Below are 118,961 nucleotides of genomic sequence, written 5' to 3'. Positions count from 1 at the left end.
GATTTCCTGTTGTCTCACAACGAGCAAGCTGCAACAGGGTATCCCTTTTGGCACCTGCAGCTCACCGGCTGCATTTAAATGAGACCCGAACGCCAATATGGTTCAGGCCTCCCGTAGCTGGCTTTGAACACGCAGCACGGCCACTCCACGCCATGGCACCTGTTTCGGACTGGAATGGAATTTCTCCCCTCTTCTCTTCTGACGCACTATGAGCAATATCACAAGAAATCAGGTAGTATACTTAAAAAAAAATTAAAAGATGCAAAACAATCTTGTTTTTGTAGGTGACACTGGCAAGGCCATTCCTAGTTGTGCTGAGGGCACCAAGAGTTTACTCAAATATTTTTCTCATGCTGAGCAGCAAAGCTACTCCCAAGCTCCTTATGAACTGGAGTGATACATTAGACCTACAAAATCTGTAGCAAGACCAGGAGTTGAACACAAACTCTTGTTACTGTATCTAGCTTATTATGTATGTTACAAACTCTTTCATGACCCCCTGAACTTCAGAAAGTGGTAGAATAAGCACTCTATCAGAAGTGACTTCGGCTATAAACTACAGGACATGTTTATTTAAAAAGCACATAAGCTGTAGACTATATAACAGATTAAAGTTGTTTATAGAATTTCACCTAAACTTCTTCAATACATAAACATGATCCTTCACTAATTCTCTCCATAATAATAAACTGGGAGCAATGTCTATACCATAACTTATACAAAGGGTTTTATTGGACCCATGGGGTACCCTATCCCTTTCCCAATGGCCACAGAAGAACTGATGAACTGGAACTGTCAGAGATACACTTTCCATTATATCTTCCATCCCCTTTTAAGTTCAACCAGGAGCACAGGATATCAAATATGTAACTCTCACAAATTGCACTAGACTGTGTCACATCCACAGAATTTAAAATACAGAGGGGATGCTTGCTAGTTGGGAGTACGCTTTGAAGTCGAAAGCTGGGATATCGAACAACAAAAAGGTACCTTCCATAATGCAAACATTTAGCAATTCAACACAAGGGTTTCCTGAACCTTTCAGATGCAAGACAACTATCCACTTGCATATTACTGAGCACTTTATCTTAGTTGGATAGATTTCAGGATAAAGCCAGCAGTTTTCAGTAAATGGTTGCTACTTGCTTTGCAATCAAAATGTATTTACATAGGAATGTGTTTGAAGTGGCCTTTTGCATACCAGACTGTAATGTGCATTCTCTGCAGCTTGGGGAAAGCAAACCAAATGTTAAAGTGACCAGTCACATTTCATAGATAGATATTAATATTTATAATTAATATTTACACCTCAATCCACTATTTGTAACGGAACAAATGCCAAATTTAGGGGAAAATGCATTGAAAGGGTACTGGATAAATGAAAATTAAATAATTAGACAAGAACTGTCTACCCAAGAGCTCCTTTGCATTTAGAGCTTCCCTTTTTACCCACGCCAGGTAAGTGTGTACAGCAGGGCAATCCGGTCTTAAATGGACAGGAAAGCGAACTGCATGTTATTTAAATATATTGAAGGCCTATAATGACTTGGTATGAGCATGTGATTGACAAATGAAAATAGACCTAATAGTTTTCTCCATGCTTGAAATTTATTGAAGTGTTATTCAAATGTGCAAAAAAACCCTCAGAAATCTGACCACTTTGGCTATTTTCACCATACCTGTACCAAATTATAAGGCAAAATAGGGAAAATTTTACTTCCACCCAAGGCATCAAAGTTTGCAAACTCTGTTATACTTATGGCAATATGAGTCCACCTTAAATTTGAAACCAAACAGAAAATTAAGGTATAATGATCAATTGATTGCATGTCTTGCTTGCAATCAAACAAATAATGTGCAAAGTCTTTTCTCTCAGCATTTTAAACTTTCAAAGCTTCAGCAAATTTGCACAACATTAAAAAGCTACCTTTCAAAATTATGCCTCATGAAACAAAAGAACTTGAAAAAAATCTGGTGCATTAGAAAAAAAATGTAAATTTTGTGGATAATTCCTTTAAATTTATTATTAATGCAAACATACGGAAACATGCTCATGTTAATATCGAGACCTCATCCAGCTACAATTAGAACACCATTTTACATCACAGATTACAAGATGTCTGCACAATTTGAACATTAAAAAGTTGAAAAGTCTCTTATTAAAATAGGTCGGCTTGAGCATAATCAGCTACTGACAACTCTTTTTAATATCAGAAAATTAAAATAATGATCTGAGAATCCAATGTCAGACGACATACTTTATTCTGATAAGGTTATCACATTTGACTGCCAAATCTTTTAGCATTTGTTTCATGTTTTTAAAAAAAAATTGTTGAAGACAACCAGATCAAAACCCCTCCTCATAAGTGGTATGATAGTTAAACTCACTATATTTCTGCACAATTCAAATATGTTATGCATTGATAATAGCAAGTCAAACTCAACAACTATGTAGTAAAAGTAAACCATGTGGATAATCGTTTAGGATATGTAGCTAGTGCAAGTGCAATAGTTTCTTTTATTCACAAACCATATTCATTCACACAATACTTAATTTGTACATGTTCAGCATACTATTCTACAGGAATTTTACTTCATTAGTCTTCTTTGTACTGAAAGGCGTGTTTTATTAAATATTTCCTTTCCTTTTGGAATCCTGCTATATTCTTATGAATTGCTAAACATTGCTTGTCTATTACTTTTTATTACTTAGAATTATGTTCAAATGTATACTGAACTACATCTGCTTCAGATAAATTTAGTTCCAGAATGGTTTTCAAATGTGAAATGTTATGAGATGCAGATAAAAATTGACAGAAGTGAAAGCATGAATTTGACTAATGGCATATTGTATGAAATTTATTCAAATCTAAATAGATTTGTAACACTGCTTTTTCCAAAACCAGAAATCAGTGTTCAAAGGGCAACTAATAGCAAGTTGGATAGAATGCAAAAGGCCAGTGCAGTGCAAGGAAGACTATACAACTTGTGAAGCAGTATTTTTCACTAAAATGCACCAAACAGACAAGAACAAACATTTTACAATATCAGCATCTAATTAACCCTAATGCTGCCAACATCACCAAGCTATTTTATTTTTTAATACTGTTTAAGCATTTATTCATTTTTTGTGGGAAATGAATTTTTAAAATATGTTTGTAACAATTTTTGAACAACTTTTATAAAAGACAATTTTTTTGGCAGAAAACTAAATGGGTTACCACTACAAAGTAATTTCTGTTTACGTTACAAGTATAGTCCATTGTGACAGATATAAGGTTAGAAATATTAGAATATATAGTACATATTTTTCCAGGCAACAAATAGGAAATATTAGTGGATAAAAGCTCCAAAAAGTATAAGAGTACAAATCAAAAACTCGAATTCCTCATTTAAAAAGTAAACACAAAACAAACCTGAAGTGTTCCAAGTCATTCAAAGTATTACTTTGGCAAATTCCATTTTACTAAAGTTTAGAAAATTCAGAAATTTCATTGTATTTCTCCTACAAATTGCTGCCTTCTTGAGCCCTGTTCCAATGAGGCATTATTTTAGTACATATCTTCCACATGTAGTTGATTATAAATTTATTGCTGGTACATGTAGGATTTCATATGCAAACAGACTTTTAAAAAAATTCTTTAAACCAGCTAATCAAGCAATTTCATATGCAAGCTTATGTAACATTAACTAAATCAAAACACAAATACAAAATCCCTTCTGGTGGAGAACATTCTGAAATTTTATTTTTGAAATCAAAATTTGAATTTCCCTGCTGTTTCAATTTTTTTCTTCACCACCTCTTTTAGGTTCCCCTTGAGCTACACAACCTTCTGCCAGAAAAGACAGCAGAATTGCTACTTGGTCTCAACACTTTGTAACTAGCCAGGCAAAGAGCTGCCTAAGTTGAGATACTGTACAGGTTCCTTTCCTGTGTCCACTGAGCACCGTTCACTGATGGTGCAGCCAAGATTAGAAACTAATGGGAACTGCCAGTATAAATCTGCTTCCATCCCAGCATATGGTGTAGTAAAACCAAAACACTCCACCCCTAGGGTTCTCTAAAGAGGATTCATTACCCCATTCCTTTTGTAAAGTCATGGTTGTTTCAAATGCCTTTTGCAAGGCCTTACTAAACAAATGTAAATGAAAAACTAAAATTTCTTTAGCTTATTTTCGAATACAGAAAGAAAATTGCTACATACTAACATACAAAATTTAATAGTTGATTAATACTGCATTTTTAAAAAAAAGCAGAACAATCTTGACTGAATTACTTCCTTTCTAATCCAGGTGTATTATAGATAGCAAAATCCATACATTCTTTAAATTCTTCATATGTTTTTGACATTGGTAGCTTCAAACAATTGAGGCACGTTTGTCCTGTTGGAAATCTGTATTGTATTATTCCATCACTATGCAAGAATTTAATTGAGGGGCCAGGAAGAAAGCTGATGGGTGGAATGACATTTGTACCAGTTGCAAAAGTCAAGATTCCCTCAAAAGAAGCTTTACTTTCTCCGCCTGAAAATAAAACACATAGTTAATTCAAAAAAATTACATACAGTAGAACCTGGTTATGCTGATTGATTTGGCCAGTAGCCCAAATGATCATCACAACTCAGCTGTGTGATGCTAAAGAGCCAGTAGGTCAGCATAGAATGGAAGATCCTAAACTTGAAAAGACAAGATAGTTTTAGGATGAATGTCTTGTACAAGTATGTTTTCAGCCTAGATTTCCCACCCTATATGTAACAATAATTAATCAAAAAATGCAAAATTCCTTCATGTGGATAATGCATTCTGAAATTTTATTTTTGAAATCAAAATAATGGTTTGCTTTCCAAGCAACTTGGTCAGTCACATTAATCACAGCTCAAATGCATTAATGCACAATGTTGCATACAACTGTAAGCATGCTGTTTAAGTACAAAGTTGCAGGGTAAAATACAGTGTCTGATTTGATCTGATTGACCAAATATGTCTTGAGGCCACCAATTCAAGTAGATAGCCATCTCCAGGTCAATCTCTATTTCCTGTGATATATAGTACTACTCCTCAAGAAGGTTGAGCTACAACTATCTGAAAGTGTCTTTGGACCTTTGCCATAAAAGTAGCTATCTCATCAACCCCCCCTCCCCTCAGACTTGCAAGTACCACATTGCTTTGGGGTAGCACTATACTAAAGCTGAGTAAAATAGATTAAGCTCTATTCTCTGTCTGAGCTGGAGTGGTTGTGCATCTTGTGTTTCAGATGTGAACTGAAATCTCACTAGTAATGTGTGAAGGATTAGGTGAGACCACCCTTTCTTCCAGGATCACTTTTCAAGATTTTGAGTGAAGGGAAATACAACACTTGGGAAATCTATAAAACAAAGCATGAAAATAAGATTGTGAGAACTTAAGTTTGTAAACTAAGTTTTTTGAACTATTCAAGTAAGTTTGCAAAACGGTCAGAGACTGCTTTCCAAAGATGGAAAAGAATGAACTATTAATGATCATCTGACACCTAAAATATATCCAATGCAAAACATCTTAAAGTGATAAACAGTTTCTGCAAATTCTCCCTTGTTGTCATATATCTAATAATCTTCAACGATTACTCTCCTTTGACCAGATCAGCCCAAAACTGAAACGAATTCATTTGGTTCCAACACCATTCCTGCTTCAGTCCCTTTTACTAGGAAGATGCTAGCTTAGTTCAGCTGCACAGAATAGATGTTGCAAGTTGTACAGAGGGCAGTGCATCATAAATGTATGATGTAAAATCATAATCATACCTTCTAGATCTGCTAAGTAATCTCTCCAGAAGCCGATTACTCTAGATTCTGCAATTGTTTTGTTACTGCCATCTGGTGAAAAGTTGATTGAGAAAAGTTTTCCAAGTTTCTCTGCTGTTAACTTCTGAGGTTTGTAGCACAACAGCTCAGAGAATATTTCTGGGTACTTTTGAATGTTTTCCAACACACCAAGAAGCTTCAATCCTTCACGGAACCTGAGACGATAAGGAACCAGAATATTAAGAGGCAGCTCTTGTAATATTCCTTAACTCTGTCACTGTAGAAATTCAGAATCTGAAGCCTGACTAGCCCGTATCAACACTAGAGGGAAAAACAGACGACAGAAATAAGTTAGATGACCAACATGGTAGGGTTTAGAATCTTTGAATGGAAGGATCATCCACACACCACAGAAGCAGACCAAGTTTTTTTTAAAAAATTCGTTCATGGGATGTGGGCGTCGCTGGCAAGGCCAGCATTTATTGCCCATCCCTAATTGCCCTTGAGAAGGTGGTGGTGAGCTGCCTTCTTGAACCGCTGCAGTCCATGTGGTGAAGGTTCTCCCACAGTGCTGTTAGGAAGGGAATTCCAGGATTTTGACCCAGCGACGATGAAGGAACGGCAATATATTTCCAAGCTGGGATGGTGTATGCCTTGGAGGGGAACGTGCAGGTGGTGTTGTTCCCATGTGCCTGCTGCCCTTGTCCTTCTAGGTGGTAGAGGTCGCGGGTTTGGGAGGTGCTGTCGAAGAAGCCTTGGCGAGTTGCTGCAGTGCATCCTGTGGATGGTACACACTGCAGCCACAGTGCACCGGTGGTGGATGGGGTGCCAATCAAGCGGGCTGCTTTGTCCTGGATGGTGTCGAGCTTCTTGAGTATTGTTGGAGCTGCACTCATGCAGGCAAGTGGAGAGTATTCCATCACACTCCTGACTTGTGCCTTGTGGATGGTGGAAAGGCTTTGGGGAGTCAGGTGGTGAGTCACTCGCCGCAGAATACCCAGCTCTGACCTGCTCTTGTAGCCACAGTATTTATGTGGCTGGTCCAGTTAAGTTTCTGGTCAATAATGACCCCGAGGATGTTGATGGTGGGGGATTCGGCGATGGTAATGCCGTTGAAAGTCAAGGGGAGGTAGTTAGACTCTGTCTTGTTGGAGATGGTCATTGCCTGGCACTTGTCTGGCGCGAATGTTACTTGCCACTTATCAGCCCAAGCCTGGATGTTGTCCAGGTCTTGCTGCATGCGGGCACGGACTGCTTCATTATCTGAGGGGTTGCGAATGGAACTGAACACTGTGCAATCAGCGAACATCCCCATTTCTGACCTATGATGGAAGGAAGGTCATTGATGAAGCAGTTGAAAATGGTTGGGCCGAGGACACAGCCCTGAGGAACTCCTGCAGCAATGTCGGTACGGGTACGGTAGCATAGTGGTTATGTTACTGGACGAATAATCCAGAGGTCTGGACTAATAATCCAGAGTCATGAGTTCAAATCCCGCCACGGCAGCTGGGGAATTTAAATTCAATTAATTAAATAAAATCTGGAATTAAAATACTAGTATCAGTAATGGTGGCCATGAAACTACCGGATTGTTGTAAAATCCCATCTGGTTCACTAATGTCCTTTAGGGAAGGAAACCTGCCGTCCTTACTCGGTCTGGCCTATATGTGACTCCAGACCCACAGCAATGGGGTTGATTCTTAATTGCCCTCTGAAATGGCCCAGCAAGCCACTCAGTTGTAAAATCTCACTAAAAAAAGTTGCAAGAAGAATAAAACCAGACGGACCACCCGGCATCGGACCACGAGGCACCGGACACGACAAAGGCAAAACACCAAGCCCAGTCGACCCTGCAAAGTTCTCCTCACTAACATAAGAACATAAGAAATTGGAGCAGGAGTAGGCCAATCGGCCCCTCGAGCCTGCTCCGCCATTCAATACGATCATGGCTGATCTGATCCCAACCACAAATCTAAAGAACACAAGAAGTCGGAGCAGGACCCGGCCACACAGCCCCTGGGCCCTCTCCGCCACCCACAGGGCATTGACCGATCCGAACTCAGCTTCATGTCCAATTTCCTGCCCGCTCCCCATAACCCCTAATTCCCTTTACTTCTAGGAAACTGTCTATTTCTGTTTTAAATTTATCTAATGATGTAGCTTCCACAGCTTCCTGGGGCAGCAAATTCCACAGACCTACCACCCTCTGAGTGAAGAAGTTTCTCCTCATCTCAGTTTTGAAAGAGCAGCCCCTTATTCTAAGATTATGCCCCCTAGTTCTAGTTTCACCCATCTTTGGGAACATCCTTACTGCATCCACCCGATCAAGCCCCTTCACAATCTTATATGTTTCAATAAGATCGCCTCTCATTCTTCTGAACTCCAATGAGTAGAGTCCCAATCTACTCAACCTCTCCTCATATGTCCGCCCCCTCATCCCCGGGATTAACCGAGTGAACCTTCTTTGTACTGCCTCGAGAGCAAGTATGTCTTTTCTTAAGTATGGAGACCAAAACTGTATGCAGTATTCCAGGTGCGGAATACTGCATACAGTTTTGGTCTCCATACTTAAGAAAAGACATACTTGCTCTCGAAACATCTGGGGACTTGTGCCAAAATTGGGAGAGCTGTCCCACAGACTAGTCAAGCAACAGCCTGACATAGCCATACTCACAGAATCACACCTTTCAGCCAATGTCCCAGACTCTTCCATCACCATCCCGGGGTATGTCCTGTCCCACCGGCAGGACAGACCCACCAGAGGTGGTGGTACAGTGATATACAGTCAGGAGGGGGTGGCCCTGGGAGTCCTTAACATTGACTCTGGACACCATGAAATCTCATGGCATCAGGTCAAACATGGGCAAGGAAACCTCCTGCTGATTAGAACCTACCGCCCTCCCTCAGCTGATGAATCAGTCCTCCTCCATGTTGAACACCATTTGGAGGAAGTACTGAGGGCAGTAAGAGCACAGAACGTACTCTGGGTGGGGGAATTCAATGTCCATCACCAAGAGTGGCTCGGTAGCACCACTACTGACCGAGCTGGCCGAGTCCTGAAGGACATAGCTCCAAACTGGGCCTGCGGCAGGTGGTGAGCGAACCAACACGAGGGAAAAACCTACTTGACCTTGTCCTCACCAATCTACCTGTCGCAAATGCATCTGTCCATGACAGTATTGGTAGGAGTGACCAGCGCACAGTCCTCGTGGAGACGAAGTCCCGTCTTCGCACTGAGGACACCATCCAACGTGTTGTGTGGCACTACCACCATGCTAAATGGGATAGATTCAGAACAGATTAGCGGCTCAAAACTGGGCATGAGGCACTATGGGCCATCAGCAGCAGCAGAATTGTATTCCAGCACAATCTGTAACCTCATGGCCCGGCATATTCCTAACCCTGTTTCAATAAGGAGTGTAGAAGAGCATGCCAGGAGCAGTACCAGGCTTACCTAAAAATGAGGTGCCAACCTGGTGAAGCTACAACTCAGTGAGTAACTACCGCTTGATAGCACTGTCGACGACACCTTCCATCACTTTGCTGTTGATTGAGAGTAACTGATGGGGCGGTAATTGGCCAGATTGGATTTGTCCTGCTTTTTGTGGACAGGACATACCTGGGCAATTTTCCACATTGTCGGGAAGATGCCAGTGTTGTAGCTGTACTGGAACAGCTTGGCTAGAGGTGCAGCTAGTTCTGGAGAAACAAGTCTTCAGCCAAACAACTGGGATGTTGTCGGCATGCATGCTAAACAGTGGAAGCAACATACTATAGACAGAGCTAAGCGATTCCACAACCAACGGATCAGATCAAAGCTCTTCAGTCCTGCCACATTCAGTTGTGAATGGTGGTGGTCAATTAAACAACTAACGGGAGGAGGAGGCTCTGCAAACATCCCCATCCTCAATGATGGCAGAGTCCAGCACGTGAGTGCAAAAGACAAGGCTGAAGCGTTTGCAACCATCTTCAGCCAGAAGTGCTGAGTAGATGATCCATCTCTGCCTCCTCCCGATATCCCCACCATCACAGAAACCAGTCTTCAGCCAATTCGATTCACTCCACATGATATCAAGAAACGGCTGAGAGCACTGGATACAGCAAAGGCTTTGGGCCCTGACAACATCCCGGCTGTTGGGCTGAAGACTTGTGCTCCAGAACTAGCTGCACCTCTAGCCAAGCTGTTCCAGTACAGCTACAACACTGGCATCTACCCGACAATGTGGAAAATTGCCCAGGTATGTCCTGTCCACAAAAAGCAGGACAAATCCAATCTGGCCAATTACCGCCCCATCAGTTACTCTCAATCAACAGCAAAGTGATGGAAGGTGTCGTCGACAGTGCTATCAAGCGGTAGTTACTCACCAATAAAACCTGCTCACCGATGCTCAGTTTGGGTTCAGTCAGGACCACTCGGCTCCAGACCTCATTACAGCCTTGGTCCAAACATGGACAAAAGAGCTGAATTCCAGAGGTGAGGCGAGAGTGACTGCCCTTGACATCAAGGCAGCATTTGACCGAGTGTGGCACCAAGGAGCCCTAGTAAAATTGAAGTCAATGGGAATCAGGGGGAAAACTCTCCAGTGGCTGGAGTCATACCTAGCACAAAGGAAGATGGTAGTGGTTGTTGGAGGCCAATCGTCTCAGCCCCAGGACATTGCTGCAGGAGTTCCTCAAGGCAGTGTCCAAGGCCCAACCATCTTCAGCTGCTTCATCAATGACCTTCCCTCCATCATAAGGTCAGAAACGCGGACGTTCGCTTATGATTGCACAGTGTTCAGTTCCATTCGCAACCCCTCAGATAATGAAGCAGTCCGAGCCCGCATGCAGCAAGACCTGGATAACATCCAGGCTTGGGCTCCTAAGTGGCAAGTAACATTCACGCCAGACAAGTGCCAGGCAATGACCATCTCCAACAAGAGAGAGTCTAACCACCTCCCCGTGACATTCAACGGCATTACCATCGCCGAATACCCCACCATCAACATCCTGGGGGTCACCATTGACCAGAAACTTAACTGGACCAGCCATATAAATACTGTGACCACAAGAGCAGGTCAGAGGCTGGGTATTCTGTGGCGAGTGACTCATCTCCTGACTCCCCAAAGCCTTTCCACCATCTACAAGGCACAAGTCAGGAGTGTGATGGAATACTCTCCACTTGCTTGGATGAGTGCAGCTCCAACAACACTCAAGAAGCTCGACACCATCCAAGATAAAGCAGCCCGCTTGATTGGCACCCCATCCACCACCCTAAACATTCACTCCCTTCACCACCGGCGCACTGTGGCTGCAGTGTGTACCATCCACAGGATGCACTGCAGCAACTCGCCAAGGCTTCTTCGACAGCACCTCCCAAACCCGCGACCTCTACCACCTAGAAGGACAAGAGCAGCAAGCACATGGGAACAACACCACCTGCACATTCCCCTCCAAGTCACACACCATCCCGACTTGGAAATATATCGCCGTTCCTTCATCGTCGCTGCGTCAAAATCCTGGAACTCCCTAACAGCACTGTGGGAGAACCGTCACCAGATGGACTGCAGCGGTTCAAGAAGGTGGCTCACCACCACCTTCTCAAGGGCAATTAGGGATGGGCAATAAATGCCGGCCTCGCCAGCGACGTACACATCCCATGAACGAGTAAAAAAAAATGGGTTTACATCTTCATTAAAACAATTTCACAAACACATAACTTACTAATCTTGCACACTGCAATTTCAATGCTCATAATATGTTCTTGAAGGGAATAAAAAGATGCAGGGCATGTAACTGTCCTATTCTGTATTATACAAACAATACCTCCACTGGCCTGATATATCAATTTTGAAACCAAGTAGAACAACTACAATAGTAGTTTCCAAAAAAGAGGGACTGTAGTTCTGTATGCTGTACATGGTTTTTACATCTGACTCAGCAGCTGGGAGGAAGAATTCGGCTGTCTTGGTTTAGAAAAAACATCTCCAGATCAGTTCTACCCAACTGCAAGTTAGACTTAGTTAACAGATCTAAACAATAATAATGCTTAGTAAAAGCATGATTCAAGTCACAGCCACAACTGAAACTTTCTAAAACGTGACTTTAAGGTTTGTGCACAGAGTGACATAGATCGGGTGGAATGCCACTTTGGCCTATTTGAAAGCACCTTAGCTGCCAAGACAATATAGTAACATTCAACCAGAAATTTTGCCAATCTTTGTTCGGATGTGATCCATAAGACAAGTTGACCAGCTTTATGAAAAGCTTTTGCTCTGTAAATATAGTATCAGTTAAGTTCTCTCAGCATCTACAAATTAAATCCGCATTCCAATTCAGATTTAGCAGGAAGAGGATCAGGAGGACATAACAAAGGAATGATAATTTTCTGCTGGAAATGGAATTCAAATATCACCTTCGGTATAAATTTGGGATGAAGTCCAAGGACAACTTATTTAGTTATCATGCCACATTCAATATAGTTGTTCCACTCCCGATGTGTGGAATTTTCTATATCGTACTTCACTTGAATATGAGGACTTACTTCCCTGCATAATCACTCCAATGCTCATTTTCCAGGTTCTAGGAAAGGGAAAAGGGACAGAATTACCCCAATTTACAGTGGCACCCCAAGAAGCCAGCAATGGGCTTCGCAACTGAACCGCTCCTCAGATTGGAGGGTTTGAGGGGACTAAGCAACAAGCTGAAGAGGAACAAACAGGTAAGTGGCCAACTATTTTCTTAGCCTTCTATTCACCATGGAGGCCTTCTCCTTGCTGTTCACTAACAGTAGCTAGAAGGCCCCGCCGAGACCAGAAGCCAGGCCCACAAGTCTTAGGGCTGCATTTGCATTCTTGATTCCTGGTGCAAGGCCCTGCCATGGGGTGAGCTTGCACCAGGAGTGCGACTCAGCCGTGCTAGTGACCAGGCTTACTAAATCTTGATATACCTCAGCCTGGACAGGCAGAGCACACTTCTGATGCACTCTGCCTGGCCAATGATCAGTAAATAGGATGGGTGATGGGAGGAAGGAGGGAAAGAAGAAAAAAATACAATCAGTAAGAATGCCAAAGAAAAGTCCACCAGGTCTAATGAAAAATTTGTTTGGAAAAAAAAAAATTGCTTTGGCTGGGTAGTGAGGTCATTGTGACGTTGTTCACCAATGGTATGTTCGCAAACCAAAACATTTAGAAACCACAATAGGTTCATCAGAATTATCATTACGTTTTCCTCTTTTCTTTTGCTATAACCTGAGAATCAGAGGAAGTGGAGGTGACGTGGAGAATCACCTGTCCCGGAGAGTGTGGCAGGCCATGTAACATTTATAGGGATACACTCATAAGCAAAAAAAGGGAGCGAGAAAGGCCCAGTGCTGACACGATTTATTAGATATTGCAACTTTGCACACCACCCTCCCCAATCACTAGTAATGCTAGCTCCTGGGGAAGAGAGAGAAAAAAAATACACCCAAATTCAGAAAGACCTCTGCAAAATCCCCGCCCCGCCTCTCCTGACTTCCAAGACAATCAAGAAAACTCTAGAAAAACATGGCATATCAATAGTCAGACTTATCTTTTGGCAGCTGAGGGGGAATAGTTATGTCCCAATGTCCCTAGGAATATAGGTCTGTAGAAGACCGAAAAAGACCGTTTCTATCCAGCAGGCTGGTTTCAAAGGTCACAAATTTCATACCACACTTTATCTCATACCCTTCAGTAACCCTATCTGCCAAAAAATTATCCAGCACCCGCTTGAAATTTTTACCTTCCTTCATTTCCACTGTCTCTTTCATTTGACCAGTGTCTGTGTGAAAAAGTTATATCTTAACTGTGTTCGATCTTAAAGCTTGTCCATCTTCGTTTGAATCAACATCCCTGATGTAGAGTTTGTGTTAATAATAAATATTGCTCTGGAATCCTGTTTATCTATTTCCTTTAAGATCTTAAAAACATCAACATCATCAGCTTTAAACTACACTTTTTCCCTAATATGAACATCCCTAGTACCTATAGTTTTGCCTCATAGCAATGTCCAATCGAATTTATCAACTTCTATCACTTCAAGGCCAGGGTGTCCCACATGCAATGTGTACACAGAACTGTACACAATAATCAAGGTAGAGGCAGAACAGTTTTGTATAAACTAAGTATCGCTTCCTGGGATTTGTGCTCAAACCCTCAAGCTATACATCCTAAAATCCTGTTTGCCCTTTTCACCACTGCTGAATAATATGCCATTTAATGGTGTTTTCCACTAAAACCCCAGATTTCTCCCTGACTACTCCCATTTTCTTTTACTTCTAGTCTGTTTTTCTTCCACAGCTTCATGAATTTGCAATTTGCTGCACTAACCTGTCTAGATCTGTCCAAATGGCCCACTAGTTTACTACTTTTTACAACCTCTCCCACTTTATCTTTAGTAAACATAGCCATCTTTGTTACCATCCTTTCCTCTAAATTATTAATACACATCAAAAACAATGGCCCCAGAACTGATCCCTAAGTTACTCCATTAGTCACCTCTTTCCATGCTGAGAAAGAGAAAACTCCAAATGGTGGAAATTGAAATAAAAACAGATCCATCAGTTTCTAGCTTTATACCGAACTGGTCTTGATTTTTGAACACTTTAGAACCAGCACACCAGCAATATTAAGCCTATACTCACAGTCATCGGAGAGTTTTTGGAGTTTAATGACTGTTGTCCAAAATATCGAGTTGAGATTTGGTTTCAACTGGAATTTCTCACAATTGCAAGGTATGCAATTGCTTGAAACACACTAACCCTCACTGGATTGGTAAAATTGGAAGCTCCCCACCAGTTCTTTCATGGAATCATCAATCATTTCTGGCTATAAACTCCTCAATTAGCCATCGACACAGGAAAACAGCTTCATCCCTCTGGATTCAAAATGTTCATTTAAGGGATAAACACTAAAAGACCCACATGTTCAGTACTGGTTTTGGATGATCCTGGGTGCGCTACATCCCTCAAAAGTTGAAATGCCTTATGATAAAAGCTGAATGAAGAGGTAGTTTGGGCCCCAATTCCTTCTGTCTAGACACAAGTTAACAGAGAAAGTCAATTTAGTTAGTGCACCTTTAGATGGAATCTGACACAAATAATCCTTGCCTTTAGTTATTTTGCAATCTGACCCACAGCTGAAGGATTCTTGTTTGTTGGCACAGCACTCAAGGCCTCCAATACTGGAGGAAATGATTCTGACACACTCATTCTCAGAACAGCCTTCTACCAGACCAATGGCTTAAGTCTACCTAAATTTCATTGGTTCTCTTGGGATTCTGCTAATCTCCCACTAGAGTTACAGCAGGAGATTGGGAGAACCTCCAGGATGAGTCACAACATCCTGCAGCATAATGAAGTGTAATATTAGTCATGAGGAAGGACCTATGATATTCTATGCAGACCTTAATACATAGGAGGTGACACACTGGAGGCGGAGGGCAAACTATCAAACAAAATGAATACATGCACCGTTGGGGCAAGAATCACAGGGGCAGTGCCTAAAGCAAGACCATACAAAATCGGGAAAACTTTGAAAGTTTTTCTATACTTGCACCTTACAACAAAGCATAAAAACTGATCACCGTGTTTTGGGATTTCTTCACCATTTTTCATAGAAAGGATTTGGAAAAGAACTATATTTAAATGTTGAGGTTTTAAAGCAAAGTGTATACACACAAGTTTTTAAAAAAAGACACAAGATGGTTAAAATGCTAATGACCTAGGCATTGAAGCTGTTTCCCAAAGACTAAAAATAATAAGCAATTCTTGAGCCCACCTCAGTAATTGCTAAATTGGGACCTCCCTGATCATAGGGGCTGGCTGGGAGAGACTCTCCCCCTGATGACCTGTACCAAAGAATTATCTTGTTTGAAAGTGAAGAATGAGGAACTGAAGGGACTGGACTTAGTTTTCACTTGAGCGAAAAGTTGACTTACAGGATATATCAACACCTTTCAGTTTCAATTAATAACATACATCTTTCTCTAAAACCCACCTAGAACGGTTTAAAATTGGGTGATCACCACCTCATGTGCTTGGTTATCTGTAAAACGGAGTCTGTCTCATTGATCCACATCTTAGATAGGTGTGATTTATACAGGATTCAGTACCCAATATCAAACTTAAAAACACACATATGAACATACGAATTAAGAGTAGGAATAGGCCATTCGGCCCCTCGAGCCTGCTCTGCCATTTGATAAGATAATGGCTCATCCGATTGAGACCTCAACCCTACTTTCCCGTCTGCCTACTATAACCGTAGATTCCTGATTGACTCCCTTGTTAATCTAACTCAGCCTTAAAAATATTCAATGACCCTGCCTCCACTGCTCTCTGGGGAAGGGAGTTCCACAGACTCACGACCCTCAGAGGAAAAAATTTCTCCTCATCTCAGTCTTAAATGGGTGACCCCTTATTTTTAAACTGTGGCCCCTAGTTCTAGTCTTTCCCACAAGGGGAAACATCCTCTCAGCATCTACCCCTTCAAGTCCCCTCAGGATCTTATGTTTCAGTAAGATCACTTCTCATTCTTCTAAACTCCAGTGTATACAGGCCCAACTTGTCCAACCTTTCCTTACAAGATAACCCCCTCACCCCAGGAATCAGTCAAGTGAACCTTCTCTGAACCATCTCTAAAGCAATTATGTCCTTTCTTAAATAAGGAGACCAAAACTGCACACAGTATTCTAGATGTGGTCTCACCAAAGCCCTGTACAACTGTAGCAAAACATCTCTACTTTTATATTCCATTCTCCTTGCAATAAATGACAACATTCCATTTGCCTTCCTGATCACTCGCTGTACCTGCATACTAACTTTTTGTGATTCATGTACTAGGACACCCAGATCCCTCTGTACCTCAGAGTTCTGCAATCTCTCTCCATTTAAATAATATTCCTCCTGCCAAAGTGGACAAGTTCACATTTTCCCACATTATACTCCATCTGCCAAATTTTTGCCCACTCACTTAACCTATCTATATCCCTTTGCAGACTCCTTATGTCCTCTTCACAACTTACTTTCCTACCTACCTTTGTGTCATCAGCAAATTTAGCAACCGTACATTCGGTCCCTTCATCCAAATCAGTGATATAGATTGTAAATAGTTGAGGCCCCAGTACTGATCCCTGTGGCACTCCCCTTGTTACATCTTGCCAACCTGAAAATGACCCATTTATGCCTACTCTCTGTTTCCTGTTAGCTAACCAATCCTTTATCTATGCTAATACGTTACCCCCTACACCATGAGCTCTTATTTTGTGTAGTAGCCTTTGATGTGGCATCTTGTCAAATGCCTTCTGGAAATCCAAGTACACCACATCCACAGAATCCCCTTTATCCACTTTGCTTGTTACTTCCTCAAAGAACTCTATTCAATTAGTCAAACACGATGGAGTTTATAATCAAATGCAACTTTTCACCAAATTTCCAAAAAGCCTAATGACATTGACCAAAGGTTAAATATTCACAAAAGCAGTTGCAGTGATTAAAGTGGATACACACACTTGATGCAAGTACAATATGTAAAGACAAACCTTTCGAAGGGTGAGCGAACTCGACTAATCACATGGAAGGTCAACACATCCTTCACCAACATTTCCTTATCATCCAACGACCATATTGATCTTAAACATCCAGCTACTGAAAGGTAGTCAGTATTTTCATTGACAGATAGTTTCAACTCTTCCAATGTTGAGGATTCTTTTATCTGAAACAAATGATCATGTTATAATTGAAATACACACTGGGCATTCCAGCAGCAGTGTTGACCCCCAACCAGTGTCACAAATTCTTATCCAAATTTTGAGCATCGCTTAAATGCTCCTGGTTAATTGTATCTATGTAATTTAGATCAATTAGTGTTAATTGTATTCAGGTGGTGCGTATCAATTGGGAACACTCTTGTATCCATTTATAAGAGCGCTGATCTAGGGTGTGGTGGGGGTAATGTGGATCTGTGAATAAAGGCTTGAAGCAACTGAAGACTTGGCTCGAGTATTCCATCCTTCACCACCTGGCTATCCAATTTATAACAGTCAGATTTGCTTTTGTAACACTCCTCCCTTGTTGAATAGGTTTTATTAGTTCATAACTGAATTGTTAAATAAGGCACTGCATAGCAGCAGGCAAGACTAATCTAATCCTATAGAAATTGTTTAATGCTGATAGAAGACATGAAAAAAAAATCTATTGCCCAGACATTCAAGCCCAGGCTTTCCATTGCCCCCTTAATTTGAGGCACATCTGTGGCAGGGCAGGACTTCTGACTGCCCCAGAGATGTCAGTCAGACATCAGCCATATTTCCAACTCTGGAATTATTAACATCCAGGAGAGAGATTCCCTGGCCTCCGCCAATGGATCTTGCCAGTTTGGGGTAGAAATGTGCTTCAGAAAGTCAGAGGGAGAAAAGAGGCACTTCAGAGGACCTCTTCTCTATTTGGTCCGATGACATTTGATGCTATATGTAGGAGCCTAATAGGTGGTTCCAGGATCTAGCATTGGAGCAGCACAAATGATGGGAGACGTGGTGGAGGCTGTGTTTTTCCTCATTGACCTGTGATTTGTATGTGCCCACCCACAAATGGCAGGCACATTTGAAGCACCGGGGTTGTCTTCTGGAAAATTGGGGGAGGGCAAGGCATGTCCTCAAACACAATCCCTATCGGCATGCTTTTCTCAAGTGGTTCAACATTCATGCATGCCTACAAATTAATAGCACTGCATTTCTCCAAGTACTCCTCTTTTCAAGAGTTAGTTATTTACTTTGGAGAAATGCTGGCTTAGGAGGAACATGATATGATTGCTTAATTTAGATGGATATGGATGGTATGACTAGAGGTTATGCCTATAAAATCCATGGGAAAGAGTTAGGTTAGATGCCAGAAAGTATTTATTTTCTGATTGTTTGTTCCAAGGAGCTACAACTGTCAAAACATGTAATGAGTAAGCAGTAACTACAGTCCTTTAAAAAAGAACTTGACAAGTTTGTGAGAAAAGAGGACATTTTTAGTTATAGAAGGTAACTTGCTAGTTAGTTGTGGTTATGATGAGTTATGGGTTAGCATGCACTGCCTGAGGGTTGGTGGAAGCAGGGTCAATTGTGGATTTCAAAAAGGAATTAGATAGGTACCTGAAGGAGAAAAATTTGCAGGGCTACGGGGAAAGAGCAGGGAAGTGGGACTAGCTGGATTGCTGTTGCAGAGAGCTGGCGCAGGCGCGATGGGCTGAATGGCCCCCTTCTGTGCCATTACCATTCTATGATTCTATAAAGGCGTTGTTGTCAAAGGAATTCTGCCCTTACACACTGGCATTTGAATTAGTGCTAATGAACACTTGCAATATTCAAGTGACACCAGCAGTTTACTCCCTCTATATTAGTCAAGTACTTTTTAATTTGTGACTTTCACCCCAGTACACACCTGAAGTGTCACTAGAAGAATGTGGAAAGTCAAAAAGCCAAAACAACTTTAACAGACAGAGGTCTCAGAAATTTGAACCAGTTTTTGCTGAGTGTGTAAAGGATTTTGAAGATACTGTATTGAGATACCAGTAGGCAAATTGCAGACTTCCTGGAGCCCAATACAGGAAAACGTCTCCAGTTAAAAAAGTTAAATGAATATGAGATTTCAAAAACAACTGAAAAAAATATGTACACGTCATTGGGTTTAATGGCCTATATGTGAGGTAATGCATTTGGGGAGGACAAACAAGGCAAGGGATTACACAATAAATGGGAGGATACTGAAAGGTGTAGAGGAAGTGAGGGACCTTGGAGTGCATGTCCATAGATCCCTGAAGGTAGCAGGACAGGTAGATAAGGTGGTTAAAAAGGCATATGGGATACTTTCCTTTATTAGCCAAGGCATAGAATATAAGATCAGAGAGGTTATGGTGGAACTGTATTAAAACATTGATTAGGCCACAACTTGAGTACTGTGTACAGTTCTGGTCACATTACAGGAAAGATGTGATTGTACTGGAGAGGGTACAGAGGAGATTTATGAAGATGTTGCCAGGGCTGCAGAATTTTAGTCAGGAGAAAAGATTGGATAGGCTGGGGCTGTTTTCTTTGGAACAAAGGAGGCTGAGGGGAGATTTAATTGAGGATATAAAATTATGAGGGGCCTAGAGGGGATAGGAAGGACCTATTTCCCTTAGCAGAGGGGTCAATAACCAGGGGGCATAGGTTTAAAGTAATTGGTAGAAGGATTAGAGGGAAGCTGAGGAGAATTTTTTTCACCCAGAAGGTGGTGGGGGTCTAGAACTCACCGCCTGAAAGGGTGGTAGAGGCAGAAACCCCCAACTCATTTAAAAAGTACTTGGGTGAGCACTTGAAATGCTGTAAGCTACAGGGTTGCGGACCAAGTGCTAGAAAGTGGGATTAAACAGGACAGCTCTTTTTCAGCTGGCATGGACATGATGGGCCGAATGGCCTCCTTCTGTGCCGTAACTTTCTATGATTCTATTTTTGTTCTACAATTCAATGCGTTATGCCATTTCTTTTTATTTATTGATAGTAGTGATTTTCTTTTTGCTACCAACGTTCTCCTCTTCTTTCACGAAGCTATTAATCCCTTGCTGGGGTACAATTCCACAGATGCCAGTTGCTTTCTGATAGCTCATTCAAGTACCCATTTTTCAGTTGCGAGTAATGACAGCATCAACAAGCTATTCAACTGCTCACATCCTGCCCACGCCTGATTTCTTTTTAAAGACATATGCACTTCCAGTAGAGGTCACTAGATAATGAGCAATTTCTAGCCAATTTTCCCCATCTTAATCTCGGATTACCGAGGTCAAATGTAGTGCCCTCTACCAGTGCCCCAGCCAAGATAAGCTAACTTAGCACAAACTGGGAATCAAACCTGGTATCTTTCTGGTCTGCATGCAGAGCTACTCAATGTATAAACTCACTAAGTCACTGGCAGGGTATTGGAACAGTGATTTCAAGTCTCATTTTTCCTTCCTAGTTCGAGTATTCTGGTATCTGATTTTTGTTGTTTAGTTTGATTTATTGCAATTACTTGCATTATTTCTCCCTATTCTTTTTCTTCTCTCCCTCCTGTCATGCACAGAGTCCTGGGAGGGCAGATCGATGACCTGAACTCAGGCTTCTGGGAATATCATAGAATTTTACAGCACCGAAGCAGGTACATCACATTTGTGCTAGCTTTCTGACAGATCTACCAAATTAGTCCCATTCCTCCCCCCTCAAATATTTTACACTTCCTTTTTAAAAGCTATTATGAATTTTGCTTCCACCACTGTTTCTGGTCAGTATTCCATGTCCTATCAACCCCGAGTTAAAAAAAAATTCTCCTAACCTTTCCCTTTGTTCTTTTGGTGATGTTCTTAAATTTATGCCTTCTAATACTGACTCAACCACCAATGGAAATAGTTTTCCATTTGCTTCATCAAACCCCTTCATAGAATAATTGCAGCACAAAAGGAGGCCATTTGGCCCATCAAGCCTGTGCCGGCTCTTTGTAAGAACAATCCAGTTAGTGCCATTCCCCCGCTCTTTCCCCGTAGCCCTGCAAATTTTTTCTCTTCAAATATTTATCCAATTCCTTTTTGAAAGCCACAATTGAACCTGCATCCACCAATCTTTCAGGCAGCGCATCCCAGATCATAACTACTTGCTGCGTAAAAAAGTTTTCCCTCATGTCGCCTTTGGTTCTTTTGCCAATCACCTTAAATCTGTATCCTCTGGTTCTTGACCCTTCTGCCAATGGGAACAGTTTCTCTTTATTTACTTTATCTAAACCAGTTATGATTTTGAATTTTCATAATTTTAAACATTATTTTTCCTCTTAACCTTCTTTGCTCAAGAAAGGAGGCCCAGTTTTGCTAGTTCTCCTCATAAATAGAGCTTTCCAACCTTGATTTCATCCAACTGAGTCGGTTATGTATCCTCTCCAGGATTTTAATACCATTCCTACATTAAGGTTCTCAAAACTGGACAGAATTGACATGTTCTAACTGCAGACTAACCAAAAGATTTGTATAGGTTTAGCATTAGTTACTTGCTTTTGTATTGTATGTCCAAATTTATCTAAGATCCCATATGCTTTTACTGCTTTATCAAACTTGTCTTCTACTTTTAAAGATTTCTGTATCTGAAGAACATCCATTAGCCACTATTCTGTTTTGTCCTTTAACCAGCTTCCTATCCATGCTGCCATGTTCCCTTTAAAACTACGTGCCTTAATTTTACCAATAATCCTCCTATACGGCAGCTTATCAACACCTTCTAAAAATTCATTCAACATCCACTGCATTTTTAAATTAAAATATTCCCTCAAAGTAGTCTTTTAAATGTTGTTAGTCCTGCCGGTGCCTCTCTAACATTGGATAGAGGGGCTTACAAACAGCATGTTTCACCTGCTTTGTGAATGGCCAGTCTTGCTGCCAATGAAGAAATATCTGGAGTAGATACAAGTGCATGTTGGGAAAGTCTCCTGCCTTTTTGAGTCTCATCAACTGATAGCAATAGAAGCACCATGAACACTAGACCAAATAGTTAAGATAAATAGTCTTGTTGCAATTTTTGTATTTTGTTATATGTCTTTATTATGTTACAAAACTTATTTCCTGAAGCAAGTTTCTCAACAGATGAGAATTCACGATGGCAGCCATAATAAAATATTTGGACAATCTTTTGTTGACTGTGTTGTTGATTGGTTGTTGTCATGCTATTAGCAGTTTCTCATTGGAAAAATACCAGCTTTGCCTGCTTTTGATGGTATGTTCTCTACCTGTTCGGTTATGATTTATTACATTTTCTGCATATGTAGTTTGAATCATTCAGGTGCAAGTGTGACAAATACTTTGCACATCAAGTGCGATGCTTGAGTGATGGACACAGGCGTGCAATAGATGCAGACTTTATATATTCTCTTATTCCCCAGCCATCGCTCTCCCCGCACCTCAAACTGTGCATCTCCACACCACACAGTATTCAAGGTCAAGATGGTAGGTACATAAGAACATAAGAAATAGGAGCAGGAGTAGGCCACATGGCCCCTTGAGCCTGCAGCACCATTCAATCAGATCATGGCTGATCTTCGACCTGAACTCTACTTTCCTGCCCGATCCCCATATCCCTTGATTCCCCTAGAGTCCAGAAATCTATCTCAGCCTTGAATATATTCAATGAGATCACCTCACATTCTTCTAAACTCTAGAGAGTATAGGCCCGTTCTACTCAACCTCTCTTCATAGGACATCCCTCTCATCCCAGGAATCAATCTAGTGAACCTTCGCTGCACTGCCTTTAAGGCAAGTATATGCTTCCTTAGGTAAGGAGACCAAAACTGTACACAGTACTCCAGGTGAGGTCGCACCAAAGCCCTGTACAATTGCAATAAAACTTCCTTACTTTTGTACTCCAACCCCCTTGCAATAACGACCAACATTCCATTTGCTTTCCTAATTGCTTGCTCTACCTGCATGCTAACTTTTTGTGTTTCTTGTACGAGGACACCCAAGTCTCTCTGAACACCAACATTTAATGGTTTCTCACCGTTTAAACAATATTCTGTTTTTCTATTCTTCCTACCAAAGTGAATAACCTCACATTTCCCCACATTATACTCCATCTGCCACCTTCTTGCCCACTCACTTAACCTGTCTTATATCCCTTTGCAGACTCTGTGTCCTCCTCACAACTTACTTTCCCACCTAGCTTTGTATCATCAGCAAACTTGGATACGTTACACTCGGTCCCTTCATCGAAGTCATTAATATAGATTGTAAATAGCTGAGGCCCAAGCACCGATCCTTGAAGCACCCCACTAGTTACAGCCTGCCAGCCTGAAAATGACCCGTTTATCCCTACTCTGTTTTCTGTCCGCTAAACAATCCTCTATCCATGCTAATATATTACCCCCAACCTCATGAGGCCTTATCTTGTGTAACAACCTTTTGTGTGGCACCTTATCGAATATCCAAATATATGACATCCACTTTATCTACCCTGCTAGTTACATCCTCAAAATACTAATAAATTTGTCAAACACAATTTCCCTTTCATAAAACCATGTTGACTCTGCCTAATCATATTATGTTTTCCGAAGTGCCCTTTTACCACTTCCTTAATAATGGATCCCAGCATTTTCCCGACGAGCGATGTCAGGCAAACTGGCCTGTAGTTCCCTGTTTTCTCTCTTCCCTCCTTTCTTGAATAGCGGGGTCACATTTGCTACCTTCCAACCTGCTGGGACCGTTCTAGAATCTAGGGAATTTTGGAAGAATAGGTAGGAATATTGCTGCTAAGCTTACTAGGTACACAATAGTGTTCCGTGGATTATTCTCCCTGATATGTTCACCCTCCCTCTCTGAGAAGTACCCAAGATTAGAAACTGAATAGTGTGGGGCTGGGGTTCACCAACACGTTGCTGAGAGAACAAGAATTTTTTTTTCTTCTGTTCAAGGTAAAGGTGGTCAGTTTGGGAATGGAACACTTTGTCTACTTCTGGCACCCAGTATTTGCACCAAGCACTCTCAAGCCAGGAACAACACAATCAATGCATAGTAAAGCTCCCACTGTCAGAACACTGTCTCTTACTGCACAAGAGAGTGAACTTTTCCTATTTCCCACAGAAGGTATGCTTATGGCTTCTCTGTGAGGGACTGCCAGTTTGTGTCAAATGATTGGTAGTTTTGTGCCATGGGCCTATGCCTACTAGGAATTTTATTGAATTCACTCCTCATCCCACATGATACCTTTACACCCAGCTGAGAGGAAAGACTTTCTTTCCATCACCATTTGTTGGTGGATCTGAATCCATCTTCTATAGGAGAAATGAAAGTGTGCTAGTCCAGTGCCCCTGAAAACAGCACTTACAAGTAGTTTAAGAACCATTAAGAATTTACCTTTTTGATCTTTTGCATCACCTCAAAATGAGTCACATCTTCCATGATTGGTTCAGTTATCTCTGGGCCATAGGCCAGACAATTAAACAGAGTTGTGGAGAAGAAGTTTGGTGATGGACCACCATGAACTAATGATATTGCAATCATCCGTCCTGCTTCATAATACCAGTCCCACCTAAGAGCTACAGAAGGAAATATAAACATAAATACATGCATATGTAATTTTCTAATACAAGAGAAGGGGGAAGCAATAGGGCAAATATTTTTTGAATCTGCAGAATAAGGACAACTAATCAGCTTTGTATAATTTCTTTAGACATGGTATAATTTTCTGTTGTCATTTTTTGTGCAAAACATATGAAGTTCAGGTATTATAATAAACTTGCCACCTCATTTAATATCATCAGTGGAAGAAAGGAGACCAGGAGAGGCGAATCCACTAGGCAACAGAGATACTTGCATTTAGGACAGTGACAATGACTACATTTGTGACTACACTTCAACATTTTCCTTGTTGGCATTCCTGCTTCCACCATCCATAACCTATATGTCATGCAAAATGGCACAGCCTGTGTCTTCACTTGCCCTAAGGCCTGAACCCTCATCTTTGGCAAACTCCACTGATTTCCCATGACCCAGGTATTGACATTAGGGTTCTCATCATTGCCTTTAAATGTCTTCTCTGTCTTCCCCATCCCTACCTCGGTTTTCTCTTCCAGCCCTTTATCCCTCTGTTCCTCCACCACCACACCTCTCAGTCTCTGTCCATCAGCCACTTCCTTAACCCTCTGGAACTCCCACCCTCAGCATCTTTGCTTTGTCACCTTCCTCCCTGCCTACAAAAATCTCTTCCACACCACATTTTTGCCACTGTGGACCCACTTCCATTTACTCCTCCACTCGAGCTCAGAGTCCACATGCCATTTACTGCCCTGCCTCTCTATACAAATTGAGCACTATAGAAATGCAAGACACCTTTGTATTATAATCTCTGGCCCAAAATTTGGTGGAAATATTGCACTGCAGACAGTTCTCAGAACCAGCAAAGATATGGGCAACATAGAACAACTAATTTGATTGGACACTGTAGATGCTGGTGGACAATCCATTTTTGTACTGTGGTTGGATTTTTCGTGGTCTTTTGAACTCAGCTGAAAATGAGGGCTGTTATAATGAAATGGAGCACAAAGTTATAGTTCAGTACTAAGGTAAACATAAATAATCAGTACTATGACTCAGGAATGATTACCTTATTTTTATTTTATTCCAGGCTCATACTGAATAACATTCCTTCACATCATAATTTTGTGAATTGCTTTAAAAATCCTCACCAAATCTTGAATATTTATTGTTGCCAATATCCTGAAAGGCTTCTGCTCCACATTTAAGCAACACTAAATAAAACTTCTTGAAATTTGCCAGTGCCCTGCTCAAATATACTCAAGCCCAGTATTTCGAAGTTACTCCACACTCTGTCCATTTCTCTAAGATTATTTTATAATCTTAAATTATTCCATAGAATCGTATGATTCCTCAAATCATTCCCCCACCTCCGGTAAGTGACTCAAAAGATACTTACTGCGAACAGTCAGAAATTGAATTGGATTTCCTTTGGTTTACACAGAATGAAAGAAACCCCTCAATAACTTTTCCTTCTCTATTTTCTTCGCCTGGTATCCTGGCCAATATTTGTCCCTCAACCAACAGTCATTTATGTCATTGCTGTGTGCGCAAATTGGCTGCCGCATTTCATTGCATTACAGCAATGACTACACCTCAAAAGTACATAATTGGCTGTGAAGTGCTTTGGGACCTCTTGAGGTTGTGAAGGGTGCTATACAAATCCAAGTTCTTTCTTCATTTAGTTTAATGCAATTCTCTGCCTCTCGAAAGTGCTAGACATTTAGCAGCAGCCTGGGTAATCAACCCTCTGATTTTTCATTTTAATATTCAGTAGCAAGACAACAATCTATATTTTACATGGTATCTATTCATTTGCAAATGTAAAGGAACAAATATACCCCTACAGAATGATGGGCAAAGTTCTGTGCAGCTGTATTCTTGCAATAGTACAAATTTAAAGATGTGGCACAGGTTAATACAGACAAGAGCTCAGTTAAGTGCCCCATTCCCTATTTTTATTGACTAAGATCGGACCACAGCTATCCAACTAGCTATTGTTCCGGTGGCACGTAGGTAGCAATATCCCAATGTTGTTTGCTTAGATACAAAGCTACACTATGTAGCTTTATTAGCATGAGGGAAATGGACAGATGCTTAGGGAGTGCTGCAATAATGGGAGAAATCTGACTTTATTTTATCATAAAATATTAGTTATGGTTAAGCATCAAGAAAACTGGAGGTAGATCTTTCAACCCAAGTGTCATTTGTAGTTCTGCATTTACCAGATGGACACTTATTTCCACGTGTCACTGAAAATTAACTAAAATTATATCAAAATGCAAAAGTGAGAGTAAGGTAATTCTAATCCTCTTGGATTGTATACAAAAATAAAATTGGTTAACAAGCTTCTTGTCTCCTAATATAATGACAGCATTTGCCTCTCACAGACTCTCTCGTACTGCAAGATGTCAATGAAGCAGTTCTGATGCACTAAAGAAAATCAAACAGGAGCACTCAGAAGAGAAATTCCTTTGAGTGCAGTTAAACTTTTTTTTATATAAATTACTATTTGCATTTCAATTTAGTTTTGGTAAATTTTACAATTGTCCATAATATAGTGTACAAACTGATATTTGCAATACCTGTGGAGCTACAGCACTTTTTTTTGAAAAATGTTGAAACTGACATGGAACAGAACACATTCTTTAGTATACAAATGCTGGACACTTTCCATAGGTTGCCATTTGAGATAGAGAAATTTTCAAGTTATCCGCTGAGCCTTTCTTATAAAGATATTTATCATATCATACTGCTGATTGTAACATATCCTTTTACTTATCTGGGAATTGGAGAGTCATTAGGTGGGAAACATACTCGGAGTAGCACTACTGATACCTTCTGAACATGTCCTTCTGATATTAGACAATACGTGAATGACAAAAAAAACATGAATGAAACTGAAGTTAATTATCAAACCAACATAACATTACAGTATTTAACAATTCTCTCATTGATCTTTTCTTGTACGATGTCAAAATCAAATGCAATCACAAAAATCTGAATACACACTATAGTTGAAGTTTAATATATAATGATGTTAAAAATGTCTAACCTCGAGAATTTAGCGTCATGTTCTTCGAGGTAGCAGGACCTTCAAACAAGATTGAATTCTCAAGATAATGCATGAGCAAACCAAAAAATTCACGACAGGGATCTCCCAAATCAACAGCCTCCTGAGGTTTTCCAGCATCATCTGAAAATTGAACGCAAATTGTGCTGGTGGGTCTGAACGTTTTGCGTTTCATCTCTCTGAGAGCTCCTTCCCAGACATTTGTTCTGTCAACATTGATTGTTGAGATGACATTCAATTTGATTTGTGATCTTAAGTCTTTCAAAATGTCTGCAAGTGGTCTTGATGCAAATATCTGGCTGTTGAAGAAAAGGTTAAAAAAAAGCAATATTTTGTAGTTGAAGCTAATCACTGAAAAAATAATCGTGCAACATTTCATGTTTATTTCACAGGAAAAATATACCTTGCCAATAAAAGTTTGGAACATTTTACATTTTTCGATGACAGAAAAGCAACAGTGAAAGATATTCTAACAAGGACCAACAGTCTTCAGCACAAAACAAACAAAGGTCAGTTCTTTAGCAAATATACCAAGACTAGAGACATATGGGCTCCGATGTTAACGGGGAGGCGGGGAAGGTGCGGGGGAGCCTGGTAACGAGCGAAGAACCAGGCAAGGCCAGGGCTTCATTTAAATAAATCACTGCAGTCTCAAGTCGGCCTGATTGACTATCTGGCAGGAGCAGAAATTAGCGGCAGGAGACTGCAGCTGTAGGGGGTGGTGGTGTGTGTCAGCTTCGCCTCTGACTTCTAAGCGGTTCGAATCGCTCCCACTCCCTGGGTTCTAGACCTTGGACTTATTTGGGGGTTGTGACAAAGTGCAGCAGACAACTGATTTTGGTGCAAGAAACTTTGACCTTTATTCAAGAGAGAAAATACAACACAACAATCTTAACACTCTAATAAAATGGGGAACACTTCGGTACACACGAGGGAAATTACAGTAGAAAGATACCTCACCCCTCCCAATCCCACTGTCCTCGCTATGTTGGACTCTAAAGGGCCAGAGATAATGCTCACCAAACGAATCCTTGACAGTAATTCACCCAGAGGTAAGTCAGAAATAGATTGTAGAGTGAAAACTTTGCGGATCTTTGGTTTTCTCCTGAGTTGGTTTTCTTTGGTCGCGGTGGTCCAATATTACCCGGTTGGTTGGTGGTAATATTCGGTTGGTTGTTTTGTAAGGCCCTTGTTGCCGCGAGGTGTCTGATGGTTACTGGGGCTGTTGCTCTGGTTTCTTCTTGTGTGTCGGCCTGCTTCTAGAGCTGCTGACCTTCCCTGTCGAACTGCTTTCCTGTTGCCCCCTCGCCTTGTTGTTCGCTGGAAGCTGCTCTTCCTTCCAGAGACAGGCAGAACAAGAGAAGCAGAACACCAGCGCAAGCAAGAGCCAGAGAGAGAGGTTTCGAGTTTCCACATCTATATCCCTCTCTTACAATGGTCTCCGTCACTTTTTTAAAAAAAACTTCATGTCTGTTTAAACAGTTCTTACAAAGTCCTTAAGAATCTTTGATGGCTTTTTGATGGTCCCTCATCATGTTGCAATTGCTTCTCCCGATGGGTCATTGTTAATTCCGATTTTTAGAGCTTGTCACACAAGGCTTCCTTTTGTATCCAACGTCCTAGGTGTTGATCGGTTTTGCTTTAAAACAAAGACATGGCCCCACCATGTCTGGAGCAGTTGCCTCTTTCAATGGCAGTGAGTGTTCACCACCTGCTGTAGGTTTTGCATTAAAACAGAGACATGTCTGAAGCAGTAATTCTCCCACATTCCATGTGTGTGTTGTTGATTCGTCTGGTAATCACCTATCCTTCCATCTTAGGATTTTGGTCAATGGCCAAAGTTTTCCATACTCAGGGAAAAGGTGAATTTCTTTAGGGTTTTTCTCCGAGTTTTGGGGGATCTGTGAATTTTGAGAATCTTACACAGCCAGGGATCCACATGAACGGTCCCCGGCAGTCAGTCAGTAGGGGGGTGGGGGAAGCTGAAGGATGGGGGCTGGGGAGGCTGAAGGCTTCCTTTCGAGGCTTGGGGGGAGCACTCCTACTCCTCCTGGACCACAGTGAGCTTAAAAACAGGCAAAGTTGTAAAACTTACCTGGGCTTTTTCTAGCCAGTCAACTCCTCCCGCCAGGTTTCTGTTATCAGGCATGAGACAGCGTGGGACTCCCCTTGTGGTGAGGTTAAAAATAAGTCATGGCACCGATGACATCATTGGGCCATGACTTTTGCATGTTAATTAAGCCCTGCCTGCTTTTAACAGGAGCATCATCCAGGGGCCTGAATTGCCACCGTAAATATTACGGCAACCGAGAATGGGGTCGGGTTGCTCGATCCCGCTCTTTTAACCCCCCAACCTCCTCCTGCCAGTCGGGGGGCTGGGAGGAAAGAGAGGGCGAGGGGGGTTAAAATCAAGGCCATGATTTCAGACAAGTTGGAACGATACTGAAAGCAGTTGAGAAAAGGATCTAGGTGTTATTGTGCACAGATCACTCAAGGTTTACGACCAATGCAGAGAATGTGTAGCCAAAGCAAACAGGGTATTGGGTTGTATTAATGGAATCATTCAATACAAGCCAAAGGACACCATTCTGACTTATACCTCAATCCTTGGTTAGACTGCATCTGGAGATATAGTGGCCTTGGAAAAGGGTCAGGAGAGCCACAAGAATGATTCCTAGCTTAAAGAACCGTAGTTTCTCAGATAGGCTTGGAGAGCTGGGTCTATTCACTGTAGAGCTGTGTAACCTTAGAGGCAGCCTGACAGAAGTCTATAATGAAAGGACTGAACGTATTGAAAGATTATTTCAGCTTTAACAGATTGGGCCGGACCTGGTGTCATGCATTTAAACTATGCAAGAGTAGGAATAGGCTAGATGTTAGGCGATTCTTCTTTTCCCAGAGAGTACTGAACCTTTTGAATACGTTGCCGGTTTGTGCAGCTTGTGCTGACTCTTTGCACGTCTTCAAAAGGTTCTTGGCTGGGGCAGAAACCACATTGTACAAAAGTTAAGTGATTTATCATTTAACGTAAGCATGGTCCATGTGATCTCTTGGGCTGGTTTCGATCGCCTGAGGGGGTTGGAGAGGAATTTTCCAGATTTGTTATCCCTTGTTGGCACTGGGTTTCTTTTTCTGTTTTTTTTTGCCTCTCCCAGGAGATCACATGAATGCTGGGGGTTAGGAAGTGTCCAAACATGATGCTCCAGGCATCATAAGTGTGGGGCAGGCTTGATGAGCCAGTTAGTCTTTTCCTGCCCGTCATTTTTATTTGTTTATATGTTCGCAACTTGCCATCAATTTCAAACATGAAAGCTTCCTCCCACACTCAACATTCTACAGCAATGACTAAAAGATCAGTGAGAAGCTGGTTGTGAAAAGAGCAGGTGAGTAATACTCCCCCTAATCTATCCCCTGCAGAAGGGCAAATCTTTCCTGAATCGTCATTGCAGACTCTGGTTTCTCCAGCTAGTGCGACACAAATTTGAAGAATCAAAATGTACTACACTTCAGACTGTGATTGTGGATCTTGCATAAGTGATCTTATTCATGATTTCTAGAACTGCAACAGCTTGTGTTGCGTTTCCATCAAGATTGCTTTCTTTGAAGCGTCTTCTTTATGTTATTCACTTTAGAATGATTGGGCAATGTTTGTTTATTGCTTTCTTTAAGGAAGGCTTGTCCACGAAATGAGATAACCGATTGTTTGTGAATTCTACGTGATTCTATTTGTGTTTCCGGTCATGCCAGATTGGGATGATTTGTTTCAGGAACAAATACCTGAGATTTTTGTTTATATAAGAGTGGCATTTAGGCGGTCACATAATATTAGGTTGTTGTTTTCCCTTGGGGGAAAAGTATGAAGTAGTGGAAGGATTCATAGGCTGATTAACAGTCTGACAGGTAAAGCGCCATTTGTAACAATGTGTTCCAAATAACATAGTATATTTTAACAAAATTCTGTAGATCGCCAGAATCACTGACTTTTGGGCAACTTCAAAAGGATATGGATGCAAATGACAAGAGTTCAAAAGAGGAGGGAAAGATAATTGAGGTGCTAAAAAAATAGAAAGCTATGAGGACAGCATAAAGAATTGAATTTGTTCTCGAGGAATAAAAGATGAGTTAAGGAAAACTATTCAAACTTTAAAAATACTTAAAAGGCATCAATAACATGAACCTAAACAGGTTCATTAACAAACTGTGCTCACAGAATACACATTTATAACCAAGATTAGAAACGAGAATAATTGTTCTCTTCCAACCAGTAGTCATTATGTGGAATAGATATCCAGAGTGACAATACAATGTAAATAAACTCACTTAAAAAACTAATCAATTCTCCCTTCGTGAAATGAAGTTAAGGTATGAGATGATCAAATACTCTAAGTAACACTGTACTAATTCTGTCAGACATTAGAATGTCACTTACAAAATGTATTTGGGTTAAATAATATTGGAATGATGGACAACTTTTTTCGATTTGCCTTAAAGTCCAAAACAGAATAAATCATACAAGCTCCACAGAATAAAATGGACCAAATAACCTTTGCTTTTTCTATACTTTTGTTTATGCACAAAGGTTAGACAATAATTGTATAAATTTCTTCAAATGCCAAGTGCACCCAAGGCATAGAATGAGCATCTCCATTCAGCTCTTTAATCTTGTTGAAAATCATGAAGACATTGACTGTCATTTCCTCCAAAACCTCTCAACTCTCTCAGTAGGAGATATTGCAAGTTATGTGAGGCATATTGATTTCTCACGGATATGACTTGGTCAGTCCCATAAATACACTGCAAACATCTGCCAGAGACTTAGCTACTTGATTTGCTGGGGGTGGGGGGGAGGGGGTGATGGCACAAGTGTGGGAAGAGTTTTTCCCTGAGGCAGATGGATTTGGAAGGGGTAGGGGGATGTGGGATACAAGGAAGTGGTCAGACAAACATTTTTAAGCTTCAGAATTTCAAAGTTAGGAAACTCACAATCTATATTTTTGAATTTTTATATATATTTTTGAATTTTTATAATAAGCATAGTACTGATTTGTTGTGTCTCAACATTCTATAACTTGACAATTAATCATTTTTACAACAGCACTAACCGCTTTTTGGGTTCTTTCCGAGTTCCACTTGATAATCTAGGACATTTAGAAGGAGAATGCAGCATCTCTTGATTATCTGCAAATTTCCTTTTTGGCGAGTTTATTACTGAACTAAGCCTTCTTTTTCTTAACTTTTCTATTGGAAAAATGAAAAACAATTTTACATATAGTTAAATCTGGCCAATTTTACAGAACATGTCATTAATAAGTGAACATTTACAATCTCTTAGCATTTTCATTTGATTTCCACCAAGGCATTATTCATGTCTCTCGGCAACAGTGATGACCACGGCATTGCAGAAACTGCAATACTGTTTTCACACATTTCAAGTCAGTTAGTTGGTGCAACCGGGCAAGCTTATAGACAAAAAAAACCCACACCAAAACACTTTCACTTCCATCAGCTCCCACTGGCATTTGTCTATTGTCGCTCTTCATTTCAGGCTTTTCCATACAATCCCACTTTCACAGTTTTGACTTTGCACATAGCCTTTACCTGCCTGGAATTCATTCCTTTACCTTCCAAAGCTTCTGGTCTTCATCCAGTATGCATGTCTTGACCACTGAAATCTTCTCACTTATCGGAACAGGATTAGGCCATTCAGCCCCTCGCACCTTTTCCACCATTCAAATCAGATCATGGCTGATCTGTATCTTAACTCAACCTACCAGCCTTGGTTCTGAACCTTATGTTCAGTAACTACACAAATCACTCCTCCTCAGTGTTTCAGATGCTCACCCTATACTCTCAGTTAATACCTAACATCCTCTTTGCACAGTGCATTCAAAAAGCATCCAGCCACTACGACAATGGCAGGACTGCAATGGAATACTGACTATTCACCTGGAAGGGTGCAGCCGCAACACTTAAGAAGCTCAACACCATCCAGCAAAAAGCAGTCTGCTTGATTAGCATCCATACCACAATATCTACTCCTTCCACCAAAGGTACCGAGGCTGTAGTATGTATGTATTGTCTACAGGATGCACTGCAGCAACTTACAAAGCTATTTCAACTGCATTGCCTAGCTCTATGACCTCTATCACCAAGAAAGACAAGGACAGCAATGTCATGCAAACACCATCACCTCCAAATTCCCCTCCAAGTCACACACCATCCTGACGGGGACATATATCAGTGTTCTTTCATTGTCCTGGGTCAAAATCCTGAAATTCCCACCTAACACCATTGTGGGAGCACCATAACAAGGCCTGCAGTGGTTCAAGCAGACAGTCCACCACTTTCTCAAGACAACTGGAGATGGACAATAAGTGCAGCTTTGCCAGCATCACCCACATCATGACAACAAATAAAAAAATTACATCAAACAATTATAACAGTTGCGATCAGAAACAAAGTAGTTTCAAAGTTATTACAAGTAATAAAAAGCAATAACCACAAAATCAGCAGTAATTTATGTTAATTATGCTGAATAGCAAAATAAAGTTATGCATAGAATAAATACTGAGAAAATTTGAGAATGAAAGTGTTTCCAAGTTATTGGGCGGTGGGGGGGGGGGGTGGGGGTCCAGAGCAAATTAAAGAACTGTTCACAGACATTTATAGTTTGGCTATCATGCCAATTTCAGCACAATTTTGGTAGTTGGGCGCTATCTATAAATGGAAATGGACTGAACAGTTACAAAGTGAATGCAGTCAGAATAATTTTGAATTCACACTGTGACCAACTTTAATCCAGATGCACTTATTTCAAGAGAAGTTAGTTTTGAATGCTGGAAGAGTAGAAATTGGAGATGGTCACTTAAAACATTGTAGTGTAGTGGTTATGTTACTGGACTAATAATCCAGAGGCCTGGACAATCATCCAGAGATCATGGGTTTTTATTGCTACCATGGCAGTTTGAGAATTTGAGTTCAGGTTATAAAAAAAATCTGGAAATAAAAAGCTGGTATCAGTAAAAAAGCTGTCAGATTGTCATAAAAGCCCAACTGGTTTACTAATGTCCTTTAGGGAAGGAAACCTGGGTCCTTAACCAGTCTGGCCTATGTGAGTCCAGACCCATACTAATGTGGTTGAATCTTAACTGCCCTCTGAAGTGGTCTAGCAGCCATTCAGTTGTACAAAACTGCTACAAAGAATTGCAGCGGTTCAAGAAGGCTGCCCAGCACCTTTTCAGAACAACTAGGAATGGGCAATAAATTCTGCCAGTGATGCCCACATCCCAATAATGAATATAAAAAGCAACAATGTGGTCAAAAGTTTGAATTGTTCCTGGTGGCTATCTTGAATGTGGTCTGATTTCATTCAAAAGTAAAACATTTGATGGCCAGCAGTCAGTACAACATTTGGCAACAATGGTTTGTTTCAAAGTTAATGTGATTAGAAATAATAACAAGCACACTTTGCAAGGATGCGACCATCATTTTGACATTGCAGAAAAAAGCCATTAAAAAAACCTGCTCCAGAAATGTAATTAATGGGAACAAAGGGCAAGATTCCCAAATCAAGATTTCCTGGAGCAGCACTTAATGAACAGATTAAAACTTCTCGTCTCAGACTACTGTGGCCCAGTTGCTTTAAACAGAAGTATTAACCTCCAAGAAGTTAGATCATTCATCGAAGTTGGTAAATCATGTCACAAACAAACTCCACAAATTAAATATCTATAGAATCTGGACCAGATCCAGTATATCCCAGAAACTTTAAACAAATTGGTGAAGCTCTGCTTGCTATTGTTAGGAGCTCAACAAATAATGGAACTGCAAGCAAGGACAGCAAATGTGATTCTGAAATTGAACAAAAGGGAGCAAGATAAGAACTGTAAAATTTTGCATTTGTTAGTCTAACTTCTATATTTGGAAAAATACATCACAGCATTACATGGAATGTGCACCTAAAGAGCACAGAGGCCAGAGGTCCTTGGTAACATTTAATGTTTCTACTTGTGGGGGAGTCCAAAACTTGGGGCCATAAATATAAGATAGTAACTAATAATGGCAATAAGGAATTCAGGAGAAACTTCTTTACTCAGAGTGGCAAGAATGTGGAACTCACTCCCACATGGTAGTGAGTTCCAACTGGGATTCAAACAGTGTGAGGGGCACAGAGGGCGCAAAATTCTTGATCGGTGTCCAGGAGAACTTTTTTAGCCAGTACACGACAAGCCCAACAAGAGGGGATGCAATTCTAGATTTAGTCCTGGGAAATGAAGATGGGCAAGTGGGTGAAGTGACAGTGGGTGGCCATATTGGGGATAGTGACCACAATTCAGTTAGTTTTAATATTATTATGGAAGAGGACTGAGTTAAATCAGGAGTAAACGTTTTAAATTGGGGGAAGGCAAATTTTACAGAACTAAGAGGTGATTTGGCAGAAGTGGACTGGACACAACTACTTGGAGAAATCAGTGGCAAGCCGGTGGGAGGCACTAAAAAGTGAAATTCTACGGGTACAATGCAGACATGTCCCCTCAAAGAAAAAGGGTGGCACTGCCAAATTTAAAGCCCCCTGGTTGTCTAGAAATATACAGGGCAAGATAAAGCAGAAAAAGAAAGCTTATGACTGTCACAGAAAACTAAATGCGCAGAAAGCCTAGAGGAGTATAGAAAGTACATGGATGACGTAAAAAAGGAAATAAGGAAAGCAAAGAGACGGCATGAAAAAATATTAGCTAGTAAGATTAAAGAAAACCCTAAGATGTTTTATCAGTACATTAAGAACAAGAGGATAGCTAAGGAAAAGGTGGGACCTATCAGGGATGATAAGGGTAACTTGTGTGTAGAAGCAGAGGATGCGGGAAGGGTTTTAAATGAATATTTTGTCTCCGTATTCACAAAGGAAAGGGATGATCTGGACCTAGTAGTTAAAGAGGAGAGGTGTGAAACATTGGATAAGGTAAACATAACGAGAGAGAAGTACTAGAGGGACTGGAATTCTTGAAAGTTGATAAGTCACCAGGGCCGGATGGACTGTTTCCTAGGCTATTGAAGGAAACCAGGGAGGAAATAGCGGATGCTCTGAGGATCATTTTCCAAACCTCACTAGATACAGGGGAGGTACCGGAGGACTGGAAGACTGCAAATGTAGTACCATTGTTTAAAAAGGGTATGAGGGAAAGGCCGAACAATTATAGGCCAGTCAGTCTTACCTCGGTGGTAGGCAAACTATTAGAATCAATACGGAGAGATAGGATAAACTGTCACTTGGAAAGGCATGGTTTGATCAGGGATAGTTCCGCATGGATTTGTTCAGGGAAGGTCATGCCTTACAAATCTGATTGAATTCTTTGAGGAAGTGACAAGGAGGATTGATGAGGGTAGTGCAGTGGATGTTGTCTACATGGATTTTAGTAAGGCATTTGACAAGGTCCCACATGGCAGACTGGTCAGAAAGGTAAAAGCCCATGGGATACAGGGAAATGAGGCGAATTGGATCCAAAATTGGCTCAGTAACAGGAAACAAAGAGTAAAAGTCGATGGATGTCTTTGCGAATGGAAATCCGTTTCCAGTGGTGTGCCACAGGGCTCAGTGTTGGGTCCCTTGCTGTTTGAGGTATATATTAATGATTTGGACTTGAATGTAGGGGGCATGATTGGCAAATTTGCAGACGACACAAAAATTGGCTGTGTAGTTGATAGTGAAGAGGATAGCTGTAGACTCCGAGAAGCTATCAATGGGTTGGTGGAGTGGGTGGAAAAGTGGCAAATGGAGTTCAACCCGAAGTGTGAGGTAATGCACTTAGGGAGAGCAAACAGTAAAAGGGAATATGCAGTAAACGGGAATATATTGAGGGGTAGAGGAAGTGAGAGACCTTGGAGTGCATGTGCACAGGTCCCTGAAGGTGGCAGTACAGGTAGATAAGGATGTGAAGAAGGCATTCGGAATGCTCTCCGTTATTAGTCGAGATATAGAATACAAAAGCAGGGATGTAATGATGGAACTGTATAAAACGCTGGTAAGGCCACAGCTGGAGTATTGTGCACAGTTTTGGTCACCACAATACAGGAAGGACGTAATCGCTCTGGAGAGAGTGCAGAGAAGATTTACAAGAATGTTGCCAGGGCTTGAAAATTGCAGCCAAGAGGAGAGATTGGATAGGCTGGGGTTGTTTTCCTTGGAGCAGAGGAGGCTGAGGGGAGACTTGATTGAGGTGTACAAAATTGAGGGACCTAGATAGAGTAGACAGGAAGTACCTGTTTCCCCTAGCGGAGAGTTCACGAACTAGAGGACATAGATTTAAGCTGATTGGTGGAAGGATTAGAGGGGACATGAGGAAAAACTTTTTTATCCAGAGGGTGGTGGGTGTATGGAATTCGCTGCCCAAATTGGTGGTAGAGGCAAGGACCCTCAACTCTTTTTAAAAGTACCTGGACCTGCACCTGCACCTAAAGTGCTGTAAGCTGCAGGGCTACAGACCGGGTGCTGGAAGGTGGGATTAGAATGGCCCCCTTCTGTGCTGTATCTTTTCTATGGTTCTAGGTGAATAGCACAGATGCATTTAAAGGGTAAGCTAGATAAGTACAGGAGGGAGAAAGGAATAGGAGGATATAGCAATGGGGTGAGATGAAGTAAGGTGGGAGGAGGCTTATGTGGAGCATAAACACTGGCATAGACCTGTTGGGCCAAATGGGCTGTTTCTGTGCTGTAAATTCGATATAATTTTATGTACCATCGTTTTAGAGGCATGGGTTACACTTATTCTACTAAAATTCTTTTGAGGACACAACTAAATTAATATATGAGGGCTATCTAGTGAATATAACTGACTTGGATTTACAGAAGGTATTTGATAAGAATTCCATATTAATTGCATGGATCTCAACTCAGCATCAATCCATACATTCAATATTGAAAAAGATACAATCAACTGATAACCAGTTACTAAACTGAAACTGACTTGACCAAGATCCTGGCCACTAGTAATGTGCATTGTTAAACACTTTAAAAGAAATGTTTTAAAATAGGAACGCTACATTTCCAAAATAGTTACCTGATTTGTACACAATATCTCTACATTCAGGGCACTCCCAGTTTTCTAGACAGCTTGCTAACAATGAACAGGTCAGATGAGTCCCACTGGAGCCACAGTACTTGCAAAGTACAATGTCCCATTTACTGAAATAGAAAAATGGTGCAGCTATTAATTTCTTGCAAGAGTATCTTTCATCACAACATTGTAACTGTCTGGAAAAAAACTCCACTACATAACAGTTGCTATAATGAAACATACAAATTAGTAACCAAGCTCTACTTACACTTTAGTGGAATTATAGATTAAATAGAATAGGGAAAATGAGAGCTGGCACTTAAATGATGCCCTAAACTAAATTTCAGGAAAAAAAATGAAACTTTAGATGAACACCATCTTAATCCACAAAATATGCCAGACACTAAAGTTGTGATAATCCAACTAGCACAGATTTGCACTTTATAGCATGGATTTAACAGGGGTGACATTTAACGATTAAACCAATTACTGGGGTGGATCCAATTAATTTTTTTTTAAATCACATAACATACTTATTTGGATTTTTTTTAAAGTAACACTCAGAACAGACCTTAATTTAACAGTAAGTTGAAAGTCTATTTTCATTAACATACGTGACACAACGTTGAAAACATGTAATCCTGCTATACTGATGCATGGGGAGATATCTTGTATCAAAAGACAGAAGTGACAAACGTTTTTAAACATTGCTTTATTGCTATGAACCTACTACATATTACATTATGGTAGTGCATGATTATGAATACACACTTACTGAACAGATACATTGTGTAACATTTACACTGAGACAATAATTCCACTTTTGCACCAACATGAAACCCCTCCACCAGGCATGAGAACCACTGCATGAATAATATGTGGCCAGGACTCTGTTGGGGATAGGGGTGGAGGAGGGAAGGGTTAGCATCGAATCAGACTGAACTGCTCCATCCAAGGTGAATGGCTAACCATTCTAAAAGATGCCATTAACATATGAACTAAGTTTGAAAGCTTTGCTTGGAAGAGAAAAAGACAACACTGAAGGCAAAGAATAAATACTGTTTTATTGTCACAATTTTCCAGTTAGTACTAGTAAATAAAATATTCAGATAAATAAGCAAATTGTATTTATCCCCATTACATTGAGGTAATTTGTTCAACACGTGAATATCAGTGCAATTTTTTGAATCAGATGTATGCCGTGCAAATATAATCTATGTAAAAGTGTACAAGAGATAAACAGTGCTAAGCAAAATGATATTGCCATATCACTGTTTTACAGGTACTTTTATATTTTTTTGGAAATTAAAAGGGTACCGAGTTTTGGCAGTGTGGATCCGTCATAGCATGTTCAAGAGTACTATATCCAAGGTGGTGGACTACCTCAATCACAGGTGAAGCAAATATTGATCCTACATCCTTCAAATGTCTCTCCAAAACCCTTACGCAGTTCTATTCTGAAATAGTTTGGAGCAGTTGTTGTTTTTACACCTGTGTGCTCAGAAGATTGACGAGAGCATCCATTTACTCTGCCAATTCTGTCCATTATGTAGGCAAACTATATCAGTATGCACCTAACTATTGCCAGATTACATACTCCCTATGGATATAGTCTGTGCTTACTTCAGCAGGTGTACACACTTCTCTATTAGACAACGAAATCATTTATTTGAAGGGAACAGGCAGAGAAAAGAAGTTTCTTGTGGCTGACATGTCCCCTTGTTTGCCATGACAGAACCTCAAAATCTGAGGTACCTCCAGGCAAGCTCTGTGAAGGATTCAGGGTTAGTTCTTCACGGCACTTGTCAGGCGACTATGCACTCCTCTCCTTGTATGGTGATTCAGTGGCTTCAAATGACAAGTCTTCACCAATTAATTCCTCATCCCTGGTAATTTTGTATGTAGCAGCTTCAGCAATGGATGGTATAGTGCTTGAAGATGACAATAACTCGTGCGCTTGGAAAACAAAAAGGAGCAAATGTAAACTTAGGTTAGTTAAAACAAGTGCATATCCTGAGGATCTGAAGACAAACAACTCCAGACACCATTTTGGAAGATTTTATTTAAAAAGTCAGTAATAATATGGATTTATTATACAATTTTTTTCCTTTTAAATTACAGAAATTAAAAAACTTGTTTTGCTCAAACTACAACTATGCACAGCAACTTTCCAACTATATTACCTGTGCTGGAAGATTGCATTGAAAGAGATGCTGTAATGTAACCTCAACAGACATCTGGAATTTTGAAGCAGGAATAACTCTGAAGATCTGTGGAACCTTTTTCTGCAGCCGAATCAGACTTCTTTAGTGACAATGTCCGTTTGAGCACTGCATTCCACTTTGACAATCTTGTGCTGTTCGACTAAGATTAGAGACATCACTAACATTTTTAGCGATCCACTTGCATGATACATGAAATTGGGCACAAAGTAAAAATAGTTTTAAATTAATACTTTCTGGAAGTATTTACTAAAGGAGGATAATACTAACTTTCTATCCATTTCTTTTATTACAGCATATATCCTGGAAGATTTTGAAATCAGTGTGGCTAAGGTGTTTGATAGATAAAGGGAGTTGAAGGTTAACTAACCAGACCTGGGCCCAAGAAGGAAATTTCTAGGCTCTGGCTATCATCACGAAGGAATCATGAGGTTTTGTACGACTGGATGTAAGCAAATGTCGGCAACTACAGACCCATTAGTCTATCCATATTAGATATATTTAAAACCATACCTAGTATTAGCAACAACCTAATAAAATGGCCAGCATGGATTTAGAAGGGGAAAATTCTGCCTGGCAAACTTACACCTCTTTTGAGAACGTCACAAATAAAGTGGATATTAGAGATTCCCATCATCTAGCTTTTTGTACAATCAGAAATACGAAAGACTTCTAATTAAACTGAAAGCCATGAGAATCCAGGGTAGTACTCAAGACTGGATAAGAAGTTAGTTTCAAAACTTGAGCTGTATGACTGCACTCTCCTCCTGTTGGCAGATTAGCGGCGAGGTGGGCCTTCTGCCTGCCCATGTGATTCTGCTGCTAGCCTGCTGGTTTTTCCTCCTGGGCCCTAATTATGTACATGAGGTGGTTTAGGAGCAGTATTACCACTCCTTATTGAGTACTGGGTTACCATCGTAGGGAGGGAAACAGAGAATATGGAAACTTTTCTGTTTTTCACATCATAGGGTGTGCCTTGCAGGAAGATGCTTGCCATTCTGATAACTTCCAGATCCATAACTCCAATCATGGAATCTGACCCATGCAAGCCCCAATCCAGAGACACACTTAGGCGGAAGTAGTGATTCGGAAGAGTTTTCATTGGGCAGGGCACTTGTGAGCAGGGGAACCTTGGAGTGAAAGAGGGGAAGAGTGCCATTCATCCATGGAGAGCGGAGACCGCCCTCAACCGAGGAGCCTAGGGACCCAGATCTTAAGGACCTAGTGTTCAAAAGAACAATGACTCAGGAACATCTTCATCTCCACTGCCTGCATATGAGATCGAAGGTGCCAGGAAGACGTACGAAGGACAACAGCGGCTTCTGGATGGCCACTATTGGCTACTATTGCTTCAACAGATACCTTGAAGGTCAGCCACATTTGCATAGGGTTTCTGAGACCTGATCGGGACTATTTAGTCTGTTAATGAGCAGTAACACCTCAGAGCCTGCAAGGAATGGTAAAAGATACACATGAGGGAGCTCCAGACATGAACCTGACATCCCATGACACTGCAAGAGACTTGCTGCCAAAACCTGCCTCTGGGACATTTGCTTCACTAAGACGAGAGTCACCTCAGGTCTCTAAGGCATCAGGGGAACCATTCCTGGCACCCACTGCTCAACCTCATCTCATTCAGGGAGCCCCTCACAGAAGTAGTAGACCAGGAACTTCAGTAAGTAAGTTAGCTGGCACAAAGGGTGAACACTGTGTGCTGAAATTGGTGTAGACTGGGTGAATGGATTTTTTGGCACTTTGGTGAATGTTACTTTGAACAGTTGACATGGCCAAACCACAGAATTATGACCTCACTTATGCTTGCAAATTTTTTGGAGTTAGATGATGGAAGGGAAATGTAGACTTCTTTCTTATGAAGTTAAATAGGCAGAAGTCTTGGACAGTAAGGAACTTCGAGGATGAGGTGGAATGTAGAATAGGTAGGTGTGAAGTGACTATTTGGTGTGTCAACTTTTATTCCTTGAAAACACTGGCCTATAAGTCGACGACTCCTTTCTCCAGCTGCTCTGTTCCACATCCTCTCCTTCCTAAGCACCCTCATGCTGTTGGGAGGGAGATCTTTCTCCACCATCACCAGCTTGTGGAAGCAGCAAGCTTTTCTTCACTGCAATATTGTATAGGATGCAGCAAGCTGCAGTGATCCAGACACCTAAATCAATTCAGAATGCTCGATCACACTTCTTGTGGAGCAGTGGATCACATTATATCTGTTCTCCCCTTCGGTTTACTGAGCTTTATTGGAATCATAAGCCATGACTGCATGAGATCGCCCTAATAAAGCATCCTGAAACACGACTGAGTCATCATGGCTGTTATGGTGGAGTGGAATGGTGAATGATGAAAGCATTATTATAGCTTCCTGGGAATCAGTTATTAACATATGATAAGGTGATTTGCATCACACACAAGCTGCATATTAGTAGAATGAAAGCCTTTCCTGTTCATGAAATTGAGGGTTCTCATATGGGGCTTTGAGTGGTACACGTGCTATCAACTACTCCTTGCATCTGTGGGTACCTTGCCAATCTGTAGAATTGGATAGTTCACTCTTGTTCTACTGGAAAGGCAATGGCATGCAAGGCCTGCCTGATCAGTGATCATCTTTATACAATGGTGAGCTGCTGCCTGACCCTAATGTGGCTGTTGCAAAAGTCACCAGAAACTGCCTGGAAGAACCCAGTTCCACAAAAATTCAAGCAGTGGTGACTTTGACTGGCACAGATAATGCTGTTCTCCTGCTAGAAGTAGGCTGCAGGTCTTAGCCAGCAGTTGACATATTTTCCACATTGTCTCGGGTGGGGGCGAGGGGAGGGAGTACTGCCTTTTGAGGCACTGATGTGCAGAGAAATCTAAATAAAACCTTCTACTGTAGAAATATGCTTGCATTTTGCCCAGTTTTCAGGCGCAAAATTGGTATTCCACTTACCAATTTCACGGTGGACGACCCGCAGCGGAAGTGCACACAAAATGTGGCGGCCGCAATATTGGTTTTGGTTATTGCTGCCTGGGTGCTGCCTGAAATGAACGCTGGGCTCATTAAAATATTTAAATAGGGGTTCTGCTCTTGCATTAGGACCCTTTTGGAAATTGATGCCCAGGAGTGTTTGATTCGCTCATTCTTAAGCCTGTCCAGAAAAACATGGCGCTAACACCTATTAGAATACTACCTGCTGACATCATTGTAAAGCATCACAGAGCAAGAGTCACAATTACTTGTAGACATTTTAACAGGAAAGTTCTCATAGCATTTTTCAAAGGAAAATTCAAAGTGCGAATCAAGTACCGACTTTCAAAATTACAGACAGATAGTTAACGGGGCTAGTTGGGGTAGTAGAACTCTAACCAGTTGTTACAATTTGGGCCATCTTCCAACACTTCAGTAGTTTTAGCCAACTGTCGTGAGTACAAATAGTCACATTTATTACGATGTAAATATACAGAAGCAAAATAAATCAGATTAAAATACATTTATATAGCGCCTTTTAACATAGTTTAATGTCCCAAAGCACTTCACAGGAGTGCAATCAGACAACAATACAGAGCCAGAAAAAAATTATTAGAATATTAGGACGGGTGACTAAAAGCTTGGTCAAAGAGGTAGGTCTTAAAAATTTAACCTGAGACAATGGCCAGGGAGAGGGATGGAATTGCCGGCAAGGGAACAGAGTTTGTGGGGGAGGCCAAAGACATTGGCTTTGGACTTCCTTGGAGGAAATTGCGGCCCATCCAGGATTGGATGTTGGACAAGCAGTATGACAGCGTAGAGGAGGGGTCGAGAGAGGTGATGATGAGGTAGAGCTGTGTATCATAAGCGTACATGTTGAACCTGATGCATGACTTCGGATGATGTCACCCAGTGGCAAAATGCAGATTAGAAATAGGAGGGGGGCAAGGATACCATTATTATTTTTTAAACTTTCTCTGGTTTTAGAAAACAGTTTAAACTCAATGTAACAAAGTGTTTCAAAATTCTCAGAGTCCTTTAAGCTTTTCGATGAGCTTTTTACATAAGTGCACACTTCTGCGGTCACCGACTGTTGCTTGCCAAAGTTGCCTGGATGCACAGTTTTGCCGATTCACAGGGGCAAAAAACTACATTGATCACGTCAGGTGCAGGCAACTTCTCACACCTCAGATCAAGAGTCTGTTCTTCACTGAACAAATTTCTTTAATAAAAACGAATCCTCTCTCAAGAGGTAGAAATAAAAGTTGTTAAATGGTTATATCCTGGTCATATCCAGTGTGAGCTGCTGGCTTTCAACACCTGGATGGGTTTTGAATCTAATGCTTGATAGGCAGTAAAAATAGCTTGATCTGAAGCAATCAGTATGTATTTCCTGTCACAGTAGCAACTTTGCATAAATTAACATTTCATAAGCCTGAGATGGCTGGCTAATCACTATGTATCTGAGGAGGGACTGAGCAAAGATGATCACTTCAATGTCAAACCCAGTGTGTGTGTTTTCGCTCACCCCATGCTCCTACATTGAGATAAAGAACAGAGGGGATATCATCAGAAAATAGCATGTGTAGCCCCAATTCTGAAATCCCAGTGCCTATGTCTAGCTACCATTCACATGAAAAAACACAATATGAAATATCTTCTAAATTTGAAACATGATGGAACCCAGTTTCTGCCAAAGAGATCTTAAATTTAGCACCGGGAAATTACGCTGATGTTTTACAGAAAATATTTAATTACTGTTGTAGCAGTAACCACGACCAGTTAGCTCCAAGTTAGCATCTAAAAGGGCTTTATGCCCACACATCAGTTTATTTTCAGTGTTCTCTTATATTTGACAGCGTTTTCGGCAGTTAAATTCAAAGTATTAAATTTTCAGTTTAAAATTATCATTCCCCAAAATCCCAGTTTATTAGCTTTAAAGAACTCAAATAGGTTTATAAACTTAATTTCAGGCTGTTAATACAGCAATCACTTTCATGGAAAAATTAATTGTTACCTATCGGGTTCAGCATATTCTCTTCCATTTTTACAGAGACATCGTCTTGCATCACATCGCTGGTAACGTTGTAAAAGTTCCTGAAATGCATTCTCTTCAAGTTCCCAGGATGCATCCCTTTACAAAAAGACAAAGACATTTGGTAACAGAAGAATGTCAAGTATTACTGCATAAGGAGGGAAGCCATCTCTAGTGAGTCATCAGTGTATGCAAAATATTTACATATTCTGCTAAGTTGTTAATGACTAAAATCAAGTGTATAAGTTGCAGCTTTATGTAGGTCCTGGGGCTTTATACGACACGGTCAACACCACCCATCTTCAAAACTACGACAGTATTTTCATTTGTATGTTCAATGTATGGTTTCCCCAGAAACCATCAAGCTAGGCTATGTAGCTACACGACACTGAAAAATTAGGATTACATTCAACTTTTTCGAAGGCATAAATAGAAAGCATTGATTGCACCAATGGGGGAAATGGCTAAGATAAATTACTGATGTAGAGTGAGGGAATTGAAGCAACACCATTAAAGAGATAGTAATTAACCAGGGCTGGATCACTTTCAGTTAAGTTTAATTCAGTGACTTTGCACAATCAGGTCCAATGCCTCTTCTCAGCCAATTCCCTTCAATATCAGAACAGTAACCAAAAAAATAAAAAATATTCAATTAACATTTTAATAAAGTATTGCTGATAGATATTTTGTTTAACAAATAAAAATTGCACCAGCTTTTATTGATAAGTGCACACATACTTTTCTGGAACATGGATCCCCATTCGTAACATCTCCTTCTGGAATTCGTCCTTATTACTACAGATAGTGCACCTGAAGAAGAACACCCCAGCACTCAGCGCCTGAAACTACAAAAAGGAAAGAAAGCACAATTATTTTTACCAACAAATACTAATATAGCAAGAAAGTAGAGTCAGCACTCACTCTGTTAGACTGCAATCTCAAGCAAACCCCAAGTTGCTGGGACAAATAACAGTAGGAGAACGATTGGGAAACAGTGACCACCCCTAATTAGGTTCAATGTAAGAATAGAAAAGGATAAGAAAGTCAAAGATAAGGGTGCGGGACTGGAAAAAGAGTTTTGAAAAATGAAAGGAGATATGGCCCAAATTAACTGGGCAGAAAAGATAGTAAGCAGGTCGACAGATCAACAGTGGGGAGTCTTCAATTGTAAGATGCATGGAGGACAGAATAAAATTTCTAAAAAGGCAAAAAATGGGTGTACCAAAGAAGAGCGTTCTGGGGATAAATAGAGATAAAACTAAATTGAAACTTAAATGGGAGGCATATGATAACGTTAGTGCTAACAATACTGAAGATGATCATGATGAATATAGTGGAGAGTAGGGAGGGGAAAGGAGGATTAGAAGATCTAAAAGGGAATATGAAAAAGGCTGGCTGATATTTATAAGAATGTTTATAAGAATATGAAAAGTAAAAGAATAGTTAAAGAGAGGATAAGACCACTCAGGGATAAGGAGAGTCTAAATGTAGAGGATGAAAGCCAGGCAGATATATTAAATAAATATTTTACACTGGTTTTATAACGATGGTGGAAGTGAGAACATGGGTGTACTAGAGAAGGATATGGAACAGAGATTACTGAAGAAACGGAAATGGTTCTGAAAAAAATTAACAGAATGTAAGTAACCAGGCCCTCCTCAAAATTCAACTAGGTTCGTTAGACATGACTTACCCTTTACAAATCCAGGCTGGCTCTCTCTCATCACCTCATATTTGTCTATATGCTGAACTACTCTGTCCCTGATAACAGATTCTAGTAACTTCCCCACAACTGACATTAGACTAATAGACTTATAATTGCCTAATTTATCTCTCTTACCTTTCTTAAATAGTGGAGTGACATTGGCAATTTTCTAATTCAAGGGGTCAATTGAATAGAACAAGGGGTCACTGTCTCAGGATACAGGGTAGGACATTTGGGACTGAGATGAGGAGAAATTTCTTCAGAGGGTGGTGAACCTGTGGAATTCTCTACCACAGAAGGCTGTGGAGGCCAAGTCACTGAATATATTTAAGAAGGAGGTAGATAGATTACCAGACACAGAAGGCATCATGGGGTATGGGGAGAGCGCGGGAATATGGTACTGAGAAAGAGGATCAGCCATGATCATAATCGAATGGCGGCGCAGGTTCGAAGGGCCGAATGGCCTATTCTTGCTCCTATTTTCTATGTTTCTAATTCCCGAGTCCTAACGCAGCAACAATTTCCTCACCTACTTCTTTTAATACCCTGGGATGCAAACCATTAGGTCCAGGAGATTTGTCTATCTTCAATCTCATTAGTTTCACCATCACCATTTTCTAAAACTTTTATTGAATCTAGTTAGTTCCTCCCCTTGATTTGTTTTTAGTTTTCCTTGTATCTCAGGTATTTTATCCTTATTCTCTACTGTGAATACTGATATTTATTAAGTCTGCTATTTCCTGATTTCCAATTGCAATAAGTCTTGCATCGGTCATTAAGGGGCCCACATTACTTTTAGCCATCTTCTTTCTCTTTAAAGGTTTAACAAATATAATGTTGTCTTTGATATCCCTTGCAAGCTTTTTCTCATTCGTTTTTGCAGCTCTTACCACTTTCTTTGCATCCCTTTGCTGTTCTTTATATCTCTAGTGTTCTTTGCCTTCGTATAAGCCTTTTCTTTTAGTTTTATACTCTTTCTCATGTGTTGGAATAATTTTTTTGAAGCAGTGACCAAAACACTGCATAATCCCCAAAATTGAATCTAATTTCCATTTTAACCTTCACTCACCTGCACACACTGTCTGTGAAACCACGTATTTTTACAGCAAGGGCTCTTCATAACATCATAGGATGGAATTGGGTCAATGGATTCTAAACAGACAGCACATGTGTAAGGACTACCTGACCATATAGATGCACATGGTACCTTTTGCACAGGTCTGTGGTCCCAACAGTAAGACCTGGAAAGTTAAAGGACAGGAACACTATTACAAAGTTTGCAACATTAATTCAGCAATTTCCCACAACCTAATATAGAATGTAAATGGCAAAATACAGCATCGCAAATGGTTATGGCCATAAAGAAAGCTAAAATACTGGGTTTGATGGCAAGATGATTAGAATATAAAAGTCGAGATGTAATGGTGAACCGATAGAAAACCATGGTAAGATCACAGTTACAGTACTATGTACATTTTTGGGCTCCACACTATAGGAAGGATATTGAGGCAATAGAGAGGGTATTGTGCAGATTCACTATGATGCTCCCTGGTATGAGGAAATACAAAGGGCTTATACGAAGGCAAAGAACAGTAGTGATGCTGTGGACTGGGAGAGATATAAAGACAGATTTGAAAAATTGGGCTGTTTTCATTAGAACAGGAGATAGAGGTGTTTAAAATTCTGAAGAGATAAGACAGAGTAAATAAAATCAGACATTTTCCAGTGATAGAGGGGTCTAGAGTCAGGGGACATAGATATAAGGCTAAATGTAAAAGGATAAAAAGTGCATGAGATTTTTTTTTAAAACACAGAGGGCTGAGAGACTGTGGAATGCATTACCAGAGTTAGTGACTGAAGCAGGGACCACAGCCCCAGTATTCACAGGGAGATGGGGAGGGAGCTGGGGAGCGCATTTTTTAATTCCGTTTTCTGCCCGGCAGATGGCCAGATTGGCAGGCTGGCTGGCTGGCGGATGGGAAATCCTGCGGTAGAAGGCTGCAGCTGGGAACCGTTGATGACTGTCGCCGGCAATCGAGAAAGATCGCAGGGCATTGGGGGGGGGGGGGGGGGGGGGGAGGCTGGATGACATCAGCAAAGATTGCAGGGCATAAGGAGGGGGTCGGTAAAGATTGCAGGGTATAATGGGGGTTCGGACTGGCAATCGGGAAGGAGGGAAAGATCGCAGGGCATAAGGCTTGGGATTGCGAGCTTGGGGGTGAAAGAGAAAAAAAAAATCGGCTGATCACGGCAGAAGGTTTGGAGGCCGGGGGAAGCACTCCTGCTCCTCCTGGCTCACAAGCAGTGCAATAAAAAGCACTTACCTGCTTGATCCAGCTGCTCCCGTCTCCATTTAGCTGCCGGGTTTCCTGAGCTCTGGGAAATCCAGACAGCCAGCGTTAAATTTAAATTTAAATCCCAACAGCACCGTGGAAGCCTGATTTAGCTATTATAATGAACTGTCCCTCCTCTGGAGAGCAGGACACAGGCACGGCTCGCAATTAGCCGCTGTAAAAATGGCAGCAGGTGCTTAAGTGGCAGGTTGGGATCACGTTACGTGATTTTCAATGTTTAACCACCTGTCATGTGGAGGGGGGATAAAATCTCCCCCCTCTCCCCACGTCAACATTTAAGAATGAATTAGATTGGTAGTTGAAGGAAAAGCAAATAAAAGGATATGGAAACAGGATGGGGACGAGGGATTAAGACTACAGCTTGTTTGCAGGATAAATTACACTACAGACTGGTTGGGTTAAATGGCCTGTTTCTGTGTTCTAATTTCTATGTAAGCGTGTAGAATGTGGGGAGAACAAAAGATACATTCTGTTGATTGAATGCATTTCCCTCATTGCATGAAGTTAAATTAACTGCAAGATTCAAGGTCTTAAAAAAAAATTAACTGCTGATTTGCAAGCATGATTACTTAGTCATATATTTTCAAGAATGCAAACTAAGCGAATATAAAAATTCAATGCTGTAAGTGCATACAATTTGCACATAAAATAAATCAACAGCTACCAGGAAGTTACAAGGTAATAATTTAATCAAGAAGATTCTGAAGACAATTTTAAATGTCCCATCAAATGACATTAATTTATCATAGTATAATAAAACAGCAGCTACTCATTTCTTATTGCTATCACAGATTTGTAATCAGACACTTTCAGCATGCCTGAAATGTTGTAATAAGATAAAACCTCAGAGTATAAGGCACATCAAATTTAAAAAGAGAAGATGAAGTAAAACAGGAAGGAGTGGTTAGGTAATGTCAAGGTTGGGTTTTAAAATCCTGATGGTTGTAAGAGGAAGAAAGAATGAGGGAGCCAAGGAGTTTTGACGAGTTAGAGTGGAAAACTATGGGTGTGAAATTGGTCTTGAGCATTAACGCAAAACGGGCGATAACGAATGGAAGTCAATGGAAAAGAAAAATCGGGTGGAGTGTAAAACGGGCTGCTGATTCACTCTTGTCCCTTTTGCACTACTGCCCAAGACCAATTTTACCCCCCATGTGATGAGTATCAACTTCAACACAATGGGGATTTTGAGAGACAGAAAAGCATATAGAATGGCTGGCACAGTGAGTTGGAATGCTAACATGCTGCCACCAAAAATGGTGAGACACAGGTTCATGTCCATTATTCTCTGCAAAATAAAGTCCCAGCATCAATCTGCTTTACTGTGTGGGGAGGTATAGCTTCTTTACAGGGCGGGGAATTTTAGGTCCAGTCAGTCTAGGTTGCTGATGCACATGTCTGGTGGCTAACAACAAAACACGTGAGACAGTCTGGGAGCAGGTCTCCAGTCCATTCTCTCAACGAGAAAAAATCCAAGTGAAATTTCTATAAAATCACAACTTTACATAGAATCAGGAGCTAAATATTAATACTAGTTCGATAACTCTTTCCTGATCGTTAATGGGCTGTTTTGTAAAAAAAAAATCAAATAAACTGATACCTAATCCTCATTTAAGAGATATTCATGATGAGAGCAGCTTGTGCGCTGTAAGTTCAATTCACCTACGCACTGCGTTATGAGCACAATATTTAAGGGGGACAAAAGAATACTAGGTTTCTTTAAATTAGGAGGAATCAGTGGTGTAGTTTTAAGTGAGACCAGTGCAACGTGCATATAGAATTTGTTATTCTAAAAAGGGAGAGAATTATGCTGATGAAAAACTCCAATGCTAACTACAATGAGCAAAATTGTCACTGGGTCAAGTCAGAATCGAAATATTTGATACCCAACAGCATCGTGGGAGAACCATCAGCACAAGGACTACAGCAGTTCAAGAAGGCCCATCACCAACTTCTCAAGGCAACTAGGAATGGGCAATAAATGCGACCGTGCCAATGTCCCCCACATAGAATCATAGTATGATTACAGCACAGAAGGAGGTCATTCGGCCCATCAAGCTGGTGCCGGCTCTTTGCAAGAGCAATCCAGTTAGTCCCATTCCCCCGCAACCCTGCAAATTTTTTTCCTTCAAGTATTTATCCAATTCCTCTTTGAAAGCCACGATTGAATCTCCTTCCGCCACCCTTTCAGGCAGCGCATTCCAGGTCATAACTACTCGCTGCACAAAAAGGTTTTTCCTCATGTCGCCTTTGGTTTTTTTGCCAATCACCTTAAATCTGTGTCCTCTGGTTCTGGACCCTTCTGCTAATGGGAATAGCTTCTCTTTATTTACTTTATCTAAACCCTTCATGATTTTGAACACTTCTATTAAATCTCCTCTTAACCTTTTCTGCTCTAAGGAGAACAGCCACACCTTCTCCAGCCTATCCACGTAACTGAAGTCCCTCATCCCTGAACTCATTCTAGTAAATCTTTTCTGCACCCTCTCTAAGGCCTAAAGTGCAGTGCCCAGAATTAGACACAATACTCCAGCTGTGACCGAACCAGTGTTTTATAAAGGTTCAACATAACTTCCTTGCTTTTGTACTTTATGCCTCCATTTATACAGCCCAGGATTCGATATGCTTTTTTAACCACTTTTTCAACGCGCTCTGCCACCTTCAAAGATTTGTGCACATGTACCCCCAAGTCTCTCTGTTCCCGCACCCCCTTTAGAATCATACCACTTAGTTTGTATTGCCTCTCCTCATTCTTCCTGTCGAAATGTATCACTTCGCACTTCTGTGTTAAATTTCATCTGACATGTGTCCATCCATTTACCAGCCTGCCTATGTCCTCCTGAAGTCTATCACTATCCTTCTCATTCTTCACTACACTTCCAAGTTTTGTCTCATCTGCAAATTTTAAAATTGTGCCCTGTGCACCCAAGTCATTACTGTATATCAAAAAAAAGCAATGGTCCTAGTGCTAATCCCTGGGGAACACCACTGTATACCTCCCTCCAGTCCAAAAAACAACCATTCACCACTACTCTCTGTTTCCTGTCACTTAGCCAATTTCGTATCCACGCTGCCACTGCCCCTTTTATTCCATCCAGAGATCAAATAAAAAGTAAGCATTTTATTATTGGCCTGTGGCCTTAGACACATGGCAAGTTGCAGTTATCTTCTACTCATGAAAAAGACTGCATTGAACTAGAAGTTTTTCCACATAAGAGTTTCTATAATTTATTCTTTTGAATGTCTAATTTGGTAATGAATACACAAAATGATTACAACACTTGGTGGCACCTACTCTTTTGTAAACATGTTCAAAGAACTTACGCAAACTGTCCTGTAAACTGGAAAATGCATTGGTTCTCCACACCACAAGGAAAATGAAAGCTCTTCGGACATTTCGTAATGGCACAGCCTATTGATGCGCCACGTTTCTTGCACACCCGACATTTCTACAAAAATAATTGGATATTATGCAAGCATTTAATGTCTAGTTTGAAAACTTTAAAATATATTGCAAGCTTTACAAAATATATGAAATTCGAACAGAACTCTCTCTAGGTTAGAAATTCATTGAGATTACAAATATCTGTTCACATTGTGTTAATAGAAATTCTGTGGTTTAGATACATGTTTGTAATTCCCAAAGCAAATAAATCACACATACTGTTGTAATTTTCCCATTTCTGAAACAAAAAATGCTGTAGTTTCACATTAGTTAATTTTATTCAGATCTCTTACAAGCAGCAGAGGGAAAATACATTTCATTGTACCATCTTAAATTTGCAATCCCGAAGTTCCGGAGATAAAAAAGAGCGTGTGCCAATCCATTGCACCATTCATTCAACCCCAAAGTGCTTCAGAGAGGCAGTCAAAAAAATGGACGCCGAGCCATAATGAGGAGCTATTACGAGGGGTGACCAAAAATTTGGTCAGAGATGGGTTTTAAGGAGGATCTTAAAGAAGGAGTGGAAGGTAGAGAAGGTTTTAGGAAGGGAATTCAAGCACATGGGACCTAGGCAACTGAAGGCTTGGGTGCCAACGGTGAGGTGAGGATGGTGTATCAAAGGAATGAAGAGTTTGGGGTGCTAGGAAACGGACGGCGGTAGGAAATTACCGAGATGGAATTGGGGGGGGGGGGGGTGGGGCGCGGGGGCGAGATCACAAAGTGAATTAAACATGAGGATGAGAATTTTAAATTTAAGGCATTGAGGGACAGGAGTGATGAGCAAGCAGGACATGGTGCAGGATAGGTTACAGGTAGCAAAGCTTTTGACGAGATGAAGTTTGTGGAGGATGGGAGGCCAACTCGGAGAGCTTTGGAATGGCTAAGTCTGGAGGTGACAAACCCATGGATGATGGTTTCAGTTGCAGATAGGCTGAGCAGGAGTGGAGATGGACGATGGCAGTTGTTTTGGGGAGGGGAACGAGTTGGAAGCTCAACTCACAGTTGAATAGAACGCTGAGGTTGTTTCAGTCTGAGGCAGGGCATGGGATGGGGATGGAGTTAGTCGCAAGGTTGAGAAAATTACCAAGGCCACTAATTTGCAGTTTTCACAGAAAAATACTACAGAATGCAATCCATAAATTAGTAAAAATCCCATCCCACATAACAAAAATAGAATGCGTCTTATTCAGTCACTGCAAACCTTTGATTAGAATTTTACATACTGCTTTCACGAACACTTGGTGACATCTTGATACACAACCAAAGCCTCCCGACGTTATTATAGTTTCCACCATCTGCCCTGCTCAAACTACCAGTGGCGGTGTAGCCCCTCATGACCAAGTCACACTCTAGCCTCTTCTCCTATTCCTATGGCACCTTCGCCTCTTTTGTGCACTTCACCCTGTTCCACCCCTTGTCTCTCCTTTAAAATCCTCATGTACTGCCCCACCCCCACAAAGCCCACCCTGACTTTCTCCAAGAAATCCTCCATCCTTTCTTCACTCAGCCTCTGCTAAGTTATCCTTAGTAATTTTAATCTTCATCTCAGCTAACTTTATTTCTCTTTTCCTTTGAATTCACCGTCTTCTCTAAACTTTTCCCGCTATATAAACTCTCCTACCCATAAACAACTTGCATTTATATAGCACCTTTAACGTAGTAAAATGTCCCAAGGCATAGACACAGCTATACCTTCGACCTCGGCATCTCCCTTAGCTTGTTTACTCTGGAGGTTTTGATCACCACCTCGGTTATTCCTGAACACTTCCTTGTATCCCTCACCACCCATATATCCCTCACCTCTTCCTTCTCATTGACCCCTCAAAAAAACTCTCCCTCCAGCTGCACTCACACTACCCACTGCCGAGTCTCTCATCCTCCATTCACCATGATAGCTCTGTAGCTGTTGATTTGCTAGACCACTCCATTACTCCACCTTCAATGCCCTTGTCCTGAGCAAAAGTCAGTTTTTCATCCCTGTTGGTCCTGATATGACCCTCAACTTTGCTCCCTCAAGTTCAAAGGGCGCAAACTTGAGTCTTTGGCACACACTGGCTTAGCGATCCATCACCAGATTGGGCTTGACCACATCAATCGACACACTCTCTCCTTTGCTAAAACTGCCAACTACTCTAGGATTGTCCGAGAGCAAAGATAATCCCAGGCTTCTTTTCTCTCCTACCAACCTCTTTATACACACTTCCTCCACCCTCATCACCAACAATTGGAAGGAGTTCATGGATTTCTTTATCACCAAGATAGAGACCATCCATTCAGCTGCCTCTGCTGCTTCCCCCCATTCCAACTGAACCAAACTTCTCTCTTGTCCTCCTCCCACTTTAGCCCTGAAACCTTATTTCTATCCAATTTTTCTCTCATTTCCATGACAAACCCTCTCCCAAGTTAATTTCATCCTTGAGATCTACCTCCTGCTCCTATTCCCACTAAACTCCTGACCATCCAATTTCCCTCTTGACACCAATACTAGCTGGTATTGCAAGTATTACCTTTTCCTCAAGCACTATTCCACCTCCCCTTCAAAAGCACTACCACCACTTCACTCCTCATAAAACCAATCCTTAACCCGACCCATCTCTAACTTCACTTTTGTTTCCAAGTTCCTAAGACGTGCTGTCACTGCCCAGATCTGTGCTCATCCAGCCCTGTGTGAATCCCTCCCATCAGGTTTCTACCCCTCCCACAGCACTAAAACAGCCCCATCCAATTATAACGGAGCATCTTTAGCAATAGCTTCTCTTCCCAGCATGCACTGTCACCTCCAGAGTTCCCCAAGGATCTATCATTGGTGACATCAGCTGTAGAAAGAGGATCAGCACGCACACAGAGAACACGGCTCAAGCTTGCCATCACCACTTTTGACCTCTCCAGCGAGTCTGTGCTGTTATCCAAGACTTGATGTCAGACAAGCAGTCTAAGCCATAGCTTCCTCCAGCTGAACATTGAAAAGACTGAAGCCATCAATCTTTGGGGTCCCCCCACAACAAAATCCATATTCTCACCACCAACTCTATCCCCCTTCCCAGCCACTGTCTCAAACTAAGCCAGACTGTTCACAACCTCAGCATCCTGTTCAAGCTTCTAAACCCATATCCTCTCTATCCACCTACTTATGCTTACATAGCACTGTACACCTCTGCCCCAGCACAGTCTGTCTGCCTGTGAAGCCCTTATCCATGCCTTTGTCATTTCCAGAATCAATTACTCCAATGCTCTCCTGGCCAGGCTCTTATTCTTTAAACTTCAGCTCATCAAAAACTCTACTGCTTATATGCTACCTCACACCAAGTCCTGTTTACCAATCACCCCTATCCTCATTGACCTACATTGGGTTCAGGTTCCCAATGTCTCAAAATATAAAATTCTCATCTTTGTGTTTTAACCCGTTCATGGACTCGCCCCCTCCTTTTCTCGAATCTCCTCCAGCTCTGTTCCTCCGACTGTGGCCTCTTGTGTATTCCTCTCCCCTTTCGTCCCATCATTGAGGGGTGCCTCCAGATGCTTAGGTCACACTCTTTGGAGTTCCCTCCCGAAACCCCTCTGCCTCGCCACCTCTTCCTTCAAGACCCTCCTTAAAACCCAGCTCTTTGACCAAGCTTTTGATCACCCCTCAATTTCTCTCCTTTGGCTCAAAATCCATCTTTCCCTCATGCCTCTGATGTGCCTTGAAAGTTCTTTCCACACAAAAGCACTATATAAATCCATGTTCTTGTGAATTTAGTCCACTTTGAGAGACTATAGCATGGATTTTCTGATTGGAATTATTTTAATGCCAGCAATAATCCACAAATTAAAGGAAAAATTAGCCAGGTACCATGAGGTCCACAAAAATGATGTTAAAGTCTAGTGCCCCTTTCATTTCATAGCAGATGAAGATAGTACAGAGACAATCTTGCTATGATGAATAGTTAACCATACCCGTGGAACACAGAGCTCAACAACTGAAGTTGAAATTGGTAACACTTTTTCTGAATTGACTACATTTTTCTCAATTACATATTAGCTAGAGTTGGGTCAAGGACATTTTTTTTTAAAATAGAAAAATCTACTGCAGAAATGGAGATATAACTAGAGCTTAAGGACTCCCTCTACAGGAGTTGCAGCTTACTGCACCAAAATTCCTTCTCGAGACAAAAACAACTGTAGTCTGTGCTCCATAATGAGATGTGTTAGATGTAGAACCAAGATTCTATACCAGCCCAACAATTTTCCTTATTTGACCATCAGTCTGTTCTGAGGTAGCTGATCTCAGCTGGTCCGGTGAAAGGATTACTATAAAATAGACACAGCCAATCACAGATCCATTCCACGTAAAATAATGGAATGGATTATCAAGAGCAAACCTAAGAACTATGGAAACCTTATGACATTGTGAACCTAGATTTCCACAAAGTGGGGTGCCCCAGGGTTCGGGGGTTACAGATTCAGAAACTCAATACAAAGTTTTGCAGATGATACCAAACTAGGAGCGGCAGTGAAATTGGATGTGGTAGCTCAGAAATTACAGAATGAGTTGGACAAAATATGTATGTGGGCAGAACACTGGTAGATAAAATTTAATGCAGACAGATGCAAAGTACTGCGCAGAGGAAAGAAAAATAGACTACACACTTACTCCATAAAGGGCAAATAATGAAACTGAAAGAGATCTAGGATTCTTAGTAGACTCCACACTAAACATGCCCAACCAATACAGAACAGCAGTCAATTAAACCAATAGAATGTTGAACTACATAGGCAAAACAGTAGAATATAAGTCAGAAGAAATCATGATCAAATTGTACAGTACTACAGTCAGACTGGATACTGCATCCAGTTCTGGTCACTGAGACACAAGAGACATTCAACTGCTGAAGACAATGCAGAGAAATACCATAAGGCTGATCCTCACTGGCAAAAGTCTGTATTATAAAGAAAGATTGGAGAAACTTAGGCTCTTTAGCCTGGAAAGAAGGTGTCCGAGAGGTGATCTTAGAGGCAAACAACAACAAAACATGCATTTATATAGCAAAGGCAAAATGCCCCAAGACACTTCATGGAGGTGTAATCAGACAAGAATGGACACCAAGCCAAAGGTGGAAATAGGTCGAAGAGCTGGATTTTTAAATAGAAAAATCTATTGCAGGAAATGGAGACATAAATAGAGCTTAAGGACTCCCTCTACAGGAGTTGCAGCTTACTGCACCAAAATTCCTTCTTGAAAGCTGCATACAGTAGACTTCCTGAATAACCTGTTGAATGCGAGGAAGACTTTATACATCAACGAGCCAATTGAGGTGTTAAAGCAAATGGCCGCTGTCTCCATCAAGGATGGAGAGGCAGTCTGGTTTGGCTGCGACGTAGGGAAAAAATTTTGCAGCAAGCTGGGGATCAATGATCCCAAAATAGCAAGAGCTGCTATTTGGAGTTTCTCTGAGCAACTAAGACAAGGCAGAAAAGCTGATGTATGGCGAATCACTGATGACGCATGCTATGGTTCTCACTGGCTTCTCTGAAAAGGATGAAAATGAAGGTGACTTTGAAAAGTGGAGAGTGGAAAATTCATGGGGAGAGGAAAGTGGAAACAAAGGTTATCTGGTTTTATCAGATGAATGGTTCATGATGAGGTATGTTATATGTAGAACCAAGATTTTTTTTTTTAAAAAAGAGGAAGGAGGTGTGATTTGGTGGCAAGGGCCACGACGCCACCGCAGCGGTTTGGGCACCGCAAGTGTTGGGAAGTATAGCCATACAGGGAGGCTTCAGTAAGAGGAAAGGTGCTGCCACCAATGAAGTCAAAGCTATGATGTCAGTTCAATCGTCCGCAATTTGGTTGTGAATGGCAAGGGCACTGTTCGCGAGTGAACGGCATTCTGGAGGGTAATGTGGAGAGGGGCAGCGATTGCTGATCTGGTGACGGAGTCCAAGGGGGCATTTAAGAGTAGAGGGTGCAGGACAGGAAGGAGATTTGAGAGATTAGCTCCAAGCAGGTACGCTGGATGGGAAGGTGAGCGAGCGAGGTCAATGGTTTGCTGCTTGCAAAGAGGCAGCGACGGATGTCGCAAGAGAGGCACAGAGGGTAGCTGTGGTTTTATCAGAGATTCAAGCCTGGGATGGTGACAGGAGAGCACAAAGGCAGAGGAGTAGTAATGGGTTGGGATAGGGATTGGGGTGGCAAAGTACCCAAGAGGGAAGAAATGAAATGTGATGAAGCATGACGATGACAGGAATGGAAGAAGACAGGAAAGAAGGGCCTGAGAGGAGCCAAGAAAAAAAATAGAAGGGAGATAGGAGTAATGGGCTTGGGTCCAGAGAGTGTTACTGGAATGGATAGGGTAAATCCAGAATATTACACCTAGCAACTGTAGATCCTTACTCCAGTCAAGAGTTACTACCTTCAGAAGAGGAAGGAAGGGAAGAAAAAAAATAAGCAGTGGGAGGTGATTAACATCTTCACTGCCTGATTTCAATGGATAAAAATCATGCGGGTTCTATAATAGTAAACAATTTTACAACACCAAGTTATAGTCCAACAAATTTATTTTAAATTCCACAAGCTTTCGGAGGCTTCCTCCTTCGTCAGGTGAACGGTGTGGAAATGAAATTTTCGAATCCTTCGCATTTGAAAATCACAGAACAAAGCCTGGTGATTACTGCCCGTTGCCAAGGCAATCACAGTGAGTAGACAGAAAGGTGTCACCTAAAAAGCCACCGAATATACAAATCCCCCCAAAAAAAGAGAGCGCGAGAGAAGGAAGACAGTCAATGACCCGTTATATTAAAAACAGATAACATTTGTTCGCTGGTGGGGTTACGTGTAGTGTGACATGAACCCAAGATCCCGGTTGAGGCCGTCCTCATGGGTGCGGAACTTGGCTATCAATTTCTGCTCGACGATTTTGCGTTGTCGTGTGTCTCGAAGGCCGCCTTGGAGTATGCTTACCCGAAGGTCGGTGGCTGAATGTCCATGACTGCTGAAGTGTTCCCCGACAGGGAGAGAACCCTCCTGTTTGGTTCTATAATAGACAGGCGATCCACCCCACCAGAATACAGCCCAGTAAGTCTTAAAGGGGATGCAAAGTCTAGGCAGTATATTTTGTTCACAGCAATTCCATTTTATACAACAAAATATTAGCCTCAAGAAATTTCTCAACCTCGAGTGTCATTTCCCAGGATTCCTTTGCTCAAAAGCAACATTCAGGAATTCAGGAAAACTTCACTTCCGCTGTTTCCTATGGACTTACTCCAGGGTGCATGGCGAGGCTCTCAATCAGTGATGAATTTTTTTTTATTCGTTCATGGGATGTGGGCATTGCTGGCGAGACCAGCATTTATTGCCCATCCCTAATTGCCCTCGAGAATGTGGTGGTGAGCCACCTTCTTGAACCGCTGCAGTCCATATGGTGAAGGTTCTCCCACAGTGCTGTTAGGAAGGGAGTTCCAGGATTTTGACCCAGCGACGATGAAGGAACGGCGATATATTTTCAAGTCGGGAAGCTGTGTGACTTGGAGGGGAATGTGCAGGTGGTGTTGTTCCCATGTGCCTGCTGCCCTTGTCCTTCTAGGTGGTAGAGGTCGCGGGTTTGGGAGGTGCTGTCGAAGAAGCCTTGGTGAGTTGCTGCAGTGCATCCTGTGGATGGTACACACTGCAGCCAAAATGCGCCGGTGGTGAAGGGAGTGAATGTTTAGGGTGGTGGGTGGGGTGCCAATCAAGCGGGCTGCTTTGTCCTGGATGGTGTCAAGCTTCTTGAGTGTTGCTGGAGCTGCACTCATCCAGGCAAGTGGAGAATATTCCATCACACTCCTGACTTGTGCCTTGTAGATGGTGGAAAGGCTTTGGGGAGTCAGGAGGTGAATTACTCGCCGCAGAATACCCAGCCTCTGACCTGCTCTTGTAGCCACAGTATTTATATGGCTGATCCAGTTAAGTTTCTGGTCAATGTTGACCCCCATGATGTTGATGGTGGGGGATTTGGTGATGGTAATGCCGTGAATGTCAAGGGGAGGTGGTTAGACTCTCTCTCTTGTTGGAGATGGTCATTGCCTGGCACGAATGTTACTTGCCACTTATGAGCCCAAGCCTGGATGTTGTCCAGGTCTTGCTGCATGCGGGCACTGACTGCTTCATTATCTGAGGGGTTGCGGATGTAACTGAACACTGTGCAATCATCATCGAACATCCCCATTTCTGACCTTATGATGGAATGTCACCAATGTAACTGAAGTGCCTTTATGTTGATAACATCCATCCAAAATTCTCCTGAAGCTAACTCTCTTGATAAAATTGAAGAGTACCTTAAACAAAAAGTAAACCACTAGACTTTTCTACCCATTTCAAGCCAAACTCAAGAGCAGTTCTTACAGCATCAACAAGTTCTATTTTCCACAACAATTGATAAAAAGGGAGAAAATAGAATATGAAAGTAAACTAGCAAGAAATATAAAAATGGATTGTAAGAGCTTCTACAAATATGTAAAAAGGAAGAGAGTAGCAAAAATAAACATTGGTCCCCTATAGGCTGAGACAGGAGAAATTATAATGGGGAAAATCAGGAAATGGTAGATGCGTTAAACTAATATTTTGTATCTGTTTTCACAGTAGAAGACACAAAAAGCATACCAAAAATAGTGGGGAACCAAGGAGCTAATGGGAGTGAGTAACTTAAAACAATTAATATCACTAGAGAAAAAGTAGTGGACAAACTAATGAGACTAAAAGCCGACAAATCCCCTGGACCTGATGGTCTACATCCGAGGGTTCTAAAAGAGGAGGCTACAGAGATAGTCGATGCATTGGTTATGATCTTCCAAAATTCTCTAGATTCTAGAACGGTTCCAGTATTCTGGAAGGTAGCAAATGTTACCCCGCTATTCAAGAAGGGAGGGAGGGAGAAAACCGGGAACTATAGACCAGTTTGCCTGACATTGTTCGTCGGGAAAATGCTGGAATCCATTATTAAGGGCACTTAGAAAATTATAATATGATTAGGCAGAGTCAACATGGTGTTATGAAAGGGAAATCGTATTTGACAAATTTATTAGAGTGTTCTGAGGATGTAACTAGCAGGGTAGATAAAGGGGGACCAGTGGATGTAGTATATTTGGATTTTCAAAAGACATTTGATAAGGTGCCACATAAAAGGTTGCTGCACAAGGTAAGGGCTCATGGGGTTGGGGATAATATATTAGCATAGATAGAGGATTGGTTAAAAGACAGAAAACAGAGAGTAGGGATAAACAGGTCATTCTCAGGTTGGCAGGCTGTAACTAGCGGGGTGCCGCAAGGATCTTGGGCCTCAGCTGAGGCCCAAGGTGCTTGGGCCTCAGCTATTTACAATCCATATTAATGACTTCGATGGGATAGATTCAGAACAGATCTAGCAGCTCAAAACTGGGCATCCATGAGGCGCTGTGGGCCATCAGCAGCAGCAGAATTGTATTCCAGCACAATCTGTAACCTCATGGCCCGGCATATTCCTCACTCTACCATTACCAACAAGCCAGGGGATCAACCCTGGTTCAATGAGGAGTGTAGAAGAGCATGCCAGGAGCAGCACCAGGCGTACCTAAAAATGAGGTGCCAACCTGGTGAAGCTACAACTCAGGACTACATGCATGCTAAACAGCGGAAGCAACATGCTATAGACAGAGCTAAGCGATTCCACAACCAACGGATCAGATCAAAGCTCTGCAGTCCTGCCACATCCAGTCGTGAATGGTGGTGGACAATTAAACAACTAACGGGAGGAGGAGGCTCTGCAAACATCCCCATTCTCAATGATGGCGGAGTCCAGCACGTGAGTGCAAAAGACAAGGCTGAAGCGTTTGCAACCATCTTCAGCCAGAAGTGCCGAGTGGATAATCCATCTCAGCATCCTCCCGATATCCCCACCATCACGGAAGCCAGTCTTCGGCCAATTCGATTCACTCCACGTGATATCAAGAAACGGCTGAGTGCACTGGATACAGCAAAGGCTATGGGCCCCGACAACATCCCAGCTGTAGTGCTGAAGACTTGTGCTCCAGAACTAGCTGCGCCTCTAGCCAAGCTGTTCCAGTACAGCTACAACACTGGCATCCACCCGACAATGTGGAAAATTGCCCAGGTATGTCCTGTCCACAAAAAGCAGGACAAATCCAATCCGGCCAATTACCGCCCCATCAGTCTACTCTCAATCATCAGCAAAGTGATGGAAGGTGTCGTCGACAGTGCTATCAAGCGGCACTTACTCACCAATAACCTGCTCACCGATGCTCAGTTTGGGTTCCGCCAGGACCACTCGGCTCCAGACCTCATTACAGCCTTGGTCCAAACATGGACAAAAGAGCTGAATTCCAGAGGTGAGGTGAGAGTGACTGCCCTTGACATCAAGGCAGCATTTGACCGAGTGTGGCACCAAGGAGACCTAGTAAAATTGAAGTCAATGGGAATCAGGGGGAAAACTCTCCAGTGGCTGGAGTCATACCTAGCACAAAGGAAGATGGTAGTGGTTGTTGGAGGCCAAGCATCTCAGCCCCAGGGCATTGCTGCAGGAGTTCCTCAGGGCAGTGTCCTAGGCCCAACCATCTTCAGCTGCTTCATCAATGACCTTCCATCCATCATAAGGTCAGAAATGGGGATGTTCGCTGATGACTGCACAGTGTTCAGTTCCATTCGCAAGCCCTCAGATAATGAAGCAGTCCGAGCCCGCATGCAGCAAGACCTGGACAACATCCAGGCTTGGGCTCATAAGTGGCAAGTAACATTCGCGCCAGATAAGTGCCAGGCAATGACCATCTCCAAAAAGAGAGAGTCTGACCACCTCCCCTTGACATTCAACGGCATTACCATCGCCGAATCCCCCACCATCAACATCCTGGGGGTCACCATTGACCAGAAACTTAACTGGACCAGCCATATAAATACTGTGGCTACAAGAGCAGGTCAGAGGCTGGGTATTCTGCGGCAAGTGACTCACCTCCTGACTCCCCAAAGCCTTTCCACCATCTACAAGGCACAAGTCAGGAGTGTGATGGAATACTCTCCACTTGCCTGGATGAGTGCAGCTCCAACAACACTCAAGAAGCTCGACACCATCCAAGATAAAGCAGCCCGCTTGATTGGCACCCCATCCACCACCCTAAACATTCACTCCCTTCACCACCGGCGCACTGTGGCTGCAGTGTGCACCATCCACAGGATGCACTGCAGCAACTCGCCAAGGCTTCTTGGACAGCACCTCCCAAACCCGCGACCTCTACCACCTAGAAGGACAAGGGAAGCAGGCGCATGGGAACAACACCACCTGCACGTTCCCCTCCAAGTCACACACCATCCCGACTTGGAAATATATCGCCGTTCCTTCATTGTCGCTGGGTCAAAATCCTGGAACTCCCTTCCTAACAGCACTGTGGGAGAACCGTCACCACACGGACTGCAGCAGTTCAAGGCGGCGGCTCACCACCACCTTCTCAAGGGCAATTAGGGATGGGCAATAAATGCCGGCCTTGCCAGCGACGCCCACATCCCGTGAACGAATAAAAAAAAATGAAGGAACCGAGTGTAATGTATCTAAGTTTGCGGACGATACAAAACTAGGTGGAAAAGTAAGCTGTGAGGAGGATACAAAAAGTCTGCAAAGGGATATAAACAGGTTAAGTGAGTGGGCAAGAAGGTGGCAGATGGAGTATAATGTGGGGAAATGTGAGGTTAGGAAGAAGAGAAAAACAGAATATTTTTTTAAATGGTGAGAAACTATTCAATGTTGGTGCCCAGAGAGACTTGGGTGTCCTTGTAGAAGAAACAAAAAATTAGTATGCTGGTACAACAGGCAATTGGGAAAGCAAATGGCACGTTGGCTTTTATTGCAAGAGGGTAGGCGTACAAGAGTAAGGAAGTTTTACTACAGTTGTAGAGCTTTAGTGAGACCTCACCTCAAGTACCACACAGAGTTTTGGTCTCCTTATCTAAGGAAGGATATACATGCCTTGGAGGCGGTGCAATTAAGTTTCACTAGATTAATTCCTAGGATGAGAGGGTTGTGCAATGAAGAGAGGTTGAGTAGAATGGGCCTATACTTTCTAGAGTTTAGAAGAATAAGAGGTGATCTCATTGAAACATAAGATTATTAATTGGCTTGGCAGGCTAGATGCTGAGAGATTGTTTCCCCTGGCTGGAGTCTAGAACTCAGGGGCATAGTCGCAGGATAAGGGGTCATATATTCAAGACTGAGATGAGGAGGAATTTCTTCATGCAGAGGCTTATGAATCATTGGAATTTTTTACCCCAGAGGGCTGTGGATGCTGAGTCATTGAATATATTCAAAGCTGAGATAGATAGATTTTTGGACTCTAGGGGAATCAAGGCATATGGGGATTGGGCAGGAAAGTGGAGTTGAGGTCGAAGATCAGCCATGATCTGATTGAATGGCGGAGCAGGCTCGAGGGGCCATATGGCCTACTCCTGCTCATATTTCTTATGTTCTTAGATTTCCTCGCAGTTTTTCTCAAAAAGACTACCAATTTAAGGCAGTTTCTTTTGCTGAGGCTTCATTTCGAATAGAAACTGGGCTTAAGTTAATCAAAACATATTTGAGTGTAGGTTCCTAAAGTGAAAGAATACTGTTCCAATTACTGAAAGCAGGCTATGAAACCCAAGACAAAAATATATTGACCCCGATTTTAAGTTTCAGAGAAATCCCATGTTAGCTTAAGTTGACATACTCATTTTGCCAAAGTCATTGAAGATTTGAATTCGAGAATACCGGAAACTCAAAACATAGCATGAAACTATCAACAAATTTGAACCAATAACCTGAGTTATATGCAGATAGCTATAAAGAAACAAGACTTTCAGCTCCTCTGAGGCGGTGGTACTGCTGACATTGCAATAAAAAAATGACACAGGAATAGATAGTGCTTAACACTGGTACATTGAAATAAAACCTATATATTGAATTCCAGATTAACATTAGGAGTTCAATGAACTCTACTGGTTAGTCTATTTTCTAAAGGATTATATGTGAAATTAAAACTGAATGACAAGGAAGAAATTCAAGTTCATAAAAATGGTAAATTTTACATACCATTCTTGAAGCTCTACGAAGCTCCTTTTTGATATCCGCAGCTAGAAATCCATAAATTCCTTCATTCTCCTTCCCACGTTGATACAAGCCACTTGACATAATCTATACCAAGTGTCAAAATACACACTGAAATTACTCCAATTTCATGACTTTTTAGTAAATAAACAAAATCTGAGTAAAATGCAAAACAAAGTATAATCTCTAAAAATCAGGTACCTATTTAAAATGGTCAATGATGACCAATGCATTTTCAAGCTGGTAACTCTAATATCTTTGGGAGTGATATATTGAGAAATATTATGGCAGTCTGACTAACAATTACTTAGTGTATTTTTAGTTACTTAGTGTAGTTTTAGTATTTTTAAATTACAGAATGATTGTATTAGCTCCTATTGATCAGAACAATGCCACTAGGCAGCAGACAGGTATACTTATATATGTTGAATTGAGTAATCAAATTTACATGGAGAGATATTGCTGCCGAGTGTCTGTTAGCTCCAAGAAAATAAAAGAATTTATAGCTGATTTTGTATATTCCAAATGGTGATGCGGGTCGAATACCCTATTAGGTGCACTGGGGCATTTTGATTTAGATATAACTTATATTGTACAATTTTTATTTTTGCAAATGAGATAGGGGAGATATTCAACTTCCAAGTTTCTAACCATCATTGGAATGAAAAATCTTATAGCTGTTGAAAATCCTATTGCTCCTACAGATAACACATTAATAAGCTTGCAGAAATTTGCCAATATCATTTCATTCAGAGACCAGCCGTTATCAGAGCAAGCTTCAAGTTTTATTGAAGAAACCAGATAATTCAGTCTTCAATTTCCTGGAAGACTGATAAAAATAAATTGAGCATTGTAATTTGAAGAAGGATTATTTGCATTTAGATGAAGCCCTCTGCATTCACTGTGTGGCTTATATGACTGACGGCTAACTTATAGGCTGTTAGCTAACCAACATTTCACAGCAGAGACAGCACTGGATACAAAAGTCAAAAGGAGTAAAGCCACCAAGAAGAAACAAGATATAAAAGTCTATTTGGGCATCGCTAACTTCAAAATTGGAAATTCCCAGTCTCAATCCAGTTACCAGTGCTACATAGTGGAATATAGTCCAGATAAAAGGCTGTTGGAAAGTCTGTCAAATATGAAAACAAACATATCCAGCAACTTTGCAAGTCAGCCCAGTTTTTTCAGAAAGGAACTGCTGAAACTTTTACAGGCAGATCACAGCTGAAAGCTAAACAAAAGGTATCAGAACAAGTCAATATTTAGAAAAAAAAATGTGTACCCTATCGAACTTCAGAGAAAACAAAATGAAAGTGACAGAGACAATGTTAAAACCCAACTGTACAGAATTAAGTCTGGTTTGAATTCAGTTCAATGAACAGAAGTAGAAGTAGCCTTAAATGGAAGACTTGTAGAGATGGTAGCTAGAAGGGCATAAGTCTTCTTCGTTTTAGAAGACCCCATTCAAACAAACTCATTGTGCCAGTTTGGTTCAGTTGGTAGAATTTGCTCATCTTGGGCTGAAAGTTGTAGTCAAGCTCATTTCTAGGACTTGTACACTCAAACTAGGTTGGCACTTCAGTGTAGTACTGAAGCAGTGCTGCATTTTTGGAGGCATCATCCTTCACGAGACATTGAACTGAGGCCCCATCTGCCAATTCAGGTGCACACTAAAAATCTCATGGTATTATCGGAAGAGGAACAGATAATTCTTATATCCTAACCAACATTCTTCCGTCAACCAACACCAGCAAAAAATAGTTTTAGTCATTCATCTCATTCCTGTTAGTGGGATCTTGCCCACATTTCATAGAATCATTGAAATTTATGGCACAGTAGGAGGCCATTCAGCTCATCGTGCCTGTGCTGGCTGAAAAAGAGCTATCCCACTTTCCAGCTCTTGGTCTGTAGCCTTGTAGGTTACGGCACTTCAAGTGCATATCCAAGTACTTCATAAATGCGATGAAGGTTTCTGCCTCTATCAACCTTTCAGGTGGTGAGTTCCAGACCCCCACTACATCCTGCGTGAAAATAATTTCTCAACTCCCCTCTAATCCTTCTACCAATTACTTTAAATCTATGCCCCCTGGTTATTGACTACTCTGCGAAGGGAAATAGGTCCTTCCTATCCACTTTATCCAGGCCCCTCTTAATTTTGTACACCTCAATTAATTCTCCCCTCAGCCTTCTCTTTTCCAAAGCAAACAACCCCAGCCTATCTGATCTTTCCTCATAGCTAAAATTCTCTACTCCTGACAACGTCCTCATAAATTTCCTCTGTACACTCTCGAGTGCAATCACATCTTTCCTGTAATGTGACCAGAATTGTACACAGTGCTCTAGCTGTGGCCTAACTAGTGTTTTATATAGTTATATCATAACCTCTCCGATCTTATATTCTATGCCTCAGTTAATAAAGGGAAGTATCCTGTATGCCACCTTAACCACCATATCTACCAGTCCTGCTACCTTCAGGGATCTGTGGACAGTCACTCCTAGGTCCCTCACTTCCTCTACACCTCTCAGTATCCTCCCATTTATTGTGTATTCCCTTGCCTTGTTTGCCCTCCCCAAATACATGACCTCACACTTCTCCGAATTGAATTCCATTTGCCACTTTTCTGCCCACCTGACCAGTCCACTGATTTCTTCCTGCAGTCTATACCTTTCTTCCTTACGGTCAATCACATGGCCAATTTTTGTATCATCTGCAAACTTTTCAATCATGCCACCTACATTGAAGTCTAAATTAATGATATATAGCACAAAAAAGGGACCTAGTACTGAGCCCTGCGGAACACCACTGGAAACAGCCTTCCAGTCACAAAAACACCCATCGACCATTACCCTTTGCTTCCTGCCACTGAACCAATTTTGGATCCAACTTGCCACTTTCCCTTGGAGCCCATGGGCTTTTACTTTTCTAACCAGTCTACCATGTGGAATCTTGTCAAAAGCCTTACTAAAATCCATGTACACTACATCAAATATGCTACCGTGATCAACCCTCCTTGTTGCCTCCTCAAAAAATTCAATTGTTAGTGAGACACAACCTTCCCTGAGCTGACTGTCCTTGATTAATCAGTGCCTTTCTAAAAGATGATTAATACTGTCCCTTAGAATTTTTTTCCAATAATTTGCCCACCAGCAAGGTTAGATTGACTGATCTGTAATTACTCGGTCTATCCCTTTCTCCCTTTTTAAAACGATGGTACAACACTAGCAGTCTTCCAGCACCATGCCTGTAGCCACACCATGCCTGTAGCCAGAGAGGATTGGAAAATGATGGTTGGAGCCTCCGCTATTTACTCCCTCGCTTCTTTTAACAGCCTGGGATACATTTCATCCGGGCGAGGCAATTTATCTACTTTCAAAGATGGCAAACCCCTTAATATTTCCCCTCTCACTATGTTTATCCCATCCAATATTTCACACTCCTTCTCCTGAACTACGATGTCTGCATCATCCCCCTCTTTTGAGAAGACAGACACACAGTATTCATTAAGCATACCCACATCCTCCACCTCCACACAGGTAACCTTTTTGGTCTCTAATAGGCCCTGCTCTTTCCTTAGTTATCCTCTTGCTCTTAATCTGATTTCAATAGTGACTACACAGCAAAACATAATTTACATCTGTGAAGTTCTTTGGGACGTTCTGGAGGGATGGGATAAGGCTCTATATAAATGCAAGTTCTTTCCCTCTTTCTTCTTCAACTTAGGACTTACAATAGTGAATCTGCAAAACTATCAGACCAAGTATTTGTATCACTTTGGGGTGGGAATCAGCTTGCACAATTACCCTGATTGCTTTTGAAGGGAATTGTGTACAACCTCCAGTCAGAAACTGGTTAAAAGTAATCAGACTGGACAGCAGTGAAAAGAATGAGGATCCTAATGCACAGTTCCTATCTGAAAGACATTCTGAAGTCTTTCGAGATGGTTTGTTGTAATTAAAAGAAATTAAAGCAAACCATGTGGTGGCAGTTTGAGCCTCTCCCAGACTTGACAAACCTCGAGCAGTCCCTTATCCAATGGACCGAAAAACAGAAGAGTTGGAGTCCCTTGAAATATTTCAGATTATTGAAAAGTAAATTGTTCAATGGTGCAGTACCCATAGTCTCTTAAAGATAGTTCAATCTGAATGTGTGGCAATCACATTTCACTATTAACCTCTTCCTGGAGGTCCACTGCCAAAAGAGAATATTTTTGGAGCTTCAAATGGAGGTGATATGAAACAGGATCAGTCACAGATATCCTGAAAATGCAGTAGATTCGAGGAAGCACACAATAACCAGTACACTTTGTGGATTGTAAGACTATATCAGACTGCTATATGGAATAGTCTTTGTCAGCCTTGTCTATTGCTTGTTGAAACAAAATCCAACAAGGTTTACCCTGGTTAATATTTATCAAGGACTGGTCAAGTCACACTGAAAAAATCGAGGGTGTGTTCTATTGTGACTTCATTTAAAAAGGTGGAAGCAGTAACCAACACTATACAGTCCAAAAATATAAAAGTCATTAGTTTCTTTTTAGGGTTAGTAAATGACTATGGGAAGTTCGTCTCAAACATGGCTCCGGTAACACTGAACAACTGGCCAAGAACAGACATTTGTAAACAATTTTACAACACCAAGTTATAGTCCAGCAATTTTATTTTAAATTCACAAGCTTTCGGAGGCTTCCTCCTTCGTCAGGTGACATCGTTCACCTGACGAAGGAGGAAGCCTCCGAAAGCTTGTGAATTTAAAATAAAATTGCTGGACTATAACTTGGTGTTGTAAAATTGTTTACAATTGTCAACCCCAGTCCATCACCGGCATCTCCACATCAAGAACAGGGCTGATCTACTTCCTGTCAGCAGAGTTTCAAGATCCCCTACAATTATACTTTTCTAGAAAAGTATGGCACACTTGGATGGGAAAAACTACCAGTGAGCCTCATGTGAGGTCTCCTGTTAGGTTTGCGGGTAGTTATCTCTCATGCCTTATGCACTGAGAAACCAATTGTTCATGCCTCAGGTATATTGACAAAACAAGAATAGAATTACAGCCAAATAGAAAACAAAGTATATATTCAAATATATATAAAATGGCTATCAATATATACTAATAGCCAACCACATAAGATCTGGATGTGGATTTTGTCCCAAGGTTCCAAAATTCAGCACTTGTTGCAACTCCAATGTCAGGCACTAATCTTGCCTTCATTATCAATGCTAAATATAGTTCCATTCCAGAGAAATTTGAAAATGTGGATGCATTATCATGACAGCCACTACATTAGAGGGTACATTTTCTGTTTTATTATTCTTGGCACAAAACAACGGGCTGAAGGTGCACAATTTCCCAATATGCGCTTCAGGTGGACGCGGTTCCATGCTCAGAGTGCCGAAGCAGAAGATTTACCACTATATTACCATTCCAAGATGTGAAACTGTAGCCTTAATCGTCAATCAGATAGAGATGTTACTTAGCAAGGCCGATCAAGTATAACTTGAAAAACAGAGGCCCTACGCGCTGCAGGATTGGGGCGAGCGTGTGGCCCAGCATTTTCTGCAGAGCCGGGAGCAGCAGCAGGAATGTGGTGAGGAGCAGCCAGTAAAGCGGTAGTGAAACCTGGAGACCTTATGATGGGTAAAGAGTGAAAGATTGTTTCCATTGGTTGGCAAATGGGGAACAAGGGGACGGAGATAGAGGATTCTCACTGGGCTCAGGGAGCATCATAAGCTCCAATACAAGGAGGAGTGAGATGCAGGAGAGCAGAGTACGGGCCAGCAGCAGCCAACATATCGCCCACCTGCATACAGTGCAGGAGGTGCTCCAATGACCGAAGTAGGTCAGCCAAAGTGAGTACACTTACTCATTCCCCTACACTCCATCTGCCACATCACCGCCCCCACCCCACATCTCCTTCTGCACTGCCAACACTACTCTGTCACATCACTCCTCACACCCACTACCACTCAACCCAATCCTCATACAATCTCATGGCTCTATCTCATACTCACATCTCTTTCACGGTCAGCCTCACTCAACCTGCCACTACCTGTGCTGCAGCCACAGGGCATGCATCACATATGTGCAGTAGGAAGCGTAAGGCAAACGTGTTGTGAGCATGAAGGGGATGCACAAGGATGTTTGAGGATTTGTCATGGTTTTTACTTATATTTAATTTCTGACCAACTCACATCACATATTATATTGGCACCACTACTGCCACGTCTTTGCGAATCTTGTCTGGTTTGTGCAATAATGCCCTTTCCCGAGGATCACAATGAAGGCCCACACCTGATGCCACCCATTGTGTCACTGCAGAGTGGGTGTAGGTGTATTTGCAGGGCTCTTTTGTGCAGACGACAGAGACGTCAGCGATGTCCCCGGTGGCACCCTGGAAGGATGCGTTAGAGAAGTTGTTGAGGGCAGTGGTGACTTTGACAGCGACAGGTAAGATGATGGTGCTCGGGCCAGCCGGGAGCAGCTCGGCATGAAGGAGGCTGCAGATGTCCACGACTACATATCGAGTGACTGAGCCTCCGTGTGCACTGCTGCTCAGAGAGGTCCAGGAAGCTGAGCCTCGGTCTGTGGACCCTGTGGCGAGGGCAGTGCCCTCTGCGAAGCATCTCTCTCTGCGGTTGCCCTCCCTCCTGCTGTGCAGGTGGATGTGTCACAGCACTGTGTTGTGGAGCTCCACGTGTCAGAGGTGGACGGCGTGGCCGGCGAGGCTGGTGATGCTGTTCGCCCTCCGAGGAGGTCATGACTGCAGCTACAGCGGCCCCCATCCAGAAGATGTACATCTGAGGAGGTCCGCAAGGTAGATACATGTGTCTGGACCCCGGGGTAAGCGTTCAAGTTGGTGAATTTTATTGTTCGGAGGGTGGTGGAGGCCAAACTTTGTCCAAGGTGACAGAGTGGCCTCCTGCAATGAGTGAGGGTCTCCTCTCCACCCCCCCCCCCCAACCTGTCAAATGGACCTTTGCAGCTGCCACAGGCTGATAGCTGCAACACGTCCATTTCAACTGGGAGTGTTTCCCCCAGTACGGGAAACAGTCCCAGTTGTTTGTAAAATCCCACCCCTCCTGAAATAGTCCCTCAATCAGGTCTGTTAACGACCTGAAATACCACAATAAATACTGTCAAGTGGCACCCCGCCGGCTTTAATTGCCTGCGGGAGTCCCACATTCGGGGGCTGCGCGCGCACGTCAGCGCATCTGTGGGGAACCCGGAAGTGGGCAGGTTGGAGCTGGGCTTCCGACCCGCTCCGGGATTCCCCGATTTTCAAAACCCCCGCCAGGAACGCACCCGATAGCGGGTGCTAATATCGGGCCCAAAATATTTGAGGACATTGACAACTTTTGACGTCCACTTTGATGGACAGTTCTGTAGCCAGAAGATATTGATTCTGAAGGATAATTGGAACAACCCTGTCGAGGGCCCTGTCAACCACAGTGGTGGGGAATCCTCGGTTGAGGAAAAAGGAAGACATATCGGAAGCACTGATGCGGAAGGTGGTATCGTCAGAACAGATGCGAGGGAGACGGAAGAACTGGGAGAACGGAAGAGAGTCCTTACAGGAAGCAGGGCGGGAGGAAGTAAATTACCACCATCATACACATCTTCCCCTCCCTCCCAGCATTCCGAAGGGACCGCTCCCTCCACGACACCCTGGTCCATTCTTCCATTACCCCCAACACCCGCTCTCCTCCCCACGGCACCTTCCTGTGTGAGCGCAGGAGATGCAACACCTGCCCCTTCACCATCTCCCTTCCCACCGTCCAGGGCCACAAACACTCCTTCCAGGTGAAACAGCGGTTTACTCGTACTTCTTTCAATTTAGTGTACTGTATCTGCTGCACACAATGCGGTCTTCTCTACATTGGGGAGAGGGGAGACCAAACGCAGACTGGGTGATCGCTTTGCTGAACACCTCCGCTCTGTCCACAAGCATGACCCTGACCTGCCGGTCGCTTGCCATTTTAATTCCCCTTCCTACTCCGACACTGACCTCTCTGTCCTCGGCCTCTTACACTGTTCCAATGAAGCTCAAGGTAAGCTTGAGGAACAACACGTCATCTTTCGGACCTTCCGGACTCAACATTGATTTTAATAACTTCAGATCATAACCACTGCTCCCATTTTTTGGTCAGCTGGTGCTAGTAATGGTTCTGCTGCTGCTATTTGCAGCTACTCCTGATCAATCTTTTGTTTCTTTACTTGTCCCATTACCACCTTCCTTGCCTTGCACCATCATCCCTTTTGTCATTTAATCTCTCGTCCCCTCGACCCTATCAGAGACCTTCCCTTTTGTTGTTTCCTCCCCTCCTCACCCCCTTTCCCTGGCTCTGAACTTGCTTAAAAACTAACACTTTTTAACACCTTCCAGTTCTGACGAAAGGTCTTTGACCTGAAATGTTAACTGTTTCTTTTTCCCACAGATGCTGCCTCACTTGCTGAGCTTCTCCAGCATTTTCTGTTTTTATTTCAGATTTCCAGCATCTGCAGTATTTTGCTTTGGATTTTGTCTTTGAATGACTTTCCCTTCTAAGTTCCAAACTGCTGTTTTAGTTGAATTGCACACCAGTCACATGGACATAATCAAAATGAAAGCATTTATTCAGATGCATATATGGTGACCCAAAATTGATAACTGACAAAAATACTAATATTTGTCTAATTTTGGTTTAGTAGGTGTCTCTCTAAATCCAGCCACAATACACAAGTTAAGGCAGTGCAGCAAAAGAAAAAACAAACCAGCCAAATTTGATACATATGGTTGTATGATTGATTCAAACCAGTTTTTGAACTGTAGTCTTGAGGAGAGGAACCAAGCTACTTTTGAACAAACACAGACAGGAGTTTCTTCAATTACATACGTGACAGCCAATGATTTTTGACTGTCGGTTATAAAAATCCAAACAAACTGTAGAAATCTGTTGGAACTTTTTATTTGACAGTCACTTTGGTGAATGTATATCTCAACCAATACAGAAATGCCCTGTGTAGAACAAGATCTCTATGTTTCAAGATAGCCTTGATATACAAGTAATTGGATGTGTTTGCTAAGCTGAGTTGTCGAAAGATTGCTGAAGCATTGGAATCTTCATGGGAAACTATAGGGTACAATAGATTACAGGAAAGTACTGTGCATATTAAAATACTTCAGCATGAGATTGCAAATCTTTTTCCATTCAGAGAGTTGAATAGTAGAAAGTCTACTGTAAATATATAATTGTATCATATCAATGTTATATTATCTACTTTTTCCACAGAACAAAAACAATTAGCCTGGACAATCAAGTGCCTAAGCAGTCAAAATGCAAAGACCAAAAATATTAAATTGCCTGATCATTTTCTTCTGGCTAAAAAGGGGGGAGGATTATATATTCAGATCCAACGTAGCTCCAAATAATATATTTTATATTTCTAAATAACTAGTTGATGTAGTTATAGTTTGATCTTTAAATTGTATTTGATCCAATTGATTAGGACAATACTAGATGCTATCGCTAGGTGGGCAAGAGATGCCTTCATTCTAACAGCACACTTGGCGTTTAAAGAAAATTAGAAGACACATCTGACAACCAAGGAACTCAGTGAGGGTCCTCTGAATGACCTAAACATACAGTAGACTGGCTGAAGGCAGGCAAAAAACATTGGGGTGAGGGGAGGGGGGAAAACAGAGGAAGAACAATCACCATCTGAGGGGCCCAGACAGGTCCATGGCAGGCCAGAACACATTGTACTGTATCCTCTCTGCCTCAATGTTAACATACCTCAGCTTCCCCGATCCCCAATGCCAATATACCACAGCCATCACAATATTCATAGACCCGGCCCCACCTTATAAGAACATAAGAAACAGGAGCAGGAATAGGCTATACGGCCCTTCGAGCCTACTCCACCATTCAATCAGATCGTGGCTGATCTTCGACCTCAACTCCACTTTCCCGCCCGATCCCCATATCCCATGATTCCCGTAGAGTCCAACTCAGCTTTGAATACATTCAGTGACTCAGCATCCACAGCCCTTTGGGGTAGAAAATTCCAAAGATTCATAGTCCTCTGTGTGAAGGAATTCCTCATCTCAGTCTTGAATGGCCGACCCCTTATTCTGCAACTATGCCCCCTAGTTCTAGACTCTAGCCAGGGGAAACAATCTCTCAGCATCTACCCTGTCAAGCCCCCTCATAATCTTATATGTTTCAATGAGATCACCTCTCATTCTTCTAAAGTCCAGAGAGTATAGGCCCATTCTACTCAACCTCTCTTCATAGGACAACCCTCTCATCCCAATCGAGTGAAACTTCGTTGCACCGCCTCCAAGGCACGTATATCCTTCCTTAGATAAGGAGACCAATACTGTACGTAGTACTCCAGGTGAGGTCTCACTAAAGCCCTGTACAACTGTAGTGGGACTTCCTTACTCTTGTACTCCAACCCCCTTGCAATAAAGGCCAACATGCCATTTGCTTTCCTAATTGCCTACTGTAACCGGAATACTAACTGTTTGTGTTTCTTCTAAAAGGATACTCAAGTCTCTCTAAACGCCAACATTTAATAGTTTCTCAACATTTAAAAAATATTCTGTTTTTCTATTTTTCCTATCAAAGTGAATAACCTCAAATTTCCCCACATTATACTCCATCTGACACCTTCTTGCCCACTCACTTAACCTGTCTGTATCCCTTTGCAAACTCTGTGTCCTCCTCACAGCTTACTTTCCCAGCTAGCTTTGTATCAGCAGCAAACTTGGATACATTACACTCGGGCCCTTCATCCAAGTCATTAATATAGATTGTAAATAGCTGAGACCCAAGCACTGATGTTTGCGGCACCCCACTAGTTACAGCCTGCCAACCTGAGAATGACCCGTTTTTCCCTACTCTGTTTTCTGTCCTTTAACCAATCGTCTATCCATGCTAATATATTACCCCCAACCCCATGAGCCCTTACCTTGTGTAACAACCTTTTACGTGGCACTTCATCGAATGCCTTTTGAAAATCCATATGTACTACATCCACTGGTTCCCCTTTATCTACCCTGCTAGTTACATCTTCAAAAAACTAAAATTTGTAAAACACGATTTCCCTTTCATAAAACTATGTTGACTCTGCCTAATCATATTATGATTTTCTATGTGCCCTGTTACCATTTCCTTAATAATGGATTCCAGCGTTTTCCCGACGAACGATGTCAGGCTAACTGGCCTGCAGTTCCCTGTTTTCTCCCTCCCTCCCTTCTTGAATAGCGGGGTCACATTTGCTACCTTCCAGTCCACTAGGACCATTCTAGAATCTAGAGAATTTTGGAAGATCATAACCATTGCATCCACTGTCTCTGCAGCCTCCTCTTTTAGAGCCCTCAGATGTAGGCTATCAGGTCCAGGGGATTTGTCGGCTTTTAGTCCCATTAGTTTGTCCAGTAATTTTTCTCCAGTGACAGTAATTGTTTTAAGTTCCTCACTCTCATTTACCCCTTGATTCCCCTATTTTTGGTATGCTTTTTGTGTCTTCCACTGTGAAGACAGATACAAAATATTTGTTTAACACATCTGACATTTCCTGATTCCCCATTATAATTTCTCCTGTCTTAGCCTCTAGGGGAACGTTTACTTTTGCTACTCTCTTTCTTTTTACATACTTGTAGAAGCTCTTACAATCCGTTTTTATATTTCTTGCTAGTTTACTTTCATATTCTATTTTCTCCCTTATCATTAATTTTTTGGTCGTCCTATGTTGGTTTCTAAAACTCTCCCAATCCTCAGGCTTATTACTCTTCTTGGCAACATTGCAGGCCTCTTCTTTCAATCTAACACTCTCCTTAACTTCTTTAGTTAGCCATGGGTGGATCACTTTTCCCATGGAGTTTTTATTTCTCAATGGAACGTATAGTTGTTGAGAATATTGAAATATTTCTTCTCCAGAGGTTCTTTTACTGTGAGATTACTAATTAACCCTATTTCATTACATAATACAAGATCTAAAATAGCCTGTTCCCTGGTTGGTTCCATGACGTATTGCTGTAGGAAACAGACTCGAATACATTCCATGAACTTGTCTTCGAAACTACCTTTGCCAATTTGATTTGCCCAGTCTATGTGCAGATTAAAGTCCCCCATGATGACTGCATTTCCTTTTTTACAAGCTCCCATTATTTCATGATTAATACTCTGTCCAACGGTATTGCTATTAGGGGGCCTATAAACAACTCCCACCAGTGTTTTCTGCCCCTTGTTATTTCTAATTTCCACCCATACTGATTCTACTTCCTGATCTTCTGAGCCAAGGTCCTTTCTCACCACTTTATTATTAGGGCTTCACCCCCTCCGTTTCCATTCTGCCTGTCTTTTTTAACTGTCATATACCCTGGAATATTTAGTCCCCAACCGTAGTCATTTTGCAATCATGTCTCAGTAATGGCTATTAGGTCAAACCCATTTATCTCTATTTGTGCAATTAATTCATCTATCTTGTTACGAATGCTCCGTGCATTCAGATAAAGAGCCTTTGATTTTGACTTTTTACCATTTTTTCCTGCTTTGACCTTACTTGTCGATGCTCTATTAGTGGTAAACTCTGTCCCTTCCTGCCAGACTCTGCTTATCTTTACCCAAGTCACTACACTGTTCTATTGTCTTAACTTTTCTCATTAGATTTCTAAATTTCCTCTCACCTGACCCCTCCCCTCCCCTCCCCCTTTAGTTTAAAGCCCCATCTACAGCCCTAGTTATTCGATTCGCCAGGACGCTGGTCCTAGCCCGGTTTAAGTGGAGCCCATCCTGTCGGAACAGCTCCCTCTTTCCCCAGTACTGGTGCCAGTGCATCATGAATAGAAACCCCCTTCCTCCCACACCACTCTTTGAGCCACCTTCAATGCCTCTGGCCAGTTCTGCTGGACCCACAAGTCAACTCTCACTAATGCTTCCACAACCTGAAACTGGCCCTCCACCACTACTTGATGGGATACTCCTCCCAGTGCTCACCAATTCCAACCCCTCCATTCCACTCCTCCCAAATACTGGGGAATCCCCTGGATTCCAGGATCGCTCTCAAACCCTGGAACCCACTTGTCCAGTCCTCCCTCACTCAAGGAGACACTTCTAATGCTACACCCTAGGACCACCTCTCTCCCAGTGCTTCCAGACCCCAGCATGGCCCCCCCACCCCCAGGACTGTCAAAATCAGTAGTCCTCTCCAACACTCAGACAACTCCTCCATACACCAGCACCCTCCGCAGTACTCATCTGTGACCCTTCACCTCCAGTGCTGACGAACCCAGGTACCTCCCCCTATTCGCCCAGACCCAGTATGCAGCCCTACCCCCATATAGTGTCCCAGACCCCAGGGAGCACCCAGTGAACCAAATTCCACATTCAGTGCAACCAAACCAGAAATTAATCCATTGTACTGCCACGTCCAAACATCGCTCCCAATCCGACCAATGCCCTACAACTCCCATGACTGCTGTTAAACCCCATACGCCTACCTCCAATCTGCAAATGCTTCCTATCATCTTCCTGTGTGTCCTGGGAATTCCTAAGAGATAAAAATTATATCCATAGCTGAAGTAATATACAAGAATAATCAAAGCCACGGATTTTGTTTTCATGGAAAAATGAAGAGAATTCCAAAATCGTCAAAACACCAGGAGGAGATCACATAATAAAAACAGAATTTGATTTATTCAGATACTTTAAATGATTATATATGGTTTTCTACATGGCGTAACATTCCTATTGTAACAAACAGCATAACCTCCGATTCACCGTGAACAGTAAGGAAACCCTCAATTAGAAAAGCAGTAGCCTAGATTTGGATTGGAGTTATTTCAAGAACGTTAGCAAACCAATTATTTTAAATTGGTTACTGTCTCTGCTTAAATAACGACAATCAGAAAATGTAGACCCACACAACCGACATGAATTTGCTGAACATCACACTATTCTTTCACACCAAGTGTCATGCTCAAATTTTTGTCTTGCATTTCAAAAAAGTAAAAAAGAAACTGCAGAAACACAAAATACCTGCAGTCTTTTAATTGACTATTAACTCAACAGCAATTAGACTTGGTAACCTAAAAGGGACACACACCTACACTCCAGCAGGAGACACAGTTTAATTTTCCTGTCCTTATCAAACAGCTTGTAAGTAGAGCTACAGAAGATTTGCTAGTATATTATAAAAATGGTAAGTCCGGCATGTATTTCTTGTCTGACACACTTCAAGTATCACCCTTAAATAAAATTGGACATTGGACAAAGAAGCCAAAATAATTCAAAAGCAAAATACTGCGGATGCTGGAAATCTGACGAACGGTCTTCGACCTGAAACGTTAACTGTTTCTTTCTCCACAGATGCTGCCTGACTTGCTGAGCTTCTCCAGCATTTTCTGTTTATAAGCCAAAATTATTCTAACTTTTGAGTGACCTTACCAATAATTCTAAGTGAAGAGGGAAAAAAAAAGCAAAGTTGTGACCTATAGCCTGAAAATCAATTAAACTCTGACCGTACACTGTGTTTACTTAATTAGCAATTAAGTTTTCTGGCCTTAAAGGGGCACCGTTTGATCTTAGCAGCAGAATAAAACATACTGCATTACATGGTCCTTATGATGTAGCAGCACCACCTGACTTGCCATAAGCAACGTCACAGGAGATTTACGACTATTATAAATAGAATATATGTGGTCACGATTCCTCAGTCACACTTCAGGCATCACACTGTGCATTAGCAATTTGTATGCAAATTTCGCACCTCTGATGGGAATATGAAGTTTCAGCCAGAGAGTGCCACATCCGAATTCTACGATCAAAGAAAATCCACCAAGGAGCGAGAAAATGAACCACAATGTTTTTGTAGAAACCTTGAATTTGTCAATTTTCTTATTCACAAACTCATATGCAGGTTCAAACTAAAGTTTGTAAACATAAAAAATGAAACTTAGCTATAAAAGTGTCTTTCATGCTTTTTAATAACTTCATGTTTTTTTTAAACTCAGGAGCTCAACCTCTCTCAAAAGCTTGGGGATGGAGTTGATATTTTTCTCCGACTTTGTCAGCTAAACCTATGCCTGAAATTGCCAGTAGGCCAGAGTCCAAGCATGTGCAGTGTTGAGAAATTCCAGCATGCATCCATACAATTCTCAGTGCAACAACTGGAAAAGTGTTTTTACTCAGGCTATAACAATATTCATAAGTTTGTTTTTCCACCAAACGAATTCAAAACAAATTGGAACATGAATTTTGAAGTAACGTTTTCCTGCAAAACAATCAAGTGCTTATTTAAACAAGGCTCACACACACAGGAGAATGCTTACAGTGCCTGTGCTTTATTATGTTTGTACTAGAGCTGAAAACAATATTTGCTCAAAGATTTTTCACTGCAAAACTCAAAACATGTCTTTCTTCAGGCTAGAATACTATGAGTTTGCTTTTCCAGATGATTCAAAGACAAACAGTACAGCTACAACACTGGCATCGACCCAACAATGTGGAAAATTGCCCAGGTATGTCCTGTCCACAAAAAGCAGGACAAATCCAATCCGGCCAATTACCGCCCCATCAGTCTACTCTCAATCATCAGCAAAGTGATGAAAGGTGTCGTCGACAGTGCTATCAAGCGGCACTTACTCACCGATGCTCAGTATGGGTTCCGCCAGGACCACTCGGCTCCAGACCTCATTACAGCCTTGGTCCAAACATGGAAAAAGAGCTGAATTCCAGAGGTGAGGTGAGAGTGACTGCCCTTGACATCAAGGCAGCATTTGACCGAGTGTGGCACCAAGGAGCCCTAGTAAAATTGAAGTCAATGGGAATCAGAGGGAAAAAGCTCCAGTGGCTGGAGTCATACCTAGCACAAAGGAAGATGGTAGTGGTTGCTGGAGGCCAATCATCTCAGCCCCAGGACATTGCTGCAGGAGTTCCTCAAGGCAGTGTCTTAGGCCCAACCATCTTCAGCTGCTTCATCATAAGGTCAGAAATGGGGATGTTCGCTGATGATTGCACAGTGTTCAGTTCCATTCGCAACCCCTCAGATAATGAAGCAGTCCATGCCCGCATGCAGCAAGACTTGGACAACATCCAGGCTTGGGCTGATAAGTGGCAAGTAACATTCGTGCCAGACAAGTGCCAGGCAATGTCCATCTCCAACAAGAGAGAGTCTAACCACCTCCCCATGACATTCAACGGCATTACAATCACCAAATGCCCCACCATCAACATCATGGGGGTCAACATTGACCAGAAACTTAACTGGACCAGCCACATAAATACTGTGGCTACAAGAGCAGGTCAGAGGCTGTGTATTCTGCGGCGAGTGACTCATCTCCCGACTCCCCAAAGCCTTTCCACCATCTACAAGGCACAAGTCAGGAGTGTGATGGAATACTCTCCACTTGCCATAGTCTACCATACATAATGGATGAGAGCAGCTCCAACAACACTCGAGAAGCTTGACACCATCCAGGACAAAGCAGACCGCTTGATTGGCAACCGATCCACCACCCTAAACATTCACTCCCTTCACCACTGGTGCACAGTGGCTGCAGTGTGTACCATCCACAGGATGCACTGCAGCAACTCGCCAAGGCTTCTTCGACAGCACCTCCCAAACCCGCGACCTCTACCACCTAGAAGGACAAGGGCAGCAGGCACATGGGAACACCACCACCTGCACGTTCCCCTCCAAGTCACACACCATTCCGACTTGGAAATATATCGCCGTTCCTTCATCGTCGCTGGGTCAAAATCCTGGACCTCCCTTCCTTACAGCACTGTGGGAGAACCTTCACCACACTGACTGGTTAAAGAAGGCGGCTCACCACCACCTTCTCAAGGGCAATTAGGGATGGGCAATAAATGCTGGCCTCGCCATGGACGCCCACATCCCATGAACAAATAAAAAAAACTGGGAGATGAACTTCAGAATCTTTCAAGATTAAGTTTCACAGACAAACTATCAATGAGAGGGAGAAATTAGCTCAGAGAAAGGAGGTAGATGATTACGACACCTGTGTTTTTTTTAAAAAATGATTGTTTGCAAAAGCAGTTGTAGTAGGGAAGAAAAACTAATTCTTTTCCAGAAACCAAAAATTACTCGGTTCCTTGTCTGTGGGTAAAACGCTTAATTATTTCACTCAAGATATGCATTTCCATACCTAAGGGCCCCTTATGCCACATCCAAATAAACCATAGTCTACCATACATAATATGGTAAGTTAGATGACAAACTGTTTTATAATATGATTAGAACCACGTACCATGCCCCTTAGATGGAGCCATGTTTAAAGTGGCCTGTCTCTTTAAGGCCATGAAATCTTAGTGGTAAATAAGCACACACCAGTCATCAATTAATTTGAGGGTTGGTGAGAGGAGTTTACAGATTGAAATGGGCTTGCAAACTACCAGCTAAACACCTTGCATTTAATGCAGAAAAATTTCCCAAGGCACGTCACAGAAGCATAATCAGATAAAAATCAACACCAAACCAAAGAATGAGATATTCAGAGATGACTAAAAACTTGGTCAAAGAGGTGGGTTTTAATGAGGGTTGTAAAAAGAGGAGCGGGTGGAAGAGAGGTGGAGTTCTTTAGTGAGGGAATTGCAGAGGTTAGGGCCTAGACAACTGAAGGCACTACCGCCAATGGTGGGGCAAAGGGAGTGGGAGATGCACAAGGGGCCAGAGATGGAGCACCTCCAACATTACAACACTCCCTCAGTACTGCGCTAGAGTGCCAGTCTAGATTTTGTGATCAAGTCCCTGGTGTGGGACTTGAATTAGAGCTAGGTCAGTGCTGTGGCAGGGGCAGAAAACCAATTGGAGAGATTTAAACTTGGCGTTGCGATAAAGACAGGCACGGGTTTGGGAGACAATGATATGTTCAAAACTTTCAGAAGTTTGTAGGACTGGAGGAGGTTACAGACATAGGGAAGGGTTAGGCCACGAAGTGATCAGAATATGAGGATGAGAATTTTAAATTTGAGGTGTTGGGGACCGAGAACCAATGTAGGTTAGTGAGTACAGGTTTAATGGGTGAGCCCTTGGTGCAAGATACAACACGGCGCATGGAATTTTGGATGAGCTGAAGTTTATGGAGGATGAAGGATGGGAGGCCGACCACGAGAGCTCTGGAATAATGCTTTACTACAAAGTATATTTATATAGCGCCTTTAACGTAGTAAAACATCCCAAGGCATTTCACAGGAGCGTTACCAAACAAAATTTGACACATAAGGAGATATTAGGACAGGTGACTAAAAGCTTTTGGTCAAAGAGGTAGATTTTAAGAGAGGGGTAGGGAGGCGGAGAGGTTTATGGAGAGAATTCCAGGGCTTTGGGCCTAGGCAGCTGAAGGCACGGCTGCCAATGGTGGAGCAATTAAAATTAGAAATGCGCAAGAGGCCAGAGTTGGAGGAGCGCAGAGATCTCGTTATAGGGCTGGAGGAGGTCAGAGATAGGGAGGGGCGAGGCCATGGAGGGATTTGAAAACAAGGACGGGAATTTTAAAATTGAGGCATTGCCGGACCGGGAGCCAATGTAGGTCACCGAGGGGTTATGGGTGAACGGGACTTGATGCGAGTTTCGGATGAGCGCCAGTTTATGGAGGGTGGAAGACGGGAGGCCGGCCAGGACAGCATTGGAATAGTCAAGTCTAGAGGTAACAAAGCATGAATGAGGGTTTCAGCAGCAGATGAGCTGAGGCAGGGTCGGAGACAGGCGGTGTTACGGAGGTGGAAGTAGGCGGTCTTGGTGATGGCGCAGATATGTGGTTGGAAGCTCATCTCAGAGTCAAATAGGATGCCGCGGTTGCGAACGGTCTGATTCAGTCTCAGTGGCCAGGGAGAGAGATGCAGCCAATGTAATAATTTTGAAGTGTAGTCACAATTGTAATGTAAGAAACGCGGCAGCCAATTTGCACAGAGCAAGGTCCCATAAATAGCAATGTGATAATGAACAGATAATCTGCTTTCGTGCTGTTAGTTGAGGTATAAACGTTGGCCAGGGAATCAGGGAGAACTCCCCTGCTTTTCTTCAAAATAGTACAGTGGGATCTTTCACGTCCACCTGAGAGGGCAGACGGGGCCTCGGTTTAACATCTTATCCGACAGCACCTCCAACATTACAACACTCCCTCAGTACTGCGCTAGAGTGCCAGTCTAGATTTTGTGATCAAGTCCCTGGTGTGGGACTTGAATTAGAGCTATGTCAGTGCTGTGGCAGGGGCAGAAAACCGATTGGAGAGATTTAAACTTGGCGTTGCGATAAAGACAGGCACGGATTTGGGAGACAATGATATGTTCAAGGACTATGAAGAGAAAATGGAGGCTGGAGATCAGACAGTAGTTTGCAAGGACAGAGGGGTCAAGGATGGGCATTTGAGGAGAGGGGGTAATGTCGTCAATTTTCGAAAGGTTGTGGAACAATACCCAAAGAAGGAAACCATATACAATCTTAGCTAGCATAGGCACTAGGAAGGAAAGTTAAATGGTCAGCAGTTTACTGAAAATGGGGCCATGAGAGCAGGAGGTGGATCTCATGGACAAGATGAGCTCAGAGAGGGCATGAGGGGAGATAGAGAAGAAACGAGAAAGACATGGATGGGTTCAGGGCTAGGGCAGGGAGGGTCCTTGGTGGGCAAGGGGAAGGGGGAGGATGAGACAGAGGCAACTAAAGAGATGGTCTCAATCTTAGTGACAAAGATGTCCCTGAGTTCCTTGTACTTGTTGTAGGTAAGGATGGAGACGACAGGGAGAGGTGTTTAAGGAGATAGTTGGTAGTGGAGAAAAGAAGTCGAGCTTTATCTTTGCTTTCCAGGATGACGCTGGAGTAGTGAGCACCAGGTTAGCATGAAATGACTGCTATCCATTCCTAGTTTTAATACTTGTGACATCTAAAATATGATAACACTCTCAATTTGTTTTTCTAAAATTGTGGCTGAGGAGGTGGTTGTGGCCATGTTGGTGTTGCATAGCAGCTGCTATGGAGGGAGCAGAATAAACAGATAAAATGGGAGGGGGAGAGAGGGAAAAATTCAGAAAGGGAGAAGACAGCAGGTCCTAGAGAAAGTGAAAGCGACAGGTAGAGTGTGCGGGGTATGCAGGAAGAAAGGAGAAGCAGATAGGAAAGTTGAAATATATTTGCTATATGTAAACAGTTTCTTTTACCTGTGTGTGGTCAGCTGGCTAAAAAGGGATAAAAACGGCAACCAAAAGGGTTTAGAAATAATATTGAGTCACTCAAATTATTTTTTATCCAAATCCTTGCGACTACCAACGTTTTCCCTTCAGCCAGCCAACTGCACACAGGTTAAAAAATATACACTTTACATGTATCTAAGTCAGAATGCAGATGAAATGCCAGGCTTTCTTTCTCTCTTTTTAAACATGATTGCTAAGGTTATGTCTCAAGTTCTAGGCTATAGATATTCTGACTCCTGTATTGAAGTATTTTCTGTGTTTGGGAGAGTTTTGGTATATTCAAAATGGTTGGCTTTATTTTAAGAGATTTTTTTTAAAGGGAATTTGAATATGAGCCATTCAGCTGCAAAACATTTACCTTCAATTAAGTTTGACGTCATTGACAGGAAATGTGCACTCGTGTACCATTTTTATTATAATACTAGTTGATCTCCCATGGAATCAAGATCATGTGTAGTCGAGGTGAAGCGGGATTAAAGGGCAAGGAATAACTAGACCAAGGTGCGCATCTGTAATTCAGTCCCCAAATCAAATATTATATTCTTATTTTGTATAATATTTTGACTTTATAGTTAAATAGCATTACTTATAGCAATTTGGGAAGCAAAGTAGCATTGGTTGGAACATTGGAGTTTCTCTGCTGTGCAGACTGAAGATCTGAGATACACAAAACTGAGGCGTTATTTTATTACTGCTTAAGGGTCTAATTACAGCATGACAAATTTACATAGGCAGTTTCCATTATAAATGTGTACATAGAAATTTGTACTGGAAAAAAATTGACAACAGGAAGTAAGGTTTTGTAGACACTAATGCACAGATGTACGATTGTTGATATATTATTGTTAAGGGATCTCCTGTGGCCTTGATTATTTTCAGTTCGAGGTTATGCTGTTCAGGTAGGGCTGCTGGGGAGTGGAAGTGTGGGAGCGATGGACAAACAACAGTGAAAGAATTGAGAAAAGCGTGTAAAAGGTCTGTTTAGGGTCAATGAAATTGTTTCTTACAAAATAAATATAGGGGGAAATTTTAACTCAGTTAAAATGGAGTGGGCGAAATACCCACTTCGTTCCCACTCAGCTGGGATTTTTACCGACCTGATTTTTTGGGCACGAGTCAGGAAGGAAGTGGGCCGTCCGCAGCGGCCGCTCCAACAGCAACAACCTGGTCAGAGCAACAAAGATCCTGGAATGCAAGTTCAAAACAGGATTGCTCCTCCAGACCCTACAAAATAAGCATAGGCCTCCCACCCCGAACCTCTGGCATAAATAGTTGTTCTCTGAAGGAAAAATAAAAATTGAACTGAATACTTAACTCAACATTTTAATTTAATTCCTTAGTATAAAAAGGTGAAGAAATTATATTCCTCTCTCCATTGCTCATGTCTGGTTATTCATACATTTTGTGCTTATTTGAGAATACACTCAGTGGACATTGTAGTTCCACAGGGGAAGGTGAAAACTACGACTTACATCATGGATTGTTTTCTCTCAAATAGAATTTGTCTCCACGAGAGCCACAATTCTCCAGTGCCTTCTAACTGGCTGCCATCCGATACGGATCATTCTGGTGTACTCATATTTGAGGAAAACCATAGAAGTTTACAGCAACAAAGCAGATCATTCAGGTCAAGTGTGTCTGCATTGGCTCTTTACTAAAGTGATCAAAAATTAATTCCATTGCCCTGCGTTCCTCCCATAGGTCTGTATTTCTGCTTCAAATATTCATCCAATTTTTGCTTAAAAGATACAATGGTCTCTCCCTCAACCACTCTGAGGCAAGCATTCCATGCTCCAACAACCCTCTGCGTAAAGAAATATCTCCTAACTTTTCTCCTCACTGTTGTAGTGACAGCTTGAAATTGATGATCCCTTGTTCCTGACTCCCCAGAGGAAATAGCCCTTTTCTATTCACTATCAAAACTCTTCATAAATTTTAAAAACCTCAAATTTAAATCTCTTCTTAGAACTCTGCTCCAGTGGAAATAGTCTCAGTATCTCAAGTCTCTCCTCACAACTATAGTTTCCCATCCCTGGTATCATCCTGATGAATCTACACTATACTACGCCTTTAATGGCCTTTGTGTAATGACACACCTAAAACTGCCCACAATGCTATGTGACCTAACCAATGTTTTGTGCAAATTTATTATTTTTCGTCTTGTACTCACTCTTATGCCCCTATTTATAAAATCCAAAATGTACTTACAGCACAGGTTTTACATAGGCAGTTTCCATTATAAATATAGACATAGGAATTTATAATATAAAATGCTGACGGGAAGTGTACACGGATAGAAGATTTTTAACATACTATAGATCGTAATAATGTGGAAGATCCAAACTAAAAATGCACAATTTTCATGGTACTGACAGGGTTAGTCTACCTTACTCATGGCTTTCATCAAATCTAAAAGAAATATTCCCTCCTCTCCAAAACTAGCCAATTCATGCTGGGGTACAATTCCATGGATGTCAGTCATCCTATGGTAACTTGCCCAAGTGGCCATTTTTCTTGTATGAGTCTAAACTGTGAGCGTTGCAGGTTATTTAAGCACAGAAGGCATCACAGTCCGCTTGATCCTATCCTTGCCTCACCTGACAATTTCTAGCAAGGGGCACAGGTCACTGTATAATGATTAGGTGGAGGAATCCTAGTTGATTTCCCTGGCAAAGGGGAGTTAAGGCTAATCGTAGCACATCAACCATTAGTGGTTCAGATCAGCTAACTCATAAGAAATAGGTGCAGTAGGAGGCCATACGGCCCCTCGATCGTGCTCCGCCATTCAATAAGATCATGGCTAACCTTCGACCTCAACTTCACTTTGCCACCTGATCCCCGTATTCCTTGATTCCCTTAGAGTCCAAAAATCTATCGATCTTCGACTTGAATATACTTAACGACTGAGCATTCACAGCCCTCCGGGGTAGAGAATTCTATATAATCACAACCCTCAGTGAAGAAATTCCTCCTCATCTCACTCCTAAATGTCTGACCTCTTATCCTGAGATTATGCCCCCTAGGGGAACAGCCTCTCAGCATCTACCCTGTTGAGCCCTTTTAGAATCTTATATGTTTCAATGAGATCACCTCTCATTCTTCTAAACTCCAGAGTATAGGCCCATTCTACTTAATCTCCCCTCATAGGAAACCCTCTCATCCCAGGAGACTCACCAGGGACTGGCAATCAAACCTGGGATCCTTTGGTCTGAAGCACCCAGTCACACAATTCTTTTGAGCAACTGAGCTACTGGGGGGAAGTTAACCAATTAATTTTAATCATTCGTTCATACAAACAAACAAAAACAAGCAAGCAAGCAAAGTGAGGTAAAAATGGTTTCAACTTACTAAACAATAGTAATGAAGAGTTATCCCACAATCATAGGTTTTCTTGTCGCCATATTTTTCAGGGCAGTCATCACTCCGTCGACAAAATGCACAGGCTACAAGAACAAACAAAATGCACATGGATCATCTTGAACTAAAATGTGAACGACTGCTTTTGGAATCTGAACATTTATACAAAGACCTGGGTGCCCAATGCCTGAAAAGGTTTCAAAATCAGATGGGAAGTGGCACTTAGGGATCAGGTGCAATAGCAGCAATATTATTTTAGAAGAATTTTTTTCCTGTCTGACTCTGTTAAAAGAGGTTTATACGGAGGTCAGTCTTAAATCACTATAATTTAGGGCAGCTTCGCTTTCAATGAGGGGAGCTCTATGGGTAAGCAGTATGGGTAAGTTAACTTTCTATTTGTATTACAAGTGCCTCTCTCTCTCAACCTGTAGTGGTGACAGAACACAAAGATATTACTGTCGTGTATCAGGCCATGTGCAATGTTCACTCTAATATGCTGGGTCTGATACATTGTACCTAGGCTTATGAAGTGTTACTTTCCACTAAGAATGTGGGTAAGTAGCTCTAAGACTGTAGAATGGAATTAGCAATCAACTATACTTGTAAAGTTAGCAGGACACACGCTTTCAACTCTGTGATATGAGTGTCCCTATAGGAAGGACAACAATGTAAACAAGATTTGTGTGCTTGCGTACTTCCTAGTGGCTAGTTCAGAGTAGCAAAAACATAAATTTACCCTCAACTTTGTCAGCTTTTTAAATGCAAAATAAAAATCAGCTGAGATCATAAAGCATATAGGGATGGCCTGAACATCACCAGAGCTCCCCTGATGGGTCAGAGATTATCCAACAAGGAGCATGAACAGTCACTTCTGGGAAGGTCCCACATTCAATCCCTGGCCTTTGCTGAGCCATCTGATGTGAGCCATAGTGGCAGTGGGGGCATTATTGTTGACCTTAGCGCCTCTGGGTTAAGAAAAATCAGCATGCGTCTTGCTCCTGGTCACTATCCACTGAAAGTTATCATTCGTGGATGTCAGGCTTGGCTAGATTGGAACAAAAACAGAAAATACTGGAATACTCAGCAAGTCAGGCGCTGTGGAGAAAAGTGAGAGAAGTAAACTTTTAAGGCCTTCACCAAAACCAGAAAATATATGCCTGAAAAATCAACTTTTCACTCCTGTCCACAGGTGCTGTGCCTGACTTGCTGAGTGTTTCCGGCGTTTTCTGCTTTTGTTTCTTATTCCAGCATCTGCAGTATTTTGTTTTATTGGGCTAGATTGAGCTGGCCTGTGATACGCAGTAAGTTCAAATAATTTGTCAGCATTCATGGTCAGGACCTACACAGGAACAATCAATTAGGAGAGGTACTGAAGGGTGAATGGCACCTTGTGTGAGCACCCCTGCAGGAAAATATTTAAGGAAATTAGTGTTTGAGCTGTGCTCACGTATTTCCTGGTGGCTAATTCAGAGCAGCAAAAACACAAATTTGCCCTTAAACCATAGCCAAAAAGTAGATATTTTCAGAAGAGGAAAGGGAGAAAACTGGTGAGAAAATATCTTTTAAAAAATAACAAACGACCCTAATCAAAATCACAAATTACATCCTCTGTGACTGTGACCATGGTGCACTATCCATTCGAGTTCTTCTCTACAGCCTTTAAGGCGACGGACCACACCATCCTCCTTCTCCGATGCCTCTCCTCCATTGTGCAACTCAGTGGGTCTGCTCTCACTTTGTTTCACTCTTACTTATTCAATCGTAGCCACAGAATCTCCAGCAATGGCTACTCTTCCCATCCCTGCGTTACTTCTGGAGTTTCCCCCCAACTCCAGGCTCTATCCTTGGCCCCTGCTCTTCCTCATATATATGCTACTCTTGGCAACATAACCAAACACATCGCGCCAGGTTCCATATGTACATTGATGACACCTAGCTCTACCTCTCCACCACATCTCTCAACCCCTCCACTGCCTCCCTGTTGTCAGACTCTAGTCTCAGATAAACCTCAATTTACTCCAATTAAACACAGGGAAGGTTAAAACTAATTGTCTTTTGCCTCCGCCACAAACTCCATACCCTCGCCACTGATTCCATCACCCTCTCCTTCCACTGTCACAGGTTGAATCAGACTGTTCACAACCTCGGCATCCAATGTGACCCCAAGATAAGCTTCTGGCCCCATATTCTCTCCATCACAAAACCTGTCTCTGCTCCACCTCTGTAACATTGCCCGTCTGCATCCAAGCCTTAGCCCATCTGCTGCTGAGACCCTCATCCATGCCATAGACTCTTCCATACTCGACTATTCCAATGCTCTTGTGGCCTGCTTCTCATCTTACAACCTCCATAAACTACTTCATCCAAAAATCTGCTGCCCATTTCATATTAAGCACCAGGCCTTGCTAACCCATCTTAGGACATTTTCTACATTGATGGGGCTACACAAATGCAAGCTATTGTTGTTGTAAATCTGTTATTGTTACAATTGCTGAGACCAGCAGATCTCAACCTGAGCTGGTGGTTTCCAGTTGCACACCTGAAGGCAGCAAGGTCCGTTCCCGTACTATATCCTGCAGCCTCCATGTACATTTCCCACCAATAATATACAATGTCTTTGTGAGCTATTTTTAATATAGCCACGTTTATAGTATAGACATGGTTGTAAACAAGTATGTATTTAGTGCAGGTTGAATGACTTAAGATACCAGAAGCTTTTGATCGTTAAACTCAACCTGCATTCAAATCATATGAATAATGGCACTGTCATGTTTGAACATTGAGTACACACAAGTAGTAGTTGGTTCACATGTGCATGTTGCAGTCCATTGCTAAACAGCAAGGTAAACAGCTGGGGCAGCGGGAAGTGTGGCACCCACATTCAGGTGGTACTAGGCTGCTGTACGTCCAATGACTTGGTAACATGAATGTAATACAAGAAAGCAATAATTCAAATGTGGTCAATAGTACCACTTTTTGTATTCTTGTAAATGCACTCACATCATGGTATGTATTTGGGTTAAAAAGAAAAAAAGCTTCGTAAGAAATGAAACAACAAAATCATGATGATTGTACATAATCCATACAAGCAACCAAGATGCTGCATTTTTGCTAATCATCAGCTAGTACTTAATCTAAATGATGCATTCTGCCGATGAGATGAAATATAGCCTGACCTTGCTGTTCAATATCCTCCACCACCACTGTCTTTCGGATAAATAAATTCACAATGAAGACAGCAGATAAAATATCAACAGTACTCACGAGGATCACAAGGATTAAGAGTTTGTCTCTTCTGCAGCTTCCGTTTTGTCCTCATGGCAAAGTTAAGTGCAGTGTCTGACTTGGACAACTTCCTAGATAAAAGCACATAAAAAAATTGAAATATAAGTAGAGAACAACAAATTGTCTGACTACCCGAATACAAAATTCTCTGTTTTGAGGTTCGACTCATCAGATCTCCTTTTGAGCTGCCACAGGTGACAAATCATCCAGTATGCAAAGTATTCCTGCATACAGATCAATGAGGTGTTGTTTGCCAGTGCCAAAGATTTCCTCACATTTCCTAAGGATGACAAACATCAAAGAGAGAGGATGCTTCACTTGTTCAGAGTGGCTGGATTCCTAAAAGTGCAAGGCCATGTGGTTATACAGGCTCCATGCAACAATGTAATGGCTTTTATGAACAGAAAAGATTCCACGCAGCTTCAACACACAGTGTGCACATGACCATCAGAACATTATACAGACAGATGCCATGGAACCTGGAAGCTGCTACAATCATTAACTCTATGCCAGTTTACAGTTGTACCATTATTTCAAGGTTGTTCCTCTCTCGATTGACAGAAGCTGGGCGACTAAGGGCGTCTCTTCGAACCCTGAAGTAGAGTCTACAGACTGCAAATGAAAGATAATGAAGCACACATCTCTATAAGGAGTCAAACTGAGCACACTATCGGACTACTGGAATAAAGATTCCACTGTCTGGATCGGTCGGGGGGGGGGGGGTGGGGGGGGGGGGGCGGAGGAGGGAGGAAGGAAGAAGAGGGCCGCAGGGAGTCCGTTCTACTGTTCCAAAAAGATTTTGAAAATTATAGTGTCCATGCCCATCTTTCCCACCTCTCCACTTTTGAATCTCTCCAATTGGGTTTCTGCCCTCACCATAGTATCAAAATGATCCTAACTAAAAAGTCACAAATGACATCCTCATTAACAATGGCCAATTATCCGTCCTCATCCTCTCTGCATCCTTTGGCACGGTCAACCACACCACTCTCTTCTGTTGCCCAGCTCACTGGGACTACCCTCGCTTGGTTCCACGCTTACTCATCCAATCATAGCCAGAGCATCTCCAGTAATGGCTATTCTTCCCTACCTCTCACCGTTATCTCCAAGGATCTACCCTGGGTCTCCTCCTTCCATTCTGCCTCTTAGCGACATCAGCTGCAGCCATGGAGTCAGCTTCCACATATAACACCCAGCTCTACCTCTCCACCACCTTGGAGTTGTCAAACTGCTTGACAGACGTCCAGTCTTGGATAAACTGCAATTTCCTCCCGTTAAATATTTGGAAGACGAAACCCATGGTCTTTGGCCGAGCCACAAACACCATACCATGGATATATGTTAATGACCTGGACTTGGGTATACAGGGTGTAATTTCAAAGTTTGCAGATGACGCAAAACTCGGAAATGTAGTAAACAATGTGGAGAATAGTAACAGACTTCAGTAGGTCAGAGACAGACTGGTGAAACGGGCAGACACATGGCAGATGAAATTTAACGCAGGGAAGTGTAAAGTGATACATTTTTTGTAGGAAGAATGACGAGAGTCAATATAAACTAAATGGTACAATTTTAAAGGGAGTGCAGGAAGAGACACACCCAGGGGTGTATGCACACAAATCTTTGAAGGTGGTAGGACAAGTTGAGAAGGCTGTTAAAAAAAAGCATATGGGATCCTCGGTTTTATTAATGGAGGCACAAAGTACAAAAGCAAGGAAGTTGTGCTCAACCTTTAAAAAGAACACTGGTTAGGCCACAGCTGGAATAGTGTGTTCAATTCTGGGCACCACACTTTAGGAAGGATGTCAAAGCCTTAGAGAGTGCAGAAAAGATTTACTATAATGGTACCAGGGATGAGGGACTTCAGTTCTGTGGAGAGACTGGAGAAGCTGGGGTTGTTCTTCATAGAACAGAGACTGTTAAGGGAAGATTTGACAGAGGTGTTCAAAATCATGAACAGTTTTGATAGAGTAAATAAAGAAAAACTGTTTCCAGTGGCAGAAGGGTCGGTAACCAGAGAACACAGATTTAAGGTGGTCGGCAAAAGAGCCAGAGACGACATGAAGAAACCTTTTTTAAAAAAAAAACGCAGCGAGTCGTACGGATTTGGAATACGCTGCCCGAAAGGGTGGTGGAAGCTGATTCAATAGTAACTTTCAAAAGAGAATTGGATAAATACTTGAAAGGAAAAAAATTGATAGGGCTATGGGAAAAGAGCAAGGGAATGGAACTAATTGGACAGCTCTTTCAAAGAGCTGACACAGGCACAACAGGCCGAATGGTCTCATCCTATGCTGTACCATACTACGATTCCATCCCCCTTCCTGACAACTGTCTCATGCTGAACCAGACTGTTCACAACCGTGGACTGAGTTTCTAACCCCATATTCTCTATCACAAACACTGCTTACTTCCACTTCCATAACATGATCCACTTCTGCCCAACCTCAGTCCATCTGCCACTGAAAACCTCATCCATGCCTTTTGTCACCTCGAGATTCGACTGTTCCATTGCTTTCGTGGCTGGTCTCCTATCATACATAGAGTTCAGATCAAAAACTCTGTTGCCCACATCCTATCCTGGACCAAATCAAGTTTACATATCATCTCTGTCTTCATTGACCTACTTGGCTCCCAGTCCCCCAATGCCTCAAATTCAAAATAGTCTTTCTTGTGTTAAAATCCCTTCATGGCCTCGACCCTCACTATCACTGTAACGAGCAGGTGCCTGGCTGATCTTGCACGTTACCTTTAGCAGTACAAGCAGAATTCTACAGCTGCCAGCAGACAGGAAATGCAGGTGCTGCTTTAAGGAATTGCACCCATAAATTTAAGCTTCTACTCCAGAATTTAGGGCAGAACACAATGGACAGACAGATTCAGAATTCCCCCACATTCCTATCGTTTGTTTGATACAATCTGTGCTGGGAATGAAATACCTTTATTTAAAATCAAGGGACCTCAGAAAACTTGGGGAGGACTCTTTTCTGCATCAGGATCACAGAAACCACCTGTGCTACATGGATACTGCCATACCCCCAGTGGAATTTCAGCCCCAGTGTCATCATGCACAAGGCCAAGGAAAGGTTCCCTGCTGATCACTTCCATCCTTGCAAAGTGCTCTGTGTTACTGGACTTTTCTTACTTTAGCATGGTTTGATATTTGCTAGTCAGCTTAAATAATTCTGCAACTTAGTATTCTGAGGTTCCAGTTTGATTTTCAATAATTCATTATTAAGAGTTTATCTAGTGTTTAAAAGCAGAACGTTATTTCCTTATTTACTGATTGGTAAAATTTGACCTGTGCTTTTCTGTTCTGGCATGTCCTACTCTTTTCCAATATCTACCCATATGATTAAAGGTCTTGCTTATATCTAGTCACACATTATACTTGTGGATGGCATATTAAATCGATCTGCAGACATGTCACCCTTTTATGTCTCAAATAAGCAACTTAGCCATACAGATTCACTGAAATGCTGATCACTAAAGATTCTACAGAAACAGAACTTCTTGAAAGGCTGGAATTTCAACCAATGACATTGTACATTTATTTTTTCAAAGTAGTTCCAGCCACTGAATATATAGACACTTATGTTATTTAAGATAAAGACCCATTAAAAAAAAACTTAATTCTACCTATTAAACCATTAAAGTTATCCACAGAGTTCTCTCCTTGGTATTCCACATACCTACAGTACTGTTCTTTTCCAGAGGCCTAACTGTGCATCAGGGAACAAGGAGTCTCTTCTTCCTTAACTTTATCTATGCTTCTTCTCCAGGCCTTTGTTATACATTTCTTTACCTTCTAGCAGCTGTTGACCTGTCTCAAGAGTTTCCTCATCAGCTAGATGGCAGACATCTGTCTCCAGTGTGGTGACAGGACCTACACAAGGCAGCTTGCATCTTGCAAGACACTTTGATATTCTAAATGCCCAAGTTCAATTATCACACACCAGGCTTATTCATGACCAACTGCTGAATTCATGTGAGGGCCTATCATAAGGATGACTCCTTCAGGATACTCAGTGATAGGCTGGCATGAAACAGAACCATCTCTTCCTCATTTTGCCAAATTACACCCCACAGCTTGATTCTGGATCTCAGGTGATCAGAGAAATGAAAAACCTGAAGTCACATTGAATCTGCTGTCAGATATACAGAGCAGGTAAGGACAAAGTCAGGATTGGTGAACTAATTGGAATGTTTTTCTACATTAAAAAGGTACTATATAAATTGTAGCTGTTGTTGTAATTCAATAACTTAATGTGGTATTCCACTGGTGTTAAATTCCACTATATTATTTATGTTTTGGTCTTTCTTTTATAAACATTATTCCATCTTGTAGGCATACTCACCTACTCACATTTTCCCCATCCATGAGCAATGCCAAAGGAGATGGATTAGTATATTTATTAAAGTTAAAAAGATTTCCCAAGATGTCCAAAGCCGACCTTTCTATTTCTACATATTAGAAATGATGTTATTTCTCTGTCTCTATTGCTGTGGTTCCTTTTTTTTGAAATTGTTTTATATTATGCCCTCTCTATACTGCTGGATGCCAAAGATAAATGATTATGCTTCAACACCTGGCTTAATGCCCAAGCCTTGTTCTCCAAGAACAGCTGTGGGATGGAATCCATCCTTTTATGCAAACATCAGTCTCAGCAAGAGAAAAAAATCTCATCCCAAACAATGTCATTAACAGAATTTTTATTCATAGGCTGAATTAAATCTGTGTGTTAATTTTCAATTTGAATTCACATTTCTGCCCAGTTGTTTTGTGACATGGGTTGTCACCATGCATTCTGGGTATTGTCGTTCTACAGAACTAGGGCCAAAACTAAACTCTCATTATGCACTTTTCATAGAATATGAACAGCTGCTGGAAATCCCCAGCTTTTAAACGAGAGCAAAATTAAACTCCAGGCCCCACAGATAAAGGACAAGGCCTGCATAGGGAACACATCTTGCACTAACAAAAGACCCTATTGTATGGGTAAGTTTTGTGGGGTTTTTTTCCCCCCAGAATTGAGTACATTTTTTGTGTTATAGCTATACATAAACAGGGGTTGTGCTTGACAATTACAGGAAGTTGCTCACCTTCTTCCCTAGGGACAAGGTGAAAATTGTATTCTGCCAATGACCAGCAAGTTCCTTGCAGCAAAGTGTGAAGCTTCATCAAGGCTGGATGGGCTTTTGCCTTTATGTAACTCACTCTTCTCCCAAAAACATAACAGGTAACTATCCTGATTCAGATCCCTTTTTAGATTATTAGAACTTATGTAGTTCAACATGGCCTCAATATCCTGGCATCAGCCTGATTAGCTGACATGTCTTTATCCCCATCATCATTTATGCTCCCAACACAAATTCCCTATTTAAAAAAAACTCTTGTTCTGGATCCTCTGTTGTGTTCAACCATTATTTAGTGATTGATTTCAACAGTTCTCATTCTCTTAGTAGACATAGTGCCATGTAGCTCAGCTAAAGGTTGGGTCTGTGCCATAGCTTAAGATATTGATCATTGCTGGATACATGCCGAGTGAGAGTCATCATCCAAGGAGTTTAATCTAATCGTTACAAATTTTACTCGAAGATTGAGTTTTCTTTTTAAAAATTCTGTTCCAGTTTGAGTTTTAAACAGTTGTATCAAACTCCTTAACGAGTATACCTCACAATCCTTGAGTGTAGGTTTCAAAGCCCAAGGTTAACAATGATCTTATTTTGCACTGCAATTCAAGTAGAAATCCTACTATAGCTACCAATTTGAATATGGAAATATAACACACCAGACCCAGACTCTATAGGCTAAAAAATGTTTATTTACAAATTAAATGCAAATCAGAAGTGGGAAGCCTAGCAATATTATTTTAATACAATACATAAAGTTCAATGAAGTGTCAGTCAGCTATGACTATTTTCTTCTCAATTGTAAACAATTTTACAACACCAAGTTATAGTCCAACAATTTTATTTGAAAATCACAAGCTTTCGGAGGCTTCCTCCTTCCTCAGGTGAATGTCAAGAAATCCTCGAACCTTTCGCATGATAACATGGACTATAACTTGGTGTTGTAAAATTGTTTACAATTGTCAACCCCAGTCCATCACCGGCATCTCCACATCATATTTTCTTCTCAGCAGAGAAGTCTTTTGCAACCTTTTAAAATACTCTTCCTGCACAGAATTTTGTTTCTTAGAGACACAGTTCTCTATCTCTCGTTATAAAGAGAAACTTTTTTGAAGATAGGACTGTGAATCTAACATGGTTAAAGCAACAATACTCTTTTTGCCTGGCAAAAGTGCAAACAGCTGAACTGGACTTTTAAAATGCAACAGCTAAATACCCTACTGGTGCTAAACACCCACTATACAGTGCTGAGGAGTAAATTACAGTTTATGTAAGTTTGCAGGGGGTACGCAATTGTCATTTTCATCTCTTCCTGAATGAGACTTTCAACAGATCGAGTGATCATTCTTAAGCGTGATACTGGAGACAATAGGTATTTTGGAGAAAAGTAAATCATCTCATTTACTTTTACCCTCAATCGTTAGTGGTCTCCAATGAGATGTGTCTCCCTCTTTTGGGCTGTTCAGTGATCTTAGACAGGGTGTCTGATGTCCCCAATACTTTGCACTGGCCATCAAACTCATATTTTTGCTTTTATTCCCTTATCTTTTAAAGTATGGTCTCTCACCAGAAATTAAATTACTTCATCTACACATAGCTTTACAATTGTGAAATGTAGATTTATGGGAAGGGGGGGGCGGGGGTGATGATGACAGTTTTGAAAGGGAGGGGGACAGTACCTGGAGAGGAAAGCATCTAATCACCTTTGAAAACAAAGGATTCCCCCCCAAAAAATCAAATGTACAATCAAGCCAGCCAATTCCACATACATTTTGTAAATCCTTTTCATTTCACTGGACCAGTTTGAGATTCTCTTACCTTGAAGCCCAGATTACTCATTTGCACCATCTCCACTAGCCAACTATTCCCCCCCATTCTTAAAATCATCTGGGAAGAAATGGACCATTAGACACATTTTTTGAGGTGGGTCAGTGTTTTGATAATGAATATTCTGCCTAGATGGCTTTACCTATTCCAAAGATTCCCAGTCCATATACCAAGGCCTAGCTTTAAAGAGATGGGGGAGGTCTAAAAGCCGGTTTCTGCGTATTTTAGTGAAAACGTTTTTATTTGGTTAGTCAAGTGTCAGACACGTGCAGAAACTCATCACATGTTTCACAATCTCTAAACAAAGTTAAGAAATCATACAAGTGTTTTTGTTTGCCCAATATGGGGTGTGCACCATATTTACCCAAGTCCTTAGTACATGGCGTAGGTTGGCAAAGGCAAGGGTTAAGAGCTCACCCCTTAAAGAGTGTAAACATGGGTACTGGTAGAGTTTCAAATCTGCTAGAACTGTGCAGCATATTAGCACAGAGCACTGGTCGTCAAGCCAAGATCAGCCTACAGAATTAGTTTGAAGAGTTATCTGGAGTTGTGTGGGAAGAATCCCAGTCCCATTCTTCTCGAGCCCAGATAGGTGTTGGCAAATTATTTGACCTCGGGAGACATCACAGAAGGTCAAATAGTCCTCGATATGTGTACTTTTTAAACAGAGGTCACTAGATAATTACCAGAAGTGGGAATCCTGGCTGATTTCTATTCCATTCTCTCCTCTGGAATATGGAACACAACTGTACTGTCCCCATATATAAGCTATGCCAACACAGTAGAGGTCAAAGCTTTAATTACTGTTAGATTTCCAATTTAATTGGGCCTGGGAAAGGCAACAGAGAAAAGTCAAGAGAAAAAAAAAATTACAGACTTCATTCCAGGCTGCTGTCACAGCTCCTAGCGGACAGCTCAAAGCTGCATTGATGGTCGGAGAACAGATAGTTCACCAGTATGAGCATAAGCAATGCTTACTCCTAGGAGAAAATGTTAGTGTCACAAAAAGTACCATAGAACAATACAGGCCAGTTCTGGAATGCATGGCAGAATACCGCCAGTTGTGTAATAAAAACCAATAGCAATCAATGTTAATTATATTACTGAGGAATGAAATTATCCACATAATATATTCACAGTGGGAAGAAGTCCCAAAGCAGGGTGAAACATGATTCTCTGAAGGAAAATGTAGGGTTGTTTATACATGGAGCCAAATTAATTTCATTGCAGAAAAATATAGTTTCACTGGGCCAACTTCACCTCACCTTGAGGGAAAAATCACCAAGAAATGTGCACATTAACATAAATTCTTCCAGTTGAAATGCGTATTTCACAACAGAATGTTTCCCCAAAGAAAAACTGTCTGCTATGAGATAGCTGGACAGAAGCCAAGTTATTTATGGAACTGCTAAGAAATGCAATATTCATAAAGGGATGTGAACTCTGGAGTGATAAGTTGGCATCTGGATACATCTAATAATGGAACCACCAAAGATTTTGGTGAAACAAGGAAAATAGGAGTCGTCGGCCATTCGGCCCTTCAAGCCTACTCCGCCATTCAATATGATCATGGCTGATCCTCGATCTCAATACCATATTCCTGCTCTCTCCCCATACCCCTTGATGCCTTTTGTCTAGAAACCTCTCTATCTCCTTCTTAAATATATTCAGTACTTGGCCTCCACAGCCTTCTCCGGTAGAGAATTCCACAGGTTTACCAAGCTCCGAATGAAGAAATTTCTCCTCATCTCAGTCCTAAATGTCCTACCCCATATCCTGAGACTGTGACCCCTCATTCGAGACCCCACAGACAGGGGAAACATCCTCCATGCATCCAGTCTGTCTGGCCCTGTCAGAATTTTATGTTTCAATGAGATCCCCTCTCATTCTTATAAACTCTAGTGAATACAGGCCTATTCGATCCTATCTCAGTCCTGCCATCCCAGGAATCAGTCTGGTGTACCTTTGCAAGTATATCCTTTCTTAGGTAAGGAGACCAAAACTGCACACAATACTTCAGGTGTGGTCTCACCAAGGCCCTGTATAACTGCAAGAAGACATCCTTGCTCCTATACTCAAATTCTCTTGCAATGAAGGCCAACATATATATCATTTGCCTTCCGAACTGCTTGCTGCACCTGTACGTTTGCTTTCAGTGACTGGTGTACAAGGACACCCAGGTCCCTTTGTACATCAACATTTCCCAATCTATTACCATTTAAATAATACTCTGCCTTTCTGTTTTTCCTTCCGAAGTGGATAACTTCACATTTATCCACATTACACTGCATCTGCCGTATACTTGCCTACTCACTCATCTTGTCTAAATCGCCTTGAAGCCTCTTTGTATCCTCCTCAACTCACAATCCCACCTAGCTTTGTGTCGTAAGCAAACTTGGAAATATTACATTTGGTGCCCTCATCCAAATCATTGATATATATTGTGAACAGCTGGGGCCCAAGCACTGATCCCTGCGGTACCTCACTAGTCACCACCTGCCACCCTGAAAAAGACCCATTTATTTCCACTCTCTGTTTCCTGTCTGTTAACCAATTTTCAATCCATGCCAGTATATTAGCCCCAATCTCATGTGCTTTAATTTTGCACACTAACCTCTTATGTGGGACTTTATCAAAGGGCTTCTGAAAATCCAAATACACCACATCCACTAGTTCTACCTTATCTATTCTACCAGTTACATCCTCAAAAAGCCCCAGTAGGCTAGCCCGTCAAACGCACCACCAGGCTAGCCCGTCAAACGCACCACCAGGCTAGCCCGTCAAACGCACCACCAGGCTAGCCCGTCAAACGCACCACCAGGCTAGCCCGTCAAACGCACCACCAGGCTAGCCCGTCAAACGCACCACCAGGCTAGCCCGTCAAACGCACCACCAGGCTAGCCCGTCAAACGCACCACCAGGCTAGCCCGTCAAACGCACCACCAGGCTAGCCCGTCAAACGCACCACCAGGCTAGCCCGTCAAACGCACCACCAGGCTAGCCCGTCAAACGCACCACCAGGCTAGCCCGTCAAACGCACCACCAGGCTAGCCCGTCAAACGCACCACCAGGCTAGGTTATACTCCAAGATGAATCTCAAGAACAAAGGCACTGAATACTCAATGGCTTAGCAAGTAAATACACCACCTGATGAGCAGCCACACAGTATTCACCTATACAGAAATAATGTCTGTACTTCAAATAATTCATTGTACATGAAGGACTTTGGGACATCCAAAGATGTAATGAGGCACTATATAAATCCAAGTTCTATTAAATAGCCTCAATCTAGACAGTTGCACTTTCTAACACTTCCTGTTCACAGACCCTAGTTCTGTTGTTGAGTTTTGTCACACTTCTGTCAACTTCCTCCATTACAAATTCCTGTGTCTATTTTTATAATGGAAACTGCCAATGTAAACTTCAAGATGCAATTAAACCTTTTTGCCATTGGTGGCACTGTAGTACCTTAGTTTTGCATCTCCTCAGCCTGTACTGCAGAGAAACCAACTATTTTTCTGCTTCCCAAACTGCCACAGGTTTTGCTATTTAACCATAAATAATAAAATGAAGTATTACATGAAAATGACAGAATGTATGACTTTAAAATGAAAACTGAATTACAACTGCACACCCTGGTCCAATTGTTGCTGTACTCTAACCCTGTCTCGCCCAAACTACACTTGATTTTGACTCCCCTTGTGCAATGTCATAGGAAATCATCCAGTACATTATGACAGCAAGTAGAAAATTGAAAAATTATCCTAAAGATTATTTCTATAAATTATGACAGAAAATCTTACCAATTATGAACGCATCTAAACCCCTCCATTAAATTATATTTTGAATTAGAATGTTGGGAACGAGTAATAAGGCTGTAATTTATTCTGGAGTTCAACTGACACAAGATACAACAAAGATATATACTATATATAGCCTCAATAAAATGAATGCTGTGTTTGTTCTAAGTACTGATGCTATGACATTAATTGAAATTCAAGAAGTTATTGCAATATCATTACAAACCATTAAGAAACCAAGTTGAAGCTCCAATGCGCAAAAACCACCAAGGTTGAGGCTTGAGGTCAAAGAGGGATTGCACATCAAATATACGTTTTTGTATTCTCTCAGGAGTGAGGGATGTTAGATACAAGAGCAATATTCCAATCTTGGGTTTTATCAAAAGTTAAGAATTGTTGAGGTGAAAAATGCTTCATATGAAACAGGAAGTAGGGGTTCTTGGAGGCAGCTTTAGCAATGTAGATATGGGAGTTCAATTTGAGGTCATAGATAGGCAAGGCCAAAAAGGGTTAGCTGAAGGTGGACTACAGATGGAGCGAAAGGTAAGGTATTAGCTGTCAGTTAGACTTGCAAAATACTACTAACAACCAGACTTTAATTGTCCCAGTCAATTTATTGTAAAAGGATTAGAGGTTGTGTACACTGAGGGTCACAGAAGCATTGAAATGACAGCTTGATGGAAGCCAGTCAGCCCACTGTGCCTTTGCATGCTTCAGCTGAAGCCATTAACACTGATCTCACTTCCTAGCTCTTTCCTGATATCCCTTTATATAGTTCCATTGCAAAAACTTACCCAATTTAATTTTAAATTATATTATCTCTACCTCAAGTCAGGTGTGGTAAAGTATTCCAACAACTATAACTTGCACTTATATAGCACTTTCAGCATAGAAAAACATCCCAAGGTGCTTCACAGAGGCACAAGGAAATAAATGGATGCTGAGCAAAATAAGAAAAGATTAGAAGGGGTAACAAAAAACTTGGTCAAAGAGGTGGGTTTTAAGGAGGGACTTAAATAAGTAGAGGGGTGGCGAAACAGAGGGGCTTCAGGCAGCTGAAGACATGGCCACCAATGGTGGGCGGAGAATGCATGAGGCCAGAGTCAGAAGTAAGAGAGATGGAACGGGGGAGGGGATTGCTGAAGGAGCTTACAAAAAAGGAGAATTTAGAAACAAGGATGAGAATTTTAAGTTTGTGTTGTTGGGCCAGGAGCTAATGTAGGTCAGCAAGGCCAGAGGCGGTGGATGAGCAGGATAGGATACGGCAGTAGACATTTGGATGAGCTGAAATTTATGAAAGGTCAAGGATGGGAAGCCGACCAAAAGACCATTGAAGGTGGTAAGTCTGGAGGTGACAAAGGTATGAATGAGAGTCTCATCAGTAGATGATCTGATGAGACTCTCATTCAGGGGGCAGAGCGGGAGGGGGTGATGTTCTGGAGATGGAAGTAGTCGGACTTTGTGATGGCGAACATATGGGGTGGGAAACTCAGCTCTGTGTCGAATGGGACTCCGAGGATGTAAACAGTCTGGTTCAGCCCAAGAGAGTGGCCAAAGAAGAGGGGAAATTAAGTTTATGGCAGGGACCAAAGGTCATGGCTTCAATCTTCATAATTAGTTGGAGAAAACTGTGGCTCATCCAAAACCAGATGTTAGCCAAGCAGCCTGACAGAACAGAGCCAGTAAAGTGATTGAGAGCAGTGTCAAGAGGAGGTAGAGCTTGGTGTCATTAGCATACATAGATAAGCTGACCCCATATCTGTGGATCATGTCACCAAGGGGCAGCATATAGAGGAGGAACAGGAGGGGGCTATGGATGGATCTCGGACTCGCTAAGTGACAGTGCAAGGGTGAAAAAAGAAGCAAATGCTAGAAATTCTCTGGCTGTGAGTGGATAGGTAAGGGTAGACCCAAGCAAGGGTAGTCTCACCAAGCTGGACAGTAGGTGAGGTGTGTTGGAGGAAGATAGTGTAGTTGACCGTGTCAAAGAATACAGAAAGGTTGAGGACGAGAAGGGAAAATGCACCATGGTCAGTCACTGAGAACATCACTGATGACTTTGTTTAGGGCTATTTCAGTGATGTGCGAGGGGCAGAAACCTGATTGGAGGGATTCGAACAAGAAGTTGAAAGAGAGAGGAGCACGGATCTGGGAGGCAGCAACACGTTCAAGGACATTGGAAAGGAAAATTCTAATAACTTGCTCCGTGAGTAGGTTTAGTCTAATTTCCCTTTTTCTTTTTGTCATAAATCTTCAGTCTGTACCCTTTCTTACAGATTTGCCATCCAGTTGTAATGATCTTTTACTGTTTATCCCTCTTAAAACCTCTAATAATTTTGAAAACCTTTATGGTATTACTTTTAATTTTCTATATTCCAGTCAAAAAAGCCCTAATTTTTCAAGCATTTCCTCCCAACTATAGTATCATTCCAGTGAGTCTTTCCTCCAATTCTTCACTGCTCTAATATTCTGCCTACAATGGTGTACCCAGATCTACTCATAACTAACGTCTTCTACAAATTTACTATATATTAATGCCCCTAATTTATAAAATCGAGAATCTCATTTACCCTTTTATGACCACTTCTAATTTTAAAGATCTTCATATCTTCATTCCCAGCAGATGTCTCTACTCAGGGTCATTATTTACAGTTTACCTCCCCTCACTATTCATTTTCCCTAAATATACTAGTGATACCTATAAATTAGGGACTCCAAAGGGACTTGCATCAGGTGTCCTTTATTTGCAGGTGTCCTTATTTTCAAAATGGTCATTGTATGTACAGCAAATCAAATATCCCATGATTAGGTGTATCTCCTGCAGCATTCCTCCTTTTTTTTGCCCTCACCTGGGATCATGCCTAATTCTGGAATCTGGTGATTTCAGTTCATCAATTTTCCCAATTCATTGCCATCCCTGGGTCCTTTTCCATTGAAGTAGGGATGTCCTCATCCTGGGATCTGCTACATTGTCAGCCTGCACAGGGTGAGGTGGCTGCTGTCAGGCCGGAGTGCGTGGGAGATCCAGCCAAATTGAGGAGGGATTAATGTCCTGCAGACACCAGTTCGGGATCCCCTCCAAACATTAGCTGCTGCAGCACAGGGAGGAAGTGCTGGGGGGTGAATAGGGGTCTGTTAGCATTTCATCAGTATCTGACCTACTGATGGAGTGAAGTGAGATGTGATGTTGCCTGGTGCAGTTTCTGGCTTTTGTGGAGTGGAGAGTTCTTCACCCAACATCCATAGCAGCGGAGAAACCACTCTATCCCTGGGATAGAGCCACCCAGAGATAGAGTGGTTTCTCTGCCGCTATGGATGCTAGGTAAAGAGATCTCCATTCCACAAAAGCTGTTTCTTTCATCTGCTGCTGCCTTATGCTTACCGGTGCGTCCCGTGTTTTAAGTTGTAAACGGACTTGGTGCATTAAAGGCTGTCCGTGGGTCATAATTTGCGAGTGCTCGTGGTTTCACACCATTGTAATATAATTGTATCTATTACAATGTAAGTTATTTGGGACTGTCAATAAGTGTCCGTTTTTTGGGGGTGTCCGTTTGTACAGGTTTCACTGTACTTCACATTTCTGTGCATCTGCCACCTCTTTGCTCAATCTACTAACCTCTCTGCGTCCTACTGTGATCTTCTTCACAATTTGCCATGGAACTAATTTACTATCATTAGCAAACATCAATATCATTCATCCTCTTCAGCCAGAAGTGCTGAGTAGATGATCCATCTCGGCCTCCTCTTGATATCCCCACCATCACAGAAGTCTACAGCCAATTCGATTCACTCCACGTGATATCAAGAAACGGCTGAGTGCACTGGATACAACAAAGGCTATGGGCCCCGACAACTTCCAACTGTAGTGCGGAAGACTTGTGCTTCAGAACTAGCCGCGCCTCTAGCCAAGCTGTTCCAGTACAGCTACAACACTGGCATCTACCCGACAATGTGGAAAATTGCCCAGGTATGTCCTGTCCACAAAAAGCAGGACAAATCCAATCCGGCCAATTACCGCCCCATCAGTCTACTCTCAATCAGCAAAGTGGTGGAAGGTGTCGTCGACAGTGCTGTCAAGTGGCACTTACTCACCAATAACCTGCTCACCGATGCTCAGTTTGGGTTACGCCAGGACCACTCTGCTCCAGACCTCATTACAGCCTTGGTCCAAACATGGACAAAAGAGCTGAATTCCAGAGGTGAGGTGAGAGCGACTGCCCTTGACATCAAGGCAGCATTTGACCGAGTGTGGCACCAAGGAGACCTAGTAAAATTGAAGTCAACGGGAATCAGGGGGAAAACTCTCCAGTGGCCGGAGTCATACCTAGCACAAAGGAAGATGGTAGTGGTTGTTGGAGGCCAATCATCTCAGCCCCAGGACATCGCTGCAGGAGTTCCTCAGGGCAGTGTCCTCGGCCCAACCAATTCAGCTGCTTCATAAATGACCTTCCCTCCATCACAAGGTCAGAAATGGGGATGTTCACTGATGATTGCACAGTGTTCAGTTCCATTCACAACCTCTGATGATAATGAAGCAGTCCGTGCCCGCATGCAGCACGACCTGGACAACATCCAGGCTGGGGCGGATACGTGGCAAGTAACTTTAGCGCCAGACAAGTGCCAGGTAATGACCATCTCCAACAAGAGAGAGAGAGTCTAACCATCTCCCCTTGACATTCAATGGCATTACCATCGCTGAATCCCCCACCATCAACATCCTGGGGGTCACCATTGACCAGAAACTTAACTGGACCAGCCATATAAATACTGTGACCACAAGAGCAGGTCAGAGGCTGGGTATTCTGCATCAAGTGACTCACCTCCTGACTCCCCAAAGCCTTTCCACCATCTACAAGGCACAAGTAGGGAGTGTGATGGAATACTCTCCACTTGCCTGGATGAGTGCAGCTCCAACACTCAAGAAGCTCGACACCATCCAGGACAAAGCAGCCCGCTTGATTGGCACCCCATCCACCACCCTAAACATTCACTCCCTTCACCACCGGCGCACAGTGGCTGCAGTGTGTACCATCCACAGGATGCACTGCAGCAACTCGCCAAGGCTTCTTCGACAGCACCTCCCAAACCCGCGACCTCTACCACCTAGAAGGACAAGGGCAGCAGGCACATGGGAACACCACCCCCTGCACGTTCCTCTCCAAGTCACACACCATCCCGACTTGGAAATATATCACCGTTCCTTCACCATTGCTGGGTCAAAATCCTGGAACTCCCTTCTTAACAGCACTGTGGGAGAACCTTCATCACACGGACTGCAGCAGTTCAAGGCGGCTGCTCACCACCATCTTCTCAGGGGCAATTCGGGATGGGCAATAAATGCTGGCCTTGCCAGCGACGCCCACATCCCATGAACGAATAAAAAAAAATCCTGCGCCTATGTCCAAATCATTTATAAGTGGAAAATGGAAGGAACCAGCATAGATCCCTGTGCTCATTACTACCCACCCAATCTGAAAAAAATCCATTCACCCCTACTTTTTGCTTTCTGTCCCCAGCTATCTATTGACTGAATCACTTTCCTTTGAATACCATGTGCATTAATTTTTATAACAAGTCTCCTATGAGGCACTTCTGTAGTTTCCGCTTTGGGTGCAATTGGGAAATTGTGTCCAAAATGCACTCGAAATTGCGCTGGTTAAGTTACAGTTCAAGTTTCTGATAAAAATCATTTTCGTAACCACAAAAGTAAAATCTTCCATGAACCAGTGCAATTGGGCAGCGTAATAGAAGGCAATCATTTATTTTTTTCCCTTTCCATTAAAAAGTATTCACTGATGTATTTAAGAGTGGTAACCGGGTCCAGTTTTATTAATACAACTGAAAATGGGTTATCACATTAAAAATGCTTATTTCTTTTTTAAAAAGTGTCCAGTCCTTAATGGTACTACAGACTGAAAGGAGAATCCTTACCAAGAGCATAAATAGAGTTAGATAAAGTGAGCCAACTTTCTCTTTTAGAATACAATACTAGCATTTCAGGATGGAAGGCGGGAGGGGCAAAAGATTCACAGATGTTGCAAGATACAGCTTTAGTGAGAGACTAGAAGGAGCACCTTCTGGAGGTGGAAGACAACACTATTCTAATAATGGATTTATAGAAGTTAAGAGCAGATACAGTTAGCTCTGAATGCTTCAGACTACAGTTCAAATGGTCCAGGCGTGAAACATTTATCTGCTTTCAGATGCAGATGGACTTTCTGTGCATTTCCAGCATTTTTTGTTCTTAAAATGGAGGTTTCCAGGATTTGCAGAGTTGTTTTTTCTCTATCTTTTTGTATGAAACCTTCCACGCCAGCTGAAATAACATCAGTTATTTCAATGGCACAGGTAAAATGAGGAGAGTCAAACCAACAGTAGGACCAACAAAATGCAGCAAAAATCAAAGCCATCCAGTTGACTGATATGTGGAGCAAAACAAAACAGTACCAGGTTTAGAGAATGTGATTTCTTGCATGGTATTTTGCAAGATGTAGATACCAGACAAAGGTCAGAAGAGCTCAACAATAAGGAATGTAAAAGTGAAAAGTGCTAAAAAGGTCTAAAAATCAGCTGATCAGTTAATCAAGGTTTTTCAAAACAGTAAAAGTGAAGTGAAGGGGGAGCCCGGGCCCCTCACCAGTTCGGTAGAAGAGGTGAAATAAAGCCATCAAAATTGTATGTAGTATTTATGTAGTAATAAAGCCCAAGATCCCATATGCTCTTTTAACAGCCTTCTCAATTTGTCCTGCCACCTTCAAAGATTTGTGTACATGAACCCCCAGGTCTCTCTGTTCCTGCACTCCCTTTAAAATTGTACCATTTAGTTTATATTGCCTCTCCTCATTCTTCCTACCAAAATGTATCACTTCACACTTCTCTGCGTTAAATTTCACCTGCCATGTGTCTGCCCGTTCCACCAGTCTGTCTACGTCCTTCTGAAGTCTGTCACTATCCTCCACATTGTTTACTACATTTCCAAGTTATGTGTCATCTGCAAACTTTGAAATTATACGCTGTACACGCAAGTCCAGGTCATTAATATATATCAAAAAGTGCAGTGGTCCCAAAAGGCAATGTGCAGAAAGATGCAATATAGATATTAGAAATTTGGCCCTGAATCACAAAGACAAATCCAACAGAGCAGGTTCAGATAATGCAATAGAGTACAACAAAACTCAAATGTTTTATTCATTAGTGGAACCCGAAGATTGGATTACCAGCTGTTATCCACTGACATGACACTCGCTATATGGGAGGTGTTAGATTTTGATGGTGGCTGCTTTTTTTGATAGAATGGGGTTTGTTGAGTGTTTTAGGACCTTGAACCACCATGGCCCTGCAACATCAGCAATACTTAGCTGTAATAAACTAAAGAAATTGCTCCTAGCTTTTTTCCATATACCATCTGATCATCTCCTGTAAGGTCTCCATACAAGTAGATAAAATATAAACTTGTGAATCAATGCAGCAAAGAAATAGTGCGTACATAGCACAGTGCAATGATGTATAAAATACAAAAGTGACAGGACCGAAGTGGCTTGTCTGCTAATGAGGAACCACTCTATCCAATTCTGCACAATAGCTACACCCACAAATGCAACAAATAAAAACGTGAACAGAGTTTTGGATAAACTGAAGTTTGTAAAGCATGAAGAAGGGGAGGCAAGGCAGGCGAGCATTGGAACAGTTGACTGCGGAGGTGACAAAGGCATAGATGAGGATTTCAGCAGCAGATGAGCTAAGGCAGGGGAAGCAGCTGGCAAATAGGACACCGACGTTGCAAATAGTCTGGTTCCACCAGAGATACTGGCTAGAGGGGGATAGCGAGGAGTTTGGGGTGGACCATCTTCCTTATGAGCAAATGAAAAAAATTCCAAAACGCTAGAACATTCCTGACATTTATATTTTGTTGATAGTGACTAAAGTCGATGAAAGCACGGACAAGAAGGCAATGAAGGATTTTGGAAGCGAGTTCTAGACATAGGGGCTTGATGGGTGAAAGAACAGCCACCAATGGTGGAGCGGTGGTTGATGTGCAGAAAGATAGTATTGATATTAGAAATATGGCACTAAATCATAAAGACAAATTCAATAGAGTGGGTTCAGATAATGCAATAGAGTACAACAAAAAGCTCGTATGGTTCATTCATGTGGCACCTGACGAGTGGAATACCACCTGTTATCCACTGGCAAGACACCCATTGTATGAACGCCGCCCTCTTTAAACTTCCTCCTATCGTCAGTTTGACAGATATGTAGTGAGCTTTAGTGATATTGAGTCAGTTCTTCCCACCCTGTAGAATAGGCTTCAGTTCCTCTTTTAGTTTTTGAGGATCTCGAAAGAACATCCGGGAGAAAATTCGTGAGCGGGTATACATCAACATTCATATTTCAACCAGACGGAACGGATAGCTTCGGGCACAATCACACCGAGCAGACTCCAACTCTCGGTGTGAGTGAAGGGGGAGCCCGGGGGGGGCCGGTCCCCTCGCCGTGTGAGTGAAGGGGGAGCCCGGGGGGGGGGGCCGGTCCCCTCGCCGTGTGAGTGAAGGGGGAGCCCGGGGGGGGCCGGTCCCCTCGCCGTGTGAGTGAAGGGGGAGCCCGGGGGCTGGGGCCGGTCCCCTCGCCGTGTGAGTGAAGGGGGAGCCCGGGGGCGGGGGCGGGGGCCCCTCGCCGTGTGAGTGAAGGGGGAGCCCGGGGGCTGGGGCCGGTCCCCTCGCCGTGTGAGTGAAGGGGGAGCCCGGGAGCGGGGGCCGGTCCCCTCCCCGTGTGAGTGAAGGGGGAGCCCGGGGGCCCCTCGCCGTGTGAGTGAAGGGGGAGCCCGGGAGCGGGGGCCGGTCCCCTCCCCGTGTGAGTGAAGGGGGAGCCCGGGGGCGGGGGCCGGGCCCCTCGCCGTGGGAGTGAAGGGGCGTCCGGCCCCTCGCTGGTTTAATTGAGAGGAAAAAAACGGCTCCTCTGTCGTTCGTTCGGCTGTGCTGCCCGAGTCCAACCCACCATCTGTGCCGCGATCAGTTTAATCAGCCCCGCTGCCCAAAGCTCCGGCGACTCACTCACCGTCGAACCGGCCTTCCTTACCCGCCGTCGCGGCCCCTTTCTTTTCCTCTTTGTTACTCTTTAATGGCGCTCAGATTCAAATTTTAAACTTCCGGCGCGCACCCTCCCTAACCCTGGAAGTGATCTCAAATCACGCTGACCTCCAGCAGGAGCTGCAAACGTCAACTTGTGAAAAAGGCCTTGCTGTCTGTCTGTGTCTTTCTGAGCAACCAAGACCAGAACAACGTTCAGTCTTCTCAACCCAGTGCTTTGTTTGTTATTAATGATTAAATTAATACACTGGAAGATATCAGTCAACCCAAATCACAATAAACAAGGTGATATCATCAGCCATCCTCTTGGGTTTTTTTGGCTTTTAAAAGAAAATATTGACCCTCTTGAAAACACCTCATTCACTTTTGTGTAAAATTGTAACCTATTTTAACATACACAGTAACCTAGAAAACAAGCAGAAGCTGACCAAATGCTTCAAAAAAGCTAACAACTCCATAACATGCTGATTATAAGCCTATGGCGTGAGAAAATAAGTAGTTACATAGGCTTTGTAACTTAAGCTGTAAGGAATCTTACAACACCAGGTTATAGTCCAACTGTTTTATTTGAAAATCACAAGCTTTCGGAGGCTTTCTCCTTCGTCAGGTGAGCGAGTGTAACGAGTGTGAAAGGAGAAAGCCTCCGAAAGCTTGTGATTTTCAAATAAAACAGTTGGACTATAACCTGGTGTTGTAAGATTCCTTACATTTGTCAACCCCAGTCCATCACCGTCATCTCCACATCATAACTTAAGCTGCAGGTTTTCTAACATTCCGCCACTTATTGGAAGAAAAATAACATATGTACTTGAAAACCTAAAGAGGGAAATACAAATATTGAAGACACAAAATTGGTGCTACATTTCTAAACAGTTCTGAGGGCATGCTCCCTAGAAAAAATTGAATTTTTACACTAAAAATGGAGTCTTATGGTTAATTATAGGCACTGTTATACTTCACAATAAGGAATACAAAGTGATATTTGGATTTTCAACAGATCAACTAGACTACTTTCCCAAAACTTACTTCAACAATCACTCTCATTTAAACCATCCTATTCTACCCATCTGATTCAGATTCACAGAAACCCCCATTCAACTCCCACCCTCTCCAACCACCCTAGTTCATACTGACACTTAATGCCCTGTCTTCCCCCCGCCCCCCAATTCAATCTGCTATTCTCTTCTCCCCTGAATTGCATGCCTCATTCAAGCTGACACTGTTCTACCTCTTCCTCCTCAAATATAACCTGGTATTCTACTCTCTCTCAGTTCAAGCTGGTACTCTTCTACCTTCCATTCAAGCTAAAGCTATTCTTTCCCCCATCTAGTTCAATCTGGCCCCTCCCCCATAGTTCATGCTCAAACTGTTTTTCACTTTTTCTCCTCTCAGTTCACACTGGCAATCTCTTCACCCCACTTGATCCTGGTAATCTCCCTCCCCAAACCTACTCAATTAATGTTGAAATTCTCCCACCCCCAAAACCCTAAGCACCAGCCCCAAGTTCTCCCCTTTTCCCCCTCAAAGCACTGATCCCAGCTTCTGCCCATTCCCTCTCCCTTCATTGCTATCTGTTTCCCTTCCCCTTCCTGTCCCTTCATTGCTACCCATTCTCCTTTCCCTCTCTTCTACGGACCACTCCCCCCTGAGTACTGATGCAAATGGAAGTAATTCTGGCTGCTGCATAATGAAGGTAGGAATTCCTGTTCTCACAAAGAATCCCACCGAAAGTATGCAACAGCTGGAATAACTTCCATTACCAGTTATTAACATGACCAGAAACTTAACTGGACCAGCCACACAAATACTGTGGCTACAAGAGCAGGTCAGAGGCTGGGTATTCTGCGGCGAGTGACTCACCGCCTGACTCCCCAAAGCCTTTCCACCATCTACAAGGCACAAGTCAGGAGTGTGATGGAATACTCTCCACTTGTCTGGATGAGTGCAGCTCCAACAACACTCAAGAAGTTCGACACCATCCAGGACAAAGCAGCCCGCTTGATTGGCACCCCACCCACCACCCTAAACATTCACTCCCTCCGTCACCGGCGCACAGTGGCTGCAATGTGTGCCATCCACAGGATGCACTGCAGCAACTCGCCAAGGCTTCTTCGACAGCACCTCCCAAACCCACGACCTCTACCACCTAGAAGGACAAGGGCAGCAGGCACATCGGAACAACATCACCTGCATGTTCCCCTCCAAGTCACACACCATCCCGACTTGGAAATATATCGCCGTTCCTTCATCGTCGCTGGGTCAAAATCCTGGAACTCCCTGCCCAACAGCACTGTGGGAGAATCTTTGCCACATGGACTGCAGCGATTCAAGTAGGTGGCTCACCACCACCTTCTCAGGGGTAATTTGGGATGGGCAATAAATGCTGCTCTTGCCAGCGACGCCCACATCCCATGAACGAATAAAAAAAAAATTACGAGTTTTGGGTCTATGTTAAGATATTTCTTTGCGGTCTGAGTGTCTTACATTCAGGAGGATTCCTGTACTGCTCAATACCTGATAATATGATAGTGTAACCCAATAATAAGCCACATGCCCTGTCCCTTTCATGAGCTGACTTAATTGTTTTTGGTGTACCTTTCTTTCTAAGCAACGTCTACCTGCAAAACCTGACCTCCTGCATTTGTGTATCCAGCCCCAGGCGAAGGGCTGTGTTTCACAACCCTCTGTTCAAAACCTGACTGCCTCCAAACTTTGGTTTTCCTTTCTTTTTCTGTTAATTCTGATCCCAGGAAGCAGAAGAGTGGTCACCTTCCTGTGCAGGGAATTGCCAGCAAGCTGTCAAGCGAACTGACTACCTCCTGTCCCAGGCGTATATTCTCCACAGCCAATTTATACGATGCCCACATGAATAAAATCGTGTGAATATTTGTTGGCCACTTACAATGATATGACTGAATGCTTATTATCCCTGGTCATCCCGGCTAAGTGGCTAGGGATGAGACAATAAATCCTCATTTTATCCGTTTGAAATAGACTGAGAGTTGTGCTAACCTGCAAACTGACTTGTCTGGCTTTAATACACGTTCTTCAATGTCCCTTCTTTTTAAACCAACACAAATTGACTGTTTTAAAACGCAATCCTTAGAACATAAGTCAAGCCCAAAATCTCTCGTGAAGAATAAAAAGATCAAAAATCCTGAAACGGGACAGCAGGACACCTGTAACAATGGCTCTGATGGGAGAATGAACCAGTCCATGCTGAAGTTTGTTAGCAAATAGTGACATGGTGACCCAAGCTTGAAATGCTGAGTGTCAGCATGAAACACAGGCAGTTGCCATGTATGTTTTAATGTGCAGTGATTTAAGCACAAAATCTAGGCTGACACTCCAGCGCAGTATTGAGGGATTGCTGCACGATTGGAGGTGCCATCTTTAAGATGAGACGTTAAACTGAGGCCCCTGTCTGTGGACGTAAAAGATCTCATGGCACTATTTCGAAAAAGAGCAGGGGAAATCTCCCCGATGTCCTGGCCAATATTTATCCCCCAACCAACATCACTAAAAATAGATTGGGCCAGAATTTACTGTAGCCAGCGAATGAACGGCATCCGCTGTTCATTAGGCTTGCCGTTCCCCGTTTAATTTCCATGAGCTTTTGCATGGCAAGCTGCTGTAAGTGAGAGTTCAAAATGATGCAGCACCCTCTACAGGGCATCTGGGACCTGTGTGAACAGGGAAAGCTACCGTGTATCTCCTTAACCAATCAGATTGAAGAATTATTAATGAGCAGCGCAGAGTATGAACCAGGAAATATAAGTTAGAATAGGGAATTCAATGTCAAATCAGGTACAGAAAGCAAAATAAAAAGAGGGAAAGAAATATTGGATTAAGAAAGAGAGAAAAAGGAAACAAAAAAAATAAGTTTAAAAAATTAATTTAAATTAAAAAAAATCTCCAACAACAATCAAAAGCTGAAGAAATGAGACTCCACACTTATAAAAGTTAATTTTCAGTGCCAGAGAGGTTGATTGGCAGTAATTAAGACTTAACCCGCCATTAAAAATGGTACTTAGACTGAAATGGACAAGCCCTAACTTTCTGTGGTGAGTTTAGTTCAATGCATTTCAATGGTGAGTCAGACAGTGAGGTGCTGTTTTCGGGAAGCTAACAGTGGAGTGGCGCATCTCGGACAACAACTTTCGGATTTTTGCTTTTAACCACCCATTTGACCTGGCCTGAAGTTGTTGTGCGATTTGTGCATAAACAACAGTGAACACCGTTACCCTCACCATTATTTTGACTGTAAATTCTGGTCCATTATCTGGTCATTATCTCATTGCTGTTTGTGGGACATTGCTGTGTGCAAATTGGCTGCCGCGTTTCCTACATTACAACAGTGGCTACCCCTTGGACAATTGTGAATTAAAAATGTAAAGACAGCATTGTGCAGAAATGCTGAACCAGCACAAAACAGAACTGAGAAACTGGTTACATGTCTGGACAAAACAAGGCGTAGAGAGGATTTGGATACTGATAAGGGAGGCTTATGTGTTCCATGGTCTGGATCAAGTGAGATAAAAGACAGATAACGGTTGAAGGATGAGACCTGGTTTAACATCTCAGGAAGTTGAGTGACGCACAACCGCCAACTGTCCATCATTGAGGCCCGTTGACCCTGAGACCCAGCAACAGTGGGCGATTGGCCAGAATGGAACTTCCCCTGACTTTTACTTATGCCTCAGTTGGAAAAAACAATATGAAAATGGGACACGGTGGCAGATTCTACACTGCAGTTGATGGAGTCTGAAGAAACTTCGCCGACAGGAAGCAAGTCCAACAGGAAGGAGGCCTAAAGAGCTATGAGAGCTTATCACTCTTTACTGCCTTGATGCTGAAATCCTTGGTTTAAGGTTGTATGTGTTGCTTGATGCTTGTGTGAATTGTTAAATCATTAAACTAACTTTTGATTATATAAAATACAGAGTAATGTGACTGTCTTTGACTGACTGTTGTCCAGGTTCACGAATCACTGGAAAAGTACGCATTCCCTACAAAGTGGAGCCTGAACAGGAGTCAGGCAAAGTAAGAGTAAAAATACTGTATCCAATGTCTGAGCAGAAACAAGGTTTTTTGGGCAGAGGTGTAGGAGGGTAGAACAGAAAGGGTAAAGAAAATGTTAAATACTATGTCCAAAGTCCTAGCAGAAACGTTGGGTTTTCTGGGCAGAGGCGGATGGAATATAAAAATGGAAGTGGCAATTCAATGATACATAGAGAAGGAGTTACCAAGGAAAGAGGAATGGTTCTATGTAGAGGTCCATCAGTCAGACCCCGTCTAAGCATACATTGATAGGTGGATACGTTTGTTAGAAGAGTGGCTGAAATTAAAGAAACGGGCTCAAGCCGTATGGTTATTAGCCCTCGGCAAACAAAAAGATAGTGATGAGAAGGAAAAGCAAGGGTTAGAAACAGAGGTAGCTAATCTAAAGAGGGAACTGGAAGAGGTAAAGGAACAATTGGAGGATACACTTGATAATTGGAAAGAGG

General features: G+C 42.2%; 1 protein-coding gene across 1 annotated transcript; it reads right to left on the bottom strand.

Moving 5' to 3' along the window:
- Nucleotides 1-1,589: 1,589 nt before the first annotated feature.
- g2e3 (G2/M-phase specific E3 ubiquitin protein ligase) lies at nt 1,590-113,516 on the bottom strand. The gene is made up of 15 exons (XM_067991388.1): nt 113,423-113,516; nt 93,588-93,679; nt 90,315-90,409; nt 66,753-66,854; nt 53,571-53,695; nt 48,962-49,133; nt 46,926-47,032; nt 46,170-46,286; nt 38,972-39,096; nt 33,020-33,155; nt 27,900-28,216; nt 24,665-24,846; nt 17,322-17,494; nt 5,781-5,995; nt 1,590-4,524 (listed from the first exon to the last, which is right to left on the bottom strand). Exons 2-15 carry the CDS (start codon nt 93,640-93,642, stop codon nt 4,274-4,276), a joined length of 2,172 nt encoding a protein of 723 aa, XP_067847489.1. The 5' UTR covers nt 93,643-93,679; nt 113,423-113,516; the 3' UTR covers nt 1,590-4,273.
- Between the last annotated feature and the right edge of the window lie 5,445 nt (nt 113,517-118,961).

The sequence above is a fragment of the Heptranchias perlo genome, chromosome 10 (assembly GCF_035084215.1).
Source record: "Heptranchias perlo isolate sHepPer1 chromosome 10, sHepPer1.hap1, whole genome shotgun sequence".
In the NCBI taxonomy this organism is placed as follows: Eukaryota; Metazoa; Chordata; class Chondrichthyes; order Hexanchiformes; family Hexanchidae; genus Heptranchias; species Heptranchias perlo.
The sequence above is the reverse complement of the archived record's forward strand: the minus strand, read 5'-3'. Positions and strand labels throughout refer to the sequence as shown.

Coding starts and splice junctions, on each gene's coding strand:
- g2e3 (XM_067991388.1), bottom strand. CDS start 93,642: ATGAGGACAAAACGGAAGCTGCAGAAGAGACAAACTCTTAATCCTTGT. Junction 53,696..66,752: donor TTCGTAGAGCTTCAAGAATG/GTATGTAAAATT, acceptor TTATTTTTGTAG/AAATGTCGGGTGTGCAAGAA. Junction 39,097..46,169: donor GAATATGCTGAACCCGATAG/GTAACAATTAAT, acceptor TTTCTATTTCAG/TAAATGGGACATTGTACTTT.